The sequence below is a fragment of the Pongo abelii genome, chromosome 9, assembly GCF_028885655.2.
Source record: "Pongo abelii isolate AG06213 chromosome 9, NHGRI_mPonAbe1-v2.0_pri, whole genome shotgun sequence".
Taxonomy (NCBI): domain Eukaryota; kingdom Metazoa; phylum Chordata; class Mammalia; order Primates; family Hominidae; genus Pongo; species Pongo abelii.
Genome location: NC_071994.2, coordinates 91746459 through 91890637, shown reverse-complemented (window position 1 = coordinate 91890637; position 144179 = coordinate 91746459). Strand labels below are relative to the sequence as shown.

The window sequence follows — 144179 nt, the reverse complement described above, 5'->3', positions numbered from 1 at the left end:
AGATCATCACACTGCTAAACTCACTTTCTTCTTCACTGAAGCACTGCATTTTAATGCCATAGGAAGTTTCTGACAGCAGATGGCCAATCATGTGCCACTCCTTTGAACCTTCTACTACATCCCTCTTGTAATCACTGTCATTGTCACTATCTGATGGTCAGTAATAGATATAAAAGAATGGAAGTGTTATTGTTACTTCATGGAATGTATGTCCACTTTAGCATTATCTGGGCAACACTGACAGCCTCTGTGTAGGCAATGTGAGTTCCATTATTGGATGGCTGAAGAAATGACTGGGGAACCCAGCCACCTGATAAGGACAAGATTCTGGACTCTTAAAACTCCCTTCCTAATGATTGATAGCAATGACTCTCAATTTGTATGTTGAACCCGGTTCTAAGCTATAAACTTCCATGGAAATTCTGGAAGCAAGGATATCTTCAGCTGCCACCAGCCAATCACTGGTCCTCATCCTTTCATATTCAACTTTGAAAGCAGTGATTGGAGAAACCCAATTTTCCAGAAGAATCTGAGTGACATAGACTAATGTCTCTGATGCATTGGAGACAGTAGGGCCATTTGGTGCCTCTGGAACTTCGCTGTGCCTTCAAGAATCTGTAGGTACCACTCTAAAATTGTTTGCAGCTTCTGAAACAACAGGATACTTATGGATGCCCATGGGTGGACAGGATGCCTGGGTGTTTTTTGTCAATGCTCTTTTTTCTTTGCTGTTTCAGAAGGTAAGCATGGCAGTTTGTCCTTCACCTGCTCCACTTCTTGCTACTATCAAGACTTTGTAAAGACTAGATGGCCCTATTTCAGCTAAATGGAGCTCATTTTCACTACCTGGGACTCGAACTGTATGCCCATTTCCTACCAAATCAACCCCATTGTTCATCTTTTGATATTTCATAAAATACACATTAATAGATAGCCCACCATTCCTGCCTGCCCTCCACACCAGGTTGTATATATCTGGTGTGTGGCTCTGTCAGGAGATCAGTATGATGGGGACGTCAGGAATAGCGATGCCATTAACATTTTTCTCTGGTGCTGATTCCACTGCACTGGGATGTACCTTAACTGGACATGAGCTCAATCCAGTTTCTGAACCATCTCTTTTATTTCTTTCATCATTCTGAGTAGCAGCAGAAAGTGTGACTATTTCCACTTTTGTATTTGTTTCAAAAGGAACAACTATGAGAGATGCTTCTCCCAGCATGGTACTGTGTCCATCTGGAGCTTCCTATATGTGTTTCCCCACATGTTTCTGAGTCACATCCTGAATAAGGAGAGAGCTTGAGCCAACTTGGGACATGATGAAGTAGACAGGCTTCAGGTCCAAGATTCCAGGTCTTGATAAGTGTGACTTTGGGGACTTAGATCTAAGGACTTAAGACAGATGGCTGGCTATTAATCCATAGCTATCATAACCAAGGAATGACTGGAACTGGCAGCCCAGTGGCATTGCAGGACACAGTGACAAAGTCTCCACATACCACCTTTGTGCTTATTGGTGCCATGATTATAACTGGCTTGAATCCATTGTCTTTTTTCAATTTCAAGTCTTCCAGTAGACTGCATAAATCCAGTCCCATTATCTGTTAAACACTGATACAGCCCAGTATCTTCCATGATAACCCCACTGACTTTCAGTCAATTTCCTGCAGTTAGATGTCATGGGGAAGGATGAATAGGCTGTGTATCATGAAACCAAGTATGGTTGGTGGCTGGGTTTCCATGAATATGACAGGTAAAATGTACTGTGGCACCCAGAGACTGATCCTGTAGTCCTTTATAAATGGGAGCATATTCAAGCACATTAACCATGTATGTCACATATTTTACATCTCCAGTCTTGTTTCCCACCATGCAGGAATAGTTTCCAGAGTCTACTGGGTCAATGCTATCTGTCACAACATGAGAATATAACCTTCTCCAGTTGCTTCCTGGAGCAATATTCCCTGTCCTTTAGCCAATACACTTGAGGATCCAGGACCCCACTAACCACACACTCCAAGGTTAGAGGAATACATGAAAAAACAACTAATACCTGTGAACAAGCAGGATGAAGAATGTCAAAATCATCTGAAGAAAGGTGACTCATAAGGAGCTTTTGGCCAATGGGTTCAACTTTTAATTCATGTGTGACAGGATTACAAGCCACATATTTGTATGATCCCTTGTCCTCTAAGGATACATTCAACATGTAAAGATGTCCTGATGGAAGGATTAAGTAATTCTTTGTGGAATGTTTCAGCCACTTCCCGTGGGTTTTAGCGCACACCTCAGCTTTCGGGTTACTCTCTGGTACCCTGCAGCCAATGAAACCAGCACTTTTTTCTTCTGCTGTAATAACATGCTTTGTGGATGAACCAAAATCACCAAGAACTGCTGTGGATATTGTTACAGGGCCACTTACAACAACATCAACCTATTGTTGGAAATGCATTGGTAGTAACCCAAAAAGGAGGCTTTAAGAGAAAAAAATTGTCAAAGTCCCCTGATGATTCTTAATATATTCCATGTTTCTATTCTATTTTTTTCCATTATGTGACCATGAGATATGAGTGGTCACAGGTTTAGCAGAACAATATAGTCCTACGGTCCACTAAGTTTCTGGACGGCAGAGAGTTGCTCAAAAATGAAATAAGGTGCCACGTCTGAACTCACAGAAAAGCAGAGAATCATCAGAGTAACATACAGTAGTGTCCATAAAGAGCCAAGATCTGGATGCAGAGCACCAGATTACAGAAGCAGGCAGGACAGACTTCCATACCCAAACCCAGGCCTTGGTTCATTTTCCATAGTAATGCAGTCCAGGGTAATCAAACACATTCTTTAATCTTGACTTCTTGGTGCTCACTAAAAACTCCGATAAGGGACAGTCTTCATGCTGTCCACAGGGGTCTCTCAATATTAAGAGTAACAGCTGGCTTACATCTTCAGTGATTCAAGTCTGGAAGGTGTATGGACTTTTGCTGGGGAGGGAAAGCGGAGAAGCCACTTTCTGTACTTAGCCTGGAGTTCACTTCAGTGCTATAAACATCATCGCAGTCCTGCTTGTAATAAAGTCCGGACTAGCAATCTGGCATTGAGTTGAGCTTTTCTCTTACAAGGTAAGTTGTTAAGTCATGCCTTGATTTTAGATCTCTCCACGGAGAAGGCTAAGCATCTGGAGCTCCTGCGTGGCAGCCAGTTGGGAAAGCCACCCCGATGTCATGCTCTCCCGCGGGCGGCAGCAGCTGTGGTGACGGCTGAGATCTGAAGGGGCCCCTCCAGGCCCCGCACAGGGCAGAGGAAGGTGTGGTGCCTCGCACGCCAGAGCAGAAGCACTGGGTAGGACCGGAGGGTGCGGGGTCCCAGGTCTCCTCGCACGGAGCGGCCTAAGCCGGGCACCCGGGCTCAGGGGACGGTAGCTGGCGGGGCGGAGTGACAGGACGCGCCCCTGCAGCTGTGCTTCTCTGGGCGGAGGCTTGAGGGCAGGTAACCCGGTGGGCACAAGGCCTGCCAGGAGCCGGAGAGCAGCAGGAGGAGCGATTCGGAGAGAGACAGACGGGGCAGGCTGTAGAGATGGCCCTCAATAGGTAGTTTTTTAACCCATCCCTCTCCCTCCACCCTCAAGTAGTCCAGAGTCTATTTTTCCCATATTGATGCCTTTATGTTTTCAGTGCTTAGCTCCCGCATATAAGTAAGAATATACAGCATTTGGTTTTCTGATGCTGCATTAATTGGCTTAGGATTACAGCCTCCAGCTCCATCCACATTTCTGTAAAGGACATGATTTCATTCTTTTTTATGGCTGTGCAGTATTCCATGGTGTATAAGTACCACATTTTACTTATACAGTGTGTAATTGATGGACACCTAGGTTGATTATGTCTTTGTTGTTGTGAGTAGTGCAGCCATGAACATAGGAGTGCATGCGTCGTTTTGGTAGAATAATTTATTTTCTTTTGAGTATATACTCAGTAATGGGATAATTGGATCAAATGGTGCCAGTTACATTTCTGCCTGCTCCAGTTTTTTTTGTTTGTTTGTTTGTTTGTTTTCCCAAAACGACTGCCTTATTGATCTCCAACTTGCGTGGTCAGTCTCCATAGTAATATGTCATTATTTTCTTTATTCTCCCTCCCATCCTCCTACTGGTTCTTCTTCTCCAGTTGAACCCTGACTGATACAAGACTAATAGATTTATTTTCACTATTAAGATAGCTTTATATACTTTCTTCATTACTCTGCATATCATTCTTTGGCAGACTAAGCTAATCTCACTAATATAATCAATACCCACACATGGTTAGCTAATGCTTTATATTTGGGAGATTTAGCTCTCATAAAGTTAATATATACTAAACATTTTGTTAGCTAAGAGAAAACCCTGGAGATTGTAAGAAAGACATATTAGAAACCTTTCAGTTAATTCAGGCCAACACTATTGTGAGTTTTCCACCTCAGCTGACTTTACATTTTATGAACTTATTTCAAAAGTAATTTTCTTTAGTCACCTCCAGATAGTACAGAATAATATGACATAGAAAGTTGTAGTCAACAAATTAAAATAAAAACAGGTTATTTTCACTTTACTAAATATTGTTTGAATTCCTTTTTTTTCTTATATATGTCCAGATTTTAAGAGGCAATTTATTCTTAGGACTTCCAAATCCTTATTTCTTGCTCTATTTTCTTTTCCGAGTTGCACATTCATAAAGCCACCTAGATATTACCCAGGCTCTTAATATAAATTACAGCCACTTCAAGTTCCTCACATCCAAAAGAACCCATTAGGTTTTGTTCTTGAAAAGTTATTCTCATCTTGTCTTCCTGGTTTCAGGAATCAGTATGACTACTTACCTCCTTATCCATACCAGAAAACTAAGATTTAGTTTAGACACTGTTTTGTTCCTCAACCTCTACATCCTATCAGGCCCTACACAGTGTTATTAAGTGATTAAACTTTAAATGTCTGTCAGGTATATTTTGTCCTTCACATTTCTAATTTCTTCTTTCTTAATTCAAAGTTTCATTATCTCCTGCACACTTCTAATTTTTGGACTTACTTCTGCCATTAGATTTAGCCTCATGAATTGTTTCTGAAAAACCACTTTCCATGGGCACTAGATGGCCACCCACTGGATTCTCCTTAGGTGCTTGTGCTTGTGCCTGCCACTGGGGTACTTGTAGGTGAACCTGCCTACAACCTGCCCAGTATGGCCCTGCCCATCTTGCCCCAGCTGCCCCCAGAGCTAAGGAGGGAGCTGGGAACATTGTGTACTCCATGAATCAGCCCATTGCCAAGGCTTCTCCTAGTAAACAAGGGTCAAGTATAAACCCAGCCATGTTGGTCAAAACCAGCTCTAACACATAAGCACCATTTACTGGCTTGTAGGTCGAACCACACAGCCCAATAAAAAAACCTGTAGACAGAAATGCCTAGGGCTGTATGAGAGAAGCTGAAAGACCAGCCAAACCCAGCATTCTCTACATCAACTGACCTTTGACAAAGCAAACAAAAATATAAAGTGGGGAAAGGACACCCTATCAACAAGGGGTCCTCAAACCCTTGGCCTGTTAGGAACCCGGTAGCCCAGCAGTAGGTAAGCAGCAAGTGAGCAAGTATTACCATCTGAGCTCCACCTCCTGTCAGATCAGCAGTGACATTAGATTCTCACAGGAGCTGGAACTCTATTGAGAACTGCGCATGCATTGGACCTAGGTGACGTTCTCCTTATGAGAATCTAACCTGTGATGATCTGAGGTGAAACACTTTCATCCCGAAACCATCCCCCTTACCGCTTCCCAGGAAACCAGTCCCTGGTGCGAAAAAGGTTAAGGATCGCTGCTCTACAGTCATACGAGGAAGGAGGAAAAAGAGAAAGAGTGGGGTAGGGGACAGGTGGGGACACAAAAACAAACAAAAAGGAAACCCAATAACATTATAGGAAAATTTAAAAATATCTTATCGACACAAAAGTAATTACAAAAATTAGTGATGTCTAATCTTGGAAATAGGAGTCCATAATGAACTCCAATCCAGCCAATTTAGCTTTAAAACCCATCTCTTAAGGACCAGCTGTCCTACCTCTCCAGAAAAGATGGGTTGCAAGAGAGGAATAAGCAATTATTTTTTTCTTCATTAAGCAATTATTTTTTTCTTCTTGGTGGCTCATTTAACATGCACTTCATCAAGAATTTATTAAGTAGGGTGGATAATAGCTTTTCTTGGTGCAGAGAAAAAAGGAAATAAGGTTTTATGGATTCTGACAATTGGCAAATAAGCCTGAAGTATAATGGATTTATCTGTGATAAAGCAAGGAAGTATCAGTAAGATTCAATAATAGATGGATAAATTGGTTTGTATTCTGGCTAACCCAATACCACTGCAGAATTATATGAATGTAAGGAGAAAAACAATCAATGTTTAGTTTTAGAAGATGCCTCTATTTCTCAATGAGGACAGACAACATAATTTAGAGACTGAAAATAGAGGATGAGAAGAATTTTTAGTAACTTCATATATATATATATGTATGTATATATATACACACACACACATACGTCTGTGTATACAAATGTGTATATGTATATGTTTATGTATATGTATACACACACACACATTAGGCCAGAATGGCTCATAAGAGGGGGGATCTTAAAAAGGAAATGCACCACAAGCCAGATATGGACTTGCTCAGGTGAGAAAGGAGATTTAGGGTGTCAAGGTGCTGAACATTCACATGCATGGAAATTATTTCTCTCAGATGAAATCTACATTCCCTCCAACTTTCATTATTTGTTTCCGAAAACATACTTCTATAACTGTGGCTGCTTTATTGTTTCCCCTCAAAAAATTCTCTGGAATTCATGCAGCTTACTTATACTTTATGCATGAACAAATGAACTTTGTGAATTGGTGAATGTAGAAGGCCGAAGGAAAACGGGCCATTTAAATGAATAAAAATTTATTTAGGTTTTTGTAAATTCATAAAATAATATTTAGGTTAATATTTTGGTCATAGAAATATGAGAAAAGCTTGAGATTCTAGCTAACTAACTGCCTTCCTCCTCTATTTTCTCTTTAACTGTTATCACTAGATTTGTATCGTGGTCATCTTTGAGTCAGATATACTTAAGAATAAGACCTTGGGAATTTTTGGACAACTCATTCATGTTTATAACAGAGCACATTGGCTTCCCAGATCTCCTTCCACTCCACTCACTCTGAGAAGATCCTTAGAAATGAGACTTCTTTAGAGGTTTTCCCTCTGTCAATCTGCTCAATTTGGAGTCTCTATTTTAAAGAAAATAGGCAATGACTTCTCAAGTGTGAGAAAACTGAGGAAAGACTATTTTTCAAAATTGTCTCAAGTTCTTAGACAGGACTTAGTGAAAGAGATGTCCTGTGAAGACCACTAAGCCTCCTGTTTTTGCCTTCACTGGCTTTTGGAGACATAATGCACAGTTGAGTCTGTCCCTGATTCCAGCAGATGCACTTTCAGAGTTTTCACAAGAGCTACTGAAATGAGCTCACACATTATTAAAATGTTAACTCAATTTTTTATGAATCTGTTTTTCCCTTCCTCTGATATAGAAATGTTTCTGGTATTCAGTAATTTTATTTGGCGTGGTTTAAAAGAAAAGTTGCAAAAAAAAAAAAAAGGCAGAATCCTAATAATCTATTCCAGGTTAATTTTTTACTTCTAAAAATCCTATGCATATGTGAAGGTGCTAAGTTTTTTTAAGTGTAACAGAGGCAATTACTTTAGTGAATGCAGGAATGGTGGATGCCGGAATAGAAAAGGAGAGGAGTCTCCCAGGAGTGAAAAAGCTAGTGAGTTACTCCTATATGTTACAATTGACAGCTAGAGTAGATGAAAGAGACCCTATACGTGTGAGAACAATGTGGTCCCAAGGGCAGCTCTGTAAACCAATCTTACAGCCTCCACTTTGGCAAACAAACAACACAAACTACTAGCCTTGAAAAAAATTCCATTGTTCAACACAGGGAGCATTGCAATGGAGTCTGGTAAAAACTGTATACTAGCAGTTTATTTCTGAATATTCTCAAGACATAAGAGAGTCAGGGTCTTTAAAAATTACTGGTTATTAGAAGTAAAGAATAGACTCAATTCTGACTGAGAATTTTGATTTGATTTGAAAATTTAGGAGCCACAAATAAGAATTAATCTGGGAAAAACAAAGTGATGATATTGTAGTTTTCAAATTGTGGAATAAAATAAGATTTTGTTGAAGCACCTTAAATAAATAATACTAGTGATTTTTTTTTGTAGCTGTATGAATGTTAACTGCAAATTTTTCCTTATAAAAGTGAGGCAGTATAGCTGCAAGTGCCCTAGGCTGTGAACTCAGAGCTCAGAGCAGGGCTGATTTATAGACTGATTAAAAAGCTCAACTGCTTTCTATGTAAGGGGCAGCCATTAGCAATACGCTCATAATCTAGTATTTTTTGTGAAATCATATGGATAATCTTTTTACTTTAATTATTGAATTTATTTTCAGAAATTATTACATCATTTTGACTGTGCAGACTTTTTATAATTACATACATCCTTGTAATCATATTGGCAAGATGCAGAATGAATCAGTATGAAACTTAAATAGATCCAGGCTCACAATTGGTGACTCATATAATAGGCAAACAGGATGACAAAGTAAGGGAAAAAAGGAATAAATGGTGCAATGTTCAGAGTTCAGGTAAATTATTCAATGTTACATATAAAATTGTACATTTATTCTGTATATTTAATTTTCAATTGCTAAGAGTAGATTTTTGGGGTTGTCTGTTGTACTGGTGTGCTGTTCTTTATATTATTTTTAAAATGGCATATATTATTCATATGATATAAAATTTGAAGAAATATTAAAATTGTTTTTAAAAAACTAAAATAAAAACTAAGCAAGGAAGCAAAAAAAAATTTAACTTACAGTATGAAGAGCTAATGTTAAATCAGAAAATTCAGGGTAGCATGGTGTGAATGCAGAGAATCAGACAGACTAGAGTTTTAAGAAAATTATTTCTAAATAACACTTCTAAAACGTTTATATATATATTCGCTTCAAAAAATAACGTGTGGACTTCCTTTTGTTTTCTAGGGAAGAACTTGAATAAATAGCAAATTCTCACATGCTTGGCAAATGATGCTGTTATTTAGAACTAAGAAATGTTTTCCCAGAAATTATTATTTAGAACTAACAAATGTTTTCAGCCATCTCTGATAGCTGAAGGGAGTTAATGACAGATAATTTATAGGGCATTTTGTTATGAAAATTGAACTCAAATATATTAGTCTTATATTTGATTTTTATTATTTGAATTTTCAGAAAATGGTTAATGTCTGTGGTTAGAGATTTGTTTGTTCTGCAGATGTATTAGTAATTTAAACAGAATTGTCATTGGCCTCTTGACCTCATACTGCTCAGTTATATAATATCTTGGGAAGAAATACACTTTATACACTTTTCTGGGGAGATTAGATCCCATTATTCATGTATATATATGTATGCATGTATCTTTTTTCTTTTTGCGATGAATATTACTCTGTATCCTGACAAAGCTAATAGCCATATCCTCCTCCTTGGAGATTTGAGAAGCATGAGTGTTGGACGTGATCCTCAAGATCTACCAAGTACAACTCCAAGATCTAAGTGTTTTCTTGAATGAGAACTCAGACTCTCACTTTTGGCAGACATTACTTGGAGATGAGAGATTCTTGAAATTGGGCTTTTGGGGTCTGTAATATTACTGGAAAGGAAAGAATAGGGATAATGAGATAAATGATGTGGAGAGATTCTCTCCTTAGATTGTTAAGGAGAACTTTCACTACAATCTATTTACCACTTCCTCACTTTTATTTCAATATGTGCCACGGTCTTTCAGTCAGAAGAATTTCTAGTTAATGGAAAGGGAACTGTGAACTTTGTTAATATTGTTCAGTTCCCTTTTATATAGCACTCTTTCTCTTTATCAGGACTGTCTTTTACTGTAGTCATTTCTGACCAGAAACAAATCAGGAAATTATCCATATATAGAGTAACAGAAGTACCTGAAGGAGCTCTTCTAGTGTGTGTGTCTTCTCAAATAAGATGCGTGGGTTATATCTGATTAAGTTCCTTCTAATTTAATGAAAGCACATTTACTATAATACTATTGGACGTTATTTAGACATCTTATAATTTTATTTTATTTTATTGAAATAGAATCCTGCTCTGTTGGAGGCTGGAGTGCAGTTGCACAATCTCGGCTCACTGGAACCTCTGCCTTCTGGATTCAAGTGATTATCAGGCCTCAGCCTCCCCAGTTGCTGGGATTACAGGTGAGCACCACCATGCCTGGCTAATTTCTTTTTGTATTTTTAGTAGAGACAGGGTTTCACCATGTTGGCCAGACTGGTCTCAAACTCTTGGCCTCAAGTAATCTGCCTGCCTTGGCCTCCCAAAGTGCTGGAATTACAGGTGTGAGCCACTGCACCTGGCCTATTTATACTTTTCAGAATGTGCTTGTATATATTATTTATTCATTTTATGAAAATCATCACTCATGATGCATAGCATATTGCTATTCTATGTGAAAAAGTGCTTATTAATCATTAGATTAAGGCAAATTAAAATCACAAGATGAACCACTAATCGCCCAGTAGAGCGACCAGAATTTACCAAGAGATTTATTACTATGTGTTGACAAAGATGCAGAACGAATGAAATTCCAGTCATACACGGGGGAATGTAACTTTATACAACCACTTTGAAAACATTTTTGGAAATCTGCATAAAGTATTCCTTATGACCCACTAATCTACTCCTAAATATACATCCTACATAAATACGTTCTCTTTTTTTTTGTAGAAATGGGGTCCCACTATGTTACCCAAGCTGGTCTCAAATCCCTGGGCTCAAGCAATCTGCCCGCCTCGGCCTTCCAAAGTAGTGGAATTACAGGCTGCATTCATATATTAATTAAAATATGTGTACAACCGTACAACATTCTTCATACTATTACTGTTCATAGTATATCAAAATTTAAGTTAAAAAGTTTATCTCCAGTAGAATGCCTAAACAAGTTGTGATATATTCATGCAAATAAATTTTATGAAGCAAAGAAAAATAATGAACTCTCATTACATGCAACAAAATGAAAGAATATCAAACATCACTTTAATAAACGAATCTGGACAAAACTTATTCTTAAAGAATATTTAATATTGTAGAATATTAAATATTAACAACAGACAAGTTGTATTCTATCTAAAGATTTTTCCACTTTTACCCCACTTTTCTCTTACCTCTTTCAATGTATCTAAAGATTATGTCACACACAAAGACCTGGACCTTCCCTGTCTCTTCTTCCCTATCTCCACAATGTAACAGAAGTCTAAACCACTGCAGGAAGATCGAGAAACATAGCTTCCCTTAAGGTACTGGTAAAAATTTATTCCAGCTCATAGACAGGAACAAGAAATTAAAAGATGGGAAATAGCATAAGTATGTGTTAGATTAAGACCTAGAACCAAAGGCAGAGCAAGATCACTGAGAAAGTACCATTTACAAGTCCCAGAGATACAGTGTGTGCCTATAACAGAGGCTTAATCAGAACTGTTTCTTCTATCTGTGTGTATGTTTGTGTAATTATTTAGCCTGATCACAGAAAATACAATTTTTTTAATAATATAGAATATTCGGTAAACCAAATAAAAATAAATTAAATCAAAAGGAAAATAGTAGTAAATTCCACAGTGTTAAAATACACACAAGATCTATATTATGATCCTAAAGTATTTCAGACAATATATATTTGTATGTTTATGTGTGTGTGTGTATATATATGTATGTATGTATATAAAGATTCCATATATATATATATATATGGCTTCTTCATCTATTTGATACTAAAAGTCCTATATAAATATTTTCTATATTGAGTATGCTTCTACCTAGGGTTTCTAGCATCTATTTTAACTTTTAACTTTACAATTTTGGTTCCTATATATTTGGTACATAGCTATTTATAAGTTTTAATTTTTCATTGCAAATTCTGATAGCATTAAGTTGTCACATTGAAAGTTGTTGATTTAAATTATACTGACTTTCTTATCAGATTCTCAGATCCTTCTTTCTTAATGTCTCCATGTTTCTAGCATAATTTTGTCCTTCTCTTTACTTGCAGTCTTTCTGAATTATTTTGCTTTAGGTGTCTTTTTTTGTATACAGGACATAGCTGGGAATTATATTTGAGCTTATAAAAATATTTTTTATCTTTTAATAGGTAAGTTAAGATCTTTCACATTTATTTTATAAATGGTGCATGAATTGAACATCTCTAATATAACTAATAAGTACAAAAAAGATACTCAACATCATAGTCATTGAGATTATTTTAATTAAAACCACAATTATATGTCACTATAAGCTCAATACAACAGCTATAATAAAAAACATAGACAATAGTATTTGTTGTTAAGGTTATGAAAAAATGGGAATTTTAATGCATTCTAGGTAAGCATGTAAAATAATACAGCCACTTTGAAAAACAGTTTTCTTAAAAAAATAAATAAATAAACATAAATGTACCAGAAAATCCAGGAATCCCTTTCCTCAGTATCTACCTAAAAGAAATAAAAATATGTTTATGCAAAGACTTAAACTCATATATACATGATAGCATTATTTATAATAGCTAAAAGGTAAAACAATCCAAATCTTGATCAACTCTTTAATAAATATCAAAATGTGAACTATTCATACATTGAAATGCTAATAAGAAAAATAATAAATAATGAAATGCTGATTTATATTACAATATGGATAAATATTAGAAATATTATGCCAAGTTAAAAGATACACTAAAAACTACATATTGTATAATTCCATATATAAGGAACATTCAGAGGCAGAACATTAGAGAGAGGTAATTGATTTCTTGGTACTAGGGTAGAAGGTGAAATTAATTGTAAACCAGCACAAGGCATCCTTTTGGAGTAATGATAATGTTCAAAAACTAAATTATGGTGACAGTTGCGGAACACAATAAATATACTAAAATTCATTGAAAGTTACATATGGGAGAATGTTACATGGGAGAATTTTATGGTATACAGATTATATCTCAGTAAAGTTGTTGAAAGTACTGAGGAATATAAAAGTTATAAAATTGCCAAAGTACTTTTCAAAAAAGAATAAAATGACATTTACATTATCTGTATCCAAATGTGCTATAAGTCTATAGGGATCAAGAAAGTATATTAGTGTATGGTGAGATAAATAAATATCTACAACAATACAACAGAATTAGAGTCCAGAAGTAGATAACACATATATGGTCAATTGATTTTTGACAAAGGTGGTAAGATCATTCAAACGATTCAAGGATAATGTTTTCCACAAATAGTGTTTAAATTTTTGGAATTTAGGGGCAAAAAATATGAACTTCAAACCCACATTACACTGTACATAAAAATTAACTCAAAATGGACCACTGACCTACCTAAATGTAAGCTGAAATTATAAAACTTCTAGAAGTAGTCATATAAAAAAATTTAGTGACCTTGTGTTAGACAAGTATTTCTTAACATGTGGCATCAAAAAAAGAAACATTAAAAAATGACAAACTGGATTTATTAAAATTAAAAATGTTCTTCCAATGAGACAATAAAATTAAAATATAAGCCATAGACTGGCAGAAATTATATTTGCAAAACGTATATGTGATAAAGGATTTGTATCAAAAAGAACTCTTACAACTCAGCAAGTAGACACACTATCCAATGAAATAATTGTACAATGAGCAGATGATTTACTAAAGAAGATACTTGGATGGAAACTAATGATAGTAAAAGATGCTCAAGGCCAGGTGTGGTGGCTCATGTCTATAATTACAGCACTTTGGGAAGCCAAGACAGGAGGATAACTTGGGGCCAGTGGTTCAAGATCAGCCTGGGCAACATATAGAGACCACATCTCCGCAGACAATTTTAAAAATTAGCTGGGCAGTGATGTGTGCCTGTAGTCCCAGCTACTTGGAAGGCTGAGGTGGGAAGATACCTTGAGCCCAGGAGTTTGAGGTTACAGTGAGCTATGATCTTGCCACTGCACTCCAGCCTGGTTGACAGAGGGAGACCCTCCCTCAAAAAAAAAAAATGTTCAACATCATTAATCACTAGTAATATATATGCAAATTAACCCACAATAAGCTATTACTATACACTAAAAAAAATAGAAAAGCTTATGTAATAAAGGTTGAAAATACTAAATGTCAGTGAGGATGTAGAGGAATTAGAACTCTTATCAAGATGCTGGTGGCAATGTAAAATGGTACAGTCAATTTTTAAAGAAGTATTTTGACAGGTTCTTAAATGATTAAAAAATCCACTAAACAATTCAGTACTTTCACCCCAAGTAACTACCCACAATAAATGAAAGATATGTGGGTTGATTTGAACAGAAATATAAATCACAGTTGCTAAAATTGGGAACAATTAAGATGCACATCATCTGGTGTTTGGATAAATAAAACGTGGTGTATACAAGGTATGAAAAACCACTCAGCTAAAAAAGAATGGAAGATGGCCAAACAGATGCAACCGGAAAGCTCCATTCCTGCTGAAAGAGACCAAAATATTGAGTAAACCATATAGCTAACAGACACTATAAAGCAACTATACAATCAACTCTACAAAACAACCAGCTGACAGCATGATGACAGGGTCAAAATCTCACATATCAATACAAATCCTAATTGTAAATGATCTAAATTCCACAATTAAAAGGCACAGAGTGGCAAACTGAATAAAAAGACAAGACCCAAGTGTATTTGGTCTTGAGAGATCGATCTCACATATAATGACATCCACAGGCTCAAAGTAAAGGATGGAGAAAGAGCTACCATGCAAATAAAAACAAAAAAATGCAGGAGCATCTATTCTTACATAAGATAAAAAAGACTTTAAACCAAAAACAATTAAGAAGAGCATTACAAAATGATAAAAATTCCATTGAACAAGAAGGCTTAAGTACCATGGTACCATATCTATGTATCCTTTATGTAATGATGTTTCTCAACCTGTTCTGTCTTGCTAATTATGGCTATACTGTAGTATATTTTTGTTCTATAGCTTTTGATTTTAATAATTTTTACATGTTTATTCATTTAATTATTTACATATTTCTTGAATATCTCTCATATCATCAGACTGTTTCTTATTCCTATAATGAATGAGAAGAACTATCATTGGCATTCCCTTTTTGTAACTTACAAACTTGAAAAAAAGACCCAAATTCTGTTAGGAGTTTTACAGAGGAAATGTATAAGCCATTCTTGACATCTGAGACCTCGTCTAGTTCAGAAAGGTGGGAACTGGTGAAGGGAAAGGTTTATCCAGATGAAGGCAGGGAATAGAGAATTTTAGGCTGACACTGAGTTTTAAATAAGGGCTATCTGGAAGGCAACTTGTCTGTGCTTTAATTTGACTCAGTTAGCTGGGTTTTCATGCTCATGTATTCTTTCACCTCTAGTACACTTTGATAACAAGTTAAAAGAACATGCATCCTATACAATATAATAAGAGTCATTACATCTATTCAAATAAAATAGAAATGACAAATGTATATTATCAACACTTTAAAAAATGATACAATAAATATATATCCAGGAGGTAAAATGAAGTAAAAGGTAATGAGATATGACTGATTTTCCCCATTAAGAAAGTAACCAGAATAGGAGCCTCCTCTGCTATTAGAATTCCCAAGGCCTTGGTCAGGTCTGTGACCTGTCCATGATTATTTAGATCCATGGCAAATGAAAGGTCTGAGAGGAAAATAGAAGATGCGTGAGAGGAAACTACAAATGAGGGAACTTTGGGCAACATTAACAAAGCTCACTATCCCACATTCATAATCCAGGAACACTCCTAGCCAGCCTTGGGGCCTTGGAATATAGTGAGGTAACAGTGGGGAGGTAGAGAAGAGACTGAAATGGTCATCCACTTTAAGACACAGGAGTAGAAAGATACCCTCAGAGTCAAGTCGCATGTCATTCCTCTTTGTCCAGGCTTCTCTGCAAAGTCCTATAACCCAATTACAAGAGTCTTTCACATCCACCTCCCAGTAATGTTTGCCAGAGCTGAGGATCTGAGCTCCCCATGAAGAAGTATACTGTGTACTTGTTGGATTACAGGACATGTCTGTATCATCAAGGCTGCATTGCAAATGCCTCATGTCTTCGAACAGAAGCTTGTGATTACTGCATATCTTATGATCCAAGGTGATATACACTGTAGCAAAAGAAAACAGTGAATGCAAAAAACAGTTTAAAAGTTTGGAGGTACAGGTGCAGAGGCAGTCTGGCAAATGCTTAACAACCAAGCCCTGAAAACAAACAAACAAAAAAAAGCAACTGGTTTTGTTTATTGGGACTATTTCCACCTCACTAAGGCCAGTTTCAAGTTACCAACAATTTAATAATCAGTCAAAAAATTTCAAAACATTTAACAATTTGCTCTCATGAGTCAGTACTAACTGGCTCCGGCACACCACTCTATCGTGAGTGGCATACAGAGTATATCAGAGGAATTATGGAGACAGTTTAGCAACAGCTTCTTGTCCATTTGCAGGGCAAATGAATCCTTAATCAAGCAACTAAGATGAAAGAAAATTTAGAGAAAACATAAAGATGTAGGATGTCAAGCTCTGATTTAATTTTTACTAGACTACTAAAAATTTGCCAGCTTATTCATAAGATGCCAAGAAAACATCAAAATGGCCCTTTTTTAAGCCTCCTTATTAACCAATTTTCGCAAAATAAAATAAACATACTAAAAATAATAAAAATATTATTAATTATACTTAATCTATGACATTTTTATCATTATTAGTCCTAAACAATACCACTTTGCCTAAGATGGGAGGGCTTCACACTTGATCTTAGCCAAAAGGCCAAGAAGTAATGAGGGCTTCACAACTTAAGCAAGCAAAAGTGAAATAAACTGAAAATCTATATGTGCCTTTTTAAAAAAGTGGTTTCTCTCCCAGAATTTCTGGTTTGGACACCATTAAATCAGAATTCTCTTCATCTCACACCATGGCTGCCTCTCTTCTATATGCCAGACTCACCCTCCATTTCCATTTGTCAGTATAGCCCTCTACACAGTGAAGGGATTTTCTTTCAGATTACTTTGTGTTTGTACCTATTGTTTACAAACTTGTTTTTATGCTTTTGAGAATCCTGTGGTTTTTCAAATGTATTCCTTAAAACTTCAATCTTTAAGTAAACATTTGAATAACAACACTAAGATATTTCTAAGAATCGGATCATGTAAATATAACCAGAGTTGAAATGCTTTGAATGAATATGTAGTTTTATATGCTACACTGAAAAATGAATGCTTTATTTATAGCATTCCTCCAGGTCTTTTTTTGAGTGTTTTTTTTAATCACTTAAAATAATCACGTTACGCACTGTATTTCTTATTTGTTTATTTATTCCAGACTTCAGTTAGCTTTTCCTGAAAGTTTATTAACAGTTTTAAAATTGGTTATAAAGGTTTCCATATTTACCTGCTTGTTCACTGAAAATAATAATAGAGACAGAAAAGTGAATATAGACTAAAGTGAATAAGGTCACCCATATAAAAATACTTATGTTGGCATTGGAAAGAAATGCTCATCCCAAAAGACTTAAATGATAATCAGACAAAGCTTCTGTGAATGTGTGAATGTGTGATGGTGACATTTCTCATTCTGCACATGGTCCATTTGCCAGAGATCTGAGATTTGCTGGCTCCATAGAGAGCTGCCCTAATAAATCTCAACAGTCCAGGGAGAAAAAAAAAAAAATACTTATGTTGGAAACATTAGTGCAGTTCACACTCTTACCTCTGAAGAAGTTAAGCCTTTCTGACATCCCAGTGATGGTCCATGCACTGAGCTGTGGGTTCACAGGCTGAGGCATGGCCAGCCTCAGAAACTCATTCCTGCAGAGAAAAATACCTACTTTTAATTAGCAGTCCCAAAGGAATCATTAGCAATCCACTAATAAGATGCTTGATCAGAATCCTCACAATTAGGTTGAAGAGTGTGACTTGAACTCAAGAACTAAGAAATATTGCAATTGTAACTGTATTTTATGATGTGCTCTGCTGCTTTTAACACCTCTATGCCAGTAAAGTATGTTATCTCAGTCATAATTATATCAGTTCTCACCTTTGCAGCTTCCCTAGGTGAGCCATGCAGAAACACTCATTTAATTTCTGAAATCTGATATCTGTCAAATTTTTGGAACGTGCCACCTGCTACATATGGAGCCTCAGCTCTGTACTACATTCCTTCTTGGTGATGTTCCCTTTCTCCTATTTTCACCATCTCTCCATCAACTGCCTCTCTGAGATTATTTGCCTTTCCCGTTGACAACCTGGAATAACCTTCAAATAATTAGGATGTAGAAAATTAGAGGTAGGAAAAATAGTTGTCTTATTGAAACTTCTACATTAGGCCTTGCAGTTAAAACTGCTTCCCATCCTTCACTTTCATCTGAAGTAGTCAATATATAAAGCCTGGATGACCTTTGAAAAGAAAGGAATAAATACAGACAGAAATTCCTCACTAAAAGTGTGGGTTGATCCCAGCAGAAACAGCCTGATTATTGTCACAATTACCAGGACTTGGATAGAGGGGCAAACTTACCTTTTCATTATGTCTCCCAAATCCTATAAAGAGAGAGAGGATTGCTTAGTTTGCAGCACAACATGGTTCTCTCAACATATCCTAGACATGCAGTCTGAGGATACGGACTGAATTGGAAAACTTAACGTCTTCCACTTTCCTTCTTTGGATAAAGGCATTTTTCATTTTCTTTTTCTTTATAAATATGAAACCCAGTCTGACATCTACATATAGTCGATAAAATTACACTCTTGATGAAACTTAGTCAGATGGACTGAGGTTGAACAAATGGGAAAAGGAAGGGAAGACATTCTGCTGTACAAACATCTGCAGCAAGATTGACAGAGGTCCCCACAAAGTTCTTGTAAGGATGTGTGGGGCCCAAATTTAGGACTTCAAAACTAAAAGAGTAAATAAATTTCATAAATCTCACACTTTCACATATTGACACATCCTTATACAAAACTGAATCATGTATTCATGAGCTGCTCTGTTGCAACTACTAAGAATCAGTGGGTGTAGTAAGATAATTTTAGAAGAGAATTTTCATGAATTTGTTACTAGAACCTTTCCAAATAGTTTTCCTTCTCCTGTATGGGACAAGAAAGAGTGAGACCAGGTCTACAGAGGAGTGAAACCTGCCACCATAAGGTCAGGAGAGGCAGAATCTGAATATTTGGAACCGGAAAAGTAATATAGATCAAAAAGGATACAGACTCTAGCAGATACGATTCCCAGGCAAGGTGGTGTTCAGCACCCTGACCTCCTTCAGTTTTTTACCTGAGGCAGGTTCACATCTGCTTTACAGCTCATTTCCTTCAGTTTCTCATACATTTCTCTCAGGAGTACACCCATCTTAGCCATTCTAGTTTGACTTCTCTTGAGTTGCTGGAAAACTATCCTGCCTTCTCTTGCCAGGCTCTCTAAGCGCTTTTGCTCTTCTTCACGGAGGTATTGACACACCTTAGGATATTCAGCGCTGATCATCATGCTCTGCAAATTTATAAAAACCTGTAGTGATATTTGATTAATTAAATCATGTGTCTAAGTGGTTTTATTCTTTCCTTATCAGCTATTCTGCTTTGTTTCATGTTTTGTGCTATTCTACCAAATATAGTTTAATGCCTTTCCACTTCAAATACAGTATAAATCTTCCTTTCTTCCTCCTTCCCTTCCTCTCTTCCATTTCCCTGCATCGCTCCACCTACTTTCCCTCAAACCTCCATATTTACATTATAAAATAAAGATAATAAAGATAAATTAAGATCAAATTTATGTTGTCTTATATAATGTTCTAACCTCTTCATCCTTATACCTAAATTTTATTTCTTTTTTCTCAATACTCCTACTCATAACAATTTACTTCCTCAGGAAAATAGAGAACATAAGACATTGCTGCATCTTTCTAAATTACCTCCATTTCCAAAACACTCGGTGTTTTTACCAGTGTTTGGCTATGCTTGCCTATTACCTAAGACTACACATCTCTATCCACCCCTTCTCTAGATTACTTTCTTACAATGTTCATTCTTTCCTTCTGCCTGCCTCTGTCTTCCTGTCTCTGTCCCTATTGTTTGCCTACTCTCTCTTTCTGGCTCCATTTCTCTGTCTCATTCTTTCCCTGGCTTGTCTTTGACTTTCTCTGTCTCTGTCTTTCTGTCACTGTGTCTTTATTTCCCTCCCTCTCTCTTTCACTCAGTTATATTATTATTATTATTATTGATACAAGGTCTCAGTTTGTCACCCAGGATGGAGTATGGTGGTACAATCATGGCTCACTGCAGCCTTGAATTCCTGGGCTCAGGAGATCCTCCCACCTCAGCCTCTTGAGTAGCTGCGACTTCAGACACATGCTGCCATGCCAGGCTACTCAACTACTTTTTTTTTTTTTTTTTTTTTGAGACAGAGTCTCCTCTATCACCCAGGCTGGAGTGCAGTGGCATGATCTCAGCTCACTGCAACCTCTGCCTCCCGGGTTCAAGTGATTCTCCTGCCTCATCCTGCCTCCCGAGTAGCTGGGACTACAGGCACGCGCCACCATGCCCAGCTAATTTTTGTATTTTTAGTAGAGACAGGGTGTGAAACCATGTTGGCCAGGATGGTCTCAATCTCTTGACCTCGTGATCCGCCCACCTCGGCCTCCCAAAGTCCTGGGATTACAGGCATGAGCCACTGCTCCTGATCTCAATTACTTTTTCACAGTTTTTCCCTTCTTTCCACACCACCTTTAAATACGTGCAAATTTTGCAAATTACTTTGGAAAAATAATTAAAATATTCTTGTCCCAATTACCTCATCTAGCTTCTCTTGCTAAAGCATTTCTATCCTTATCAAAGCTAAATTTATTAATCAAATGTGATCAAATTTGCTGTGCTCATGTGTGTGATTAAAGACCCCTTTACCTCTATTCCCTACTCTTTCCTGAACCAAACATTACAACTTACCAAGAACTTCTTTTTTCTAAATCCAAATATTATGCTTTAGTCCTAGAATTCTTCACCTTCCTTCTGCATTTGACACCATTTTCTACTTATTCCTTTTAACCATACCTTGTTTTTCCTGCCACAGAAAAATACATTCTTACAACGCCACTGATTCATTTCTTCTGCAACTTCTTTTCCCTGAAAATGGGTTCTTCTTGGCCAGCATAGATTCTACAAACCTGGATTCTTTGTATCCATTCTCTGCTTTATTTTTCCCTGAAGCACTTCACCAACATTATTTATTATAAAGTTTACATTTTAATTTGTAGATTGAATTCCCCCACTAGATTATAGACTCCTAGGGTAAGTGGTCTATTTCTTCTTTTGTCCACTTCTGTATCATTTTGTTGGGCTACAGCAGTGAGCAACACATGATAGGCCCTCACGAGAATGCAGGACTTCTCAGAAAATCCATCTGAAATGATCAACATGATTTTTTTGTTCCCCTTTGGCATTCTCACGGTATCACCTATCAATTATTATTATTCTCTACTGGTCCCTGTTTATATGTCCCCTTCAGAAGTGCTTGAGATCTTTGAGAATAAAAATGTTGTTTAATTTACTTATTCAGTTTTAGGTACTTAATTCATATTTGTGAATGGATTATATAATCCTAAATTCTTACCTAAGCATTCACATTCTAGACCTGGCCATAAGCCATATCTCTCATCACTGCCTGACTCTCTTTCATGAATTAATCGAGAGGAGTTACTCACATGTCCAAATAATTTTACCACTTTTCTAACTTTCAGCTTTCTTATTCCTAAAATCTTCCAACATTATCATCGGTAAATTTCTAAATTTTACTAATACATTAGCATCAGATTGATTTTCACTTAGAAGCTATTTTTTTTTAGCATTTCATGTCTGCTAAGCTGCTGTAGAACTACATTTTTACCTTCATTCTAGTGATCTTGCATGCCATTTTTAGCACATTTCTTGTCACTGCTGATGTATTATTGGTAGATACTGCTTTATTCAGAAAAATACGGATATTTTTAGTTATATATTGGATTCAACATGAAATCTCGCACTAAAGATTAAGTTATATTGTAGAGAAACACATGTAGGTCCTTTTTCTGATCATCCTATTCAGGGGACATATGGTTAACTCAAGTTCTTCTCCCACAAGTCACATTTTCTATTCCAAACTGGTTCTGAGAGAAATGAGCCTACTGCTTACTTCCCATGTTCTGATAATGTTGGTCTCTCTGTTTAGATTTCTTTGATTTTTCTGTTTTTTTTTTCCAGATGGACTTCATTTGAATCAGGAGTTTCTTCTGAAAAACAAAACTATAAATTTGAGCACTAGAAAAGAAAATATAGTATATTTCAGATACTTCCAAAAGAGGTACAGACATGGGACAAGTAAAGAGTGCAGAATGCAGACATGCAGGGGCTTTTCTTAAAGGCACTGATTGTCAAGTCTGAGAGGTCAATGAAACCAAAGGTAAAATTCCCAAATTTACAAAACAAGACCCATTATCTTAGAAGTCTGGCACTGAAACTGATACAACCTTGTCAATTTTCAGAAGTAACTCTTATTTTATATTTAATTTTAAAATGCTAGCCCTCAACTTATCTACAGTACTATTGGAGCATACTGACCAGTATTTATTAGAATTTTCTATAGTAGATTCATTGCAATCATGACTGTGTTAGCCAATGACTATCATGGAAACTAGTGATTAATATAGAGCTTCTTACACTGAAATACCAGAACCCTAATGCTCATCGACTTTATCATCATTCTTCTCCCTCAGCCCAAGAGAATTTAAATTTCAGGTGAGCAGGGATGTTTGGTTTCTTCAGTGCTTTATCTTAGTATCTAGAACAGTGTCTAATTTATGGTCATAAGCAATTCTGTTTATTGCATAAAATTATTAATAATAATAATGATAAGTATTTCTTTCCTTAATACCTGTAGGATTCAGGGTTCTTCACATTTCAAAGTGCAATCAGTAGCATTTACTTACCATATAGTATTCATCAGCCTCCTTTGTCATATAGTGTTTGTGAGTAGCATGCCTTGGGGATTGAGAGCAGAGAAAACACAGCAGGCTTCTATCAGTTTCACAGATGAGGTTCTTGATTTCCTGGTGTCTCCTACAGATCAGCATGGCAGAGCTTGACAACTGGCAGGGGACTGATTCTCTTGTAGGAATAACTTGTTTCTCAGCAAAAGTAATGCGTTTGAAGTACATTTGCTGTGATATTTCCCTGCACACAGGGCAGCAATTAGGAGTTAGTGTATCCTCCCACAAGAGGCAGAGACAGGGACTACAAAATCTGTGCCCACAGCAAATGGTGACAGGGTCTGTCAAATAGTCTGTGCAGATGGAGCAGGTGAGCTCACTTGTAGAACACTGCGTGATAGCAGAAGCCATGTTTCTGATAAAATAAAAAGAAAGCGTCATTCTTTCCCCCAAGGCATATGAAATGAGCTTAAGACCTTTTTTTACTAATTTGTGTACACACTGTAGCATGACAGGCCATGTTTTCTGAAAGATTAAAATAGGATGGAGAGACACAAACAGTGCAACAGATTGATCACATGCCCTCTTTCTTGACAACCTTGGCCTATAGCACTATTTTCCAGTTGCCTAATAGAAATCCAATATTTTTCATATCTATTATCTCTTCTACAAAAACATAAAAATCACAGGTCCTGGGCTCATCTGTAGCTGCAGGCAGTGGATCATTATTTTGTCCAAAGCTATCAAAATTTCCCCCTTTTTTTCTCTCTCTCTGATTGGTCATTATAAGACATGTACTCCAATTCTGGCCAAGAGAACAAGAAAGTAGACTCGTAGAAGAATTCTGTAAAAGGTGTTCTTGCTACAGAAGAGACACATAGAAGAAACAATTGCTTTTTCTGCCTCTGGACATTATTTAGATGCAATATTTGCTTGTGTAACCATTTTGTGAACTCATAGTGAACTAATCTAAGACAAAAGCCAATACTCTAAGGAAAACAGAAAGGTGGGAAAAACCTGCATCCTTAATAATACAATAGAACACTAACTACATAATTCTGGAGAGGCCAACTAATGCAATAGAAGGAATGGTGGACAATCATCATTTTACAGATGCCATAAAAATAACTGAATCAGGCAAGAATCATTAATAGATAATAAAATAACTAAGTCATAGATTTTGTGAAAGAGCCTATTTACATATCATCAAAGTTCTACCCCACATGTTAGCTCTATCCACAGTGTTATTGAGGCATAATAGATAAGTGAAAGTGTATAATTTAATGTATACAAACAGAGGTAGATGACTAAGGACACAAAACACCTCTGTAGTATTTTTGCCAAAAACATTTTACCTGCATGTAACCATGGGAGGAAATTAGATAAATGCATTTGAAAAACACTATGCAAAAAATAAAGCTGGCCTATTAAAATAATTTTAATTTCTAAGGAGAAAATGTCTGGAAACAGCTATATAGCAGAGATAACTAAAAGAAATAAAAAATCTAACTATGATGTAATTATAGTATCATTGATTTGTACCTGGTTTGAAAAAAGTAACAGCCGATTAGGACGTTATTAGGACATTCAGGGATATCATAAAACCTAATAGAGTCTTATGGTTGCAGCTGAGAAACGGAGAAGGATGAAAATACTATTGCCGCCTCCCTGCAAGAAAAAAAGTGCGAGAGAAACTAAAGATTAATGAGGTTTAGTTTGTTTGTTTGCTTTGTAAACCATTAGAGAACAGAGGCAACAAGACAACTCAATCAGTTCTGGATAGAGACAGGTACAGCACTGAGAAAAACAGGACCCATGCATATGTTTATCGGGGGCAGATTCTACCAAAGGCCATAAAAACAAAAAATAAACCAAATGGTTTTAATTTACTGCTAAAAATCAAAGCTGGGCTAGAGTGAGTGTGCAAAGGCCCTTAGGGTCACAGACATAGAAGAATCCTCACCCAAATGGCAGACCTTTCCAACAGAAATGCCAAGAGGCTCTCACAGAGAAAACCAGGAAGAATCAAGAGAAATTTTCCCTTCTTGTGGCACTGGCTGGGAGAGAAAGATGGCAGCAAATACATGAAATCAACCGAAATATCCATCAATGATAGACCAGGTCAAGAAAATGTGGTACATATACCCCATGGAATACTATGCAGCCATGAAAAGGAACGAGACAATGTCCTTCACAGGGACATGGGTGGAGTTGAAAGCCATTATCCTCAGCAAAGTGCAGGATACAGAAAACCAAACACCACATGTTCTCACTTATAAGTGGAAGCTGAGTGATGAAAACACATGAATACATGGTGGGAGACAACACACACTGGGGCCTGTCAAGGGTAGGGGGTGGAAGGAGGGAAAGCATCAGGAAGAATAGCTAATAAATGCTGGACTTAATGCCTCGGTGATGGGATGATCTGTGCAGCAAACCACCATGGCACATGTTTACCTATGTAACAAACCTGCACATCCTGCACATGTACTCCTGAACTTAAACGTTGAAGAAGAAAAAATACATTTTAAAACATCCTTTAATTCCTAGAAGCTTTGCTCACCATGCATTTTCCCCAAGCACTATATTACAACTGAAAGTGATTTCACACCAGATCTCTTTCTTCCAGTCTCTGCCTCTCTCAATACACATAAAAGCACCCTTTGCAGTGAATTTGATATTTTGTTTAATTTTCTTAATGTTTCTCCCACTGAAACACAACATTTAAAATAATTTATACCAACCATATTAACAAATATTAACATAATAGTGACAAAGACTAGTTATGTATCGTGGATTAAAATAATTTAACGTAATTTATTTTTATGTTATTTTTCACTTTGAAAGTTTTTTACAAGTAGCAAAAATATATGTGCACAGTTGAATTGAGAGAATAAAAGTATACAGGTATCTGTATAATATTCATAGGCTTTTGAATTAACAATAACAAAACATTTTAATATAAAAAGTCCAGAACCTGTTAAGGCACTCAGGAGGGGGGTCTCCAGGTGCAGACAGTGGTTCTCATTCCAGTTCTATTCCTTTAAAAGATTTCTGGATAACCACTGCCACCATCAAGGTGACCACAAATGGGGCTTTTCCACATTAATATGCTTGTTGAACTCAGCTTCAATTTATTCTGAAACATAGGGAAGTGATGCGACTGGACCTTTGGTTAAAGGCTTTATTAAAGGCTCAGTGAAAACTACAGAGAAAGAAAAGCAAACAGTAACCAGAAGCCAGGTAGCCTAGTTCATGAAGCTCACTTTTCTCACCTTACAGTTGGTGCTTCTCCTCCAGGAACCTCCGTTGTCTTATCCTGCCTGCCCCACCACACAGAAATGATGCTTTGTAGCTTCCTGCACTGTCCAGATCCAGGAAGAGGAGGAGATGGGAGAGGGCTAAAGTCTTCATTACCAGCTGTGCTTTGTTTGCTCTCTGAGAAGGGATCCTTCTCAGATTAACAGCCAGGCTAATGAGTTAGCCTAGCTTGTGCATCAGTATCACCTGAAAAGCTTCTGAGGCCACTGATTGCTGGGGCTTACCCATGACTATTCTTCATTCAGTAGGTCTGGGGTGGGGCCAGAGAGTTTGAGTGTTAGGCAACTTATAAGAGGTTGCTGTTGGTCCCTGAACCATACTTTGAGAATCTCTGATTTAGACCAATGTTCATAAAAGATGATATGTTTAGGTTGTACAAGGATGGACAATTTTAAAAAATCTATTTGGAAAGCACAAAAATGGAAGTCCAGGATGTAAACTTGCCACTGTAGCTTCTTGTGGTTTGTGATGGGTGAAAACAATGGTAGGAAATGCATCCCCTTTTGCCCATACAGCCACAGCACCGTGGGAAGGCTACTGTGCAGGACTCTTGCTTTTCAGGGTCTAGGAGCTCAAGGAACAAGATATAGACCCAATGTCCAGGGTCCCAGGCAGCCCTAGTTTTAGACAGTTCCTTTCCTTACCCCAACCTTACAACCAGTAGGTGATCAGGAAATAGGCCCTTACTACAGAGGTTCACAATGTGTGGCTGTGAATATTTTTAGGGTGCATAAAGTAAAAACTATTTTTATAATAATAATACTATTTAGACATTAATTGCCCTTTGAAATTTTATTATCCCATGAGTATACAGGAGATTTTCCCAGGGACTACATGACGTGTAATATCACAAAAGATTGAATAGAGAAGCAGATGTGAGAATCCAGATGACTTCTATTAAGCCAGACATTAAAGGGATTTGTAAACATGTAATCAAAGCCACTCTTTTATTTATTTTTATGGTTTTGGAAAGTATACTTATTTTTTATAGAAATATTACATTACCAATTATGGTTTTATAACTGTTATTTTAAATTAGTAATAAATAGATGTTTAATTATTTTTCAGCTTTAATTTCTAATACAGCATATCTTGACATTAAAAAACCCGCATCAACAAAAGCTTGTGGAGACTCTTATTAATTATTTCATCAGCTTAACTGAGGTATAATTTACATACCATAAAATTTACTTAATGTATAGAGTTTAAAGAAGTTAATAAATTGCTGTTAAATTCATTTTATGCATGATCACCATATCCACTTTTAGAACACTTTAATTCTCTCAAAAACATCTCTTCTCCCCCTGCTTTTTTTTTATACTTAAGTTCTAGGGTGCATGTGCACAACGTGCAGGTTTGTTACATATGTATACACATGCCATGTTGGTGTGCTGCACCCGTTAACTCGTCATTTACATTAGGCATATCTCCTAATGCTATCCCTCCCCACTCCCCCCACCCCAGGACAGGCCCCGGTGTGTGATGCTCCCCACCCTGTGACCAAGTGTTCTCATTGTTTAATTCCCACCTATGAGTGAGAACACGCAGTGTTTGGTTTTCTGTCCTTGCGATAGTTTGCTCAGAATGATGGTTTCCAGCTTCATCCATGTCCCTACAAAGGACGTGAACTCATCCTTTTTTATGGCTGCGTAGTATTCCATGGTGCACACATATGTTTATTGTGGCACTCTTCTCCCCTTTTGTAGTCAATCTCTACTCATATCCCTGTCTTCAAGGAACCACTGCTCTGTTCCTTGTCTGTAAGATTTTTGTTTTTGTTGTTGCTATTTTTGTCATTGCTTTCTAAAGAAGAGTCTTGCTATGTTGCCCATGCTGGCATGCAGTGGCACTATCACAGCTCACTGTAACCTCAACCTCCTGGGCTCAAGCAGTTTTCTCTCCTCATCTTTCTGCATAGCTTGTACTTCAAGCAAACACCACCACACCCTGCTAGTTTTTAATTTCTTGTAGAGACAGGGTCTCACTCTGTTTCCCAAGCTGGTCTCACACTCTTGGGCTTAAGTGATCCTCTTGCCTTGGCCTCCCAAACTGCTGGGATTACAGGTGCGAGGCACCCCACCTGACCTGTCTGTAGCGTTTTGACTTTTAATAAATATTACACATGTAATCATTCAACATATGATCCTTTGTGTCATTTAATATGTTTTTGAGATTCATCATGATTTTATGTATCTATGATTTGTTCCTTTTTTAACTTTTATTTTTTATAATTTCAACTTCTATTTCAGATTCAGGGAGTAAATGTGCAGGTTCTTTACATGGGTATATTGCGTGATGCTGAGATTTGGGGTATGAATGATTCCATCACACAGATAGTGATCAATTTTTGTATGTCTGAATCAGTGTCTGGAACTTTAAATAGATTCTTACAAATGTCTGTGGATTATATTATTTAAAACGAGCAGCCGTTAAAAATTCACTTTTACTGAAAACATTTCATGAAATAGCCCCTTTAATAAAATATTTCTAAATTGACCCTTACGTTTTCTTACCTTTCCTTCTACAACCAACTCTACAGCCTTCCATCATGTCTACTCTATTTGATTGTTTAAGTCACCATCCACTTCAACGTTGTTACATACAAAATACCTTATCTCTAACCTCATTTTAATCACTCTCTTTTCAATAATACTGTTGGTTACTTATTTCTTCTTGATTTCATTTTATTCTTATAACTTCATATTCTGAAAACACTCATTTTTATTAGATTCTCAGACAAAATTTATATTCATCTGACTTCCCGCCTACCTCAGAGAACACCCTTTAGCAGACTTTTTGGAAGCCTCCTTCTTCTCTGTTTCATATCCAACTGTTAGACTGTCCAAGTGCTCAGTTTTGCTACCTTTCCCTCCTTTATTTTGCTCAAAATTAGTGTCATATGGTGTGATGCTTTAATTAATACCTGATAATGTTACCCGAAGTTATACTTCACTGATGTATTCATCTATTCAATATTTACTCACTAAATGTGAGTGCAAGGCATTGTTCTAGATTCTAAACAGTTCAGTAAAAATTATAGGGGCCCTTATTTTGGACTAAGCTCCTGTGCTAGGCCCCAACAGAGCAGACTAAAAACCAAAATGAAGTTTCCCATACTGAAATTCTACATCATCAAACCAAAACTAAGTGTTGGTTGTTGGGTTGATTTCTGACTGTCCTATTAATAGAAATCGGAAGATGGAGATTATGACAAGTAAATTCCCAAATAGGGTAGTTTCAGTCGGCATGATATTGAGGTTCTCTCTGTTTTAATGTTTACCCCAAAAAGTAACCTGAAGTATTCTGATATTAACCAATCAGTTATTTTTCTGTACTCTTTCTCCCTGTCCCTGCCTTACAAGGAACATAACTTTGAGATGATCAGCCAGTTTTCTGTTCATTGTTTTTGCTTTCTTCAGCTCTGTATATAAAACCAAGCTCTTCTCAGCTTATAAGAACACTTACTCTATTTTATCAAATAGTGTTGCCAACTTTTGGAATTACAGATAAAGTCAATTAGGATCTTTAAATTAATGGTTGTCACTTTGGTCTTTTAACAGAATCAAACAAATGTAATACATATTATGGAGTAGTAAACTCTTTTTTTTGTTTTGTTTTGAGACAGAGTCTCGCTCTGTCACCCAGGCTGGAGTGCAGTGGCACAACCTCCACTCACTGCAAGCTCTGCCTCCTGGGTTCACGCCATTCTCCTGCCTCAGCCTCCTGAGTGGCTGGGACTACAGGCGCCCGCCACCAAGCCTGGCTGATTTTTTGTATTTTTAGTAGAGACGGGGTTTCACCATGTTAGCCAAGATGGTCTCGATCTCCTGACCTCCTGATCCGCCCACCTCGGCCTCCCAAAGTGCCAGGATTATAGGCATGAGCCACCGCGCCCGGCCATGGGGTAGTAAACTAATATTTAGGCTCCAGATTCTTATATGCATTGGGATAGGTAATGGGCATTTCAAAAATTAGAACTCCCAACTTCCCTGACAAAACCTGCTTACCTTTTTCTAAATGTCAAAATAACTAGGAATCATCTGGATTTCACTTGTACTTTTACTTTCCATTTCAGGAAATTATCTTGCTTTTACCTCCAAAATATGTGGCAAATTGTCTAGTTTCCTTACTTTTTTTGTATCAAGTACCATTACTGAGCGCATGAAATAATTTGCTGCCAAAAGAACTTTCTTCTATCTGTCTTCATTTGTCTCCCGTTCTCCCGTGAAAGAATCCAATAGAGCAGAAGGCAGAGGAAAGAGGAATTCAACCTTTTTATTTTTCCCTGCCTTACTGGTAAGCTAAGATGTGTCATACCATCTCTTGCCATTGCACTAGGATTTACATTATTAGCTGCCCTGGATTTCAGGCCTTCAGATTCAGACTAAATTACACCATTAGCTTTTTCCAGAGCTTCTTGTTTAGAGATGATAGGATTGTAGAGCCAATTTCTCATTATAAAATCACCTTCTCTCTCACACATACACATGCTCACACACATGTACTCATTCACACACACACGCACACACACACACACAGACAGTCCCCTATTGCTGCTGTTTCTCTGGAGAATTTTGACGAATACCTTACGGAAAATTTACATTGATGCATAATAAAAGAGATTTGACAAAAATGAATACACATTAGGGAATAAAACTGATTAATCCAAAATGGCATTTTATTAATACGTTATTATTTCAAATATTAGCATAATTGTTACAGTTGTAAGTGGTGTAACCATTATCTTAAAAATTAGAAGCAATACAAAAACATATAACTGTTATTATTTAATATTACTCTGTGTTTTCTAAAAGAACACATAAACAAAAAGAGATTTGAAGTATTAAAAATATAAATATTGCCATTATTTTCTGGTACAGTTTACCTAGAAAATCACTTATAATTTACCAAGAAATCTAGGAACAAAAACACTAAAATCAATGGATATAAAATGGATGCCACTTCTATGATGCAAACGTTAATGAGAACATGAAAATAGAGGAAAGTACGAGAGGGCAGTAGCCTTCAACTGAGATAGCAGTAAATCAACATAATTAAAGCTATGTGGTACTGGTGAATTCACAGGTGGACCAGGAGAACAGTATAGTGTGCATATCTACTCCTGTATCTTTCTAGGTATCCATGCATATTTCTGTATCTCCTGAATGATAAAGGTGAGATGGACTTGTACCTGAGGCAGCAGGAAAAATCTGGAGCTTCCACCCAGAAGAATAAATACAACAGACACCACCTGGAGAAGCAGTGCCCTGCCCAGTCACAAAACATTGATTCTATGGAGAAGTTTATTCAAGTGAAATAGATAAATTTCCATTTTTAATTTCATGTTTTCGAAATCAGTAAGAAGTCTCTTTGGGAACTGAATCAGATATACTTGTAAAAATATTGCCCCCTACATCACTCTGCCCACACTCAAGCATGGGAATGGCCAAGTCCTTACTTCAGGGAGTGGGGAGAGTGATGGCAGGAGTCTGGCAATGTTCTTAAGGCACCTGCCCTAACTCCCACCAGCTACTCTTCACTCTACATTCAGCACAGGAGTCCTGAGGGACACTTCACAAAGAAGGTAGAGATTGAAGACTCAGTGTCCCCCTACCACCTCTTGCTGGCAGAAAATAAGGAAAGAAAAACTTGTTACTTCTGGAATACTCAGTCTAATACCCCATAGCCCAGTCATCTCATTGTTTATTCCAAAAACCTCAATTCCATGAACTCTCTCTCTCTGGCTAGTTGCATATATGGGTGGGGAGGCAATGCTGGCTAATACTAATATTTGTTCTCTATGATTGGTCCCCACTTCCTGGGTTTATGGACCTAATATAGAGAGTAGTGCACCACATCAAGTTCCTTGTTTATAACCTGTCCCACTTTGTACAGAGGAGGAGGGGGAGAAAGGAGGGAAGGGAAAAAGCAAGGAAGTAAATAGGAGCAGGAGGAGGGTCCCCTCCCTTTGACATAGATAACATGGATGGGCTTTTGGCTTGGAAGGACTGTCCAACCTTTTAGGGTATTAACCAGGCTCAGGTTGAGCCTGAGTCAGGAGTCCCCTGAGGAATCTGAGCTAGAGCTGCTGCCCTCAGACTAGCCATCTTCATCTTCACTCCCACTGCTAGAGTTGGCGTAGTTACTACTTTCATCCTCTTTCCATCTTCCTTCTAGTTTTCCTAATCCCTATGAGGAATTATACTTGACCCAAATGGTTTCTAATGAATTTGTTCCTGGAGCCAGCAGCCTCTGCTCCTCTGCAAATTCTTCTTTCAGACTACGTTCTGATGGGATGGCAGATCTTTCTATCAAACTTGGTGTTTGGGACTCCTGTGATGCTCATGTTCTTGTGCTAATTAGAAGTAGACTGTCTATGCAGCATAATTTTTTGAGACAGACAATTGAACCAGAGATTCAGGTCTACCTGGCAGTATTTCAGAAACTCCTCAGCCTGGCTCTTATGTTTCTTAAGGCTCTGCAGAATATATTGATGGTATCTGCCAGTCTCTATCATGGTCTTACTCAATGGCACCTGTTGCAGCTTCCTACTCAATCACGAATCTTGATGATACTTTTGGAATCCATTCATGAGGGGCTTCTTGGGCTCTCCATAGAATTGTATCTTTATGGAAGAGTCATAGCTTTCTGGTTGAGATCTCAATTGCACATTTTCTGAGGCTTTATTGGGATGAGGGGATGTTTTGGATTGGTGCTTCTTGGGCACAACAGAGTTCTTGGAGTTCTGAACTAGATCAGGGAGGTCTTCTCTGAGTTGAGAAAAGTTTTTCCTCAAACTCCTGTTTGTCATAGAAATCTTGAATACATTTCAACTACCACTTCTCTGGGAGCTTCAGAACATTGGACAGCTCCTAGTTACTTAGAATACATTGTAGGGTTGTGGGAAAGAAGTACTTAAGAGCTTCTTGGAGACGTGCTGATGGGTGTTTTTGGTTTTATTTATTTTGGGTTTTTTTTTTTTTTTTGCCTTTTAGGAATTGTTAATATGTTTCTTAGTTTCTAGGATTCATTCTGTCAGAGTGATACTTGTTGAACACATAGGAAATTTCTAGCCACTTGAATATGCACATTACTCCAGTATAATCTTTAAAAGCTATTTTTTCTCAATCCAGCATTAACTGTGTTATTTTGAAATGCTGGATTTCATTAGATGGAAAGTTAGTATTCATGCCTTCCAGAAACCTTAGGAGTTCCTCTTAGGATCATTAGTCTTTGTTTTTAGGTAATGCCATTTCCAGGTGTTTGAGTCATTGATAATGTCCCAGTTCTGCAGATACCTCAGCAGGAACTCAAATGTCTTTACTCTCACAACTCAGAGGATACATTTCAGAGGGTATTATTTCTGAAATTCTTGCTATGTGTGTTATTATGTATTTCTGAGGAGAAGGACAATGAAAGTTCTTCTTTTTCCATGGTTTGAGTAAGAAAAATCAACCCATTTGTGATATGTTGTTTATATAAATAATTTACCATTCGCAATATAAATGAAAAGTTGCCTACTTCTGAATTAAAATTTCTTTGTCTTTCATATACTACATGTACAATATTCAAAATCGTCCCCTTCCATCCCAGCCCAGCTTCTGCCAAGTCTTACCAGAGCCTGTCAAAAATATAGCTGAATAAGACAGACACCAGGCCACTCAATCAAGAAGCTTGCCATAAGAAAAAGATGCTGGAAAAGGGTGGTAAAAAAAATGACTAAAAAGGACAGGACTTTCCATCTCTATTGCTCTGAGTGTGGTCACTTTCTAAGTGCAGCCCAGATGTGCATGGCAAAAGGTAGAATTGGAAAGCTGGAGATGCAATGAGACAAGCCCAGGAGCTCCTCCAGACATGCATCCAGCTGTTGTTTTCCTTATGGGTAGAACATGAACCTTCAATGAAAGACTGACTTAGAGATTCTTCAGGACCCTGTGCATGAGAATGCATGCTTTTTCCCCTTCATATGGCAGGTGTTTCATAAAATTGGAAATGTTCTGTTTAAGTCACAGTGTTTTGTATCTTACAGAAAATTCCTCTAATATATATGTCATTTATTAGTACTAAAACATATAAAGAACTAAGAGCTACGATATCTTTACTAATCTTGTATTTTCTAGTCTAATGTCTTTGAAACTTATTTCCTCAGATCATTCCCTGAACTATCCTAACTCTTTCAATATAGCATTTTTAGGATAACCTTCTAAGACTGTGCTTCACACGAGTCAAATTAAATACAAACAAATAAAATATTTAATAAATCTAGATCTTGCCTGAAGAGTGGGCTAATAAGAAGAACATAACATAGGCCTTCAGGAAAAAAAATATACAGAAGGCAGAGACAACATAAGACAAAGATTCAAAAGGGAGGTGAACTTTAGAGAATGAACTTTGGAATAACTAAGAAACATATTTTAGTATTTTTAATTCTCAGTAAAATAAAAAAGTATCCAGCTTTTGAATGGCATTAAAATGTTTACCAGAAGAAGAAATAACTCAATAATTATGATAACTTCAGATAAATGATGTATCAGAGAAATAAAATAACCTAAAAAATTAAGAACATAATTTAAGTTCATATTTGAGAGAGAAGAGAAAATAGCAAAGATATTAGACTTAGAAATGGCTTTTGAAAAATTATCCTATAATAAATTAAAATATGAATAAAAACAAAATGGCAAAAAATAAAAAATTTGAAGTTGAGTGCAGAAGATTGAAGAGTCAACTTGAAAATTACAGAATTTTTCATTTCAAAACTCAGAAAAAATACTATTTCATCGATTTCCTGAGAAAAATTAAAATTATTATTATTTCTGTTATACTGTTTGGTTTTAAGGAAAAAGTAATATTCACATAAGAAAGTAGAAAAATGAAGAAATAAACTCTCTAAATTTTGTTTATGGTGACAACTTACTCTCAAATGCTTCGGGGTAAAAAGTTGCCATCAACTTAAAACTATTATGTAAGTGATACTTATGAAAAATAAAAATATGTATATGTAAGATGTATTCTAACTCAGTAAAAGGAGAAATCACACAAAATTGACATTAGAAAAGAGATCTGAAATATTTAGAATCTGAAACTAGTGAGGATGAATTACTGTGTTTCCAATTCTAAAAGGTAGGATGTGTGTAAATTCATGGAAACGGAAACAGGTTTTTTTTTTGTTTTTTTTTGTTTTTATTTTTGTTTTTGTTTTTTAATTGTGTGGCTCCTATGGGCCAGGCATTTTTTCAGATTGTATTGAGTTGAAGAATGGCCCTCCAAAATAGATGTCTAAGTCCTAACCCCTGATACCTGTGAAAATGGACTTCTGAAAATAGGATCTTTGCAGATGTAATTAACTTGATAATCTCCAAAAGAGATCATTCTGGATTTAGGGTTAAACTTAAGTCCAGTGACTGTTATCATTATAGAAAAAACAAGAGGAAGATTTGAGACAGAGACATCCAGGGAAAGACAGAGGGAGGAAGAGATTGGATCTATGCTGCCACAAGTCAATGAAAGCCAAGGGTTGCCATCAGCCAACGGAAGCTAGCAGAGAGGAAGAAGGTGGATTTCCCCTCAGAGCCTCCAGAGAGAACCAACACTGTCAAACTCTTAAATTAAATTTCAGATTTTTAGAACTGTGAGATAATAAATTATTGTTTTAAACTCCTCAGTAGTCATTTATTATGGCAACCTTATAAAAATAATACACAAATGTTGGACACTTACCTGATTTTCTTCCTCCGAACTCTATTGGGTGGGTTTATCATTATTATTCCATTACATAGTTGTCCTAGCTTCCCATCAAAAGTTTATATAACTTCCCAAAGTTGTGATAATAGTGAAAAGAGTAGGAAAAAAATAACAAGAAAATTTTTTAAAGAACATTTAATTATAAATTGAAATACCATTACAAAATTAAAACTTCAATAAAATATTTAAAAAATAAAATTGAGAAATTAGATGAATAACTAATGAGCTTCTTAAAAAAATGACATTAGCAGCAGCAAAAAAAAAGACAGAGTCTAATTCAAGTGGTTCAAAAGATGTTAATGAACGGGCTGCTAACACTGTTATCAGAAAGGTGAGGAGAACCAAAAAGGGCAAAGCACCCATCTTCTAAAATGGGGGACACTGTAACCACTTCTAAACCCCAGGGATTAAAAAAATTTGTAGATGAATTTGAGGGACTGATGAATGTGTGTGCAAATCTTGAGAAGATATTTTAGTACAGAGAATTTGAGTTTGACTTTTTGATATGGTTACTGAAATCTGGAAAAATAAAATTTAACTCCAAGGAAAAACAAAACAATGGTAAGAAAAAGAAGATATAATCATACCATGTCTCAATGCTCAGCTACTTCATTTTACATACAGATTTAATTTTACATACAGACAATAATTTATAGAATGTTCATACAATTTAAAAATTTGTAAATTACACTTGGAAGATGAGAAAAATGTGTATTCCATGTATGGGTGAAATCAAGTAGTTAAGAAAATTCTTCACTTCTCATAAAGTCAATGAACATTTTTCTAGATTAAAAAATATTATAATAAGCATATTATTTAACATCCTATATAGTATGATTGAGACTGTTTTGGCACATGTATGAAGATTAAGAAAATCATCCCTTTCTTATCAGAAGTTCACAGATACAAACAAAATATCAACAGAAAAATGCCATTCTGGAGAAACGTGCACATGCTATATGAGCTGACACTAGGAAGCAGTTCTTACACTTTGTCCATTTTTTCATCTGCACGTGTGCATAGAAAAGTTCTTTCCACCTGTGGACAGATCAACCTGAGAAAAATGATTATGCACACACAGACGCTAAAATTAGTCTCCAAAATCAGTGACCTAAAATTAGTCATCTACAGTGCTTTATTTTATTATATTAGAAAACCCCATCCTATCAATCCCTAATACAAAATAATTGATTAGTGTTCATCAATCTTGGGTAGGCTGCAAACTTTAGTATTAAAAATTTACCTCTCCTTTTTAGCATCAATGCTTGCATTTAGGCAACCTTAATATAAACGGTATCCAACACTGGGAACAGAAGAGCAATATATTCCACAATCATGTCAGATTTACTCTTCAAAGGTCATCCACATTTGGAAATACGTAAACTCCAAGTTAAAATGACTACTGCTGCCATCTGATAAATTACAGTTTTAAAGTAAATAACTAGAAATAATAAAAATTCTTACTTGTAGTGCAGAGTGCAGAAAACCCTCTCACTCCTGGTATTCAGTGTGGTCACCAATGTCACCTTTCCACAACCATGACAAATTTCTGAATTGCTATTGAGCACTTTAATGACCAAGGCTACAACTTAAAGTTCCAAACATCATAGCACTTTTCACATTCTACAACACAGATTTCCAATTAAGTTTAAACATCATGCCATAGATTGAACTGCATGATATCTAGAACTTTCCTTCCGGAAATCCACAATTTTCATACACAAGGAAGGAAAAAATGGAAATAAAAATCATGTAAGTTTACATATTTCAAAGCAATGATAGATATTATACCCGAAAAGGAAACCGAAATTAATTACATAACTTTTATCAACTTGGCACATCTAGGTGACCTGCTTGGAAAGCACATAAGCCTAGAAATATTTAAATTAATTCATCTTATGGGTTTTTTGTTTTGTTTTGTTTTCGTTTTTTTGAGACAGAGTTTTGTTCTGTTGCCCATGCTGGAGTACACTGGCAGGATATCAGCTCACTGCAACCTCCACCTCCCAGATTCAAGTGATTCTCCTGTCTCAGCCTCTCTCAAGTAGCTAGGATTACAAACCTGTCCCACCACACCTGGCTAATTTTTGTATTTTTAGTAGAGATGGAGTTTCATCCTCTTAGCCAGGCTACTCTTGAACTACTGAATTCAAGTGATCCTCCTGCCTCAGCCTCCCAAAGTGCTGAGATTACAGGTGTGAGTCACCGTGCCCTAACTTGCATAATTTTTATTTCTAAGGGGAAAAAGTATGCATTTTCCAGCAGACCTATAGAAGAGGGTCCTGGCTGTTAGAAGGAAAACTAACAAACAGAACGCAATAGTATCAACATCAACAAAATGGACGACCATGAAAAAACCCCATCCGAAGGTCACCAACATCAAAGACCAAAGGTTCAAACCAGTTCAAACAGGCTGAGAATTCCAAAAACCAGAATGCCTCTTCTCCTCCAAAGAATCACAACTCCTCACCAGCAAGGGAACAAAACTGGATGGAGAATGAATTTGAAGAATTGACAGAAGTAGGCTTCAGAAGGTGGGTAATAACAAACTCTTCTGAGTTAAAGGAGCATGTTCTAACCCAATGCAAGGAAGCTAAGAACTTTGATAAAAGGTTTGAGGAACTGCCATCTAGAATAAGCAGTTTAGAGAAGAACATAAATGACCTGATGTAGCTGAATACACAGCACGAGAACTTCATGAAGCATTCACAAGTATCAATAGCTGAATCAATCAAGCGGAAGAAAGGATATCAGAGACTGAAGATCAACATAATGATATAAAGTGTGAAGACAAGATTAGAGAAAAAAAGAATAAAAGGGAATGAACAAAGCCTCCAATAAATATGGGACTATGTGAAAAGACCAAACCTATGTTTGATTGGTGTACCTGAAAGTAATGGGGAGAATATAAGCAAGTTGGAAAACACACTTCAGGACATTATTCAAGAGAACTTCCCCAACCTAGCAAGACAGGCCAACATTCAAATTCAGGAAATACAGAGAATAACACAAAGATGTTCCTTGAGAAGGGCAAACCCAAGACACATAATCATCAGATTCACCAAGGTTGAAATGAAGGAAAAAAATGTTAAGGGCAGCAGAAAGAAAGGTTGGGTTACCCACAAAGGAAGCCTATCAGACTAACAGTGGATCTCTCTGCAGAAACCCTGAAAGCCAGAAGAGAGTGGGGGCCAATATTCAATAATCTTAAAGAAAAGAATTTTCAACTGAGAATTTCATATCCGGCCAACCGAGCTTCATAAGTGAAGGAGAAATAAAATCCTTTACAGACAAGCAAATGCTGAGGGATTTTGTCACTACGTGGTCTGCCTTTCAAGAGCTCCTGAAGGAAGCACTAAATATGGAAAGGAAAAATCAGGGTCAGCCACTGCAAAAACATGCCAAATTGTAAAGACCATCAACAATATGAAGAAACTGCATCAACTAATGGGCAAAATAACTAGCTAGCATTATAATGACAGGATCAAATTCACACATAACAATATTAACTTTAAATGTGAATGCCCCAGTTAAAAGACACAGACTGGCAACCTGGATAAAGAGTCAAGACTCATTGGTGTGCTGTATTCAGGAAACCCATCTCAAGTGTAAAGACACACACAGGCTCCAAATAAAGGGATGGAGAAAGATTTACCAAGCAAATGGAAAGCGAAAAAATAGCAGGGGTTGCAATCCTAGCCTCTGATAAAACAGAGTTTAAACTAACAAGATCAAAAAAGACAAATAAGGGCATTACGTAATGATAAAGGGATCAATGCAACATGAAGAGCTAACTATCCTAAATATATATGCACCCAATACAGGACAACCCAGATTCATAAAACAAGTTCTTAGAGACCCAAAAAAGAGACTTAGATTCCCACACAAAAATAATGGAAGACTTTAACATCCCACTGTCAGTATTAGACAGATCAGTGAGACAGAAAATTAACAAGGATATTCAGGACTTGAAATCAATTCTGGACCAAGTGGACCTAAAAGACATCTACAGAACTCTCCACCCCAAATCAACAGAATATACATTCTTCTCAGTACTGCATTGCACTTATTCCAAAATTGACCACATAATTGGAAGTAAAACACTCCTGAGCAAATGCAAAAGAATGGAAATCATGACAAACTGTGTCTCAGACCACAAGGCAATCAAATTAGAACTTAGGATTAAGAAACTCACTCAAAACTGCACAACTACATAGAAACTGAACAACCTGCTCCTCAATGACTACTGGGTAAATAACAAAATTAAGACAGAAATAAATAAGTTCTTTGAAACCAATGAGAACAAAGACACAATGTACCAGAATCTCTGGGACACAGCTAAAGCAGTGTTTAGAGGGAAATTTATAGCCCTAATTGGCCATATGAGAAAGCAGAAAAGATCTAAAATTGATCAATACCCTAACATCACAATTAAAAGACCTAGAGAAGAAAGAGCAAACAAATTCAAAAGCTAGCAGAAGACAAGAAATAACTAAGATCAGAGGAGAACTGAAGGAGATAGAGACATGAAAAACTCTTCAAAAAATCAATAAATCCAAGAGCTGTTTTCTGAAAAGATTAACAAAGTAAATAGACTGCTAGCCAGACTAATAAAGAAGAAAAGAGAGAAGAATCAAATAGATGCAATAAAAAATGATAAAGGGGATATCACCACTGATGGCACAGAAATACAAACTACCATCAGAGAATACTGTAAACACCTCTACACAAATAAACTAGAAAATCTAGAAGAAATTGATAAATTCCTGGACACATACACCCTCTCAAGACTAAACCAGGAAGAAGTGGAATCCCTGAATAGACCAATAAAAAGTTCTGAAATTGAGGCAGTAATGAATAGCCTACCAACCAAAAAAAGCCCAGGACCAGATAGATTCACATCCGAATTCTACCAGAGGTAGAAAGAGGAGTTGGTATCATTCCTTCTAAAACTACTCCAAACAACAGAAAAAGAGGGACTCCCCCCTAACTCATTTTATGAGGCCAACATCATCCTGATACCAAAACCTGGCAGATACACAACAAAGAAAGAAAATTTCAGGCCAATATCCCTGATGAACATCGATGCGAAAATCCTCAATAAAATACTGGCAAACCAAATCCAGCAGCACATTAAAAGGCTTATCCACCGTGATCAAGTTGGCTTCATCCCTGGGATCCAAGGCTGTTTCAACACATGCAAATCAATAAATATGATATATCACATAAACAGAACCAATGACAAAAATTATCTGATTATCTCAATAGATGCAGAAAAGGCTTTTGATAAAATTCAACACCCTTCATGCTAAAAACACCCAATAAACTAGGTATTGATGGAAGGTTTCTCAAAATAATAAGAGCTATTTATGACAAACCCACAGACAATATCATACTGAATGGGCAAAACTTGAAGCATTCTCTTTGAAAACCGGCACAAGGATGCCCTCTCTCACCACTCCAATTCATCATAGTATTGGAAGTTCTGGCCAGGGCAATCAGACAAAAGAAAGAAATAAAGGACATTCAAATAGGAAGACAGGAAGTAAAATAGTCCCTGTTTGCAGATGACATGATCGTATAGTTAGAAAACCCCATTGTCTCAGCCCAAAATCTCCTTAAGCTGATAAGCAACTTCAGCAAAGTCTGAGGATACAAAATCAATGTGCAAAAATCACAAACATTCCTATACACCAATAATAGACAGAGAGCCAAATCATGAGTAAACTCCCATTTACAATTGCTACAAAGAGAATAAAATACCTGGGAATGCAACTTACAGGGGATGCGAAGGACCTCTTCAAGGGAAACTACAAACCACTGCTCAAGGAAATAAGAGAGGATACAAACAAATGGAAAAGCATCCCATGCTCATGGATAGGAAGGCTCAATATCGTGAAAATATTCATACTACCCAAAGTAATTTATAGATTCAATGCTATTTCCATCAAGCTACCACTGACTTTCTTAATAACAGAAAGTTTTAATAATTTGCCCATAGCCATACTGTAAGTAAGTGGGAGAACTAGGGTTGGACCCCAGGCAGTCTGTCTCTAAAAACTCTGTTCCTGGTCAGGAGAGGTGGCTCTCACCTGTAATCCCAGCGCTTCGAGAGGTGGAGGCAGGTGGATCACCTGAGGTCAGGAGTTTGAGATCAGCCTGGCCAACCTAGTGAAACCCCGCCTCTACTAAAAATACAAAAAAATTAGTTGGGCATGGCGGCGGGTGCCTGTAATTCCCGCTACTCAGGAGGCTGAGGCAGGAGAATCACTTGAACCCAGGAGGCAGAGGTTGCAGTGAGCCGAGATCACACCAATGCACTCCAGCCTGGGTGACAGAGTGAGTCCCTGTCTCAAAACAGAAACAAAAACAAAAACAAAAACAATTGTGTTCCTATCATTGCACTACCTCTTATGAATGACAGTGACATTAAATATGTTGCCAAAGCATGCTCCTAAGCCACCGAATTACATATAATATTTTGGGGGGATGCTTATTGCTTATTGCATGCTTGCAGAACTGACTGAAAGTTGACAAAACTTTCAAGTATTATGTAGGTTTTGATCCATTTTTTTAGAATAATTATATTCACCTTATCCTACATCTACAATATTGTACAACTCTCTAACATTGACATGACAAAAAGCCTGTTAGTATGCTCAGCCAAACCCTGTAATAAAGGCATTGTGGAAATCCTAGTGTGCAGTGCAGCTTTTATTTTCAAAGCACAGAATGTCTCAGAAAGTCTCATATGCACGCTAATCGGATTACTCACAAAATGAGTGCTATCTATGGACTCTCCATACTAATAGAGATTGAAGCCAAAATAAAAAACAAGACTCAGTCTCTAAGGAGCTTATGGTCTAGTAAGGAATATAAGGGAAGGGGCAGTCATTCTGGAAGTATTCCTAGAAGAGATGACCTGAAGGATGAGGGTAGTCTTATCTTTTCTGGGGATAAAGTCTACTTGGCAACTGTTGTCATGAGAAAAGATTTTAGGACCTGGCATGGTGGCTCTTGCCTGTAATCCCACCACCTTGGGAGGCCAAGGAAGGTTGATACCTTGAGCCGGAGAGTTCTTGACCAGCCTGGGATACATGGTAAAATCCCATCTCTACAAAAAATACAAAAATTAGCCAGGCATGGTGGTGCACACCTGTAATCTCAGCTACTTGGGAGTCTGATGCTGAAGGGTTGCCTGAGCCCAGGAAGCAGAGGTTACATTGAGCTGGGATTGTGCCACTGACTCCAGCCTGGATGACAGAGTGAGACCCTGTATTTAAAAAAAAAAAAAAAAAGTTCTTATCTTTTGCCGGGTTGATGCCCTTCTAACCCATCTAGGCCAGAACGCTTTCTGAAATGCAAATATGCCCGTATCCCTATCCTGCTTAAACTTATTATGGGCTTTTGATAAACTACAGGAATGGAGTTACACTCCTCTAGATGTCTTCTACACCCTATATGATGTATTTGGTTATCAATGTATGGATTGTTCTTCCCACAAATCCCTTGGATTCTAGAAACACTGAGTTATTTGTATTTCTTTAACATGCCACAATCTTCCGTACTTGTTTTTTATCTTGAATAACATGATTACTTTGCCAGTGGGAATACAAATAAATAAAATCACTTTGAAACAGCTCGGCATTGTAAAATTGAAGATGCACACACTTTACAACACAGACATTCAACCTATAGGTAGATACTGTCAGGAAAGAGAATCTTTTGAATATTTGCATTAGGGTACATGTTCACAGAAGCAAAATATAGAAAACATTCCAAATATACACTAGCAGAAAATGAATAAATACATTTTATTATTCACCAGTTATCCAAATTTGGGTTATCCACTCCAAACTCACTCTTGATTGTCTTCATAAATAGATCTGGGCCCATTAAATAGTTCTTCTTTGTCATGTGTTATGATGTTAAACTTTGTGAGTAGAAGGCATTGGAGAGATGTTCCAAGAAGGTGCTTTCCAATCTGCTTTCTGTGTGCACCCTTGGCAAACTCCGGCAATGCAAATGACATCTCCAGCATCTGACACGGAGGGCATACAGAGCTACACCAGTGCCCAGATTCTGTAGTTCAGGCTGCTGCTATGGCACCCACTTCATGAAGTTCATGGTGGCCAGGAGAACCCAGCGGCCAAGAGCTTCTCCTGAAACTGTCCTTGCCAAATTTGTAGTAGAGCCCCTCTGGCTTGACATTTCTTCATAAACAGCTTTACACAGTGGCCCAGAAGACAAGTTTCTGGGGAGTTCTGAAGTGTCGATTTGAAGCAGATTCTTCAAGGGCAACACTACAGCGACTTCTTAACATTGAACGAGACCACAATGTGAGGGGACTCTTCATGGGCTGCTCCAAATTCACCATGGAGACAAGAGCAATTCCTTATATCTGCTCATCACATATTCTTGAGACTTCTCTTTACATATTACTAGACAATATTTCATTGTTCCAATGCTGTAACAATTACTAATTCTTTATATTAACTTTCCCTATTCACATTACTGTATGTTTTCTCTGTCTTGATGGACCCTGAATCTTACCCTCATGTGAATGAATGCTCTATATCAGCAAAATATGGCAAACTACAGCCACAGTGATAATATATTTGAACCCTTAAAAGTCAATGAAAAAAATCGAGTCCCTGAAAATTACACATGGTATGATTGTCTTTATAAAAAGTTCAAAAATACATAATACCAAAACATGTAAAGGATACAGCCATGTGTGATAAAATTATAAATAATGACAGAGGAAAGATAAATAAACATAAAATTCAAGAAAATGCAAAAGCATAACTGTCATTAGTACATGGGGCATCCAAAGATATTAGAAATGTTATTTTCATCATATGGCTATTAGGTTCACAAATGTTCATTTAATTACTATACATATATGTTATACTATAGCCTTTTATATAAATAAAAAATAATTATTTCTTATGCTATAGAGTGATAACATTTACTAAAAGTGTGATTTGATCCATTTCCCAAATAGTGTGCTGAGATAGTGATCCTCTCAGCCCAGGATGGCCAGGCAGGCCGTGAGGCCTCTGGCTTGGGATAGTCTTGTGCATATTCCCCAGTGTGCTCTCTGACATACTGATGTTTTCTTCTGTGTGAAGTGACATTATTAGATTAGACTTGATTCCCTGATAATGCCAGATGAGAGTGTTACTATATTAGGCCATTCTCCTTAGATTTAATACTGAGTTAAATTTTTCCACTTCAGAATAACCTCTTATAATTATGAAATTTAATTTATTTTTAATCCATAGGGAGAAGATAAACAATATAAACACACACATATATAAACACTCACATAACTATATATAATATTCAACTTTATTTCAAATATACCAATTTTAAAATTTATCAATATACCCATTATGATTCTTTATGGGTGTCAAACCACACATATTCAATACAGATTCTCTAAAGAATCCTCTTAGGCTACTTCACTCAAAGTCTCTGCAGCTGCCTGCACTGTGAAGGCTGCAACAGAAATCTGTCTCTTCACTTCTCCCCAGGCCTTGGAAGGGTCCACTTTGCTTTCAATATCAAACAGAGCATCATAAATTCCTGGGAATGACTCCCCTGCATACTTGTTGTGGCTGCTTGGAGCATAGATGACATGCCTGTTGATAAAATCGTTTGCTGTTTATTAGGTGCCCAAATGATATACAAGAGAAACACAAGAGCACTCTGCAATTCCTGGATTGCATATTCCCATAACAATTTGAACAAGCCACTTGTCAAGTGAACTTCCAAGTTCAATCATCTCTGAAGACTATTATACGAAATCTATAGTAATTAATTATATTTTTATTTCAAACAAATAAATTAAAGTGGTTCAGTGCCACAAAACTAACAATGATGATAGTAACCACAGCAATCATTCTTGGTATTTAATGTTTACTTACAATTTTTCTGATGTTTAGAAATAAACTCTACACAGTTGATATTAGTATTTCACAGAAGAGGAAACTGAGGTCTGAGAGATCAAGTAACTGAATGATTTGTCTCAAGGCACATGACAAGTAACTGCTGTTTTTTTAATATATCATGCTACCCCTTACATTATAGCACAATTGTAATCATTACAGTCTTGTTTGTGATCAGCCAACCCTCTATTGTGTTTTTTTTTGTCTTTTTTAAAAAAGTCACACTACCATGTTAGAATACTTAATATAGAGTTTGAAGAATCATCAAAAACAATTTTATAATGTTCCATGTGACCAAGGCAGAAAATGTTTTATAGAATTGGCTAAGACAGTTCATGTAATAGCCCACAGAAGAGAAGGACAAACTCCATAGTAAAGATGTAAATAAGGCCAGAAGCAGTAGCTCATGCCTGTAATCCCATATATTAGGGAGGCCAAGGTGGGAGGATTGCTTGAGGCCAGGAGTTCTAGACGAGCCGGGGCAACATAGGGACACCCTGTCGCTACAAATGGAAGTACAAATATTAGCTGGGCATGGTGGCATGTGACGGTAGTCCTAGCTTCCTGGGAGGCTGCTGCAGGAAGATTGGTTGAGCCCAAAAGTCTGAGGCCGCAGTGAGTTACAGTTGCACAACTGAACTCTAGCCTGGGAGACAGAGTGGGACCCTGTCTCTTAGAAAAAAAAAAGGGGGTGGGGGATGGATAAAAACATGCTGCCATTGGTGTTCTGATCCAGTCAACCTGCTTGGAAGATGCTCTTACTCCCAAGCCCGACCCTTTGATAATCCCTAGAAAGAAAGGGCCATTTCTGGCTGTCCAATGATCTATCTCATTCTGCAATAGTTAGAAGATCAGCCTGGGGACAGTCAATGTTTGGCAGAAAAAAATCCAACTGTCAGGATTTAGGAGGAAATAAAATATCTAAATATCAACATTAGGGAAAAGAATAAATAAATATACATTTATTATATACATTATATAGAGAGAGATGTTTGGGTTGTCTGTATACATAAGTAAATATATATTTAAAATAGAAAAGGAGCTAAAATTATACACACAAGAATATAACAATGATTTTATATTTTTCTGATAAAATTGGGGAGATTTTTATTTTCTGTCATGGCTTTCTGGATATTTTATATTTTCTAAAATAAATTTATATTCTTTTATAATCAGAACAAAGATACTCCAAATAAAGATATGCAAAAATCATATTACATTATATGAAGAAACAATATAACTATCACTTACTACATATATTTTGAAATTTTCTATTTGCTTGCAAGAAATCAACTACAATATTTTTTCCACAGTGAAAAAAATAAAAATAATTAGAAGAAAAAGTGATATTACAGAAAGGAGTCATATTTTCTTTTCTTACCTATAAAAAGGCCTGTCTGGTAACCCTAATGGATCAATAAATGCTCTTTCCAGAAACATGAGTTGATCATTCATCATTCTTAATAATATTGGGCTGAGAAAGAAAATGAATATAATTATAACTTCATGAAAATATGTTTCTACCCAGAAAATAAAAATTTCAGGACAAAACTGAATTTAGTTATCTCTGGAGATTGGTTTCAGGACCACCCTCTACACCAAAATTTGTGCATACTCAAGTCCTGCGAGGAAGACACATGTATATGAAAAGTCAGCCCTCCTCCTCTGTGGAATTTTTTTTTATTATTATACTTTAAGTTTGAGGGTACATGTGCACAACATGCAGGTTTGTTACACATGTATACATGTGCCATGTTGGTGTGCTGCACCCGTTACCTCACTCATAAGTCGGAGCTGAACAATGAGAACACTTGGACACAGGGTAGGGAACATTACACACCAGGGCCTGTCGTGGGGTGGGGTGAGGGGGGAAGAATAGCATTAGGAGATATACCTAATGTAAATGACAAGTCCTCTGTGGAATTAACAGGGTGAAAATGCACAAACTACCAAACAAATTAAATTGATCTCTCGGTATAATGATCCGGATTTAAGTCTAAAAGTTACTTAAAATTATATCATTTCAAGTGATTTTCAGAATGGTTTAAGTACAGCATTCTTGGAGCCTGATATGACTTTCTGGATTAACTTGGTCTGCCTCAATGAGGAAATGTAGCTGTGTATGTGGAATCTGAAGCCACATCTGATCTCCCTTGGGTTAGCTGCCCCCAATATAAATCTTACCACATGCTTAATCCCCCTTTCACATCTTAGTCTTCATATTGTTAAGACAATGAGATAGGCAATTATATAAAATAGAAAATGTTTATGGAACACATGGCTAGTAGTCCAAATGGAATGTAACAGTTTTTTTTTAAGTTTCTATAATTCTCTTACTTTATATTTTTCATTAGTTTCTCATTAGCTACATCTGAGGTTCTCAGATTCGAGCTTGTAGAGTGAGCATCATTCTGTGATAAAAATTCTAATATATCAAAGATAAAAGAAAGATGATTGTTGAGATTTTTTCCACATAATTGAATTTACTCACTTAAAATACTTTTGTTCTAGATTTATGTCCATCTTACTTTTAGATATTTTTAATGAAATCATTTTCTGTATGCAATGCTAATATTTTCAAATGTAAGCTTGAAAATAAAAGATTTAATTTGGCAAAATAAAAAGTTTTCCATATTTAAAAATAACAAGAATAGTCGGCCCTCCATATATGTGGGTTTTAGTCCTTCAATACTGTGTTTTATTTTGTTATCTTAAAAGATGGAGTCTTTCTCTGTTGCCCAGGCTGGAGTGCAGTGGCTTAATCATAGCTCAGTATAGCCTCAAACTCCTGAGCTCAAGCAATTCTTCTGCCTCAGCTTCCTGAGTACCTGGGATTACAGTGAATAATACTGAATTTTCCATCTGCATTTGCTTGCTAATGTGAAATCTATGGATAGAGAGGGCTCACTGTATTAACTGAAAAAAATTCATATATAAGTGGACCTGTGCAGTTCAAATCACTGTTGTTCAAATGTGAATCGTAAATTTTAACATTCTGTAATACGCAAATTAAGAACAATAACATACATAGCTATGACATTTTTAAAATCCTATAAAATACTATACTGCTCAGGCTTATAAAAGGACAGAAACAGTTTTATGTGCAAATGGAAAAAATAATAGTGATTTTTATTTACATTGGCATAATAATTAACTGATCAACCCAGGTATACAAATATAGGTAAGATTTTTTTCACCTTAGGTATCCTAGTAATCTACTCACTGAAGTAATATCAATATTAAAATAAGATAAAATAAGATGACTTGCTAATGTTTAGTAAGATGCCTGGCAAATTATAGATATTTACCAAGTGATAGCTAACAATATTCCTTTTATTTTTAAAGCTAAACCTATTATGAACACAAGAGATGGTGATTACTTCAGTCTTTCAACAATATTTGGATACCTCCTATTTATCAAACATGCCTTGCTTTCACAGAACTTACATTCTAAAACGAGTGTTGGGGTTGTTATTATAATAAGAATGATTCAATATAATTGAAAGTTTATCAGCAAGCTCTGAATACTTCAACAATGAGTTTCTGATTATATACCAATTATTTCACAATTTAATTAACTCAGAAAAATCATTACAATAAGAAAGCATGAATCATCTTATTCATTAATTTACTTCTTGCTTTTCATAATTTAGTTTTACTAACAGTTAGCATTTAGTGATCATTTCCTATGTGCCAATTACTGTTCTGAAGGTTTATACAAAATGTGATTTTTAATTTTCAGAGCAATTCTGCAATTGGGTAGGGTAACAGCCCCATTTTGTAGATAAGATAACAAAGGATCATTAGTTAAATAACTTGCCCAAATTCACACTAGAAAGTTTTAGAGTGAAATAGGAGATCGATATTGTTCTTTCAACTGCATCTTGCCGACAAAAGGAAAATAGGAACAACTTAAACTCCCATAATTTGGACTTGACCTATTTTTAACGTTTATGTATTTGGCACCATGAATTCAGATTCTGTGATAGTATGAAGGTAAATGAAACACAGAATACCTGTTAGCAACTCCGATAAACAGTTGAGACAATCGAATGAAGGATAATTTCAATAAGATGCTATGGGTTTCGGAATGAAATCCACAAAGCCTTGCCACAAGTACAAAAACTCATGTAGCTACACACACGTAAATGCGCGCGCACACTCGCACACACACACACGAACTTCTCTTTCTCTGTATCCTGTGTTAACGTCTTATATTCTTTGATGGGGCAAGAAGTGATACAAGAAAAGCAGGATAAAGTCATGTCTCTTCCTTAGATTTCAAAGTTTTGGTTGAGAAATTCAACATTCAGTTTAATTTACTTAGTCAGAATTTGCTATTATTATGTGCAAAGCACTGCTCAGGTGTTTCAGAATTTGTAAATATCATATAGGGAAGAGAGTGGGTCTTTACTATCACGTAGAGAAAATAAAACAAATATAGAAATACTAAAGGAAGGGGAAGCTGAGTATGCTAAACAATAAGTGTCCTAAACAAACCACAATTCAAACCATGAGGCATTTTGTCAGAGGGAGAAAACATTTTTTCTTTTAAATACAAAAAGAAAACCAGTTTTATAGAATGCATGGTGTTTGGGATCTCCTTAAAATGTATTGCTCATTATCGACTTTTTTACCCACATTTAAAATTATAAAGAATTGAAAAGAATAGGAAAACAATGCTTCCAATATTCCCTGAGGATAGCACAATTATTTTGATAATTCATTAATTCCCTTTAAGTTTTTCCTGTATTTGTTAAATAAAAATTAATCAAATTATATTTACAATTTTACAACCTTTTTGTTTACTTCATATTTTATTCTAAGTATCTTGTATTATGTTGTATTTCTAATAATGCATTGTAAGGATTATAAAATGTTCAAATTGGTGAATATCAAATTTTTTAGTAATTTCTCTTCTCTTAGGCATTAGGTTATTTTGAATTACTTGCTATTATAATTGTATACTTCAAATCTTTCTCCAGGCAGCCTTTCTTTTCCAAAATTGGGACTTTTTCCTAAGAAATAATCCAAGAAATGGAAATACTATGTCAAAGCACAGGACTCTGTGACAGCTCTTGAACACATTAGCAATATGTATCTATCTTTTTCAAAAAGGCTAAAATAATTCATAATGCTATTATGTATTATGTACCAGCTACAGCAATGGGCACAACCAAGGTTTAAATTGTTATTAATGTGTTATAAAAATAACATCACATTACTTTCATTTGTATTTCTGAATTATGCATTAGTGAACTGCAATATTTTGCTATGTTTCTTTACAGGTGTATCTTTGACAACATTTTTATAATTATTTGTCTTGTTTCTTACCGATATTTTCAGTTGGTTCTTTTGGACTGTTGAAATTAATTTTCAAAATATATTTTTATAATGTAAACATTACTCTCCATTTTTGCTAGAAAATAAGTTTTCAACTTTCTTAATTTTTCTTGTGAATATTAATTTTCATATTCTGAACCATTTTAAATGGTCTCAAATCTGATTGCATCATTTCCCCATTGCTTCTAAACTTGGCATCTTTCAAGAAATTTCCATTTTTACTAAATAATTCTTTACACCTGTTGTTTACGTTAGCATACAATGTGAAGTGCGATTTTGAATTTACTTTTATAGCAGGTACTAACATAGTTTATAAATATTATGGTTGAGTAATCTTTCCCCATTAATTTTTGCTGTATCGTTTATTACTAATAGTTCCTTGTACATCACCGAGCCTATTTCTACATCATCTACTCTAATCTTTTTATGTGTCCTTACATCAGCTCCTGGGGATTTGATATTTATATCATGATACTATATTTAATACACAGATCTGTGCCCTCAAAATTATACTTTAAAAAAATTACCTTAGTATTCTCACCCAGTATTTTTCCTTCCATCTTAAAATTTTGTCCAAATTGTGTTGTACTTGTGTAATCTTACACAGAATTAATCCTAAATGTTTAACATTTCCAAAAGTAATGGCTTCACAATATTTGCTATTCTGGATAAACAGAATTTTGCCAGATGGAAGTGGAAATAAGGAGCTCTATGTGGAGGTAATGACAAAAACAAAAGAGGCAGAAAGAAATCATGCTTTGAAAAATAAATAGTCTGGCTGAGTTATGATGTACAGATACTAAAAAAGCAAGAAATAAAACTGGAAACAGCTGGGGTCACACAGTAGAGGACTTTCAATGTTAAGCAGAGTATTTTGTAACCGATCAAATGGCAGGAGGGAGGGACTGACATTTCTGAGCAGCACAATTGCCACTCAGAATGTCGAAAGTATGTCTTTTGAGATAGGGCAGCCCTACATAGGATGTGCTAGAGTGGAAAGACAGAAAACAGCAGGAAATGACACTTGTATACCTATGTAACAAACCTGCACATTCTGACCATGTATCCAGGAACTTAAAGTAAAACAAATTAAAAAAAAAGAAAACAGCAAGAAATTTCCAAAGCTAGTTCAGCAACAGTGATGTTAGTTTACTTTTAAATATATATATATATATATACACACACACATATACACATATGCACATATATGTAGAACATACTTGCTTTTGTCAAAGTCCTGGAGTCTCTCACTGAACTTGGAAGCAATTTCTGTAAAATTTTTTACTGCAGAAAAAAGTGAATCTGAAATAGAAATTGGGATCATCAAATGCTTAAAGAACATAATATCTAATGGCACTGTTTTATAGTTCAAGAAAAGGAACAATATAGAAGCCATCATCTTTTGTGTTTTACAAGGCATTTATATTTTTATATGATAAGATGTGAGCATCCATAAAATGGAAAATACATCTATAGACATAAACAGAATATTGGATCACTTGAAATAGCAATAAATAATAAATGACCTAAGATAGCCCATTATATTTAGGAGATCAACAGAACCATACAGATGAGGAATTTGAAAAAGGAAGGGTAACATACCAAATGATACACTGTATGTCTTCATTTCCTGTGGATGTTTCATAGAAATATTGTAGATTTTGTCAGCATACTTTCTTAAAACTACAGCATAATCTCGACAATCAAAAGGGAGCACTATGGAATTGGCTAGCTCAAACACCATCCCTCCTCGAACCTGGGCCACAGTGCGGTGATATTTAAACACTGGATCATAAAACTTTTCCACCAACTCATATGTCTCATAGACACTGTGATACAGTGGATAGCTGCTGAATTTGTTTGTTTCCTACAGAAAAAATAACAAAACATATCTCTTATAGGATAGCTTACAAAAAAAATGATTAGCACCATATTTACTATTAGTATTAGTAAGATTGGTCAGTGATGGATCAAGGCAAGTACTTAAGCATCTCAATAAGCTACATCCTAAACGGCTAATATTATGATACGTAAACACACTCCAGGCTTGTACCAATTAAAATATGTGTATATGATATAACAAATATTATTTAAAAATTATTTGAAAGGGACCAAACTGGCTTGCCTCTAAGAATGCAGAAGATTGCATTCTTAGATTCATGTTTTAAGAATCTAAAAAAAAAAGACAAGACAATCTTGCATTTAGGTAAAAATAGGAAGATGAATTGTTAAAGGCAAGTAAATAAGTATTACACAACATTATATAGGAGAAGACACTAAATTTTGTTTAATCACTAAAATTCCATGGATAGATGATTGTCTGACAAGCAGTGTGCTGAAGGCTGGAGAGTTTGAGTGGTGAGGGGTGCAGTAGTGGATCCAAAATCTCATGAAGGAGAGAGAAGGGAGGCCCAGACAGGTGTCAGGAAAACCAAAAGTATAGGTAGAAGGAAGGACTTTTCAAATTGTGAATTGCTGGTTTATCACTTTTGATCATCTTAAGATGCATATTTTTTATTATTAATATAAAAGGACATTTTATGTACTGATGTGTTGAAGAGACTGGGATTCTGGAATTACCCTGCCAGGTTTGAATCTAGGCTTCAGGACTTACTACCAAAAACTTTAGATGGTCATTTGACTTTTCTTTGTTGTAATTTTTTCTTAGTAAAATGTAGAAAATATTAATATTTATCCTCACTATCACCTCCTATATAACTCTGCCTAACTTCCTACCTCACAGACAGGAGATTGAAGATTTTCCGTCTGGGAAGAATAGCCCATGAGGAAAGGCTTACAGAAACTTAATGTCAACTCTAAATTGCCAAATGTCTTTTCTGTATTTGGAGTTGAGCTCGATCTCTTATTATTGTAATATTCTTATTGGAATAGTTTTGAATGAACTCTTCCTTACCATTTTTATAACTGTGAGAATGATTTTTCTTTATAACATAAAATTTAAAATTGAAGAAGTATCAGGATTAAAATATTACTTATAAATATAGACATATCATAAAAGTTGACAAAGGTTTCTCATCTGATGAACAGAAATCAGAGGTGGTATGAATATGAAATGGAAATAAGAAACAACTGTTTTTAATTATAAACCAGTGTTCTTATAAAACTACTTGACATTATATAAACTATGTACCCAATTTACTTTGAAGAAAATGAAAACCATATATATATATACACATATATATACATATATATACATATATACACATATATACATATATACATATATACGTATATATACACATATATACGTATATATATATATAAAATCAACAACAAAAGAAAAGGAATCATGACTTTTACACGTACACAGCGTATTATACTGATATGATTTGACTCTGTGTCCCCACCCAAATCTCACCTTGAATTATGATAATCCCCTCATGTCATGGGAGAGACCTGGTGGGAGGTAAATTGAATCATGGGGGACAAGTTTTCCTGCACTGCTCTTGTGAAAGTGAATGAGTCTCATGTGAGCTGACGGTTTTATAAAGGGAAGTTCCCCTGCATATGCTCTCTTGCCTGCTGCCATGTAAGATGTAACTTTGCTCCTCATTCACCTTCAGCCATGATTGTGAGGCCTCCCCAGCCATATGAAACTGTGAGTCAATTAAACATATTTCCCTTGTAAATGACCCAGTCTTGGGTATGTCTTTATTAGCAGCAGGAAAACAGACTAATATATATATACCATTTTTCATTTGTTTAATGACTTGTTATTTGTTTAATAATTGGAGATACAGTAAGAGATGGAAATCCAAATACACTGATTAATTTTGAATGATAATGGGGAGATACTGATTAATTTTGAATAAGGAGGTTGAAATCAAAGACAATTCCTACATTTCCAAATTAAATGACTGAGTGAATGCAGTGCCACCAAATGAAACAGAAAATATGTTTAAGGGAGTACACGGAAGTTCACATTTGCAGACATGAGTATTGATACCAACTGACACTTGAATTTAGGGTTGGAATACCAGATACAGGAGTTATCCTATGTAATAGTGATACCGTCAACCACTGAGACTTCTCCCTCTGCTTTCAAATTTTTCTATTCCTCTAATGCTTGAGTCACTTTTTGGAGACAGAATTATCTGTTTAGTTAAAACATATTCATAAATAATCTTGAATAATTTGAGATTCACTTACCCAATTTTTAGTATACCGTGCTCTGCCTGAAGCAATTCCAAGTCGTTGGAAGAACACCTCAAAATCATTTCCAGATCCCAATTTGCTTATCCTTTTAGAGATAAAACAGCAGAATTATTTTAAAGTAATTTGTTCATTAAATACAGATTACATGTCCATTAAACGAAACCCCATTCTTACTATTATAAATGTAATTTTAAACATACAGCTTTAGACATGCAGCAAAAGCATGAAAAGAATATTAATTTTGATCACAAAATATCTCCTTCTATGAGACTATTTCGTGTAGGAATGACTATTTTATGTCACATTTCGTTAAAGGTTTCTGAAGCTGGAAAACATTTTCCTTAAGATTATTTCATTCCATTTATCATCTTTATTTGTTGTACATAATAGAGCGAAAAGCAAATATTTTTCAGATAATTTGGACAGAAATTTTGCCCTTAATAATATAAATAATTTGTGCTGTTGACATCGATAAACTCAGAGTACTGAGATATTTATTCTTCTTCCCTTGCTTGTGAAGATACAACCAATGTTGAAATGATGCTTGCATTTTTATTGCAATAAGCAAAATATTCGTTAACTATATGATATTCAGAAAAAGGATAATTACAAGGTGATGAGGTGACAGAAAAATAAGGAGAATTACTCTTCACCGTTATCTCTATCTCTGGTTGAGTATCCCTAATCCAAAAATCCAAAATCTATATCAAAACATTTCATGCACCCCCAAAATAAACACACCTACTATGTACTCACAAAAATTAAAGATTAGAAAATTTTTTAAAATGCTGCAAAATCCAAAAATTTTTAAGCACCTACATGACACTGAAAGGAAATGCTAACTGAAGCATTTCAAGATTATTAATTTTCAGATTAGGGATGTTCAACCAGTAAGTATAATGCAAATGTTCCAAAATCTTAAAAAAATCCAAAGTCCAAAACACTTCTCATCCCATGCATTTCATATAAGAAATGACCAATCTACATAATCTGTTGAAATGTTACATATGTATATATTACATATTCTAAAGAGAAATCACATTTTGATGTCCTGCAGATTTAACTACAAAACACACAGTAATATTTCATTCGTGAACCAAATGAATGCTTTTCCTTTATCAGATTTTTGACCATTTTGAAACTTAATTTTTCACTTAATGATTGAAAGAAAATATGCTTTTATTTTCAAAACAATCCCACACTGAATTCAGTGGAAACTTCATTCATTTGTTTACCTGGGCATGCCACTGAACTCTGGGGAAGGAGTTTTTTTAGTCCAACTTTCATAAAGAGATTTTCCTTCAAAGTCTTCATCAGGGCTTTTCAGCTACACAAATTAAAAGAAAAAAAGAGAATACTTATAAATCAGATACATTAAAAACTAGATGTCCATTAACCAGAAGTGAATAACTAAGCCACAATTCAGCAAAAACAAGGGATGCTATCCATACATTAGCAGTCATCAAGAATTATAAGTTTCTGACAAGTGGGAAAATACTCATGTTATTATATATAGGTGAACTATATTATAAAAATAAATGTATGAAGTGCATATCATAAACAGGCTACACCAAATTCATACCAAGCCATTGTCTTTAAATGAATGGCATAGCGTATGATCTTTTTGTCTATTTTTCTGAATTAAAAGATACTACAATCAAAACTATTTCTTCCCTCACAACAAAGAAAATAAAAAGAAGCAAGCTGGTTAAGGGAAAGTATTCAATCTAATATTGTTTCTTGCCACAGTAGGGTTGCCAAAGTCATTCAATAATATATAATAAACTGCAATGTCTGTTCTTGTACCAGTACCATGCTGTTATGGTTACTGTAGCCTCATAGTATAGTTTGATGTCTCCAGCTTTGTTCTTTTTGCTTAGGATTGCCTTGGTTATATGGGCTCTTTTATGGATCCATATGAATTTTAAAACAGATTTTTCAAATTCTATGAAGAATGCCAATGATAGTTTAATAGGAATAGAACTGTATCTATAAATTACTTTGGGCAATATGACCATTTTAATGATATTGATTCTTCCTATCCATGAGCTTGGAATGTTTTTCCATTTGAATATGTCATCTCTGATTTCTTAGAGCAGTGGTTTGTAGTTCTCTTTGTAGAGATCTTTCACCTCTTGAGTTAGCTATATTCATAGGTATTTTATTCATTTTGTGGTAATTGTGAATGAGTGTCAATTTGTGACTTGGCTCTTGGCTTGTCTGTTGTTGGTGTATAGGAATGCTAGCAATTTTTGCACATTGATTTTGTATCCTGAGACTGCTAAAGTTGCTTATAAGCTTACAGAGCTTTTGGGCTTTGACGATGGAATTTCCTAGATATACAGTCATGTCATCTGCAAGCAGGGATAGTTTGACCTTCTCTCTTTTTATTCGAATGAGCTTTATTTTTTTGTTTTGCCTGATTACCCTGGCCAGCACTTCTAATACTATGTTGAATAGGAGTGATGAGAGAAGAATCCTTATTTTGTGTCGGTTTTGAAAAGGACTGCTTCCAGCTTTGGCCCATTCAGTATGATGCTGGCTGTGGGTTTGTCATATATGGCTCTTACTATTTTGAGGTATGTTCCTTCAATAACTAGTTTATTGATAGTTTTTAAAATGAAGACATATTCAATTTTATTGAAAGCTTTTTTCTGCATTTATTGAGATAAACATGTGGGTTTTGTTTCTAGTTCTGCCTATGTGATTAATCACATTTATTGATTTGCATATGTTGAATCAATCTTGCATCCCTGGGATGAAGCCTACTTGATTGTGGTGGATAAGCTTTCTAATATGCTGCTGGATTCTGTTTGCCAGTATTTTATTGAGGATTTTTGCATCATTGTTCATCAAAGATATGGGCCTGAATTTTTGTTGTTGTTGTTCTATCTCTGCCAAGTTTTGGTATTGGGATGATGCTGGCCTCATAGAATTTAGTTAGGAAGGAGTCTCTCCTCCTAATTATTTGGAAATAGTTTCAATAGAAATAGTACCAGCCCTTCTTTGTACCTCTGGTAGAATTAAGCTGTGAATCCATTTGGTCCTTGGCTTTTTTTGGTTGGCAAGCTATTTAGTACTGCCTCGGTTTCAGAACTCATGATTGGCCTGTTCGGGGATTCAATTTCTTTCTGGTTCAGCATTTGGAAGATGTATGTTTCCAGGAATTTATCCTTTTTATTCTTTTTCTTTTTCTTTTTCTTTTTCTGTGTTTTGTTTTGTTTTGTTTTGATGAAGTCTTGCACTGTCACCTGGGCTAGAGTGCGAAGGTGCAATCTCTGCTCACTGCAACCTCCTTCACGCAATTCTCCTGCTTTAGCCTCCCGAGTAGCTAGGATTACAGGCACCTGCCACCACACCCAGCTAATTTCCATTTCTTCTAGATTCTTTAGTTTACGTGCATAGAGGTGTTTATAATATTCTCTGATGTTTGTATTTCTGTGGGGTCAGTGGGAATATTCCCCCTTATCATTTCTGATTGTGTTTATTTGAATCTTATCTCTTTTCTTCTTTATTAGTCTAGCTAGCACTCTATTTTATTAATTTTTTTCAAAAAATCAGCTCCTGGATTCATTAATATTTTGAAGGGTTTTTCATGTCTCTATCACCTTCAGTTCAGCTGTGGTCTTGGTTATTTCATGTCTTCTGCTAGCTTTGGGGTTTGTTTGCTTTTGTTCTCTAGTATATTTAGTTTTGATACTAGGTTGTTAACTTGAGATCTTTCTTTTTTTTTTTTTTTTTTTTTTTTTTTGAGACAGAGTCTCTCTCTGTTGTCTGGGCTGGAGTGCAGTGACGTGATCTCAGCTCACTGCAATCTCCACCTCCCGGGTTCAAGCGATTCTCCTTCCTCAGCCTCCCGAGTAGCTGGTACTATAGGCACCCGCCACCACGTCTGGCTAATTTTTTGTATTTTTAGTAGAGATGCGGTTTCACTGTGTTCACCAGGATTGTCTCGATCTCCTGACCTTGTGATCTGCCCTCCTCGGCCTCCCAAAGTGCTGGGATTACAGGCATGAGCCACCACACCTGGCCAGATATTTCTAACTTTTAATGTGGGCATTTAGTGCTATAAATTTCCCTTTTAATTCTGCCTTAGCTGTGTCCCAGAGATTCTGGTATGTCATATCTTTGTTCTCATTAGTTTCAAAGAACTTCTTGATTCCTGCTTTTATCTCATTATATACCCACAAGTCATTCAGGAGCAGGTTATTCAATTTCCATGGAATTGCATAGTTTTGAGTGAATTTCTTGTTCTTGATTTTGAATTTGCATGGCAGTACAAGAGACGTTTTTAATTTCAGTTCTTTTGCTTTTGCTGAGGAGTGTTTTACTTCCAATTATGTGATCAATTTTAGAGTAAGTGCCATGGGCTGACGAGAAGAATGTGTATTCTGTTGTTTCTGGGTGGAGAATTTTGTAGATATCTATCAGGTCCATTTGATCCAGTACTCAATTTAGGTCCTGAATATCTTTGTTAATTTTATGTCTTGAAAATTAATTGTTTTCAATAGGCTGTTAAAGTCTACCACTATTATTGTGTGGGAGTCTAAGTCTCTTTGAGGGTCTCTAAGAACTTGCCTTATGAATCTGGGTGCTCCTGTGTTATGTGCATATATATTTAGGACAGTTAGCTCTTCTTGTTGAATTGAATCCTTTACCATTATGTAATGCCTTTCTTTGTCTTTTTTTATCTTTGTTGGTTTAAAGTCTGTTTTGTCAGAAACTAGAATTGCAACTCCTGCATTTTTCTGTTTTCTATTTGCTTGGTAGGCTTTCCTTCATCTATTTATTTTGACTTACATGTGTCATTGAATATGAGAAGGGTCTCTTGAAGACAGGATATCAATAGGTCCTCATTCTTTACCCACCTTGCCACTCTATGTCTTTTAATTGGTGTATATAGCCCATTTACATATAAGATTAGAATTGAAATCTGTGGATTTGATCCTGTCATCATGATGTTAGCTGGTTATTTTGCAGACTTATATGATTGCTTTATAGTATCACTGGTCTGTGTACTTCAGTGTGTTTTTGTCATGGCTGGTAAGTCTTTCCTGTCCATATTTAGTGCTTCTGTCAATAACTCTTGTTAAGACAGGTCTGGTAGTAACAAATTCACTCAGCATTTTCTTGTCTTGAAAGAATCTTATTTCTCCTTCATGTAAAAAGCTTAATGTGGTCGGATATGAAATTCTGGATTGGAATTTCTTTTTTCTAAGAATGTTGAACATTGGCTCCCAATCTCTTCTGGCTTGTACGGTTTCAGCTGAGAGGTCCACTGTTAGTCTGATGGGCTTCCCTTTGTATGTAACCTGGCCTTTCCCTCTAGCTGCCTTTAACATTTTTTCTTTCATTTTGTCCTTGGAGAATCTGATTAGTATGTGTCGTGGGGATGATCTTCTCAAGTAGTATCTTACTGAGGTTCTCTGCATTTCCTGAATTTGAATGTTGGCCTATCTAGCTATGTTGGGAAAGTTCTCATGGATTATAACCTGGAATATGTTTTCCAAGCTGGTTCCATTCTTCCCATCTCTTTCAAGTGCACCAATCAATCATAGATTCAGTCTCTTTACATAATCACATATTTCTTGGAGGTTTTGCTCATTCTTTTTTCTCTATTCTTGTCTGCCTGTATTATTTGAGAAATACAGTCTTCAAGCTCTAAGATTCTTTCCTTCACTTGTTCTATACTGCTATTAATACTTGTGATTGCATTGTGAAGTTGCTATAGTGTTTTTCAGCTCTATTCTTCTCTAAACTGGCTTATTTTACTCTCAGTTCCTGCAATGGTTTAACATGATTTTTAGCTTCCTAGAATTGGGTTACAACACGCTCCTTTAGCTCAGTAAACTTTGTCCCTATCCATATTCTGAATTCTACTTCTGTCATTTCAGGCATCTCAGCCTCAACCCGGTTCTGAACCCTTGCTGGAGAGGCGATGCAGTCATTTGGAGGAAAGAGGGCACTGTGGCATTTTGAGTTTTCAGTGTTCTTGTACTGATCCTTTCTCATCTTTGTGGGCTTATCTGCCTTCAATCTTTGAGGTTGGTGACCTTTAAATGGAACTTGTTCTTTTCTTTTCTTTTTTTTTAAAACAGTCTAGCCACTTTTCTCCAGGGCTGCTGTGTTGTGCTGGAGGGTCGACTCCAATCACTAGTTGCCTCAGATTTTACAGTACCTGGAGGAATCATCAGTGACGGCTGTGAAACAGCAAAGAATGCAGCCTGCTTCTTACTCTGGGACCTCCATCCAAGGGAGTTATAGACATGTTGCCGGCCTGAACAGACCTGTAGGAGGTGGCTGGAGACCCCACTGGGAGGTCTTACCCACACAGGAGGAAAAGGATCAGGGACCCAGTTTAAAAAGTAGTCTGGCCACGTTTTTATAGAGCAACTGTGTTGTGGTGGGGGTCCACTTCAGCCCTTGGTTGTCTTGGACACTCCGAAGTCTGAAACCTGGAACGGCTAAGTCACTCAAACAGCAAAGATGGTGGTTTGCCCCTCCTCCTGGCAGCTCCATCCCAGGGTGTCCTAAAACCTCTGTTAGCCAGAGAACACCAGTGGGGGTAGCCAGAAACCCTAGTTGGGAGGTTCCACCCAATTGATGAGGAACGCAGTTGGGGATCTGCTTTATAAAGAAGTCTGGCCACATTTTTGTGGGGTCACTGTGCTGTGCTGGGGTACTGCTTCCACCCCCAGTCATCTTGAGCTCTCCAAAGCCTAAAAGTGGGAATGGCTAAGGCAGCCAAACAGCAAAGATGGCAGCCCACCCCTCCACCCCCTACTCCCTGCCCCCCACCACCACCCAAGAGCTCTTTCCCAGATAGGCACAACACTGCTACCAGTGCCTGGCTGGAAATCCAAGCCAGTGGGTCTTATCCTGTGAGGTGCTGTGGAAGTGGGGCCTGCAGACCGTCACTGCTCAGGCCCTTGAATTCGGCCTCTTTTTTATGGGTATGTATGGGGGTTTAACCTCCTGCTTTGCTGGAGTTGCAGTTACTTTTGCCATGAAGCCTGGAAAGCTGGAGTATCTACTAAAGCTCCTGTGTCTCTGTGCGTGCCTGAGTAGCTATTCTGCTAAGACTTCATAGAGCTGTGTATCAGACTGAAGGCCCTGGTGAAGTGGGTTCACGAGGGTATCTGCTGACCTAAGAGTTGCAAAGATCCATGGAAAAAGCATGGTTTCCTGGGGTTGCACATTCACTCATCATTTTCCTGGGTCGGGGAGGTTCCCTTGACTCTGTGTCATTCCCAGGTGGGCTGTTGTCCTGCCTTGCTTTTCTCCATTCTCCTTGGGTTGAGTTGTTTCCTTGATTAGTCCCAGTGTGAGTACCTTTTCATTTCAGTTGAAGGTGCTGTATTTACTTGCCCCTTCAATTTCTCTTTGTGAGAGCCACACACCATAGTTGCTTCTAGTCAGTCATCTTGGTCACTCCTCCATTCCATTCTTTTGAAACCAAAGCTTAATGGCATTTAAATTTTATTTATAATCCCTATCTGAAAAAATGTAATTGTGATCTCATCTAGCCTCTGTCCCTGGAAGCCAGCACCTGGTATTCTTATGAATATTCTTTCTCAATCAGTTAGAACATTTAATGATTCCTGTGTTCTGAATTAATTGGTATCACTATACTGAAGAGTATAAACAAGTTTTTTAATTAAGGAGTTGAGCCATAGGACCAAGTCTTGGTTCAGCTACCGTACAAGTTCTGTGTGACTTTGGTGGCCAATGTTCTTTGAGCTCAGTTTCACTGTTTAAAGAATGGAGGTAGCAGACGTGATGCTACTAATGGGCTACCTCACAGTGGTGTGGTGAGAAATGAGGCAATCTGTATAAACAGTTTACTAGATATGATGGTCTGTGAAGATGTGATGTCATATATGCTATATGAAAAGAAGACAAGAAGTTATAAAACAACACCAGTGTTTAACATAATAATACCTCAAGAAAACATCATTTGTAGAACCTGGGTTTTCATAAATTATATGTAATTATATACCTCTTTTGTTAGGTTGTATACCAAGCTGTACATCAGTGGTGTACAATCAACTCTCAGAGTGTAGTTTCCTGAAAAATAAGAAAAGAATAGATTTTAAAATTTAATTTCTTTCTGTTATTATTTTCTTCAAAGACCACTGCTAAATTCCTAGCCAGAATGATTGTTTTAAAACCTGATTTCAACTGTAACTCTCCAATGGCTTCCCAACTAACCCTGTAAAGTCCATCATCTTCACCATGGCCCACAGTGTCATATATGAAACCCCAGGGCACCTCTCAAAATCTGCATTTTACTTTCTGCCCAAGAATACTCCCTCAGCATCTTCGCACACACTGTCCTTCCAGCCTGGAACAGTATTCTACATTACATCTGTATTACTTACTCCTCTTCCTCTCGTCTAATGTCATGTTTTTCTGAGAGATTTCCCCTGATCACCCTAGCTAAAATAGCACTCTCTTACCCCCTAATTTTAGCCACTCTCTCTTTTAACCTTGGCTCATGTTTCTCCATATTACTCATCTATTTAACATAAAACATATTAAGTACTTGTCTTTTTATTATTGGCCCTCCCACTAGATGATAAATCCCCTGGGATAAGGTGCATTCTCTTATTTGCTGCCATACACCAGTGCTTAGAACAATCCTAGAATTTGGCATTTAACCAATCAATATTTGTTGTGACAATGAATTTGTGAACCAGGTGCTCTTCTTAGAGTTTCAGTCCCCATTCCTCAGGAGGTCAAGGGCTGGTGGTTGTGACAATCAAGTGAAGCACCCAGAGGAGGTGTTCTTGGGAAGCCAAGGCAGCGCAGGGAGGGGCTGCTGACTCAGGAGGAGTTTTGCAGTGTGGAAGTCAAGACAACTTCACAAACTTGGAGAGGGGACACTTGAACTGGGTTTTCTAGAACCAGGACACAGTTGGGGGAAAAAAGTGGTATTTGCGGCTAAGGGCACAGCCTGTGCGAATGCTCACAAATGTAAAAGCACAGGAAACACTCAGAGGATGGCAACTGGCTTTTATCCCAAAGCCTCAGACCCATGTTTGAGAACAGCAAAAATTGAGGCTTTTAAAATAGTGACACCACAACAGAATTGTTTATGGAACTTAAAAATTTGATTTTAGATTCTAAAATTTATCTGGAAGAATAAATATGTGCAAACAGCCAATGTAATTTTTAAAACAGAAGTGCTTATAAGAGTGGAAATTGGGGAGGGGAGTAGTTTGGCAGCATTTATTACAATTTAACTGCACACATCCTAAGACCAAATAAATGTACTTGTAGCTCTCTACCCTCTCCTCACATTATACTGAAAAAGCATGCAAATGAAAAAATATTAACTACAACAAACTGAAGCAATCTGTCCAGCAGCTAGAGAATTGACACAGAATTTGTCCTACTGAATACAATGTAGACTTTTGTTGTCTGGTGGTAGTGTTTGTTTTTTAAGTGAAACAGAGATATGTGCTGATATGGAAAGTTTTTCATAATGTGTTGCTGAATGAAAAAGGCAAGTTGTAGAACGATTTAGCTATAATATGATACCAAATACCTGTATAAGGTGGTGAGAGACAATAGAGTGTAGTGATTAGAAGGGTAAAGTTGGAACAGACCAGTCTGATTTGAGTCTAAGCTCAACCCTTCACTAGCTGTGTGGCCTTGGGAAAGTTACTTAACCTCTCCGAGTGTCAGTTTCTTCTTTTATACAAAAGAGATAATAAAAGTATTTACCTACTTATCTCAGAGGGTTATTGTGAGTACTGAATAATTTTTTTACATGTAAAGCACCTGAGATAGCACCCACTACACTCTTGGTGCTTTGTGGAGCTAAATTCCATATATTAATACCAACATGATGGAAACACCCAAAACTGAGGACAGTAGTACCTTTGGAGAGAGGACTAAGTTTGAGAGTAGTTTGCGTTGGGGAGTTTTGCTTTATTTGTAAATTTTACATTTTAACATTAGAAATTTCAGAATCTATGATTATTTGCATTATTTGAGAAAGAAACATTAATACAATGTAAAAATATAAAACAAGTGAGATGAATGGTGTCCCAATCATATAGTACCTCCTGTCCTTTGTTCTCAATTTTGAAAATTATAGAGACATAATGAAGCAATTTCAAGCCAGGGATGACATAAGTAGCAAAGCTTAATGAGTTTTTAAAATACATTAAAATATCAAATCTTAAAAAACTATGGCCAAGTATGGTGCCACACACCTGTTTTCCCAGCTACTTGGAGGCTGAGGGGGGAGGATCAATTGAGCTCAGGAGTTTGAAACCACCCTGGGCAATACTACAAGATCTCATTTCAAAACAACAACAACACCAGAAAAAAACTATCAATAAAGAGAAAGTTATTCTACATTTCAAGAAAATATATTTGGAGTATTTATTCTGGGTGGGCATATATATATATATATATATATACACACACATATATACGCATATTTTATATATATACACATATTTTATATATACACATATTTTATATATATACAGTTATTTTACATATATATTTCACCTTATTATGTGTTTTAAGTAGGTGTAATGATATCAATCAAAGTTAACTTTTTTTGACATTTATTCTGTGCAAGGCACAGGTCTGGGAGATTTGCAAATGTAACTTTTTTTGCCCTTACAGGAGACTTTGAGATAGGGGCTCTTAGAAGTTATATTTAAAAGTGAGAAAACTGAGGCACAGAAAGTAAGTAGCTTGGGTCACACAAATAGGAAGTTGCAGGGCCAGGAATGAATCCAGGCATCTGACGCCAAAGGTCAAGCTCTTAGCCACTACCCTAAGAGAAGGAGAAAAGAATAACCAAATGCACTGTGTAAACTGACTTTCAGAACAGTGTAGCTCAGAGGCATTGACAAAGAAGAAAATGAAGGTTGGGTGCTGTGGCTCAGACCCGTAATCCTAGCATTTTGGGAGAACAATGTGGGTAGATAGCTTGAGCCCAGGAGTTTGAGACCAACCTGGGTAATATGGTCAAACGTCATCTCCACTAAAAATACAAAAATTAGCTGGACGTCTAGTGCTTGCCTGTAGTCCCAGCTACCAAGGAGGTTGGAGGATCATTTGAGCCTGGGAATTCAAGACTAGTGAGCCATGATTGCTCCACACACTCCAGCCTGGGCTGCGGAGTGAGACCCTGACTCAAAACAAACAAGCAAACAAACAAAAAAACAGAAAAAGAAAAAGAAAATGTAAATGCCAATGTGACTCCATCAAGGTCTCATGTTCCAAGTGTTGACATGGCAAATTTACTAATACACTAAAGAAAATATTCTAAAAGATTCCCCCTTCATTCATTTAGTCCTTTTTTTTTGCAACCGTACCCCAAATATTTATTTAATAAAACATTAGAAATCTAGGAGTGAATAAGCAAGATACTGTCTGTTCCTTGTTAAAGAATACAGTCTATTACTTGTAAAACAAATAATTATTTAATAATGACAGTGATGAGTGCCACGAAGACATGTCTTCCCTGAAAAAGTAACATTTCAAAGGAGGGTCTAAGGATAAGGATTAAACAGGTAAAGAGGTGTTGAAGAGCAATCTGAGTGTAGAGAACAGGAGTGCAATGGCTGGGATGTTGCATATGGTCAAGATATAGATATATTAGTGGAGCTGGATTGTAGTGACAATGGGCTCTTTCATTTTCATGGAAATCAATCTGAGATTTCCTTTAGTTTGGTCCTTTGCTTATTAAAAGTATTTCCATTCTTCAAAGTCAGCCTCAAATGCCTATCCCATTTCTCAAGCCTTTCCTGAAGTTTCTATTATTCTCTCCTCTGAACTCCCAGAGTGGTTTTATCCTACCCTTTCTAAAGTACCTGCATACAATATAATTCAAGATTGATTTAGTATATTATCTGTACTGAGTGCGCCACAACGCCCAGCTAATTTTTGCATTTGTAATAGCTATGGGGTTTCACCATGTTGGCCAGGCTGGTTTCGAAATCCTGACCTGAAGCGATCCACCTGCTTCAGCCTCCCAAAGTGCTGCGATTACAGGCGTGAGCCACCGCACCCCACAAATGATACAGTTTTTCTACACCATTCTAAATTATATAACTCTTTAGGTCCCTGACTTAATCATTCAACAGATACTTACTAAATCCCTGCCGTATATAAAAAGAAATCGACCAGATGAAGCTAATAAAAGAATGCTGCTTTTCTGAATTAGTACTCTATACTTCAAAGCAAAAAAAAAAAAAGTAAGAAAAGAAAGAAAATAAAATAAAAGGAAAGGAAAGAAGAAAAGAAAAACCTGCTCACCTAGGGCTCACCCAACTCTCAACTAGGGTTCACACACTGCTTCCTGTCAGACGTTGCAGTAGATTCCCCAACCACATGTTAATACATAGCCTTCCTTGTTAGTGCATAATTTATTAACCAGACTGCTGCTCGTAGTTTAATCACATCTTTTCTTATGAGACCAACGACATTCACCTTCTACAGACGAGTCAGCATTAATATAAGCCACGCCACGCTCTTGAAGGAGTCTTGAATTCTCCTATAATAAAAAGGAAAACTATAAATATAAAGTTATAACCCACTCCCCCTCCCCCACAAAATGCACATCTACATGTATGTAGATTTCTAATTGAGCTGACCCATATTAACGACAAATTTGACATAAGAAAGTCTCATAAAAGATCTGCTTTGAAAGAATTTCAATAAAGATTACTGGTAGGAAACAACAAGCAAAACTTGTTAAAAGCTAATATTTAAGATGAAATTGTCCATATACTTATGGTAAGCGGAAAAAGAGTTAATTTCTTAACCATACTGTAGTTTATCCTTCAAAAAATTGTCTTAGCAAACATGAATGACCTAAGAGACTTTTCAGTGAAAATCTTCCTTATAAACATCTCATTATTTAAGCAGAGAATATTGCCTGATTCATGTGGAATGAAGGTATTTTAAGTGTATGAAATTTCAAGTTAAATTTCATATTACGAAAAATAAGTGAAAAATCATCTCCTGACCATGAAGTCAGGCTCTCCTGTAGGATGGCACCATCTCCTGGTCAATATTGATAATTGCACACTTTTACAACGCGTAGCAAAGTTTTTTGGAGACATCAATGTGGATTCTGAGTCTCTAAAATAGATAATTTCCTAAGCATTCTGACTATAAGATAAGAAATGAAAAAAATGCAACTGTAAGCAAAAAAAATAATTTGAAAGACACAAATTACACCGTCAAAATATTAGGTTCTTCCAGATAGTGGCAAAATTCTTTCTTATAAAACTTTGACTAAGTCTACAGGAGCACCATTTTTTTTCAAAGAAAATTAAAGTCCACAGGGTTTCACATAATATCTGGAGTATGAAAGAAGCCAATAAATATTTACAGCATGACTGGAAATTAATGGAATAAACATTGACTTTGCATATATTTACTTTATAGCTAACGTTTCTGTTATATAAAGCCAACAACACAATACAACAATATATAAAGCAGGTAAAATTACTTTTCAAATGTCTTAGTAAATATTCTGTGGTGGAAATTTCTGCCTTACTTTTAACATAATTTAACATAGAGCAGGTCATTATGAATTAAGAAAGATAAATGAAAAGTATACCTTACAGCCAGGAATGGTGACGCACACCTGCATTCCTAGCACTTTGGGAGGCCGAGGCAGGCATATCACTTAAGCTCAGGAGTTTGAGGCCAGCCTCCCAACACAGCAAAACCCTGTCTCTATTAAACATAAAAAAATTAGCCAGGTGTGGTGGCACATGCCTGTAATCCCAGCTACTCAGGAGCCTAGGACAGGAGAATCGCTTGAACCCGGGATGCTGACGCTGCAGTGAGCAGAAATCACGTCACTGTACTCCAGCCTGGGCAACAGAGCGAGACTCTGTATAGTTAGCTTTAGGAGATATTTTGGAAAGCGTAAAAGAATCATGATAGAAATCAAACATAATACAGGAAAATTTGGCTTCATGGTCAGGAAATAGAGACAATTTAACTTCATATTTTTCATAAATTTGAAATAGCTTAATTCCCTTTGAACCAGACAAGATTCTCCACTTAAATGACATGTTTATGGGAAGATATTCACTAAAAAGTCTGTTAGGTCGTTCATGTTTGCTAAGACAATATTTTGAAGAATAAACTACAATATGATTAAGAAACTAACTCCTTGTTTTGATGTTTGGTTTCTAGCATATCTACTTATTTACTCTCATACTCCCAGGAAATAAAGATAAATTAATTTTGACAATTGACATTAAGTGGCTCTAAAAGGTTCAAAAAAACCTAGTTCTTTAGCAACAGAGATTTTTATTGCTGATTTTTGAACAAGAATATGTTGCTTCAGATTTTGGGGAAAAAACTTTGAATACTTTCTCATTATATTGACTTCTTATTTTTACATGCTTGGCAAATAATTCCTGGCTACTTTATTTTATAAAAATTTATATTATAGCAAATTATCAACTAACCTCTGCCCACTCAGTAGAACCAAGAAGACCAAATTCTTCTGCATCCCAGCTTGCAAACAAAATTGTTCTTCTAGGTCTCCACCCTAAAATGTATGTGTATATATAAATGATAGAAAAAAATTCATAATATACCCAGGACACTACCAAGCCCAGACTGGGAAAAAAAAAAAAAAAAAAGTCATTGATGGTTTGGGAAGGGCAAATTGTAGTAAAAATCTTTACTTACATAACTTTCTTTTGTAAGATTTTAAAGTTGTTGACACAAAATAGCACAATTACATAGAAAAGGGGGGAAATGTGACAGTAAAAATCTTGCAAGATCATAAAACATTCTAACAGGTTTATAATGATTCGCTATGCATAGAAAGTCATTGGTGGTCTGCAACCGCCTAGAACAAAGAAAGAAATTTCTAGATGCATTTGGTGTTCTGAAAGCAGATATAACTGAGAGAAAATCCTTTAGAACTCTTTCCTGTTGTTCTGACATCAAATGAACAATTGTTCAATATCAGCTGGTCCGTATGATTTCACTCCATTCTCTGCCAGAATTAATCAACGAGGGCTCAGTTAGCAACAGCAATGTTTGCTGTTGCTGAAAACCACATAATTCAATAGAGGGGTGATGTGTCTCGGAGGTTATAAACACTGACCTTGGAGTTAAGGCAAGATCTTGTTTCAAACCCTGGTTCTCTCACTAGCAGCATGACTGAGGGAAAGTTATTCAAACCTACTAAACTTCCATTTCTTCATCTGTATACAAGGAACAAGAGAGTAAAGATGAAGATACCACTTGATTGTGGGAGGATTAAATGAAATAATGTTTAGAAAGCACTGAGTATGTGCCCCCAAAATTGTGAGAAGTCATCATCTTAGTAAATATTCATGTGTGCTTAAGAATGTGTATACTATAGCTGTTGACTCGAGTCTTTTGTTTTTGTCAATAGTATTATTCAAATTTCCTATTATTATTCATCAGCATTCTATTTCTTTGGCATATTCTATAATTGTCACAGTGATGTTTTGTACAGTTACCACAGGGATTTCCTAGCAAAATCATGAAACGTTTTTGTAATAAAATTAAACACTACCTACTTCATTAACTATGCAAATTTAGGTTTCCATTGTTTTGTTTTCTTCAAATATAAGATAGCTGTGTAAAAAAAAGAACTGAGCACCTTTACATTTTATTTTAAATAGAGACATCATGGTTTTGTGGACTGGTAGTCAGAAATTTGAGTTTGAGCCCTGATTCTCTTATTCTGCCACATGCTAGCTACATAATCCTGGGGAAATGACTTGATTCTCTAAACCTTGGTTAACTTATCTGTAACATGAGAAGATAAGTAAATATGTCTTCTCCCTAGTTGCTATGACTTCAAAGTAGATAGGACATAGAAAAATAGTTTCTCAAAAAAAAAGAGTAAATACTATGCAAACAACATACATTATTGTTTTTATTGTTGATAAAAATATATAGATTATATTTTACAGCTCCAGACACCTTGTTTGCAGGGTCAATAAAGAGAATGAACTTCCTGCTCTCAATGTGTAATTATTATTTTAAAAAGCAAACATCTGAACTAAATTTTACTTTGGCTTTCATATGAAGATTCTAAAATGGCTAAAGTGGTGATGTTACGTGTATAAACCTAATTTTTGTGAGAGCACACCAGGGCTCAGGGTATGAGAACACAGATTCCAAACTTTTGACAGAATCCCTTTAGACCTAAGACCAGTATTTCTCTGAATGAGCATCTATCTCCTTAATTACTCCGTACACTTAACGTGAGGTCTGGGGTTAGAAGACATGGAAGAACGTCTGCTTACAGTCTCTGACTAGGAAGCTTTGGCTTATAATCTAATTTCAGTGTGTTTTCTTTAGTGATATAACGCATCTGCATCTTCTTAGTTGCCAAGAACAACCATTAACAGTATAATTCCTTTATTTCAGATTATCACTTAATACATAAATATCAATAATATAATTGTTATATAAATAAATGCAAAAATAAACAATATAATTAACCAACCATCATTAAAAATTGTATTGGTGTTTTTACCAAACACATGTAATGGTTGAGGTAGTATGTTTATACTCCCTTTACAGAAGACTAAACTGAGACTCAGATAGGTTGGCTTTTTTGCTATTTGTTTGTATTACCTTCCTTTTTGAGTGTTCCAAAGCTCCTCACAATTTCATGAACAACAGCTGCTCCACTCTGAGGGTCAATACCACCAAACACCCATGAGTCCCGGTGACCTCCCAGAATGACATATCTGTCTAGAAAGCATCGTTACAAGATTATTTGTCATTTCAGGTCAATAAAAGAGAAAATTGCAAAAAACTCAATAGCATCTAAATACAAATCACTCATGACTCACAAAAAAAAAAAAAAAAGGCTAGGTTCGCCAAGATTTGTGAAAATATGTTATTTCTGATTTTAATATGTGTTTCTTCTATCTGAGAAAGCATGTGATAAAACAAATATATATTTCAATGTATTACTATAAGTACTACATTAAGTAATTAAGAAAGTTTAACGTGATCCTCGTTCACATTTTTTGTAATTCTCTATTACTCCTCTCTTACCTAACTTACCACTTTCTAATATATTCAGAGTAAGAGAACACAGTGGCCACATAGGAAGCTCTCCAATTCCTATTCTTTCTATTCAGTTTTTAAGGTACAGCTCAAATATTTTCTCCCTCTATTCAGTTTTTAAGGTACAGCTCAAATATTTTCTCCCTCTATGCAGTTTTTAAGGTACAGCTCAAGTATTTTCTATAGAAGAGGGAATTTCTCTGCCTACCCAGCTCTCAGGAGTGATAAAGCATTGATCACCCTTAAGCATATGGCTCCCTTTACAAACTGTCAGCTCTTTGTCTCAGGTCTGTGTCTTCTTTTATCTCCCCATTTCCAATGCTTATCATGGAGCTGGCGCAAAATAGGTACTCAGTATTATTCAATAGTAGCCACTTATATATTGTTTAGTACTCTTTAGAATATGCAAACAACAAGGATATCAATATTCTTGATCAGACATAAATCACTAGCTGCTTGTAAGAAACATGCAATTAATGTGTTTAATATGAATTTAATAGTATCTGTTTTGGTAAGAAATACAGAACCAAATAGTTCATAAGAAACTGAGGCTTCATGAACTAAGACTATGTATAAAATGTATTAATCAGTAGATCATCTGAACTTCTATGGAAATCATATGTCCATATATTTTATCAGTGGCTTTAGTGGTAGAAAATAAAACTATGCAAAGGATTCATTAATATACGATTATCTTAATTTTCTAAGAGTGTGATATTTTATACAGATGTTTATAGTTATCATAAAGATATTTCTCTATGCAAAATATATGGTAAAAAAAATTCAGAAAACTTGGAAGAAAACACATCTTTCCCTGCCCTGATTCCCTTGATCCTTTAATTGAGGCCTGCACAATTTATCATTCACCTTGGTCATCTGCCCAGCCTAGCACCAAACATTCACTTTTCTTCACCACCTGTACCACAATACAAAATTATTTCATACTTATTTCCTTTGTTTTTAGGTGAGTTCCACTGGTTTTCTTCATTTGTTTGTTTGTTTGTTTTGATTCACTTTGCACTCCCAGAGCTTGGTAGTATCCAGCACATAACAGTTACTTGATCAATATTTGCTAAGCAAATGATTCCTTTACCTGGTTCCACTGCTCCTCTGAGAGTACCTATCACATTGTAAATTCTCGCCACTTCACTGGTAGAGTGGATGTGCATCTTGACTTTTCTAATGCAAAAATAAAAGACGTTCTTTAAAAAAAAAACAAAACTGGTTAACAGATTAACACTATAAGGGTTAAGGGAATTTTCTCCTCTGCCTTTGAAGGTTCAGATCTGGTAAAATAAACTGAAAATTGACTAACAGGAGAAAAGGCATACAAACTTACCAACACACCAGTGTATACAGGAGCCAAACAAAATGTGAGACTCAAACAAAGGCTAAATGGCTGAAGTTTAACTAGCACCCTCTTCATAGGGGAGGTGGAAGTGGGGGAGTGCAGGTGGTTTTGAGGGGTGGTAAATGGTTTTCAAGAGAGTTAAATGGGCCCAAAGAGCAGGCAATAGTTTGTAAATAATTCTCTTTGGAACTTGAATGGAACTAGAGAACAGTCAACAGCTTGTGACAAAGCCTGTGCAGATAAAGTGATATGCCTCAGTTTTCCTTCCCACTATATGAGTTCAGTTTTCCCTGGTTAATAAAATTTCAGGGAGTGGAAGGAAAGTCATTGTTTTCCTTCTGCAGGAGCTTCAGATAAGGGAACTTCAGAGAGAAACTTACACTCTGCTCTTGTGGGGTGAAGTAGGAGGTCAGAATTATTGATTCTGAAGCTGCATCTAAGGACTTTTATCCTTTAGTTCAAAGTGCTCAGCATGCCAAAACACCATACTTTGGGTTATCCATTTTCTGAGTTCCAACAACACTCATAATTTTTAAATCTTCAATCTCGTTTAAAGATTTCTAATTGTTGACAGGCAAAAATTACACTGGTTCTAACTTGCAGTTTTGTTTCCTGCTGGTATTATATAAATTTTACTTTTTCTGTCATCCTCTATAGTATTTTTTCTTTAAGGCTCCCCCTTAAAAGAGTTAAAATTAAAATAGTCTCTTAACTGTGTAGAAAAGTTTCCAGTAAAGCCAGGTCCAACATTGTAGGGCACTTTGAGACTTCCTCTCCAGCTGCTATCTGGTGGTGCTGAGCCACCCATTTTTCTGTTGGACACAAAAAAACATTATTAGCCACAAAAAAACCTTGAAGTAACGCATTAAAATGTTAATGGATTCACTTTATTGAGCATCTGCTCATAATATCTTTAATGAGTGCAAAGTACTTTGAATATAATATGTCATTTAAACCTTACCACAATTCTGAGGAATTGCTACCTCTACTTCACAGATGGGGCACAGGAGGCTTAGATAACATGTCCAAAGTCATGCAACTAGTAAATGGTATAATTAAGATTCAAATTATTGATAAGAATTTGATCTGCGTTACCAGTATCTAGTAGTAAATCTAAAAGTGCTTTCCAGAGCATGTGCTGAAGAAAGAGCTTGATGTCTAACTCTCTGAAATTTTTCGTTCTTATTTGTCTCACTGGTGTATAGTTATTTTTCACAAAGTACTTTCATACACACCTACTAAGAAGACAGGAGGATCAAAAGAAAGGATTTCATTTCAGAAGCCCCTAAAAGCTTCACGCTATTTTTTAAAATTCAGAAATAAAGATTCAGGCAACCACCCAGTATATGCCATGGTCCCTGGTTATCTTTCAGCAGGTGACTGAGAAAGAAAACATGGTAATGTTTATGAAATGGTGGGGTTCTTGTAGTTTCACTTCAACATATCTGCCTTTACTGTATTAAGATGATGGATTAACTTATTCTTGATATGGGCATGTAAAACAATATACTTTTACTAAACAGCTACAGAGAGACAAATGTGTTTCCCGACAAACTTAAGAGACTGAGTGTTCAAACTGAATAATCTCTATCATAATTGTAACTATATTTTTATGAAAATCCAGCTATAAGGCAAAAGCAGACTTCTTTGGGCCTACCACGGGCATTTTGTTCCTGTTAAATGAATATTCCAAAACTTAAACCCAGCTCCACTTAAATAATGGCCTGGAAAAATAAATGTCATTATCTGATATTATACTGAGATGTTTAGTTATGAAATCAAAAGTGGAGAATTTCAATCTGTCCTGTACAGCTTTCTCTGTGGTCACGCACCCTCATGCACTCCAGGCTGTGTGGTGGAGCATGCTCTGCCGTGTCCTGTTTTCTTCTGTGCCTGTACACGGGTGCTTGTTCCCTGTCTACCTGTTTGAGGAAATATGAATAGCTCAACTTAACCTAGAATCTACTGCACATGCAATAAGGAAACAATCAGTAAGATCACTTTCTCATGGAAAATTCATTAGAATTAATATCTTGTTTTAAAATGCTCTATCAAAGTGTAAATAATTCCTCTCTTTTTTCCCTTTTTCACTAAGGAGTTTGGATATTAAACAGAATTTCAAGTAACGTATTATAAAATTTATTTAATCTATTTACAATAAAATGCCACATATAAAGCATCAAGCAACATGAAGAGGCATTTTACATTGGTAGAAAGCATAATACATAGTCAAAACAGCAGAGTATTAAATATACAGAAAATTTGCAAAAGGCAAGTAAAGAATATACATATACTTAATTATACATAAAATATTGATACAGGAGGTAGAAAGAAATTTAGTAAGCAGATAATGGGGGCAACAGAGTCCTCGGCAGAGCTTCCCTTCTAACAAAAAGCAGCCCAAGAAATTATTTTTTTTTCCTAACAAAAAGCAGCCTGAAAAATCGAGCTGCAAACATAGATTAGCAAGCTGAAAGTGCGGGGGAATGCTGGCAGCTGTGCCAATAGAAAAGGGCTACCTGGGGCCGGGCGCGGTGGCTCACGCCTGTAATCCCATCACTTTGGGAGGGTGAGGCAAGCGGATCATCTGAGGTCGGGAGTTTGAGATCAGCCCGATCAACATGGAGAAACCCCGTCTCTAATAAAAAAAAAAAAAAAAAAAATACAAAAAATGAGCCGGGCATGGTGGTACATGCCTGTAATCCCAGCTATTTGGGAAGCTGAGGCAGAAGAATCACTTGAACCTGGGAGGTAGAGATTGCGGTGAGGCGAGACCACATCATTGCACTCCAGGCTGGGCAAAAAGAGCAAAACTCAGTCTCAAAACAAAACAAAACAAAACAAAAGGCTGCCTGGGGGCCAGGCATGTACACATGGAGGGTCCATCTTCCCTGTTTTTGTTACCACATGCACAGTAACAGAGAAATGAGCAATATGGCGCAGCTCAGGCAGAGAACTCACCTGAATAACAAAAGATTAGGGTGGGTCCACCAGAAATTCACACCCTATGCAAATGACACACCTGGTCCAACCAGTTTGTCCATGACTTATATAGATCAGTCACTACCTCTTCACCAGCTCATCTATAAAACCCTCTGCATTTTGCAGTGGACCAGCAACACACTTTTTCCAGGACCTCTCTCTGCAGCAGAGAACTATGCTAATATACTATAAACTAATAACATCAGTTGCTTTGGGGGTGTAAATGGATGAGAGGAAAACTTTACTATAAATCCCTTTGAATTGTGAACTTTGTAAATGTATTTCCTCTTCAGAATAAAAATTAATAGTCCATATTTCCATAAAACTACACAACATAAAGCCACGATTGTAGTGTCCCCACAAGGACACGTAAACAAATGACTAGAAGAGAACATAATAATAGTTATATATAAGAATCTAATATACCAATGAAAAAAATAATGCACATACATGGAGAAGTTTCAGTTGAAAAATGTTACTGAGGTATAAATCTCTTTAGGTCATTTTCTCACTTTATAAATAAAAAATAAATTCCACAAATATTTAAAAGTTGAATATTAAAATTTCAAACCACAAAAATATTAGAAAGTACCAATAAATGTTGGAAAATGTCTCTGAACATATTTGGTAGACAGTAGATGTCCAGTAATTAATGTATAGACAGTATTGAGTTTATAATTCTGTATCTTGTAGCATATTAATTTTGATTTGACCATTTGGAGAAGATTTGTTGTGTACTATGTTTAAGGCACTGTGTTTTATTCACTAAAAAATATAAATTTATACAAGACTCAGTCTTTCCACCAAAGAGTTTATAAATCACTCAGAAAAAAATACATATAAAACCAATCATAATATAAAACAGAACATGACAGAGCAAAGGTAAAGTTCTAAAAAATTTGGCCAAAAGAAAGCTTGAATCAGCTTGTGAGATCAGGAATTATTTTCTAAAGAAGGTTTCACTTGATCTGGATTTTACAGATGAATAAGGGCCGGGCATGGAAAAATGAGGGCGAAGAGCCTTCCAGGCACAGAGGCAGGCAAGCATAGAGCAAGTGTGAGGCATGATGACTATTCTGGCTGGGATATAAAATGACTAAGATTCCTTGAGAAAGAAATTGAAAAATAGTGTAACTCAAGTGCACATGGAGCATTTTTCATAATAAATCATGTCTGTAAAACGAGTCTGGATAAATTTAAAAGGTTGAAATTATACAATCATTTTATTACTCATATACTTCTTTTACTAATCCAACCACAATAAAAGGAATTTAGCAATCAATAACAAAAGTAAATTTAGGAAATTCACAAATATATGGAAATTAAACAACTAATTCCTAAATAACCAATGGGTCAAAGAAGAACTTGCAAATACAGTTTAAAAATGCTTTGAGATGAATGAAAATGAAGACACAACATACCAATATTTATGAGATGCAGCAAAAGCAGTGCTTAAAGGAAAATACATAGCTGTAAACACCTACATAGAAACAATCTCAAATCATTAAGCTAAGCTTTCACCTTAAGAAACTGCACAAAGAAAACTAAACTAAACTCATAAAGCATAAGAAAGGAAATTACAAAGATTGAAAGAGAAATAATAAAATAAATAGAGAAAATCAATGAAACCAAGGGTGATTCTTCAAAAAGATCAACAAAATTAGCAAACCATTAGTTAAACTGACCAAGTTTAAAAAGTAATTACTAAAATCAAGAATACAAGATAGGACATTACTACTGACTGTACCTAATTCCTACTTTTACCACAGTGCCTGAAATATAAAAGTCATTCTGTAAATGTTTCTTGAGTGAGTGGGCTGTGAGAAGCCATTAAAGGTCTCTCGAGCAGAGGCATAAGAATGAGACAACACCGTAATCAATAAAGGTGGCTACTAAATGCTTACGTCATTAAGTAGAGAGCGAGTAGTGTTTACCAAAGTGTCTTTTGCATCAGACATGAATTTGGGCCACGGCTCTCTCACTTACTCTCTGAACATTAGTTAAAATGAGTATCACAATACTAACTCATATCGTTGTCTTATAGGTTAATTGAGGAGATGTATGTAAAGCATTTAGCACAACAGTAAGTGCTAAAGCATAATTAGCATTCCATGCAGGATACATGCTATTACTGTTACTGTTGGCACTATAATTATTGTCCTAGAAGTTACTGTAGAAGGCAAATTAAAACCACATAATCACACTGTGTTTAGTATACATGTAAAGAAAACAGGAAACAATATATATGGTGTCCCCTTTCCCTCCCACTCAAGTCAACACTGAAGTTTTTACCATCACTCACATTTCATAAACTTTTTATTTAAGTTCTCAGCATTCTTGGGCCATTATATGACCATTATATGACTTTATATCTCTCCTCATTTACTCACACATTTATTAATAAACTTATTTCATGATATATTCCATTTGTAAAACACTGTCTTTTCTAGTTAGTGCACAACGCTAAACTGCTAACCACTTGAGAGAACCTGAGAATTGAGTACCTTGAGTACTCCCAAGGTACCTGTGCCAAGAGAGTAAATTTTCACAGTGAAATTCATAAACAAACCATTTGTTCTTTTAAACAATTTTTTAAAACTAAATTCCATTTATATGGACTGTTTCATTATGGCTTAGAAAGTATGGGTGAATAGAAAGTGTCTATTTTTAATTATGAAATTTTGAATGTAAAATGCACTTTTCCATGAAAGTTATGTTGTTAACAGTGATTGTATCTGTAAAATGGCTTACAGAGGCTGACACAGTAATGTCAGATGAATTGCGTTTGTTATTTTTCAATCAATCAGATAATTCCATTACACAATCAGAGCACAGCTGATATTGACCTAGTAAACCAGACCAAATCGTAGACGTCTAAATAAATCTCACATGTAATTCCATGATATTATGCATCATCCCTCTTTTCTAATTACAAAGATAATACAGGTTCATGTTTTAAATTTTTTTCTTTTTTTTTTTTTTTTTTTTTTTTTTGAGACGGAGTCTCACTCTGTTGCCCAGGCTGGAGAGTGGTGGTGTGATCTCGGCTCACTGCAACCTCTGCCTCCTGGGTTCAAGTGATTCTCCTGCCTCAGCCTCCCTAGTAGATGGGACTACAGGCACGCACCACCATGCCCAGCTAATTTTTGTATTTTTAGTACTGACGGTGTTTCACTCACCATGTTGGCCAGGATGGTCTCCATCTCTTGACCTCATGATCTGCTCGCCTCGGCCTCCCAAAGTGCTGGGATTACAAGCGTGAGCCACCGTGCCCAGCCCCATGTTTTAATTTTTTATGTAACTGAGATAATACTATATATATATAGTTTTGAAATTTGCTTTTCTTCACTTAATAGTATATCATAAGCATTTTTCTATATTATTAATTATTCTGGTACAACATATAATATCTTTTAATCGCTTCATTTACTATCATAGTCATTAATGTATTATTTGAGTACATATAAATTGTTGAAGATTTGTGTTGTCTATAGTTTTCCACTATTACAAGTAATGGTAAAATCACTTTTATCTTTTAAATATCATGAATACTTATTCTTTATTTATACATATTTTTAGGCAAATGCATAGTCTATGGTGCTATCAAAAGTTGTGCCTGGTCCCGAATCTTAACCAATGCAGTAAATCTTATAGCCCCAAGGAAGAAAGACTTGGGTACTTTCTTAATCTGCCCTTAAATTGAACAGATGGTCCTACTCCCCAGATGTCAGCCTCCTCACCTCTAAAAATGAGTGCCTTGCCCTTGGTCAAAAAGTGCTTCCTCATAGATACTGGAATAAAATGATTAAGAAAGGCTTGAACTTAAAGAAGAAAAGGGACTACCTGGCCAGACGCTTTGGTCTCTATCAATTTCACTTTTAGAAAAGCCAGTGTTCTCTCACCTCTAAAGAATAATGGTGGCTGGGCACGGTGACTCATGCCTGTAATCCCAGCATTTTGGGAGGCCAAGGCGGGTGGATCACCTGAGGTCTGGAGTTTGAGACCAGCCTGATCAGCATGGTGAAACCCCATCTCTACTAAAAATACAAAAATCAGCTGGGCATGGTGGTGGGCACCTGCAATCCCAGCTACTCAGGAGGCTGAGGCAGGAGAATCACTTGAACCCAGGAGGCGGGGGTTGCAGTGAGCCGAGATTGCACCATTGCACTCCAGCCTGGGCAACAGAGTGAGACTCTGTCTCAAAAAAAAAAAAGGACATGGCGACGGGAGAAAGCAGCACAGGGAAGAGGAAACAGTTCCAATGCCAGGTTAAGCAGAACAAATCTGGGAAAGTTTCAATAATGAAAGCAGAAAGTTTCAATAATGAAAGCAGAAGGGGAAGAAGAATAGAGATAAACACAAAATGGAAGTTGCTCTCATAGCATGTTATTCTGGGTCCTCCCAGACGTAGACAGTAAGAGGAATACACGAGTAAGAGATTTACTAGGGAAAAGCGTGTGTGGAAAATGAGGAGAGAGCTGAGAAACCCTGAGAAAGTCCTTAGACTGCAAGGTAGGTCTAATATCGAATAAAGGAAAAAGGGAGGAGGAAAAGAAAGAGGAGTGTTGGGTGCAGCATCTATTTAAGCCAGGCTATCAGGGAGTCCTTGGGCCAAAGTTTTGCATCAGAGGAATCCAGTGCCTTCCAGAAACAGGCCTGTAGTAGTATCCTTGACACACTGAGTCATTGCCCGAGAACACCTACAGGAAGCATAGTCTTGACACAAATATAGTGGGGTTTCAAAGCACAGTGTCTGGAGCAATTGATCAATTAGGCTGCCTGCAGTTAAATATCTGAAAGGCTCATTTTCATGGCTGTCATACACCAGATACTCATGTATATCCTAAATTCCAGAACAGAACCACTCTTCTATTTTATAGTGATAAAATTACAAGCAGCATCCATGTTGTAAAATTTAAGTACTAAAAAATGGAGATAAAAGCCTAACATTTGAAAACTGTCAATAATGAAAATTACCAAAATAGCCATCCATTGTTTCTTACAAACTTACTCTAGGAGCTTCTGTGCATCATAGTATCCAATTGGATGAACAGGAATACTTGGAAGACCAACAGCCTCTGCAATTCCACGCCTATAAGCATATTCTGAAAAAAATAAAATTGCCATATTTCCAGTAAAAACCCAGTTTCATTCAAACGGTTCTCTATAAATCACATTAAATACATTCTAATTTCACATTTGCTAGAATTGTTAAAGTAAAACAGATTAACAATTCAAATGTTAGCGAGAATGCGGAGCAACTGGAATCCTCCTACGTTGCTTGTGAGAATCTAGTCTAAAATTATACAATCACTTAAGGTAACTCTTTTGAAAAGCAATGTCAAGCAGAAATGTGCATTATGGCACAGCAATTCCACTCCTGGGTACTCTAGAAAGATGAGCACATGCCCACAAGAAGATGTGTATAAAATTGTTCATAACAACCACATTTATATTAGCCAAATATTAGACAAAGTCTGGGTTTCTGACAACAGAAGAATGAATAAACAATCCATAGTATAATCCCACAATGGAATGCTACTCAATCATCGAAAGAAAAAAACTAATACATACAATATGATGGAAAATCTCTAATTCCTACATTGAAATAAGCAAGGCTTTAAAAAAAAAAATCTACTGTTTGATTCCATTTACTTGAAGTTCAAACCCAGGCAAACGAATACACGATGCTAGATATTAGAAAGTGATTGCTTCTAGGGGACACAGAGAAAATTGACCAGAAAGGGGTACAAAAGAACTTTCCAGAGTGATGGAAATGCCCTTATATTCTATTTTAAGTGACATAAACACATGCGATTTGCAAAATTTATTGAACTGAAATCTTGAAATCTATGTATTTTATTGCATGTAATCTCTACCTCAAAATAAGCACACACATCCTATCATTTCTTCAGATTTAAGAAAAATTAGAGCTGTTTTTCCATTTTTTTCTCTTTTTAAAACAATCTAATAAGAAACTTAGGTAACTGCAAATCCTTGTTTTTATGGGTAAAATGACATAATGATATGTTGTGTGGGATTTGTTTTCAAATTCTCTAGAATAATAGCAAAAAATTTGGAGCGATAAACAAATAAAACAAGATGGACAACATGTTGATAACTGTCTCTACTTTCGTATATGTTAGAATTATGCTATAATAAAATGTAAAATTAGAAGGAAAATAAAAATGTATAGGGCACAAAAAATAATTCAATAAACATTAGCCCCATAGAAATAACATAATTTTCCCCCTAAAATACCATCATTCAAATTTGAAGAAAATCAACAGAAACATTCCAGTTAATCTCATTTTATTTTCGTTATTTTGACTTTGCATAACTAATAAAGCTTAGGCTAAGCTGCATTTTTTAAAACTTGGAAATAAAAAGGTGGAGCAAATAAAGTTCAGGTAGATTTATATAATTTTACCATAGAGTAATATGTATCATTTTTTAAAAAAGAAAAAATAATTCTGACAATGTATTATGTTCTAAGAAGATTTACAAAGCCAAAAAAAAAAATACATAATCTTTACAGGAGTCTACAATTTAAGAGTAAAACCAGATGAAGACATAAATGTCATAGATAACTTGGCAAAGTATTTTATACAAGTTTTAAAAATTTAGTTAGCTTTAAACCACACAAACTTAATGATCACAGATTTTTGTAAACATCATCAAATAGTTGAGCACATTCAAAATAAATTAGCTCCCTTTGTTAATGTTTTACAGGGGAGCCTTTCAGCGTAAGGCTAGTATGTGGATTCTGTGAGCCAGACTGCCTGAATTTGAATCCAGCTGCTCATTCAGAGGAGGGGTGATCTTGGGCTGACTTCCAGTCTCACTTTCCTCCCTGTCAAATAAGAGATAATAACATCCCCTAGCTTCAGGGTTGTTAATGCAAGTAAAATGCTGGCATTTAGGAAACACTCTTTGAAAGTTATCTCTGTTATCTTACAGCAATGAAGCAATATGCATTTCCTGGGCTCTATATCCTAAATTGGCCATTTAAAAAGTTTATGGAACTTCTGCTCTCCTGTCCCTTACCCACACTGTGAAATCTGTAAATCTGGGGGGAATTTATTTAACAGCAAAACCTGATCTGACCTGAACTCATTTGAAAGCAAAATTTGACTTGAGTAGACATAAGTCTGTTTATATTCCTTATTCCCCGCCCCCCACTTACTACTTAGCATAAGTATTCATACACTCTGCAGCAAAAATATTTATATGCTTTTTCCCTATATTCTGTCCCAGCCCCCTATGTCACTGTTATGCAAGTTATGGTATATGTGTAACACCATAATGTTTTTTAAATAGCTGAAAAAGTCTGAATTTGAAAGCCCACCAAGCCCAAGTTTCAAAATAAGGGGGTAAGGGGCCTGAACCAATCATTTTAGAGTTCAAAATTCTTTCATTCTTAAATGCAAGGAGAATAAAAAAAGACATGCTTAGTCCATTGTGCCAAAGGAAATTCTTTAATAAAGTCTCTTTCAAATGTTAAGTTTCCTATGATATTCAAGGACTGATCACTCACCATTTGCTGGGTAACCTGGTGTGAGAGGGTCTCCTGCACCATTCAGATTTAGGATATTTCCACGCTGGACACCACCTCCAGGAAGATTCCAACCATCTGGATAAGACTTCACCCCAGGAGCAAAGTAGTCAGCAGGGTCTGAGTAGAGAATGACTCCTTTGGCCCCTGCCAGCTGGGCATTTTTAACCTAGAAAACACAGTGTCTTTCTTTCCTTATTTTAAATTGGTTGTTCCAGATTCGGTAATATCAATTTTCAAAATTACACTTAAATGAGTAGTAGAACTTTATCTTCAACCTTTTGTCATTAGGCCTACAACGAAGGACATCTCAGAGAGAATTTCCCTTTTCTTTTTGCTACTATAAGCTCCAAAAATCCTCAGAGCATCAGATTTGGAAATGTTCTTATTAATGGTAGTGAGTATTTGCTATTTCCTTCCACTAGCTTAGAAATATAATAAGCAAGTAGACCCTACAGGCCAAATTCCTATTTGTTCTACAGTCGAAAGGGAATTTTTTAAAATTTAATTTCCCACTAAAGAGAAAAATATATTTATTAACAAATTAAATGAGAGTAATTTTTAAATTTGCTATGTGTAAATTGTTTTCTCTCATTATTTATAACAATTCATACTACAATTTAGTAAACATTTTTGTAGAAAATGTTTAAAACAAAGATACTGAAAGTTAATAATAAACCCAGTGCATGCTTCTTTGTAGGCCACAGGCATAACCCGTAAGCACAGAAAAATTTGTTCTGTTCACTCTAATCATCTACACTGGCCAAATTCCAATGACCAAATTTAACCCCAGGATATAACCTAGTAAATGTGTCCTTTCTGTAAGGTGGGCACATCACAGAATACAAGAAAATCATGGTATTCATAAAGTTTTAAGAAAATGATTCTACACATGTAAAACCCACTAAAACTTTTTATATTGGGGGAGAGAAAAAAAAGAGATGATTTTTACCTTACCTTATTTCCTCTGAAAACTTTCCCATATCTGGCAATTACAATTTTCCCAGAGCAATTGATTTTCATGTCCCGTTCCAATTTAAAGAAGTCTTCAGTTCGTGCATAGTTAACATACACTAGATCACCCTGTTGAGATCAGGAATGACTTAATATAAGTCAGATATAAAACAAGGAGATTTTTCTGCATGGGGACTGTTGGACATTTTTGAAAGAGGGAAGAGCTCAGAGCACACAGGAGGGTCAGAAATGCATGAGCTCCGAAGAAGAGATTCAAGGGAAAAATGAATTTAAATTGAGAATGGATTAGATGGGGTAGAAGCACATGAATTAAGTAATATTTGTTTGTATTTGTCCCATATTTAGTGGCTATGAAGCTGAAGCTGCAGAAGCCGCCCCCCCACAGAAAAGCATATACCTATACACATTGCTGCATGCAACTTGAAGGGGTCCAGATACCCTAGGCTAAGAAGCCCTTAATGAGACCTTTTCTCTCTTCAGTGTGTGTTCACAGGGAGTAGCTTAATGGTTCTTAACAACTACCAAGTAAAGAAAAATGCACAGGTAACATCACTGCTTTACAGGTCTGATTTCAATCATTAATGTGATTATGTGCAAATCTTATAACATATTTGAGTCTCGATATTCTCATTGGCTCAATGATCTGCTAGATTAAATCAGTGATCTTCCAACATTTTTGGCTCACCTATTCCCTAAATTAATTTTGACAACGTACCCCTTCATCTAAAATTTAAAATTTTTTATCATACCTTTTAAGTAGCTGCAAAGCATGCAACATCTAGCTTACTATAAATATTAACATTTTTAGAAGAAATTGTACACAACTTTTATATTGATCCAAAGGAATTTAAACACTATTTATTTACTATTCAACATCATCAATTTTAAAAATTACATGAACATGCTCTTCTTTACAGTCAAAATTTTGTCATCTCTTTTTTTTCTTGAACTTGTATATTGTCCATCTTCCCCCACAGAATTTTACTCTAAAGTAAAATATATTTGTGCTGGGCACCAGATGGGCTCTCCAGATTCATGGTCAATGAAGGACTTTTTGCTCCAGCTGCAGGGAAGGCTTTCTGCAGACCATCTTCATCTGTCAGCCCCTTCAAGGATTGCTTCAGCTGTAGACAGTCCCCTTGCTCAAGGTCATGTCCCTTCCTAGAATGCCACACATTCAGTGACTGTTTGATGTAAGGGTACAGAGACCTGGACATCTCAGTCTAACGTAGGACAATTCTGAGAAACTATTCCAGACCTCCTTATAGGCTTAGCCAAGGCTATCCTTCAGCTGGCATTGCAGGGTGACTTCTCCCTCTGCCTAATCCAGCTCTGCTTTTCACAGATGTTGATCCCAAGAGAACACTCCACAATTATCAACTAGCATTCTAAATTTCAATTCAGAATCTATTACCTTAAATATGGGTATGCTTGAAAGTTTTTTATTAATCACTGTCAAATTTCTTTGAATCAGTATATCTATATGTCAATTTTTTTAAAAAAATTATTTTTGTGACAGATTGTGTTAAGAAACAGCTTCAAGAGTAAATTATAATTATAGGCCAGGCATGGTGGCTCATGCCTGTAATCCCAGCACTTTGGGAGACTGTGGTGGGCAGATCACTTGAGGTTGGGAGTTCAAGACCAGCCTGGCCAACATAGTGAAAACCCATCTCTACTAAGAACACAAAAATCAGCTGGGCGTGGTGGCACCCGCCTGTAATCCCAGCTACTCGGGGGCTGAGGCACGAGAATTGCTTGAACATGGGAGGTGGAGGTTGCAGTGAGCCAAGATCATACCACTGCATTCTAGCCTGGGCGACAGACTAAGACTTGGTCTCAAAAAAAAAAAAAGATAGATTAAGTTATAATTATAATTACTAGCAGTATCAAATTAAGTCTAACAACATCATTGCAATTCTTATAAATAATGCATAACCATAAAATTTGATTAGAAATATATCTTTTAATGCAATGAGTGGGACAGTGAAGCGTTATCTTAACACATTTGTTCAGTGGGTGAACAAATTATTGCTAGAATGAGACAGGGATCAGCAAAAACAGTTCAATTTACATTTCTTGTTTTTACAGTAAGTTCTGAGAAAACTTGGATAGGAATGAAAGATTTGTTATAGAATTGTCACTAACTTATTTAAACTTCTTTCAAGTTATAATCTGAAAATCACAAATTGATCTATCATACAAGTGTCTTTTAATGATATTAGCTGGAAACTCAATTGGGTTTACCTTTAATTTTGCTCAATTGTAAACTATTTGAATTGCTAAGAATTTGTTACCCAGCTGTTAGAACCATTCACTATCTTAACATTGAAAACAATATTTCTAATTCTCTCTTTTTTTGAAGCCCCAGAGATTTTTACAACACAGATATATGCTTCATATTGACTTAGAATGGGTAGGAGATGTTTTTCATTTATAAAATAAGATGAAAACGCTTGTAAATAGAGAGCAGGACCTCACGACAGGCTAGCTTTCAACACCATGAAAAAGTGCACAGGGTAATTGATGATCTGGAAACTGATCTCTTTAAAACCATGTCATGCTTGCCTTTGGAAAGTCTTTACACACCCTAGTTTGAAACCTCTGTCCCAGATGATTTCCAATATCCTATCATTTTATTTTGGTTATTGTTTTCCTGTTTGACTACATTTTTCATAGCATGTACATGACAAATATATATCAGATATTAAAATAGAATTGTTTCCAAGCTGATTCTAGGATTCATTTGACAAATTGGTGAAGATCTATTATGTGTTAGGCAGTGCCCTATGTAATACAACAAATCTCTGCCCTTGAAGGAACTTACACTGCAGGTTCTCCTTCAGTCACAATGGGATTAAGTCTTATTAAACTCACCTAAGTTGAAAATAATTATACATCTAAAGTGTGTTTTTGACTTAGGATATTTTCAATTTATAGTGGGTTTATCCAGACATAACCTCACGATAAGTTAAGAAGTGTACTGAATGAGGATGGCTACTGCACCATCATAAAGTCAAAAAATTTTAAGTAGCCATCTTAAGTTGGGGGTTTCCTGTAATGTGGATGGGATAATACAATAATGAGCATTAAATTTAATAACTAAGCAAAGCATACATTATATTAAAAGGTGATAAGTAGTATAGAAAAAATTAAAAAGCATTTAAATAGAGTATACAAATGGTGAACTAGAGCTTAAGTGGGTGTAATATTAAATAAAATGAGGAAAGTCTAATTGGGAAACTGACATTTGAATCTTTGCCTCTGTAAAAGGATTACATTTAGCTCTTGTATTTCTTCCTAAGACCAATGTAATATTAATGTACTATTAATCATAACACTATGTGTCTGATTTATCATTGTTAGCCCTCTCTGGAGCATCCTCATTCTATTTTAACTGTGTCTACAAAGTCATTAACCAATTTGATTTCAGCAAAATAATTATTTAGTGTAAGTATCCTACTTGAAATTTACCCTTAATATAACTAACTTTGAGGAGACTACCTTTAAATGTCTCTAAATGTGGCTGTCTTTTGATATATCAGCAATCCTCACAAAACAAACTGTGAGGGAGAGAAAACTGAAAAATATATTAGCTTAAAAATGAGAGTAAACTTTGAAAATGAAAACAAGTGTGACAGATATTCCCTCTTAGCACTTCTCAAATGCAAGTTGTCACTGTTAGTTAGAAAAGAGCTTTGTTTTTAGACAAAGACCTCCTTGTACAACTTACACTGTACCATCCATTGTTCTATGACTGTGAATAAATAGAATCTTGCACTCTTAGCCCAGAATTTTCTTTGTTTCCTTAAGCTTCCATCTCCCTAACTCTTATTTATAGAGATAGAATTGGGAGGCAAAACCAGTGATTCTCAAAGATGGTCCTTGAACCCTCAGAAACAATATCACGCTTGTTACAAACACAAACTCCCAGGCTCCACCCCATTAAACTTAGGAAGTGGAAACTAGAATCTGTGTTTTACAAGCCATCCAGATTATTGTGACAGACACTAAAGCTTGAGAACCACTAGATAGACTATATTTATGAACATGGCAAATTGCTAATTTTAAATAGCATAAAGCAGAATCCCATATTTCATATTCCACAGGATTCAGACGTAAATTCAAAGATTACTGATCGTGAGTTTTTGTTTTGTTTTGTTTTTTGAGACGGAGTCTAGCTCTGTCGCCGAGGCTGAAGTGCATAAATTCACTGGATCATCTGTAACCCAGCCAGTGGAGTGTTAATTCTTTCAAAACTATGTATGTCCCTATGTGTGTTTAAAACATTTCACGGGCCAGGCGCGGTGGCTCACGCCTGTGATCCCAGCACTCTGGGAGGCCGAGGCGGGCGGATCAAGAGGTCAGGAGATGGAAACCATCCTGGCTAACAGGGTGAAACCCCGTCTCTACTAAAAATACAAAAAAATTAGCCAGGAGTGGTGGCAGGGCCCTGTAGTCCCAGCTACTCGGGAGGCTGAGGCGGGAGAATGGCGAGAACTCGGGAGGTGGGGCTTGCAGTGAGCCGAGACTGTGCCTCCTGACCTCAGGTGATCCGCCTGCCTCTGCACCCGGCCAACCTGTTTTTGTATACATAATCTTTTCACTGCTCAATACATTCAGTGTTCTTCAATTTCACACTTCACACTTCAACTTCTTCAATAGATCACATTCATTTAAGATTTTTAAAGTATATTTTATATTTTTTAGCTATTTTAGATTAAATTTATTCATTATACTTTCTGCTATCATATACTATTTGGTCATTTATGTTTAGCTTCAATCTGATAATATTAATACTATTTTTAAATAAAAATGTATTGTTAATTTTTGGTATACATAAGTCATGCAGTTATATCGCTGTAAATAATAAAGGAGAATATTAATAAAGAAGGCCCAAAGTGCAAAAACATAAGGAAAATAATTTGACAATGTCAAAATTAAGAATCTTTTTTCAACAAAGGAAAACAGAGTGAACAAAAAGATGAAAAATTAGAATAGGCAAAACTAATTTATGGTGACAAAAATGTCAAAGAAAGATATCCTCTGGGGTATGTAGAGTTGATTAAGAAGAAGCATAAGGGAACTTTCTGAAGTGAAGGTAATATAATATTCTGTACATTGATGGGATTTGGATCACCCAGATGTAGGCATTTGTCAAAAATCAATAAATGTGCATTTGGGATTTGTGCATCTCATTGCAGTAAATTGTATCTTTAAAAATACCATTAATAAAATATAATCAATATTCCTTCTTCTTACTAAGACATTCTCATTACTTAAAATGAATTGGATTACATCAAAAGTCCCTTTATGACCCTTTAATTATCGGCTGAACATATGAAGAGAAGGAAGGCTTCTTTTTGTCATTTTTATTTGTTGCACTGTGTTTTTACCTCTGGCATTCCTTGAGGAGAGAAAGCACTGAAAGGTGGTACGATATCCGAAACATTTTCATATCCTGGAGGAGGTGGTTCAAATAATGATGTGTTGAAAATCTAGAGAAACAAAATATTATAATCAAAATAAATCAGTTAAAGTTTGGTTACTATAATCAAACACAAAAAAATGAATATTATCTTTTATGTCAGTAGAGGGTGAATGAATCCTTCAGGATTTTGATGATAGTATCAAATACCCAACACTATGCCAGAAGTTGTGAAGAATTCATGAGATGAATACATCACAGATTCTGTCCTCAAAATGGTAAGATCTATTCAAGGAAACAAAGCTAAAAAACCCCACCAATAACTAAAAATCAACCAAACAAAAAACAACAATCATAAAATAAGTGAGTACTATAGAAAGAAAAGCTCAGAGGAGGTAAAAAGATACTCTTCCAAAAGGAATACTGTATACTGTAAACTGTGTACTGATAGAAGGAAGAATTAGAAATTGATTTTTTGTAAGTGGCATACATACTAAGCTAGTGTAAATAAAAGCCTAAATATGTAGCTGCTTCACAGAAGGTTAGAAGTAAATTAACCTCATGAATTTCTTGAGAGAACTTGTAAGGACTAGCTTTCGATTTTGGAGAAAGATTTTAATCACCAAATAAAAAGTAACTTTGTTTGGTAATCTCAGTCATTATAATAATGCTTAGATAATTACCTAGGAACAAAGTAAATATTAAATTTACTTAAAAAAAAAAGTACATGATTGGGGAATCCACAGCTGGCTGTATCTAGATTCTCTGAACAACATATGCACTGAAAAGAATGAAAAACACTGAACCAAATATATGTCTTTTTAATTTTATAATTAAATTGGAAAAAATGGTAAGGAATATTCAGAAGCAAAAAAATAAAATGAAGGCAAGAATCCTCAGAGGTAGCACAAAAGTTGGCTTTGCCTTAGATGGATCTATCAAAGCCTATGGCCCCATGAAAAGGATTCAGGAGTTAGTTTAAAGCTGGTTCACATAATGGAATCTAGCAGAAGACTGTGTATAAAGCTGGTCTAAGAACAACAATATCCTGGCCAAGCGCCGCGGCTCACGCCTGTAATCCCAGCACTTTGGGAGCCCAAGGTGGGCAGATCACGGGGTCAGGAGTTTGAGACCAGCCTGACCAACATGGTGAAACCCCATCTCTACTAAAAATACAAAAATTAGCTGGGCCTACGTGCTTGTAATCCCAGCTACTCAGGAGGCTGAGACAGGAGAATCGCTTGAACCCGGCAGGCAAGCTTGCAGTGAATGGAGATCGTGCCACTGCACTCCAGCCTAGGTGACAAAAAAAAAAAAAAAGAAGAAAAACAATATCCTTCAGGGTTAAGGATAAATTCAAAATAAACTTGCTCCATGGAAAGTAATGGCTTAGCATACAGCAGCAAAAAAGGGTTCCAGATAATTCATAACTCTACAAATTTCCATTCACTGTTTATATAGTATGCTTCAAGCTAAAATATTTATTTTAAAGCAGTGCCAGGTTTGTAGTGCTCCCTGGGGCCTAAGAGAAATGATCAGGAGGAATCAGCCTTCAACTTAGCCTTAAAGAATTCCCAAATTCTGAGAAGAACTCAGAGCCACAAAATCACCAAACACCTCCAAAGTACTATGGAAAAGAGCCAACAGAAAGAACAGAGTAAAATTACACCTGCAACTACTGTATTTATGGTATGTATCATACACATGATATTGAACTAAAATTTAAATAAAAATTTAAGCCAGGCTGGGTACGGTGGCTCATGCCTGTAATACCAGCACTTTGGGAGGCCAAGGCAGGCGAATCACCTGAGGTCAGGAGTTCAAGACCAGCCTGGCCAACCTGGGGAAGCCCTGTCTCTACTAAAATTGCAAAATTAGTGGGACATGGTGCACCTGTAGTCCCAGATACTTTGAGGCAGGAGAATCACTTGAACCCGGGAGGCAGAGGTTGCAGTGAGCCAAGATCGCGCCACTGCACTCCAGCCTGGGCAACAAGAGCGAAACTCCATCTCAAAAAAAAAAAAAAAAAAAAGTTACGGCCAGGTGCAGTAGCTCATGCTTGTAATCTCAGCACTTTTTGGAGGCCGAGGCAGGTAGATCACTTGAGGTCAGGAGTTCCAGAGCAGCCTAGCCAACATGGTAAAACCTCTTCTCTACCAAAAATGCAAAAATTAGCCAGGTTTGGCGGTATGTGGCTGTGGTCCCAGCTACTCAGGAAGCTGAGGCAATAGAATTGCTTGAACCTGGGCAGTGGAGGTTTCAGTGAGCCGAGATCGTGCCATTGCATTCCAGCCTGGGTGACTGAGCAAGACTCCATCTCTAAAAAAAAAAAAAAAAGAATACAGAGATACAGCACCAAATGCATATTGTGAAAGTTGAAATAAATAAATAAAACTAAATTAAAAATTTAAAATAATGTATGGATCAAAAATATTTAGACAAAGCTATAGAGAATTGTTTTAGGAAATAAATCTAAAATAATTCAGAATGCAGCACAGAATCATAGAAAAGAGAAATATGAGAGAAATATTAAAGACCTAAAAAACAAAATGAGAAGGTGTGGGATACATATGGAATTAGAAACTTCCTTCTCTTCTCTTCAGAAAAGAAAGAATTTAGAAAGCTTAAATTTGAATGACTAAAAACATTCCAAAACCACCGAAAATCATGACCTCCGTAATTTCACATTCAGGAGATCCAGTGAATCTTGACCAAGATGCATAAAAATAATCTTTACCCAGCCCATTACAGTAAAATTGCAATAGTCAATATAGTACTTAATGATAAAAATTGCAAAAGAGAGATTATACATGATTACCCAAGCAGAACAAAAATTAGATTGGCAGCTGACTTCTCCACAGTGGCAATGGAGGCTGGGTGCAGTAGCTCACACCTATAATCCCAGCACTTTGGGAGGCTGAGGCCAGTGGATGACCTGAGGTCCGGAGTTCAAGACCAGCCTGGCCAACATGGTAAAATCCCGTCTCTACTAAAAATACAAAAATTAGCCAGGTGTGGCGGCACACGTCTGTAGTCCCAGCTACTTGGGAGCCTGAGGCAGGAGAATGGCTTGAATCTGGGAGGCAGAGGTTGCAATTAGCCGAGATTATACCACTTCATTCCAGCCTGGGCGACAGAGAGAGAAAAAAAAAAAAAAAAAATAGCAATGGAATCCATAATTCAGTAGAATATTGTCTCCATGGTTTTGAGCAACAATTACTGTCAAACTACAAATTTGTGTCCTACAAAATTATCGTTCCTTTGAAAATGAATATGAAAGACTCATTTTTCCATCAAATTTTAACAGTTTTGGGTCAACAGATGTTCACTTAAAAGAACATTTCTAAACAATATTGTTCAATAAACAATACCATACAACAAATGAAGCCTCTAAAAGAATCTCTAAAATGATGCAAGAAGAATCAGAAAGCAAAGATATTGCAAATGTGTGGTAAAAATTAAATAAGGACTATATATGATAATAATAACGTATTACTATCATATTAATAAACATATTTTTCAAGTTTATGAAACAAGACTGAATTAAAATTATGCATATAAATTGGTAATATATAACAAAAGTGAAAGTGTTCTAAGGTTTCTATATTGTAGAAATATTGATTGAATTATGACACCAAAGCTTTAGGGGAAAAAAGGAAGAGTAAAATTCACACTAGAGGAAGGTAAAAGTGACCTAAATATTGTATATCAGAATTATAAAAAATTAAAATGGAAAAAAGAATAATTAAAAAGCATAGCATGTCTAAATAAAATCAGCTGTGTACCAGTTGACAAGGAGTGACATAAACCCGCTGAAAAAGAAATACCAAACAAATATTAATTTAAAAAAAAATTTTAGGACAAAGTCAAATAACATTATGACGAGATAAAAAAGGCTACTACATAAGCATAAGTCTGTCATTTCATCAACAATTCTAATTTTGTTTATATATGATAACAGGTCTCCAAATTCTACATAACATAAATTTATGGAATTATAAATTATATATAGAGAGAGTATAAAACAGACATTACTATAGTGAGGTGAGATAATTTAACATTTATCTCTAATTAATAAAGGAAGCAGACAAAATGAGAGCACATTAAGGATAATGGAGATTTCAGCCAAATAATAAACAAACTCAAACTAATGTACAAATATAAAATATTAAACCAAACAACCATCAAATACATGTTTTTCCCAAAGAAACACAGAACATTTATAAAAATTGAGCACATATTATGTTCCAAAGGAAGCCTCAACAATTGTCAAAGGATTAGTGTCCTACAAACCACATTATCTGATCTCAATATATTCAATTTAGAGATCAGATCAAACAAATAACAATAACAATCTTTAAATTCAGAATTTAAAAAAATACTTGTAAATAGTTCCAGGATCAAAGAAGAAAATACAGAAATTAAAAAATATTTAGATACTAATGATAATTAAACTACTCCTAATCCAAATTTGTGAGATGTAGTTGAAGTGGAAAGGGAAGTTAAAGGGGAAACTGATGGCTCTAAATACTCATAGTAGAAATGAAGAAAGACTGAATGTCAATAAGTTAAGCATTCTGCTGAGGATTTTACAAAGAACAGCAAAGTAAACACAAAGAAGATAAAAGAGGCAATTATAAAACAAGAACAGAGTTAATAAAATATAAAGCAAAGATAGATGAGAAAAGATTGCCAAAGCCAAAGTTTATTCTTTGGATACACTAGTAAATTCAACCTATCTCTCTCAAGAGCAATAAGAAAAAAACTATAGCAAAAGCACAAATAAATAATATTAATTATCAAAAAGAGGCACATCTACAGATGCTGAGCAGATTAAAAAAGATAAGAAAATACTAGGAACAACTATACTATAAATTTGAAACCTTACGTGAAATGGAAAATGCATTTTAAATAAAACTTATGAAAACTGACATAAGAATACATTTTTTAAAAAATCGGCCAGGCACAATGGCTCACGCCTGTAATCTCAGCACTTTGGCAGGCTGAGGCGGGTGGATTACGAGGTCAGGAGTTCGAGACCAGCCTGGCCAACATAGTGGAACCACGTCTCTAATAAAAATACAAAAATTAGCCAGGTGTGGTGGCACGTGCCTGTAGTCCCAGCTACTTGGGAGGCTGAGGTGGGAGAATCGCTTGAACCCGGGAGGCGGAGGTTGCAGTGAGCTGAGACCACGCCATTACACTCCAGTCTGGGTGACAGAGTAAGACTCGGTCAACAACAACAAAAAAACTAGTTGTATAACCATATAACAATAAAGTCATATATCAAACAATAAAAATTGTTCTATGACATAAAATTATCATATGACAAACAATAAGGTCATTTAACAAACAATAAAAATTGTTATATGACATAAAATAGTCATATAACAACCAATAAAGAAATTAAACCAGTAGTTTAAAATTTTCCACAAATAAAGTCAAGGCCAACTGGTTTTCCTTGAGTTTGAAAGGTTAAAGGAAAAAATAATTTAATTACAACAAAACCTATTTCAGAAAATATTAAAAACCCAACTCATTTTAGAAGGCAAGTAGAATATTGAAATTATAACCCAACAAATAGATTGCAAAAACACAGACTAAACGTGCTATGAGTATAAACATAATATATATCAATATATGAATTTAAAACCCTAATGCTAATATTACAACTTCAAAAAATGTAAAATTATTCTAACATTAGAATATCACTGAATGTCATCTTCAGATCAAGAAAGAAAAATCGCATGTTCATCTCAAAGAAAAATGTGTTTAATATAAATCCATATAGCAAAAAATTTTAGTATATGTGGAAAAGATGTACTTTAAGATAACCAGAAAAAGAAAACAGTAAATATAGTAAATATCATAATTAATGGTGAGAAAGAATTAAAGGTATTTCCTTCAAGACCAGAAGAAAGTTAAGGATATCTGCTATCAAAAACTTCTTTTCAACATTATATTGTATAGGTCTTGGCCAGTGCAGTAATATAAATGGGAGGGATTTGGAGATGAGGAGTGGATCTGGGCAGATTTTACACTGTACTAACTAGAGCAGTAGTTATTTCCCTTTTCTGAGACTGATAGAAGCTAAAGTGAAACCAAATCAACTACTACTTGCCACATCCCCACATATTCCAAATTTCCCATATTTTTTCTGTGATTCATATAAGATATGAACTCATCTGAATCACTAGGTAAGATTAAAAGAAAAATTATGCTGAGGTGCAATAAAAATCAATAAAGAAACAAAGTCATTATATAAGCATGTCTTTCAGGCAAGGGAATATTCAAACTTGTCTCACTTGATTTGCCTTTATGGTAATCAATTTTGCAGCACCATTATGCCACACTGAATTTTACAGCAAGTTTACGAGCTATTCTAACAAGTAAGAAAAGTTTTTAATGTCAAGGAAATGACTTTCTGGTTGACTTTATCAAAATTAGATTAAATTTCAGTCTTAGAGTATTTTTTACTTTCCAAAATGCACAGGTAGCCTCAAATTATATATTCTGAGTATAACTAAAACAATATTAGTTTACAATTTCTGTTTACATTTTGTGACATAAAAAAGTCAATATATAGTTAAATCTTTACGGAATGTTATTTCTGCATAATCAAAGCTGAAACAATGTCTCTGTATACATTAAAAATATTTCTCATAGGATCCACAAAATACTAACCACATTTGTTGCCTATGGGATGGAGAACTTGTCTGTTTTGTGCAGGGGTATAAAAGGAATCAGTTTATCACATAGCTCAGCTGTGAACTGTTATTCATAACAATTAAATTGTACTGGGAGATGGGAGGTAGTAAGAGAACATGGTGGTTGGGGCCAAGGGATGAACAGGGAGCTGACTTGTCACAATGTCAATAGATAATGCCTGCATCTGAAATAAAAGCCATATAAGCATGTAATTTATAGAAACAGATGTAAATATCAAAAGAATGAACTTATAGTTGAATAATGATTGCCTCTGGAAAGAGGAAAATAGAGAAAAAGCAAGGCACTCAGGAGAATTATGTGATTATGTACATATATAACTTGGATAAAAATAAAAAAGAACTAATGATATAAATTTAAAAAATTAAGAAACTAGGTATCTAACACTATTCAGGAAAATCTCCCCAGTGAAACTTTTACATGATTCATTTTGTATTATGTAACAGGCTTTGGTAACATTATGAATGCTTGTAATACAAAAGTAAATAATGAAATAAAATAAGCAATGGTATAGTCAAAACTGGAAAGTGAGGCGGAAGGAAAAAAGAAGAAAAAACGACAACATAGCAAGACCCCATCTTAAAAAAAAAACTAACCAGCACTTTCAGAGGCCAAGGCGGGTGGATCACGAAGTCAGGAGATCGAGACCATCGTGGCTAAAACGGTGAAACCCTGTCTCCACTAAAAATACAAAAAAATTAGCCAGGCGTCGTGGCGGGAGCCTGTAGTCCCAGCTACTCTGGAGGCCGAGACAAGAGAATGGCGTGAACTCGGGAGGCGGAGCTTTCAGTGAGCGGAGATCGCGCCACTACACTCCAGCCTGGGCGACAAAGCGAGACTCCGTCTCAAAAAAAAAAAAAACAAAACCTAAAATATATTATATGTCTGCTCTTTTTCACATTGTACCTAGACAATTCTCAAATTTGATAGATCAAAAGAGAGGTTTAAGCATATGTATACATTTTAACATTGTCAATATTTTATTTCTTTAAATAAATTTTCTGAACATGTTTTAAAGACCCCTTGGTATTTAACTGTATAGATATGCCACCGCTTATTTAACAAACATTCTGAGACTATATGACATGTAGTGGTATTGCCTTTTAAATATAATATATTTTAGGGTTTTTTTTGTTTCTTTTTCTTTTTTTTTTTTTTTTCTTTTAAGGTGGAGTCTTGCTATGTTGTTCAAGCTGGTCTGCAACTCCTGGTTCCAGCAATCATCCTATCTCAGCCTCCCAAGTCGCTGAGATTAGGGAATATGCCACCACGCCTGGCTTAATAATATTTTTTAAAGTTATACTGTTAACTACTATGATTGAGAACAGTAGTTAATATGAAAGGCTCCAATCACATTAGGAAATTTAGTATGGAATTACATCACTGACTGTAAAATATAACAACATATTAATCATTAAGAAGAGACTGATTCATTAGTCAATAAAAGGAGGTTATTGACCTACTATGAAAAAAAATTATATATGTACTTAAATCACATGACATTTTCAGTTCACTGACCAAAGTGGACATATTTCAAGATATATGTAATTAAGAGTGCCCAGTAATAAAAGGACTAAAGAAATTTACCTAAATAGAAATGGACTCTTCTACACACGGTAGCTCTAAAACTAAGGTATGTTAAGTAAGGATGAATGTATGTTATATTTTGTGATCTTTCATGTTGAACATACATCATAATAAATACATTAATTTATCTGCATTGTCTTCTCTTTCTCAAGTATATGCCCCAACTTGCAAACAAGATGGCAAATTCTTTAAATACCATGCTAAAGACCTTGCCTCCAAACTTGTCCTCTCCAAATGTCCACACACAAACTCTTCGCACAGAGCTCAACCTGATCAATTGAGACATAATCATTAAGTACCAATAAAAACTTGCTGGGTCAAACTGCATACTGGATCCGTGCATTTCCCAGCAACTCCAAATCTGTGGAGTGTCTTTATAAATTAAACCTATCAAAAATGTATCTCTTGGACAGGCTCGGTGCCTCACATGTGTAATTCTACAACTTTGGGAGGCTGAGGCGGGTGGATCACCTGAGGTCAGGAGTTCCAGACTAGCCTGGCCAACATGGCGAAACCCCGTCTCTCCTAAAAATACAAAAATTAGCTGGGCGTGGTGGTGCACACCTGTAATCCCAGCTACTCAGGAGGCTGAGGAAGGAGAATCCCTTGAACATGGGAGGTGGAGGTTGCAGTGAGCCGAGATGGCACCACTGCACTCCAGCCTGCCTCACAGGAGTGAAACTCCATCTGGAAAAAAAAAAAAAAAAAAAGAAAAAAAGAATCTCTTTTATAAAGTATCTCTTTTTATGCTTGGAGGTTTACAAGTATATCATATTTGATATTGGTGTGTAGTACCAAAAACTAAAAAATAGCAGCTGTTATCAAGCATTAATTTCTCAGAATCTTTCTAAAACACAGTAAACTCAAACATCATAGGAAAGTAGTTGACACGGATAATGAGATATTAAAGGTATTCACAAGATCCAATAATATTGATTTCTATTAATATTTAGAGATGGGATAGAACATTATTTCATAGAAGGTATTTGAAAAAGAATAAATGGGAATGTTTCTTTTATTTACTTATTTTTTTTTACCTCATTTCCATCTTCATTAATTATTGAGATGTAGTTGGGATGAGTCTTATTTGGGTAGGACAACAGGACATCATAATGAGCTAGCTCAACAGAATCCAGGCCAAATTCTTTCCACTGGGATTGAATTTGCTTTGCAAGCTGAAAGTTTTGTTCTGTTCCTGCTAAATGTGGTATCTGTGTAAAATTACTGGTGAACGAAAATTGAAAGTGGTTAGATATTAATGTTTAATCAACTTTTATTCCAAATCAACAAAGTAAAGCAGAGTTACACAAAAATACTTTGAAGTGTGATACGTTAAAAAATTAAAGTGGTACTATTATTGCATGAAATAGATTTTCAAAGTCTGCTTTGAAATTTTTATGCTCTAATTTGTACTAAATCAAGAGAAAAATTGGAGAAACTGATTTTTGTATCATTATGTGTAATCCTATTACTATAACCTCCTATGGTAGATTATCATATTCTTTCTTAAGACCTATACTTCTTGGAACTTACATGGAATTATCTGTTTATATCACTGTGTAAAATATTGAAACAGACAAAAATATTTTATCCAAGAGACCAAGTCATGGATAAAATGTGTGTGTGTGACGTGGCAAGAATTACTAATAATTACATTTATTTAAATACTGAGAGTTATAGACAAGTGATAAACTTTTTGATTAGCAACCATTTATAAAGTATCTTCATCAAAGAATAATCTGAACATACTGATACAAATTCAGAATGAATCTCTTGCACTCCATCTATCATACAGAGTAACACACTTAAAATCAATGACAATAATTTGTCTGAAGAGGAATATCTTTAACAAAGAAATTCTGTGGCCAAAATTTGGCTACCAGAAATATTTTCAGGAGTAGACTAATTTCTCATTTAATATATTTAGATTCTGGTGCTTTTGATTGTTTTAAATTTCTCCCTCCTGGGAAATTTCTTGTTTCCCTGAAGAGCTCATTGGTAAGTACTTTTAACTTAAGCCCTTAAACATATGATAAGATATTATGTAGCATGAAAAGATATATATAGAGAGAGAGAGTTCATAAACTTTTGGAACTTTGTAAATTTCTAGTTTTAAATATGTAGTTTTATAAAATCAACATAATTCCATCCTTATGGTGATTGAAAAAAACCTAATAACCAACATGACTATGATAATTCCAGTTTCAAGTTTCATTCTACCAGGTATTTTAATTTTTTCTCATTTGGTGAATCAACAATGAATTAAAGTAACTCAATTTTTTAAAATTGGAATTTCCTGTAACTTGTTTACTTTAATAATTATATTAAAGTTATTTAAATTGTATTTATAAAAATAGTACTAAAATCCTCATTTGGTAAATGTTTAGGGGCAAAATATCTTACACAGAATTTCTAATATGGAAAATATTGTAACAAAAAGGACACAAACATAAGAGGCAGCTAAGGAGTCTCTATCCCTTATCAGTGAGCACCTGCAGGGAAAACAGAAAAACAGCCAACAGGTTGCTATTTTCTTAAATATTACAAAGATCACAAACTGCAATGTAACTAATGTAGGATGCAGATATCCTGAAGTGCCAGCTATGCCTCTGTCCCTGTAAGCAAAAGGAATTACTATGGGGAATCTTGAACCTACTCACAAAAAAAGCGGGAGAAAATCATTATAAGGCTTTGCTACTATAAGTGAATTTTCTGGTAACAGTCTTGTCACTACCAACTAGGAAACAACATTTTGCTATTATCGGGGTTGGGACTCACTCATTTGAACAAAACACATCCTGGAAAAGATTAGTAGTAGAAAAAAAGATCCATTGCAAATACTAAATAAATTAATTAGAATAAATCATGTAAGTGGTATAATACAGGTGTTGTCATCAACTCAGTATGTAACCCTAGCTGTGTCTTGAGTTTCTCATCTGTATATGGGGAGAACATCACTGTCTCATTACTTCACAAAGACTTGAGGCTCAATTAGATTGCATATTAAATAGCACTTCTCAATGATTTTAATCATTTGAGATGTGTGTCACAAGTTGTTGAACCTACCAGAATATCAAATTTTGTAAAATAAATAAATAAATAAATAAGAATAAGAATAAAAATATGAATTTACAAATTTTCCCAAATAGCCAAATTCTGTTTATATATCACTATAGGGCTGCTTTAAATGTGTTTCTAGTATTGTCACATTATCTCTTTTTTTTTTTTTTTTTTTTTTTGTAACAGACAGAGCCTCATTCTGTTGCCAGGCTGGAATACAGTGGTGCAACCATAGCTCACTAAAACCTGGAACTTCAGCCTCCTGAGTAGATAGGACTACAGGCACATGCCACCATGCCTAGATAATTAAAAAAAAATATTTTGTAGAGATAGAGTCTCACTTAAGGCATCTGCCTTTCTTGTTCTCCCAAAGGGCTGGGATTACATGGGTGAGCCACTGTGCCCGAATACATTATCTCAGTCCTTTAAGAGAGCTACTGTTATTTCTGTTTTAGTACATTTCGTCTTGTTTACAAATAATTTGGCAGTGTTTCCAAGACTTAAAGATGACGAAGGCATTTAGTAAAAGGTGGAATTAGCTGGGCACGGTGGCATGTGCCTGTAGTACTACCTACTGGGGAGGCTGGAGCTCCAAGCTGCAGTGAGCTATGATTGTGCCACTGCACTCCAGCCTGGCAACAGAAGTGAAACCCTGTCTGAAAAAAATACTAATAATAATAATTGAGATAATGTGACAAGACAGTACTTGGAATATATTTAAACCAGTCTGACAGAGATCTATGAATGGATTTTTGTTATTCTGGAAAATGTGTAAATTCTTATTCCTACTTTTTTTTTAACAAAATTTGATATTCTAGTATCAACAAATTACTTGTGACACACATCTCAAGTGATTAACAGATTAAGAAGTGTAGTTTAATATGTGATTTCATTGGGCCTATATATTCAAATACAGACCTATGTATTCAAATACAGACCAGTAAAATTCTGAGACCAAAAGTCTAAAACACCTTTTAAAACAATCTTATCTTGCAAAACAATGTGGAAAAGGAAGAATCCCTCTAGAGAGATGCAAAATGGTAAACAGATCTGTGAATTCAACTGGGTGTTTTCAAAGAAGGAAAAACACAGACAACCCCGTACCCCAAGGCAGAGTGAAAAAAAAGCTGCTCCTAATTAATCTTCCCATTCACTACTGAGGCAGATATTTCAGAGGCAGTGGGGGCTTTTAAGAGCAGAACAAAAGATTTCAAAGGGGGACCAGATGGAAGGTCAGAGGCTTTAATAGTCTCTGACCCATGGGTATATTTTAATTGAAAGCTCTCTGATGGACAAATGGCAAATTGAAAATCTGGAGAGTTTAGGAGGCTTCTGGAGATTCTGTGGTCCTTGGAGGAATGAGAGGGAATTCTTTCAATTTCGTTCTTTTGTGTGTCTATGCTGAATATCCCCCTGAGTTCTGGTTAGAGGAGCTTGGTTAGGGACATGGAGCATAAACAAGAAGCTGACTGCTTAATCTTGCTGAGGGTCCAAAAAGAGAAATAAAGAAAGGCATTTATTTTTCTTCTTTGTTGGTCAATCTATGTCACAAGTTAGTGTTACAGGTAGTTAGACAGGAGCAAGGCAGGAGGGGGCTCTCCCCCCACCCACTAGAATGTCAGGTGATGGTTCGGTTCAGCAATGATCGCATTGCCTCTCTAAAAATGATTTAGCAGTGCCAGGGAGAGGCCAGCTCTTGATGGTCCACACCTGTTAACACCAAAATGTTAACTAAATGCAGACTCCAGGGAGAAGCAACCTCCTGGGCATGCGTGTTAGAGACAAAAATGGTATAGTATAATCTTCCAGGTACACTCCACCAGAAAAAGGAAGAGAGACCCAGATGGGCCTGTGTATACTTCCCTAAACACATTGTGGGTGCTCATTTCCCAAGGGTTAGGAGGGCTGGGCAGCCCACCCTAAGAGAAGAATCATGGGAAAGAGGCAAGCCTAAAAAAGTCCTACCATCACAGTTAAGTGGGGCACTTGGCCTTCTCTCACCTTCATGTGCCTGCTTGGCTCTCTTCCAAGCACACCTTCCTTTCTTTCCTGTTATAAGGCCTTTTAAAATAAACTTCCATTCCTGCTCTGGAACTTGCCTTGGTCTCTTTTTCTGCTTTTGCCACCAGTTGAATTATTTCTTCTGAAGAGGCAAGGACTAAAGTTGCTGCTGACCTTATGGATAGGCTGCTGATAACCTGGAGTAATTTGGATCTCTTCCACCACTAATATTGGGAAAGGAAGAAAGCTGGAACAGCAGCTCTGTCCAGGAGTAAAGACCATACCTTGCCAGACCTCCACTTGTATTATACCTACTATACATTATTATAGTGGAATAAGCACAACAGGCAGAGGAGGGGTTTCCACAAAGATAAAGAAGTTCGAGCTTCAGAGTCTCACATTTAAAACGGCCCTTCCAAAGACCTGAGAGGGATCCTATCAATTTTTATTTATACTTTGAATTCTGTTGTAATTAATACAAACATATAAGTGTTTGTATGATTATATGTGTGCACATCTATGCATACCTATGTGCGTATGTGTGTTTAATGGTCTTTTAATTTAGAATTACAACCTTTATTCACCAGGGAATCCTGCAATCATTAGAGGGACTTCAAGTATTTTTGGACACATGAGCTAACTCAATTTGTAAAAATTCACAAAAGGATCTCATGCTTAAAAAAAAAGCAAGTACTCTGGGCTGGGTGTGGGGGCTCACACCAGTAATCCCAGTACTTTGGGAAGCCGAGGCAGGCAGATCGCCTGAGGTCAGGAGTTTGAGACCAGCTTGACCAACAAGGAGAAACCCTGTCTCTATTAAAAATACAAAATTAGCTGGGTGTGGTGGTGCATGCCTGTAATCCCAGCTACTCAGGAGGCTGAGGCATGAGAATCGCTTGTACCCGGGAGGCGGAGGTTACAGTGAGCTGAGATCACGCCATTGCACTCCAGCCGGGGCAACAAGAGCGAAACTCCATCTCAAAAAAAAAAAAAGGAAAGAAAAGAAAAGAAAAAAAACCAAGTATTCTAATCAATTATATATAGTAATTCTATATAAGTATTTTCTTCTTGGTTGCTTTTTAAATTTACTTATTTATCTCTTTTGTCCTACACTGGAAATAGCTATTTCAGGAAGTAGGGAGCTAGTTTTTAAAATATGCCAAATATATGCTAAATATATGCTCTTTGACTTCATCCATATCATAATAAGATCAGTATTCCCATTTTACAGATGTGGAAAAGAGAGCTCAGAAAGGTTAAGTATTCATCCAAAGTATTAATAGGCAAAGATGGAATTCAAACTCAATTCTAACTCAAAGTCCTTTTTTTTTTTAACTAAAATGCACTATCTTTCTCTAAAGCATTAATCAGCAAACTAGATTCCACTGGCCAAATCTGGACCACTAACTGTTTCTGTACAGTACACAAGCTAAGAATGGTTTTTATATTTTAAATTGGTTTTAAAAATAATATTTTTGACACATCAATTATATGAAATCCAAATTTCAGTGCCCATAAGGAAAGTTTTATCAGAACTGACTGTTTATCTATTTTCTATGACTTCTTTTGTGCTGCAATAGCAGAGCTGACTAGATGTGACACAGATCAGCTGGCCTACAAAGGCTGGTCCTTTTACAGAAAAAGTTTGCTGACTCCTGCTCTAAACCTCTGTAATGACAAAATTTAGCTGAAAGTATAGTCCTCCACAGATGAAATGTGATCCAAGATCTTTAATAAATAAAATTTTAAGAAAGAAGGCCAGTTGCTATATATAAAATATTGGACCAAAACAGAATGATAAATTTTTCTAACAACTTGTCCATATAAACTTTCGAGAATGTGCTTACTATAAAAACTTCTTGATGTTCTCAGCTTTCAGTTCATCCAAAAATGCTTTCATATTATGCTTTGGAGTAATCTTAGTAGCTTCATTGGAGGATTTTATAAACCACCCTGAAAAATACATCCAAAAATAGGCATGAGATATGAGCCTATAGATAGGACTTATTTTTCATTATTGTTGTATCATTTGTAAAACACAAATTATCAATATTACCTCTGACATTAGGTGAGATATTTCTGAATTTTAATTTCTTTTGCCTACTTTCACTGAAAAAGAGTCATGCAAACAGATTTTTAAGTTGCAAATCAATTGCAAAATATTTTTTATCCAACTTCAATGATAGGTATTGCTGTTATTCTAAGAAATGTTTTATGAGATAATCAGGACAAAAATAAAATGACATTAATGTTTCAACTAATGGGTATAAACGAGATGTTCTGAAAATGAAGGCAAAAAGGAGATCCACCTTCTACTTTCAAAAAGTTTCTATCTTCCTCTGCTGACTCAGAATAAGCATTTAATACATTTTTATAATGAATTAATTATGAATATATTTCAAATACATAAATTATTTCCAAGTGTTGAAGGAAATTCAGACTTCTAATTTGCTCTAGTTCTGAAACTAAAACAAAATGCTGTGAGAGTTTGTGTTTCCAGTGAAGTAGGCTTGAGAAATCCAAGTTCAGACAGCTACAGTGAAACTACAATTTACCCCACCTCTCTGCCAGATAGGCGGCCAGAAACAATGGATAGCTAGATCCTGAAGGAGATAAGGCAGGATTCTAGGGTTTATTTAGAGAAATTACAGGATCTGGGAATAAAATAGTTACAAAATTAGTGCCCAACCAGCTTTCATGGAGCTTTCCAATTACTAATTATTCTAGTTCTTAATCGCATGCATACAAATGCACATACACATATACATGCATATTAAAATACATGATTGGACGCAAACAGAAATAAGATTCCACCTGTGCATAAAACAGAAAGACTTGGATTAGAGTGAGGGATCAGGAAACCCCACACTGAGGATGAGATGCTTGAACTGACATCTGAAAAATGAACACGATGAAGAGGATGGAGGCCTGTAGGGGGAGGAGAGAGCAGAGAATCCTAGGTGGTGGGGGGCGGACATCAATAAAGAACTGTTCTGTGTCAGCCACTGAGCACGGAATACAGAGATGAGAGTGAAGGCAATACCAGGAAGAATAAAATCCTTTTAAGAGATGAAGATTGTTATGAGCACAGTGTGTGGTTCAAAAATCTTTTAACAACCCCAAGGTGAAGCTAATGGAAGATATTGAATTTGTTTCAACCCATCTCGTCCATGCCCTGTTCTTCTAAATCCCGAAAAAGGGTCAAGAATTCCGAGCAGGAGTGGACTACCTGGTGATACCTTAGACTAGTCCTGTGTATTAAAGTCCAATGAGGAGCATCTTGGTAAAAGAAGAAATAAAGTGGGGAAAATCCCAGTACTCTGCTAGGAGATTTACATGCTATATTATTTACTATTACCAATAATTTGCAGATAATATTATCCTCATCATAAAATAGGGTAACTAACGCTGAGAGGGACTCGGTAACTTGTTCAAGGCCACTAAGAAGTGGCAAAGTCAAAACTGGAATTTAATAAAAGAGTCTGAGCTTGTCTGTGTGGTTCTGCTTTTCTTAGAAAGTTGGATTAAGTCTGCAAATCAGTACCCAGGAAAAACCGCAAAAGACCTGCTGGTAAAGACCGGTTCAGATCGCTGACCTGGTTCACACAGTTCCCAAGCTTGCCTCTGTTACTTCCAACAAGGAAGAAAGAATGCACAGAGAGGTTGAAAAAAAAAAAAAAAAAAAAAAAACTTCCTTTGCAGCAATATCCTGAATTCTACCGTACACCTGAAACAGTACGGCCCGATAAAAACCCTAAACAAGTCTTGGTGCACAGCTCCCTGGGCGACCTGGTTCAACAGCCCTCAGGGTTTGGCGCTTGTCCTAAACCCATAAAAGTGCCCTGTCTTGCCGGGCTCCAGCACGTGGAACCTTCCTAAGCCCAGTTTCAGGTTCTCTCAGTTCTACCCTCAACCTGAGTGACTGTCCTACCAACAGCTTGTCGAGAACTCAGCCCTGCACCGTTCCCAGCTACCCTCCTCCTAACTCGAGGGGTGCTCACCCCACATTACCCCGACCCTAATCGCCGCCCCTGGGGAAGACCAGCAACAGGACTCCACTCGGCAGCTGACCCGCGAGTCCCAGCACCGCGGCACCACGGGGAAGACTCCGAGGTTTGCTCCGCGAGGCGCCCCCCTACCGAAGAGGAAGCCGAGGAGAAAGAAGCCACCCGCCAGCATCAGCGCCCCAGCGCACAGCCAGCGCGGGCGGCGCGCAGTGGCCACAGCCGAGTCGGCTTCTTGAAGAAGATTCCACATCTCGGCGCAAGCAGAGCCGGCCTCCCGGGACCCGCGCCTGTGCTGCTGCTCTACTGAGCGCCCTCCAACCACCACGGCGGGGTAAAGTCTCTCTCACTCTCAGTAATGCCTCCCTTATCAGCCCTGCAGGCTGGAATTCGCTCCCGGTCCTGGGGTCCAGTTTCTCCACCGTAGCAGTGTTTCTAGAGTGCGCTGAACCAATCCGAGCGAGAGAGAGAGAGAGGCAACATCTGCCCTGCCTCCAGGAGAAGGAAATCCGGCCCCTTTCGAGAGGCGCCTTAAAAAAAAAAAAAAAAAAAAAAAAAAAAAACTTTCTTGGAGAATGTCTAGCTCTTGCTTAAATATAAAAATGAGAGGAAGAAAGAGACTCTCCTCTCTCCACTCCTATAATTATGAGGAACTTTTATTCAGCTCTGAAATTCTATACAATCTCTACAATACTCTACTGAATAAAAGTAGAGCAGAAAAAGCTGCGCTTTTTTTCCATAGTCGGGAACGCTTGTCATCAGTGTAAATCACCACCGCGCCCTTTTTCCTAATGAATATTATTGTTATTAATAAACATGTAGGGTATTATCCTCCACTTACATTACAAAACCATTTTTTAAAGAAATAGGCCGGGCGTGGTGGCTCACGCCTGTAATCCCAGCACTTTGGGAGGCCGAGACGGGCGGATCACGAAGTCCAGAGATTGAGACCATCCTGGCCAACATGGTGAAACCCCATCTCTACTAAAAACACAAAAATTAGCTGGGCGTGGTGGCGGGCGCCTGTAGTCCCAGCTACTCAGGAGTCTGAGGCAGGAGAATCGCTTGAACCCGGGAGGCAGAGTTTGCAGTAAGCCAAGATAGCGCCACTGCACCGGAGCCTGGTGACAGAGTGAGACTCCGTCAAGAAAGAAAGGAAGGGAAGGGAAGGGAAGGGGAGGGAAAGGGAGGGGAAGGGAGGGGAGGGGAGGGGAGGAAAGAAAAGAATACTGGAACTTGTTGAAGGCAGAGACTTTATTTTCATATCCCGGCTATGTCTGGCTACTGTCTTACGTAATAGATATAATCAATCTTGGTTGGATTAACCAGAAGAATCATCATACAAAATTATATCCCTGCCACAAATTCTTAATAATAATAATGATATTTCGAGGGAGAGAATAGCTACATGCTTTTTTAAAATAAACTGTGTTCTTATAATCCGTGAGAGAGGCCGTGCATTTACTAGGAGTGCTTTACGGAAGCACTACTTTTAACAGAACCATGAGGTAGGATTTGACCCAGTGGAGATGAAAAGAAACATTAGGGGCCATGGGCCAGCTGAGTAGGCAAAGGCAGAAAACTCACAGTGTATTCAAGGAATAGCAAACAGTTTGCTTTGAGAAAGGGAGAGCACAGTATGAGTTAAGTGGAGAAAGATGGGCTAGATTGTACAGTCTTGGGTGCTTCGATGAAGACTTTCTGAGCAAAGTGAAAAATTTGGGAAAATTAATTTGTCAGCAATGAACCATGACAACTCCTAGATGACCTAGGGTGGGAAAGAAGGGAATTTCTTCATCTCTTTCTAACAAAACCCTGAATGTACTATATCTTTCCTAATGTTCCTGTTGTCAAATCTAGAGATGGCTAATAATAGTGACTAATATTTAAAGAGCACTTATTATGAGTGATGCATGTTATGTACATCACCTCATTTAATCACCATTGGAAGCTTTCAATGTTTGTCCTATTACTCTTACTGATTTACACATGGTAAAACTGGAATTTAGCTAGATTAGGTAAGTCATTCAAAGTCACAAAGCTAAGACTTGATATAATGTCTGTCTTACTTTGTACCACTCTACAGTCTCTATTCAGCGCAGGATACCTTTATGGAGTTTGGTTGTGGCACTGGAGGGAGCACTGAGTTTGGAGTCAGAAGACTCTTAACAATCTTTGGACCTGGTCCTGTCCAAGCTGTGTACCCTTGGGTGCTAAGTATTCAACTTACCAGAATATATCTTCTCATTTGTAAAACATGGGATCACCCAGTAACATTACCCAGTACAGTTGGTTAATGTGTTTTCTCTGAAGGTTAGATGTGATTATAAGTGAGCAAATTTCAGTTAAATATAAAAGTGATTTTTGAATAATAGAATTTATTCAATTAATAATTGAATTAATAAGACGCTATGGTGAAGAGGATGTATTTGAAGAATTCAGACAACGAATGAACATCTGTCACATATTGTAAGCCTTGTAGAACTTAGTTTAGTGGAGAAGGTAAACCTTCAACAAGTAGTTAATAACCAATATACTGAGAATTTTCTATATGGAGGACACTACACTATGTGCTTTATATGCATTATTTCACTTAATTCTCATGACTTATCCTGAAATAATTTAAAATCTCTAACAGGTGATTATGTAAACCACACTAGATTTTTCTGTTGCACGCTGTATTATTATTTACCTTTTACAGATAAGAAAATAGGTTTAGAGAAATTGATTAAGTTTTGTGGAGCGCTAAGGAGTTAAAAGAAAAATGAAAAATGGGCTTAGCTGGCAGGAACAGAAACAGGGGTAGAGGGGAATGAATGTTCCAAGAATAGGGTCAACTGCAAATGGCTCACTTAGCACCCAAGCATCCTGTTAGAAGCACCCAGCTCACAGCCCATCTGTAACCAAGCATCCTGTCTGCAAGCATCCAGCCTAAGGAGCACCCTTATAAAACTCCACTCGAGTCCCTGCCTCTTTGCAGACAGCCTTCCCTCTGCTGTCTGGCCAGTTGCTCCCTTGCAATGTGTCTCCCCTTTTCTCTAAATAAATATGCCTTTCTAAACTCATTACTGTCTTGGTATTAAGCTAAATTCTTTTACTACCTGCACGCCAGCCTCACACAGTTGTTGACCATGACAACTTTCTCAAGAAAACAATTGGCAGATGTTTATTTTCTGAATCCCACCAATAAGCATTAGGCCATACTATACTTCCTTCTTTAACTATTGGAAAAAGATTGAAGATGACTCTTCATGTCAGAATTTGTGGAAACAAACATGAACTAAATCAAAGTATTATACTTATCTATGAGGTGTGTTCCAGAAAAAAATTAAAATATTTTTAATTCCTCTTATTTCCAGCCTTTTACCCATATTTGCCTTTGAAAAATACTTAGTCAAGAAAAATCACTGGCTGCTTTATTTATTTATTTATTTATTTATTTATTTATTGTCAAAGTCTGGCTTTGTCACCTCAAACTGCTGGGCTCAAGCAATCTTCCCACCTCAGCCTGCCAAGTAGCAGAAGCTACAAACACCAGCCACCAAGCCTTACTCATTTAAAAAAAAATTTTGTAGAGACAAGGTCTTTCCATGTTGCCCAGGCTGATCCTGAACTGGCCACAAGCAATCCTCTTGTGTCAGCCTCGCAAAGCCCTGGTAATAAATACATGAGCCACTATGCCCAGCCTCCTTCGCTGATTCTTAATCTGTAAACATAGCCTTCTTGAACTCTAAACTGCATGCTAAATAACATAGCTCTAGAAGATAAAAATTCTAACTTGTTTCTCCAAGTAATTTGATTTTTTTTAAATTTCAATGTTTTTAAATTGGGGGTGGTTAAATAGGCATTTATATTTGTTGAATTCTTTTTGTCATACGTTAAATATATGTTCACTTCATTGTATTTAAAGTATAAATTTTAAAATTGATATAAACAAAAAGATAGGGCCATAGATAAATAAGAATGTTCCCTAATGGTTCATCTGAATTCTATTGTTTCAAAGTAATTAATTCTTATTCTCCTTATGCTAACTTTACCTAAAGTAGGGGAATATTTGCAGAGGGAACTTTGTAGACAGATTTCTTTGCTTTGGAATTTTGAAAAATAGAAAATGTGGTAATACTGTTTCCAATGTAATGATGAAATGGAGTAGTAAATGAACATATTTTAGGAAAAAAACGCTTGTAATATTTTAATAAAATATATATTTTTCCTCTGTTAATTTTTATTACTAAAATAAAATGCTTTTTTTTTTTTTTGAGTTGGAGTGTTGCTCTGTTGCCCAGGCTGGAGTGCAGTGTCATGATCTTGGCTCACTGCAACCTCCGCCTCCCCACTTCAAGATATTCTGCTGACTAGCCTCCTGAGTAGCAGGGACTACAGGTGTGTGCCACCACGCCCAGCTAATTTTTGTATTTTTAGTAGAGGCAGGGTTTCACGTTAGCCAGGATGGTCTCAATCTCTTGACCTCATTATCTGCCTGTTTCGGCCTCCCAAAGTGCTGGAATAACAGGCGTGAGCCACCGCGCCTGGCCAAAATGCTTATTTTTTGATGTATACAGAAGTATAAAAAGTAAGAAGCTTTAAGTACCATTTTGTACCCCTCTCTCCTTTGCCTTAACATATCACCATCCAGAGATGAATACCGTCAACATTTTGGTAGTAATTATTTGAGACATTTTTCTTCAAATACACACAATACTTCAAATGAAAAATGAAATCATGCTATGCCTTTATTTTTAAGGAAACTTTTAATTAATATATATACATAAAATGTACAAGTCTTAAGTGTACAGCTTGATGAGTTTTTACAAAATGAACACCCTGGGCATTCAGCATCAAGATCAAGAGACAGGGTATCAACACAACTCCACAAGCCCTCGTCACATCCCCTTTATATCACTATCTTTCATGCTGACGGATATCCACTATTCTCCTATTCTAAATTCTAAATAGTGTCTAGTTTTGCTGTTTTGAAATTTCTGTAATTGGAATCATGTAGTACTTGTATTTTTGTGTTTGGCTTGTTTCCCTAGGAACTATGCTTGTGAAATACATTAGTAGTGTGCTAGTAAATCAGCTCTAAAGAAGGGGAAAAGCCTTGGTTTGCAGCATTTACTGATTTCTGTGATGCAAATATTCCCACCACGGCAGATTTCAAGGGAAAAACAAGAAGTTACTGAATGTGCAGTCTGAAAGGGAAGGCCACAGTTGACTTTTGTAAGCTGGCAGAAGCAGGCTGCAGCACACCACTGGACACTCCCTATCTTTCCATGTAGCAATAGTTCATTAATTTTCAGTGTTGTGGATTTATCAATTGTATAAATGTTTTGCAATTTATTTATCTATTCTCTCCTTGATAGATTTTTAGATTTTCTCCAGTTCTTGGCTATTAGAAATTGTACTTCAGTGAACTTTCTTGTGCATATCTTTTGGAGGTCATATGTATTTATTTTTCTGGGTATTTATCTAGAAGTCTTAGGTATGTATATGTTCAGCTTTAGTAGAAAATTTTAGAGTTTTCAAAGGTTTTTATGTACTACTTATACCAGAAGAGTATGTGGAATTCCAGTTTCTCTCTGTTCTTGCCAACCGACTGGTATCTTACTGATGACAACTAAAATGGAGCAACTTTTCCTGTGGTTGCTGCTAATTTGTACTCTTCTTTTTTTGCACTGACGAAGTGTTTTGTCCCATTTTCTCTTGGGTATTCTGCCTTTTTCTCTTTTATTTGTAGGAGTTTTTGTATATATTATGACTATATTTTTATAATTTATTTTATTCAATAATGCAGAATTTTACATGAGCATATAAAATATCTATCTTATCGTTTTGTCACATTATAGAATTTATAAAATATTATATTTATAATATTTTAAAGAATAGACATAAAATGGGGTGTTTCATTTTTATTCATATCAAAATTCTTATCAAGTAAGTGATTTGCAAACATTTCATTTGACATTGTAGTTGTCTTTTCACTTTCTTGGCAATATCACATGAGTACTTAAAACAAATTTTTTTACATGTACCTGATTCACATGAGAATTTAATAGATGCTCCCTGACTTACAATGATTTGGCTTAGGATTTTTCAACTTTATGATGCTGCATAAGTGATATACATTCAGCAAAAACCATACTTCAAGTACTCATACAATCATTTTGCTTTTCACTTTTTGAACAGTATTCAATACATTACATGAGATACTCAACACTTTATAACAAAATAGGCTTTGTATTAGATGATTTTGTTGAACTGTTGGCTAATGTAAGTGTTCTGGGATGTTTAACTTAGGCGAGGCTAAGTTATAATGTTCAATAAGTTAGATATATGAAATCATACATATCCAATTTTAAATTTATCTCAGTCAGTAACTCACATATGCAAATATGGGCAAATTGTTCAATTTTGCCTCATTTGTTATCTTTACCATTCCCAGAAAAGGCTCTTCTCAAAGTTACCAATGGTCTACGTCTTTTCAAAGGCAGTGATCAGTTGTTTGATTCTGTTTTTTGTGTGTGTGTCTGTGTGTGTGTCTGTGTGTCAGTGGAATAACTGAACCATGTGATATGGTATAGCTGTAAGAATTCTTTGGACCCATAAGAACATCTGTTCTTACCAAACAGGAAAAACATGACAAAGGTTTAGGTTTCCATCAAGATCAGAGGTATTTTGACCTATGTAAGAAGATATTTTAAATAATATAAAAGCCAAAGAAAATTAAATCCAGTGATATAACCCTGGGTGGGTTTGCAGAGTTCTGTGGGAAAAAATATTATAGGTGAAATCCAAACTGAAACATGAAATGTACCTGAGCTATAAGATCTGCAAGACCATTTAGTGAGTTGATATGGTGACTACAGATAAGACTGAGTATGTTCTATCACAGTAACAGATATCAGAGTCCCTGGTCAATATCTTAGGTGAATATGCATATTCCAACCATCTAGGGGAGTATCCTCAAAGACTCTGTGGTAACACTGTTGTTTCCTTTGTGGGAAAGCTTACTTTTACCCTTAAAATATTTAAAGTAAACACAGAAATATTTAGGTAATTAAACCCATTAGTTAAAATAAGTTTAAGCTATTTAGTATTGCAAAAATGTGATGCATACTGTTCAAAAGAATATTGACTATTCAATGAAACTTGTTTCTAACGTAAGCTGTATAAATTGAGTAGTTGAGCTCACCTTTTGAGTTTTAAATTCAAAGTACTTATTGTATTTATATGCACTGTGACTGGAATATGGAAAAGAAGTTAAAATCAGGCCAGGCACACTGGCTCACTCCTACAATCCTAGCACTTTGGGAGGCTGAGGTGGGCAGATTGCTTGAGCTCAGGAGTTCCAGACCGGCCTGGGCAGCATGGTGAAACCCTATCTCTACAAAAAATAGAAACATTATCTGGGTGTGGTGGCTTGCGCCTATAGTCTCAGCTACTGGGGAGGCTGAGGTGAGAGGATAGCTCACACCTGGGAGGTTGGAGATGCAGTAAGCCTGAGTGCAAGCCACCGCACTCCAGCCTGGGTGACAGAGTGAGACCCTGTCTCAAAAAAAAGAAAAAAGAAGTTAAGATTACTCATAATTATAAATTAAATACATTAGACTTACAAGAATTAATTTTAAGTACTTAGAAATGTTTGTTGGACAGACCATTGAAGTACCTAAAATATTAATAGAATACATTTATAAATGTTATTTAAAATGCTTAACAGTATTTAATTAACTATGTAAAATAAGATGAAGACTATGAGATATCCTGTAAGTTATTGTTAAAATTTATTAGATCTCTAAATAGAGTAGGATATGCCAAGACCAGCTCAGTCTGGGAGACCCTAACCCAGCGGCGCTAGAGGAATTAAAGACACACACACAGAAATATAGAGGTGTGAAGTGGGAAATCAGGGGTCTCACAGCCTTCAGAGCTGAGAGCCCCGAACAGAGATTTACCTACATATTTATCAACAGCAAGCCAGTCATTAGCATCGTTTCTATAGATATTCGATTAACTAAAAGTATCCCTTATGGGAAATGAAGGGATGGGCCGAATTAAAGGAATAGGTTGGGCTAGTTAACTGCAGCAGGAGCATATTCTTAAGGCACAGATCGCTCATGCTGTTGTTTGTGGCTTTAGAATGACTTTAAGCGGTTTTCCACCCTGGGCAAGCCAGGTGTTCCTTGCCCTCATTCCTGTAAACTCATAATCTTCCAGCTTGGGCATTAGGACCATTATGAACATGTTACAGTGCTGCAGAGATTTTGTTTATGGCCAGTTTTGGGGCCAGTTTATGGCCAGATTTTGGGGGGCCTGCTCCCAACAAAGATATATATATATATATATATATATAGAGAGAGAGAGAGAGAGAGAGAGAGAGAGAGAGAGAGAATATCAAGAAGCTAAAGAACAGGGTTTTTTTTAAAAAAAATGTAGCTTCAATCAGTTAAATATTGATTATAAAAATTAAAGTAAAACTCTGAAGAGTTTTCTGTATATAAACCTGTCCTCAAGGATATAAAAAAACAGTCAGTGCAGACACTCGGAGAGTTTAACAAAGTTAACTGCTAATTCCTTCATTAACACATTCTCTTCTAGACTGTATGACACCATTGTCCTCTGAAACTGACTGGTGTCCCTTCTCAGTCTCCTTTGCCAGCCCCACCTTTTTTACCAGACCTTTAAATGTTGGAGTGTTCAAGGGCTCTCCCTTTGGCCCTGCTCTTTTCATTCTATAGTGTCTCTTGAGGTGATTTCAAACTCCAAGTACCATCTATATCTGGCCACAACTGGCTAGAGGTTCACCAAACACATTTCCCTATTGTTCTGGGAATACAGCTAGGCCGCATGTCTCAGTCTCCCTTAAAGGTAGGGGTGTTCTCATTATTGTGTAAGAGCTAATAACATATGAGAGGAACTGATGTATGCCCCTTCCCAAGCTTATCCCCCCTCCAAAAACCTCCTATACAATTTTCCCCTCTCTTTGTTTACCCTAATGGTTTCTGAAACACACAGAGGCTCTAGCAGAGGTCCTGGAGAATGATACAGCCACAGACAGAAAGAGCCTAGATTTCTAAACCATTGCTAGGAGCAATCAATAACACCCAAATAAACTTTATAGCATAAAAGAATAAATTATTTTTTTAACTGAATGGATTGATTTGGTACCGAAGCTGGTGCACTAAACACTTCTGATCTTGATTGAGACCTGCATTTTTTTCATATTTATTGTCCACTTAGACTTCTCCCTTGAGATTCAGCATTAAATATGTAATTACTTAATTGAGGTCTCCAACTGGAAGTCTATTAGCTCAAACTTCACATAGTGAAAGCTAAGTTGCTCTACAACCCACTGCCCAACAAATTTAGTTTGTGCCTCCCCAATACCAACCCAACCTATTGCCAGACTTCCCTCCCTGTCGTACCTGAATAAATGATGAAGCCACTCTTCACAGCAGTTCAGGCTAAAATCCCATCACTCTTGACTGTTTTACTCATAACCAGCAGCTACCTCTACATAGTCCTAAAAGGGAAAAAAAAGTAATCTTTTCCTCGTAAACCTTTGCCTTTACTCTTTATTTTTCTCTGCAAAACAAAGTTTAAACTTTTTATCAAGATGTACAAATCTTTGCAAAATCTCATACCAATCTAGTATTGTGATGAAATTCTACCTTGAAAACCTCATGCCCTTGGTCACAGTGAAATGGATGAAGAGTAGATATCTGACTCAGCTTTGGAGAATATTTTTGCTAAGGTGTTGAATTCAAGTTTAAAGTGACTGGAAGCATTACATGAGTGGCTAGCTAGCTTCTACTTCACATATGAAGTGAATAACAAAGAAAACAGGATTAACTAGAAAGCAGAATAAAGCAAGTACCCAGAGAGGAGCAGAAACAATATTAGAAATGGAGCACTCCTTCAATTTATAATCTCCAAGATCTTGATTCCTGCATTTCCTGAGACCCATTGTCACTTCTACATTTTGCTTCTATGAGACATTCTTGTGTCTTTATAATAAGCCCCTATCACCATTAATCCATCTCTTTTTTGCTTAACTAACTGGAATTGGTTTATTTTATCCACTGTAAAGAATCTTGAATAATTAAGCTTTCCAGACTCATCTCTAATTCACTAGTACTCCCTGATTCCCTCCTGCCATCACATATGAAAACTGGATACACTGAACTTCAAATGGTTTCTAGAATATTGTTGGCTATTTTGTGATATTAGGATTTTTAAAAAAATCTGTCTCATTTGTCTGTGATATTCACTGCCACTTAGCTTTCTGGAAATGTTTTAGTCATGCATTAGGGCTCGTCTCAAATATCACCCTTGCATTGGACTTATTTGGACCTTCTGCAGGAAGATATTTTTATTCTATCTTTTGTGCTGTCATAGTACTCTATCTACCCATCTGTAATGACATGAAGGACATGAAATCATTATTGAAAGATTTTCTTCCTCATTAGACTGACGTAAAGGCAGGAATGATGCCCAATTAATCCTGAATGCCTCAAGTATACTACACAATTTGGCACATAGTTGAATGTCTATTTGTCAAATGAAGGAAGAAATACATGAAAGAAGAAACTGTGCTAGCCCTGCCAATTATTATTTTAGCAGATGATATCTTATTTTAATTGTTTAAGTTTCAAATGATCTTTGTGGTATACTGGCTTATTTGTTTAGGTTATTTCTCAGCACATTCTTTGCATATTTTATTACCCATCAGCAATAAAAGTCAAGAAGGGAAAGAAGGAATTGTAATAATCAGCCCTTCACACCCTTATTTCTCTTCCTTAATATTTCCCCAAGTTTTTATTTTGTTCTCACAATTAAGTCTATACTACTTAGAAAATACGATTAAATCTTCTATGCTCCTGTGGTTAGAAATTTTTCTGGGATGGATTTAAAGTTGAACATCTATTGCAACTTAAAATTTTTGTTAAAGTTGCTCTTTCTTTCTAATGGCAATTATGTTGGGCTAGAGGATAAATAGTTGGAGATAATGGAATTTTCTCTTAGTGTTATTGCTGCCTCGATTCTTCTATATCTTGTAATGGACTCTCTGGAAATTATAATAATAATGAATACTAACTTAATATTTATCAACCACAGAGCCAGGGGCTGAGCCAAGTGTTTTTATATACATTGTCTTATTTACTCCTTTTCTTAGCACTGTGACTGTAGTACTTTCATAATATGTATAACTTTAGAGGTATTTTGAGTTACTAAGAAATAACATGAAAACAAGCTCTTTGCACCTGTAAGATTACTAGCTAGGACGGCTTTGTAAGAGAAAGACCTCTTTACCCTTCAGGAGTAGCAGGAAAAGTATGCTATTCAACAGGATTGGCTTATCCACCTGACTGACGTAATCATATATGAGATGACACTGACATCAGCTTTCTTTCTCCAATTGTTGATAATTTGGTTCCTTATTTCTTGTCCTTTCTCTTGAGTAATTTGACCTGTCCTGTTCCAGTTCTTCCCTTCCAGAGCAGGAAAGTCAAAGGAAAGGAGGAAGTTGTGTAGAAGAAAACAGTTTCAAGAGGCATTCTCCGGAAAGACTGAAACATTATGCTAACCGGTCAAAACATATTTTGAGAAGTTAAATTTGGATTAGAAGTCTCTTTCTATAAATTTTTTTTCAATTTTTAAAAGTTTTCATCTTTAAAAAATGTGTTTTTCAAATTTTATCAAAAAGCTCCATCTTTGTCCTAGCTGAACTCACAGGAAAAGGAATGTTTTCAGATCTCAGATCTGAATAAGCAGGGGAACAGCACATCTCTGAGGGGGCAGGCTGGTAAAGAGGGCCCCATTTGAAAAACTCAGAAACAAGAAAGGATTTTAAGTGGGAACCAGGAGTTTCTCTTCAAAATAATCCTTTACACTCTGTTCATTAAAATATATATATATTTTATATATTTAAATATTACATATTTAAATATAAATTTATTTATTTAAATACATTAATTTAAATAGTATATTTAAATATATTAATTTAGATAGTATATTTAAATATATTAATTTAGATAGTATATTTAAATATATTAATTTAGATAGTATATTTCAATATATTAATTTAGATAGTATATTTCAATATATTAATTTAAATAGTATATTTAAATAATATATTATTTAAATAGTATATTTAAATAATATATTATTTAAATAGTATATTTAAATAATATATTATTTAAATAGTATATTTAAATATATTGATTTAAATATTATATATTTAAATATATTGATTTAAATATTATATATTTAAATATATTGATTTAAATATTATATATTTAAATATATTGATTTAAATATTATATATTTAAATATATTGATTTAAATATTATATATTTAAATATATTGATTTAACTATTATATTTATATATTGATTTAAATATTATATATTTAAATATATATTATATAAATATATATATTTTAAATATTATATATATAAATTTAAAAAGTAGTCCTTTCAGAAGGTCTAAGGATTTCTCAACTGCTGATAATCACAAGGGAACAAACTGTGTCTCCAGATAGGGAGAAAGTGAGAGTTGCAACATAGTTCCAGACTCCAGAAGAAAAGGGTTCACGTGCCACAGATTGCCAACATATCCTCTGATAACTTAGCTTCTGCTTAGAGTGCTTAGGCCTGTATCGCCTATCTACTATTTTCTCTATTTCTTGGGAAAGCTGTCTGATTCTATCTGTGTTTCTATCTGGATATTTAGCACTTATTGCCATTTTATTATATTATCATATATTATTCAACTGGATTATGCGGTTTAATAGAATGTTGGCCTAGGAATCAGACCAGTGGTTTAATGCACTGAAAATACATAATAATGTTATAATAACTAACAGTTATTGCTTATTTGCTCTGTGTTGGGACTGTGCTTAATGCTTTACATGGAATGTTGAGAATTACTGAAGAGTTCAGTGAGCAACAGACTATGAAGGTAGATCTATGTGATAAAAATTTAGTTTGGTAACAGAATAAAATATGTAAAATGAAGTTATCTGTGGTGTATGTGGGATTTGTCCTTAGACAGAAGTGTAGGAGGGGGCATTTCAGATGAATGTTGCTATTTCTACAAGTCAAGCCAAGTAACTCAATAGAATAAAAATTTGCCATTATTAATTGTTATTACTATTAATTTGCTCAGGCCTGGGCAGCTGTATGTCATACCTTCAGTAAAAAGGAATACCCATAGCCTAGACATTGAAACTAGTATATTTATTGTTCCAGATACTTAACAGAGCTGAGTGATGCCCTTCATTCAGGAGCTCCTGGGGAACACAGTGCTATGTAATAGAGTGAAATGGGAATCAGTGAGAGGAAGAAAAATAACTTCATCAGGAATGTGAATCCAAGATTCTTAAAAGGGCAGAGTACTTTTCTCATTCGTTGTTTCCCTTTTACCTCCATTCAATTAAAGAGACTTGGGGTCATCGATGTTTCTTTTCTCTTCCATTTCATTTTTGACTTAATACACAAATGGAGTATGTTATTGACAGAGGGGCCCCCTTGTGGTCCAGCGTAAACTCCCTCATTCAATCAAAACTCTGCACACCGAAAACCTATATGATTCATAAGCAAGTGGCATAGGGGTTTGCACTAGGTCGTATTTCAACAGGTAGCATACCTCCAATTTATTTGTTTATTTTTCAGTTGCTTACTTTGTATTTGCATTTTCTGGGTAATAGATTCTTGGCAAGAAACAGGTAAGGCTATCATAGCCCAATATATGGAGTTCTATAACTCAGCACTTTAAAGAAAATAGTCCTCAGGACTTTAAAAAAGTTTTAAAAAACATTTTTAAAAAGTTTTTAAAAGGCAAATTAAATAGTTGTTTTTTAAAAAATCTTTTTACCTTTAAAATGCTATTAATTTAAACATGATTATGAACAATAGATTGCTAGTGAAAAATGATGGGGTTCTGGACGAGCCAGATATTGCACAGCTTCCCTTGGGGCAAGTATGGTGATCAATGTGGGTATTGCATGCTGGAGTCATTCAACTTGGTGTCCTAGTCTTGTATATATATATTTAATTTCATATTTAAATTGTACAATTATATTATTTTGACTATAGTCAATCTGTTGTGCTATTAAATACTAGATATTATTTATTCTTTCTATTTTTCGTACCCAGTAACCATCCTCACCTCACCCTCAGAGGCTACACTACCATTTGCAGCCTTTGGTAACTATCCTTCCGCTCTCTATCTCCATGCATTCTATTGTTTTGATTTTTACATCCCACAAATAAATGAGAACATGCAATGTTTGTCTTTCTGTGCCTGGATTATTTCACCTAAAATAAAATGTTTGTCTTTCACCCAAAATAATAAAATATTTGTCTTTCTGTGCCTGGATTATTTCTCCTCAAATAATGATTGCCAGTTCCATTCATGTTGTTGCAAATTTATTCCATATATCTTTACCTTCTGTTCTGGTACCATACCCATCTGTGTTCAAATTTTTTTTGTACTGAAAAGTATATATATACACACACACATATATATATATATATACGTATATATATATATCTCTCTCCAATTCCCTGTGATACTGAGGAAAGACAGCATATATATATACACACACACACACACACATATACACACATATATGCATGTGTATGTCTATATGTATATATACACACATATACATATATACATGTATATGTATATGTGTATATATACACACATATACATGTATATATGTATATGTGTGTGTATATATACACACACATATACATATACATATACAGCTACTGAGTGACAAGTGGTATGGTATAATATCACCTGTCACTCAGTAGCTATCATATATATATATATATATATATATATATATATATATATAAAACAAGGAATAGTTTCCAGGAACCCCAAAGATACTGAAATCTGAGGATGATCAGCTCAAGTCCCTTACATAAAATGGCGTAGTTATATTGTTTCTCTGACTTTTGGCTAAGATGAAGTTTAGTATCTGTTCTTATCAGTTTAAAGTGGCATAGTATTTGCATATAGCCTATGCATCCTCTGGTATACATTAAGTAATCTCTAGATTACTCATACTACTTAATACAACTTACATGCTATGTAAATAGTTGTTATAGTATATTTTTTATTTGTATTATTTTTTATTGATGTATTGTTATTTTTTAATGTTAGTTATTTCCAAATGTTTTTAATTCATGGTTGGTTGAATCTGTGAATGCAAAATCCGTGTATACAGAGGGCCAAATGTACACACACACACACACACATTCATAATTTTCAAAGTCCACAGTAAGTATAAAGCAGTGTGTGTTTACCTGCATGTGTATGTGAATTAACTCTGTTCCTGAGGCAGTTTTATTTCCCTCCAATGGGTTCTACTTTATTTCTTAATGTCAAGAAATGGCTTATCTCTATCTGAGTACCTGTACCTCCTTTCTCTGTCTCTCTCTGCTGTCTCTGTCTCTGTCTCTCTCTCTCTATCTTAGTGTTTGTGTGTATGAGAGATCACCATTCTGCCTGCACCACTCAAAATGCAGCTCTCCTAACTAAAAGATTGTATTATTCATGGAGTTCTCAAACGAAAATGTTTCTCCCATTGGACAGAAATGAGGATGCCCTGGCACTTCTCATATAACACCACTTAATATATTCTTTCAATTGCAACTGTTTAGAATTATTATTGATGAATAATTCTAATACCATTTAGTGTCCAATAACATATTAGGGAAACATGATAGTTTATCATATCCTCTCTGTATTCTTGTTCATTTATTTTTCATTCTGTCATACTCTGTACCTTTTTATAGGCCACTTCAGTTTGTTTTTTACTAGAGCTGGAAACACGTTACTTCTATGAACCAGCCAACTTTTTATGTGCTTATTATGGATCAATATACCCCTCTTCTCAATTCACAAGAAATGGCTCCTCTCTATCTGAGATAGAGCAAGTTGAAGTCTTATTCCTCCAGTATTGTACTTTACAATGTGAAGGCCTGGGATAGATTCTCCTCCACAGCCCCCAGAAGGAACCAATCCTACTGACACCTTAATTTTATACTTCTAGCATCTATAACTGTGAAACAATAAATGTTTGTTGTTTTCAGCCACTAAGTTTGAGGTGATTTGTTCTGGCAGTCCTAGGAAACTAATACAGTGCCTCTATTAAAACAATTCATCTTGTTTACTCCAGTTTTTTTTTTTTTGGCGTATCTATTTCAGACTGCACTATGTACTCATCAAGTGAAATGACCTTTCCTGTCATATACTTCACTCTGTGGTATTTGTGTGAGGGGCATAAAATGTAAGATATGATACGCTATGTAAGATATGATACCTGCCTTAAAATCCAGTGTTTATTCATCAAATATTTATTGAGTACCTGATGTAATTATGTAACAGTCACTCCTCAGGATACTGGTCATACAACAGTGAGCACAGAGATGATGGTCTCCTCTCTCATGGAGCAAACAGTCTGGAAAATGGTGGGGTGGGGGGACACTAAAAACACAAACAAAAAGAAAATAATTGCGCAAAAATAATTGTCAAGAAGGAGAGAAACATCTGTATGTAAAGAAGAGGAAGCAGCGATCATTCTTGGCCATGGGATGATCTGGAAAGGCTTCTAAAAGGGGCAGTAGATTTTAACAAAGGGCACACAGGAGAGAATATTTCCTTGTGAAGAAGAGAATGGGGAAGGACCCCTGGGTCACTAGTAGTTCATTTGCCTGGAGCATAGAGAAACAGAATAAGTAGAATAATCATGGAAATGATAGTTTTTGGGGGGTTTTTTAAATGCTTACTAAATATCAGCCTTACATTATCTCATTTACCTTCACATTTTTTGACATAGGCTGTTGTCATCCCAATTTACAGATCAGGTTGTTGAGTTTTCCTTACCATAGCTTTGTACTTATTATTGTACAATACCACCTGTCACTCAGATTTATTCCTAGGGATAACTATAATTTGAAATGAGATCTCTGACTCCACAGGCTCTGTTTTTTTTTCATTCTGTAACAGAAAATTATTCCCTAAAATGCAGAGTCAGAAAGAGAGGTTGCAGGCAGATTTTAGAATACTTCTATTACTAATCAAAGACTATAAAAATATACTTTACAGTAAACAAAGGGGAAAATCAAATGTCTGCAAAGTAGTAAATGATATACATGCTAAAACATTGAAATAGGAAAAAATATTGGGGGAAGTAGGATTCCTTAGCACTTACTGAAGGAAAGATCCAGATAAGAAATGTAAATGTACCAGGCTTGGTGGCTCACACCTGTAATCCCTGCACTTTGGGAGGCTGCGGCTGGTAGATCGCTTGAGGCCAGGAATTTGACACCAGCAGGGCCAAGATGGTGAAATCCCATCTGTACTAAAAATATAAAAATTAGCCAGGCATGGTGGCATGCACCTGTAATCCCAGCTACTCAGGAGGCTGAGGCAGGAGAATAGTTTGAACCTGGGAAGTGGAGGTTGCAGTGAGCCAAGATTGTGCCACTGCACTTCAGCCTGGTGGACAAAGTAAGACTCTGTCTCAAAAACACACACACACACACACACACACACACACACACAAACAAAACAAAAGATGTAAATCCATCATCAGAATGACTTAGTGTGCACAAGAAGCATCTCAGTTGCCTGTTAAAAATTCCTACTTCTTTGTAATGAGAATATTCAAAAATCTCTCTTCAAGGTGGTGGACAAATTACTTCAATTTGATCATTACGCAATGCACCCATTTAAACACATATTGAAACATCAGGTTGTACCCCATAAATATGCACAATTATTATGTGTCAATTATATTTTTGTTTAAATTCTATTTACAGTCATCACCCCAGAGGACTGCTGACGTGAGGAGGTTTTAGACAATATTCTGTTCTTGCCTAGCCAAGGGATTAGGAAGGGAATGTAAGCCAAAATTCCTTTTTCACAGCAAGCTCTTGGACTGCAGGGATCAAATTTCATTCATCTTTTTATTCCCTTTTCTTCTAGGTCCCAGACCCCTGCTTATAATAAGCATGTGGATGACTTGAATTGAATTGTAAGAGTGAAAGACTCTTGTCAAAGAAGAATCATTAAGACTGTGTGAATTTAAAAAGAGAACAAATTCAGGAAAACATGCTTTGTAAGTCTGGGAAAGAGAACATGCAGGGTACAAGGGCGGTAACATGTGACCAAGAAGAGAAGAGTACAATGAATTCACTAGCCAATTACATTCGAGTGATCTGCTACTTAGAATGCATGATTGAACTCCTAGGAGGTCTTATAGCCACTGGGTACTTTTTCTCTGCCAGACTTTGAAAGCACTTTGAAGACAGAGTGTCACCTAAAGGTTGGTGATTTGTATTGGGTTCCCCCACCCTAGAACTGGCAGGCACCATTCTCTCTGATAAATATCACAGGAAGAAATCAGAGAATTGTATTTTCCATTGAAATAGTTGGAAGATATATAGAGAAGCCTAATGTGATTTTCTGAGTTGGAAATTTGCTAGGACATAGGGATATGAATTCCCATCTTCTCAAAAGACATGCTGTAGATGCCAATAGATCTGAGCAGCAGGATGGAATGTATCAAAATAAATGGCAGGATTATCCAGTGCTGGAGCCCTTATTTAAGAAGCCCATATTAATTGAACTGAATATAGTTGGCATTCCAACAAATATATGCTGAAAGAAAAATAGCAAAAACAACTTAGGGGATATGTTCTCTCAAGTGGTTGATAATTTGTTTCCTAACCTCTGTCACTGAACCTGGATGTGGAAATGTCCATTCTACTTTCATTCTACTTCAGCTACTCAGATCTTGGTTGTACCCTGGAACTTTTCATGATGCATAATTTTACCCTTCTATACTTTTCATTTAAATCATGTCACTCACCAATAATCACCTACATTTTCAGCTAATTGCCTCTAGTGCCTTGGCTCCAAACATTCTTTGACCCCACTGTATTTACACTTTTCCTCATTCCTTTATACCCCTAAAATTTGCAGTCCCCTTCTTACTTAGCTAATATTTTACAATCTCTCCCACAAACACCCTCAAATAGCCTTGCACCTCTCTTCTTCATTGTGTTACTTTTGTAAAATCCAGGCCCTATTTAAATACAATTTTCCATGTATTCTGTGTCTGAACCTATGCAGCTGATGTAGCTGAAGCAAAGCAGGGGTATTGGCTGGCCTCACTTTAAATTCTTCATCCTTAATTGGAAATGTGTCTTCATACTCCCTGGCAATTCTACTTTATATATTTTTACACCTATTACTTTTCCTGATCTTCCAATACTGCCTTGCTCCTCTTCATTTTGGTTTATGAACCTGGCTTCCTATTTCACTGGGGAAATAGAAGTAATCAGTAGATAACTCGCACGTCTTCTCACCACCACATCGACCAGCGCATCCTATCTGCACGTTTATTGTCTCTTCCTTCCTGTTCTTACTTGAGCTGTACATGATCCTATCTGATCACACTTATACACAGAGTCTCATTCTCTTTCACTTCAGCAATTAGACTCTTCCTTAAAAAATAATTTTCTGTCTTAACTTGATTATTCCCACAATAGTGCAAACATGTTGTAATATCTTTTTTCTTTAAAATAACCAGTTTTCTTTAAAATAATTTCCAACTATCAACTGATTCCTCTGTTTCTCTCTATATAAAATTCCTGAAAAGAGATTTCTTATGTTGCTTCTCTCCCTTTTCTCTCTTCCCATTCTCATTTGAATCTACTTCAAAAGGTTTACCATACTAAGAAAAAAAGCTCTTCTCAAGATTACCTATGATTTCCATAGTGCTAAATTCAGTGATAAATTTAGTCTTTGTCTTAATCAGCCTCTCAGTACCTTTGATTCACTGGGTAATTATCTCCTTCTTGAAATACTTTCTTCACTTGACTTCTGGGAGCTACTCTCAGTTTTCCTGTTCACTTTAGATGTTCCCCTAAGCTCTCTTTACTCATTTATCTCATCCCTCCACTGGAGTTCACTAGGGTTCAGTCCTTAGATCCTTTCTCTATCAGCACTCACTCACAAGGTGATATCACATAGCCTTTGAATAGTATCTGAATGTTGATGATGGTCAAATGTTATTTCCCCTGAACTCGAGATTCCATTCAACTCCTACTAGACATCCTCACCTGCACAATTAATAGACACATCAAATTTAATATATCCTAAGTTGGACTCTTGATGTCCTGCTCCTCCAAACCTGGTCCTCTTGCACATTTTGTATCTCATTAAATGTCTATTTCTTCCCATTGCCTAAGCAATTCAGAGTCACTCTCGAAGTGACTTTTCTCATTTCCCCATGCATATTTGATCCATCAGTCATGTTAATTATGCCTTTTAAATGTGTCAAGAATCTAATTACTTCTCTTCCACTGCTAATTTTCTTGAAATGACCATCAGCTGTCTCCTGGATAAATACAATGCTTTACTTTTGGTATTTCTGATTCAGCATTTGCTTCCTTATTATCCATTCTGAACATAGCATCTGGGTCAGAGGTCTTGTCCCCTCTGTGTCCCAAAGTCTACAGTGATTCCCACCACCCTCCTTATCAAGGCTAACAGGGCCCTACATGATCTGGTCCCCACTTCTTTTCAGACCTAATTTCTTCTACTTTTTTCAGGCTTCACTCATTAGCCACACTGTCCTCCTTGGTGTACTTCCACTCTTAGCACATTCCCAGCAAAGGCCTTTTGTTCTGATTGTCCCCCTTCTTGGAGCTCTCTTCCTTAAATATCTGCAAAATATCTGCTTATCTTCTTCCATCACATCCTTCAGGACTTTCCTCAAATGCCAATTTCTCAGGGAGGTTTTCCCTGGCAACTGCATCTAAGATTACACTTTCCTACCCCAGCACTATCTAACCCCATCCCTGCACAGTTCTCTTCCTATTTACAGCCATCTAACCTACTACATATGTGACATATCTATGTATTGACTGTTTTCCCCTCTAGAATATATGTACAATGAGGGCATGGATTTTGTTCACTGTTTCATTTCCAGCACCGTAAAGAGAACCTGATATATAGAAGACCCTATATAAGTAACAATTGAATACTTAAAGGCAGGCAACTCTAAGGTTTTTTCCCCAGACCTCTGTACCAGAAATTGAAATAGGAAATAGAAGATATTGAGGATACTAGGTATTCTCTACCTGTTTTAATGACCAGAAACAGCAACATATAATTTTTCTTTACAAGGACTAAGCTAATCAATAATGAAGCAATGTCACTGACAATCACACTCATGGAATGAATTTTAATAAAAATATATTTTTATTTTGGATGCTTTTTGTTATATTTGAGAGAATGAATTGAGAATTTTTGTTTTTTTAAGTCAGGTGGACTCCTGATAACTTTTAAAGGCTAAGTTAAAAAGGTCTCATTTTCTCTAAAGCATTTCTGACTTACCATTCAGTCACTCTTTCCTCAGCATATTTTATGTATATCTTAACTCTAGCTCTTATCACATTATTTCATAGCGTGCTGTATTGGGTTAATTCCACAACTAGGCTTTGTGTCCCCAGGAGCTGCAACTGCTTCTGTCACATAGTAGGTTCTCATAAATCTTTGTTGAATAGCTTATGTAGACTCAGATGCCACAAGATTGGCAATAATTCACTGTTATTACAAAAAGAGAATTAATATAAAACATCACCTTGTTTGTAGACATATTAAAGAAGAAGGGAACCATGAAACACAATCTTAAGGAATTACAATGTGTCCCTAAGTTTTGGATTTAATTGTCCTACCTAAATCTTAACAAAAAAAATCACATTGATACTTTATTTTTCTTCTTCTTATGTTTTGTATTACCCTGACTTAGTCACCAGATGTCACTATGAGACTGTTGTCCAGGTCACTCTTTCTTTAAACAAGAAGGAAACAAAGACCTCACATGAGGCATGGAGCAAAACCTATGTCCTTGCGGAAACACCTTATAAATGTTAAGGCTAGTAGCTTTAGGGTTTTATTTTAGAGTGCATTTTGCCATGGCTTAGTGTGTAAGAAAGAGCACTGGACTGGGAATTGAGAATCCTGTATTTTAGCCCCAATTCTGTCATTTTAAAATATTTGACCACCTGGTAGATTTCTTTACCTTTCTGGGCTGTGAAAGATATCCTCATCTGAAAATAAGGGTGACAAAAGAACCTCAAAATCTTCAAGCTCTAACATCCTGTGATTCTATTTCCTTCTTTTGCTAATTTCTTGAAAAGTAGCCAGAGGTCTTCACTACCAGGGATGATTTGGAAAGTCAGCATAAGTGAGAATAATGAGTACCTACTGCATACTCAATTTTATTCTAAACACAGTCTCTGCTAGGTTTTGACCTACCATGAAGTGGGGAAACCTTTATGGTCACTCTCACTTCTACACAGTCTCTGTATATTGGTGGTACACATTGTGTGAAATACCTTTTCCATCTAGAGATTGCTTCATTTTTTTATTATAAAAGCATTACACAAAATTTGTTTAAGGTGTCATGTAAATATACTTTTAGTGACTGTCATTTTTGGGGTTTCATTCTCAGAGGAAAATGAATTATTTATATTAGGTATTTCTGAATACCTAATCTGAATATTCTTGTTTTTTTTTTAAACCAGTTCTTTGCAATGTTCACCCATCCACCTACCTAAAATATGCACCACTTAATCTTTTATTCATGCTGCTCCACAGCGTCCCGTAATCATAACCCACTTGTGGTAGACTCAGACACTGTTGTTGTATGAATGCCTCATTTATCTCTTTCTGTGCATATTTATGTTTCAGTTAGCTATTTTCATTGCATGTAGTTCCTTCCATAGTGTGGGTTCTTGTATTCTCAGCCATTTTCTTTGTCATTATTTTACTCAGTCGAACCACAGAGTAAATATTTTTGAGAACAGTCTGAATTACATGGAGCGTTTAACACTTAGAGGCACTATCCTAATACCCAAATTATTATATAGAACAAGTTGACACATGCTTTTATAGAATTATCTAATCCTGAAACATATCTTGAGTATTTACTAAATGCTCCACACTGTTGATGTTCTGGGATTGAAACAACAGATAACACAGTGTGGCACAGAGAGAGCAGGAACAAGCATTTACACAGCAAAGTGGTGACTGTTACAGTGGAGTTGTGTGCAACACACTTTGGGAGGCTAGAAGAATGCAGCCAGGCTTCACAGAGGAGGTATAGACTTACTCTTGAGCTGACCTTCAAAAATAGTCAGGAGGGTTTGCATGGGAGGTTGGGAGTCTATTCCAGGCAGAGGGGGCAGCAGAGGCAAAGAAAAAGAGGTTTGAGACTACGTATTAAACTGGAGAAGTGCGTATGGTCTGTACTTACTGCTTAGCAAGAGAGTAGAATGATTTGCTGGGAGGTGAGACTGAATTAATATTCATCTATGGATTTCTCTTTGAAATTTACAAAATTTTCTCCTCTCCCTTTCCTTCTTTATGTATTTTGGTTCCACTGGAGTCAGTTCAGGTGTTTCTTAGGGAATTGTTCTTTATGATCTCTGTGAGTTGACATAAAATATACATTATGTATGTTCTGTGACACATTGTTACTCTTATATGTTGGTTGTTTAACACCTATACGGGCTCTTGCCTCAGCTAAACAGTGAGTTCTCGAAGGTCACATTCATGATTAGCAGCCACACTAAATTATTATTACATGGAAGAATGGAAGGCAGGAATGAAGAAAGGAATGGTGGGAGGGAGGAAAGAAGGCAGGAAGGAAAAAGAAAGAAGGGGCGGAATAAGCGCTTGTAGTGGAAGATGGAAGTAATGTTTTTCAAGAGTGTCTTAGTTTCTAAGATGCTCAAATACAATGAGAAATATATTTGAGCATCCTGAATTGTGTGAACATTTTAAAATAATATTTGTCAATGTTCAGGAGAAAAATTCTGAGCATGTGAAACAAGAGGAAGACTGAAGGTAGATATGCATAGAACCCTATCCACAGTTACTGAGTATGTTTAGTAGGGTAGAAATTGAGAAAAACTGCCTTTTAGAGAGCTCAGCTCTAAAATAACTGGCATGAGATTTAAACTCAGCATGTATAGGTTACATAAAATAATATCACATTCCAATCTTAGATATCACGGACCCTAAAAGGGCAATGGTGCAAGGTCTTTCATTGCACTATCTTGATATTTTTAAGTCAAACTGCTTTTTGTTTCAAGGTAACAAAACCTCTTGAGGAAGAAACTTCTGAGATGGCAGCTGCCAGAGATATACAAGCTGCCCAAGTGAGCGGTTAGGAAAAGCTGAAGCCAGGCAGACATGACTGTGGGTCCAGGCTTTACCTCTTGGTAGCTGTGTGACCATCAGCAAGGTGCTGTGTTTTTTCTACCCAAGCTTCAGTTTCCTTGCTTATTAAATACGAACAATGAGTTTTTTTTTTCTTTCTGACAGAGGGGGCAGCAAAGACAAAAAACTGATTACAAGAAAGGGAGTATCTGAAAAACTCGGCATTGTGCCTGACACGTAGTTAAGTGCTTGGAAAATAATAGCCATAATTATAGTTGACAAGTCTGGAGCAGGAAAACAAACAAGCATACAAAACACAAGATTAGACTGTAAGTTAAAAAATACAAGGTCTAGTTCTGGCTCTGTCATTTATTTGCTACGTAACCTCAGTCACATGTGTTTTTTTCCCTCATCTATACAATTGGAGAATTTTACCTATTGTACCTACTTGGCAGCATCCCATGAGATTACATAGATATAGATATATATAGCACTATACGGTCTAAGGGATCATTTTTATTACAGGCTTGATTTGAAAAATGCAGAGTTCCACTCCCTCAAGATGAAGCACCTGTGCCTTGTTCTGCCTGACAGCCTAGGACTGACGTTACTTGCAGAATTTTAGTGCTCGGGTTACTGAAAACAGTATCACATGGCACCGTGCAAAGTACAGTGCACATTTTATGGTCTTATGAAGCACACATGCCAAAGTTGAGAGTTTAATTGAAAACCTAGCAGTTTTTCATGATGGCTCATGGTACTCTACATTGTAAAGAAAGTCTTAATAGGTTAGCAACATGGTGTTTTGTTGTCATGGTTATCATAAACATCCAAATCACTATCGAGTGTTATTCATTTGTAGGTTATTTAGTCAATCATTCTACTCACTATTCTTAGAGATTGATATGATTTAAAGATACTATTGTTCTTTTCAATTCTTGTTTCTGCAATTAAGATATACTACAACATTTTCTTACATTAATGCCAAATCTTTTTAAAAATGTCAGCTTTCTTCCAAATAATCTACTCAAATAATACGTTAAGGACTTCCAGAAAACATGGGGACTACTAAACCAATACTCACTCTTTATAGCTAAGGAAAACTGAGCTCCAGAGAGTTTTAGAGGTTTATGCAAACTTCTATGGTGTTAGTTGAAGAATATTAGGTGTTCTTGCCTATATTTTTTCAAAGGCAGATCATGTCATCCTTGAAGGTAAAGTCATATTTTGTTTTGCTTTAATTCAGTTTACTTCATAGCATTTGCATTTAATATAAAGTTAATTAATTCAGTAAATGTCACTTGTTTCTTTATATTGTTACATTTTGTTTTATGTTATCCCTGGTAAGTCATTATAAACTTAGTTTTCAAAATAATTTCCACACTAACCATTTTGTTATATCTTAGCCATATCCCTTTGAAGAACATAGTATAGTTATCACTCTATTATAAATTTTACATCCCAAATGATGATATTGAGGTTCAAAGAACTTATGGCCTTGTTCAATGTCTCATGGCTAGTAAAAGAAGATGTCAGAATTTAAATACCAGTCTCTGACACCAGGCTTTCTCTAATCTACAAAAAGTATTATTTAAATGAAAATATTAATTGCTTAGAGAAAGTAAACTTGAAGAAATAAGGAAGTCAGTTTTGCTTGGAATTAGAGGTGATAATTTTCATTCTCTTCAGAGCTCTGGTTGCATGTGAAACTAGACTGGATTGGAATTCCATTATGTAATTTGAAGTATCGTTAGTCCTTAAGACACTAGACCTTGACATATTTAAGCATAATTTTGTAAGCTTCATTCAGAGTAAGATATAATGTAATTGTTTTTGAATTCCCCATACTAATGCCTTTCTCCACCAGAGAAGTTTATGGTGCCTTCTCTATGCGCCTTATATGTGCACTTCCTCAAATTGTCAACAAACCACTGAACTTGGCTTCCTCAGTGTGAAAATATCTTACTGCTTTCAAAACATTGCAATATTACAACTCCAGAAAAAAAATGTAATTTTGATCATATGCATTTTATTAAGAAATAATGATTATTATTATATTTGGTTTTATTTATTCTGTATTACAGTTAAATACCATACAGTAAATATTTATTCATATGCTGCTTCCTCTTAAACAGGCTTTGAGATAGGCTCACATATGCAATAGATTAATAAAATATAAGTGCACATGATAAATTGACAATGGTTGAAGAATGATGCATAATGCTTGAATGAAAGAAAAAAGGAAAGAATGAATTTTCTCTAAATTCAGCCATTATTTATGTATTTTATAATCATAGAATTTTAGAACAAGAAGAAACCTTAAGGTTTTTATTATTGAATATCTTTTTTTATAGCTGAAAAAATTATAGACCTAAGCGTTTTGCCAAATATCACACAGTCAATTGGTACCAGCACCAGGACCAGGACATAAGTTATTTTTTAACTTTGTGCCAGAACATCCCCAACCTGACACATCTGACTTCCTTAATAACGCATTACTTAATAATTTGACTCTACTTTCACTTTTCCTTTGTAATCTCCGAAGTGAATTACATGACCAGAAAGCAGAAGTTCAGAAAGAATATATTTATGATCAAACTTTGTCTTCCCTTTTCAAATAAATTTTTCTTATTATTTGCTTAAGCAAGCACACTGAGTGAAGTATAGCATCTAGCAGTTTGCTCATTCAATGTGCATTGCCGATAGCTACCATAAATATTGTAAACCACTGATACAACTTTTTCTTTTCTCATTCCAAAAAAGGACATGGGTAGGGGAGCCATGTGAATATCTCATCACACCATGGCTGGATTATTGGCTAGTACAACTCTGAGTCCTTCTCTCTACTCCCAATCAATTCCAGCCACAAATTTTATGCTCATTCAATCCATGAACAATAAATATTGATTTATCAGAACAAAATAATCAATGACTCATTTAAAATTATTAAATCTAAACTTCTATAACAAAGCTCTACAAAATAAAACCCTATGAACTAGTATTGTAATGACGGAGGGAAGGTATGCATAGGGCAAGTTTTAGATTTTAAATTGGGGGAGTAAGTGCTATTTGAGGGAGATCCAGGGAAGGATCTGATCCTAATATCAAAGTCAGAGGCATACTCCATCACCACAAAGGGGCACAAGAAGCAATGGAGGCAGGATGCAGTCTTTTCCTCAGAAAAGAAGCCTGAACCCGTAGAACGACTCCCATAGAAGAAAAAGGCACAGGTGGAACTTCCCAAGGACTCTCTTCTCTACATTGGCAGACCACCTGGCAGTTTCTGGGGACTAAGACCCAGGTGCTTTAGCCAGATGGGGTTGCCTCAGGGAAAATGCACACAGAGCTGATCTTACTCTGCCTTCCTTTCTAATCTCCAGGGTTTCCTGAACAAGTTTCACTGAATTTTTGATCAGAAGCAGCTTTGGGCTGTTTGAAAAAAAATTCTCTTGATCTGCATAGCTCTTTATGCACCATTAAATAGAAGGCACCTCAGTTCAATCTTTTACCATGAAAGCAAACATGCCCTTTTTAGGTCCATGTTGTAATAGTTCTTTGACCAAATAAAAAAGAAAAGATTATATATCAGGTTATGAACAAAGAGCATGTGTGATGTGATAGAGACAGATTGGTCAGAAAGTACACGCTGGCATTCTGAACTGGATTTAGGAAGACTGCTGTTCCAAAATCACTTTAGAGACTATATAAGCAAAACAATAAATTACAATGTAAAATAAAAATATTAACACTTCTATTTTTATATAAGATAAGAATAATTATCATTTAAGGTAGTATGACATTTAATATAATAGATTAACACATATTCATTATTCATGTATCAGAAATACATTTTCCAAAATTTTCTCTGATGGGTGAAGCATCAAAGAAGTTTGGAGATTGCTGCTCTGGACCTTCTCTTCATAGGCTAATGAATCTTGCAGAACTATTTACTTCAACATTTTAGAAAGACATGAGCAGATTACAGATGAATCTGCTTAGCCTCCTGGAATAACTAGGGATATGGTTGTGAAGCCAATGTGAGTTTACAGTAACTAGTCAAACTGAGGGGCCAGAAAGAGGATATGAAAATGCCTTGCTTTTCTTCTAGAATATAGACATTCAGTGGATAAGAAAAAAATAATAAAAACAGGAAAACTGAGACCCAGAGATATATATTTAAATGTCTAAGATAACAAACCTCATAACAAGTGCATGAGCATTTGAATTCAGTTCAATTTTTCATCAAGGCCTGTGTCTTGCTGCTACAACTTGAAGCATTTGTTCTTTCGTTTATATTATTTGCATGACATAATAGCCTCTTTTCTGTCCTTTCCTTTATCTGAGTCCTTTCCTTCCTTCAAGACTCAGTCCCTCTTTTCCATGAAGCCCTACTGATGATTCCAGCACTTATTATTCAGTGTCTTTTTCCAAACTCCAGACATGAACTTTGTTTATTGAGAGTTTACTCCATGCCAGCCACATATGCATTTCACATCTCCTCACATGACTCTCTAAGTTGTTGTGGTAGGCAGAATAATGGTTCCCAAAGATGTTCACACCCTAATCCCTGAAACCTGTAGATATGTAACATGACAAAAAATTTACAAATTAAGGCAATGTACATTAAAATACACAGCTTATCCTGAGTTATCTGAGTGGGTCCAATCTATTCACACGAGCCCTTAAAAGTGGAAGAGGAAAGTAGAACAGTTCATCTGAGATGTGACAGAAGAAGATGCAGGAGAGATCTAAAGCACGAGAAGGCCCGGATCCACTGTAACTGACTTTGATGATAAATAATTGGGCAATAAGCAAAGGAATGTAGGTGGCCTCTAGAAGCTGGGATTGGCCCTCAAATGACAGCCAGCAAAGAAATGGGGAGCTCAGCCTTACAACTGTAAGAAACTGAATTCTGTCAATATCCCAAATGAGCAAGGAATTGGATTCTCCTCTAGAGCCTCCAGATAGGAATACAGCCATGATGACACTTTGATTTCAGCCTTGTGGGGCCCAAAGCAAACAAGCCAAGACTTTTGATCTATGGATCTAAACTGTGAGATAATAAATTTGTGGGTTTTTTGGGCTTTTTTTTTTTTTGAGAGTTTTGCTCTTGTTGACCAAGCTGAGTGCAATGGCACAATCTCAGCTCACTGCAACCTCTGCCTCCTGGGTTCAAGTGATTCTCTTGCCTCAGCCTCCCAAGTAGCTGGGATTACAGGCATGCATCACCATGCACAGCTAATTTTTTTGTATCTTTAGTAGAAACGGGGTTTCATCATGTTAGCCAGGCTGGTCTCAATCTCCTGACCTCAGGTGATCTTCCTGCCTCAGCCTCCCAAAGAGCTGGGATTTCAGGTGTGAGCCACTGCACCTGGCCAAATTTGTGTTTTTTAAGCTGCTCAATTTGTGGTAACTTGTTATAGCAGAAGTAGAAAACCCATAAAGTTTTTATTTCTGGAATAAATCCCACTTGGTCATGATGAATTATCTCTTTAATGTGTTGTTGAAATCAATTTGCTAGTATTTTACTGAAGAATTTTGCATCAATATTTATCAGAGATACTGGCCTGTAGTTTTCTTTTTTATATTTTGATGTGTCTTTGACAAGAAACTGGCTATAGAAGGGACATACCTCAATATAATAAAAGCCATATACAGCAGAACCTTAGCTAGTTGCATACTGAATGGGGAAAGCCTGAAAGCCTTTTCTCTGAGATCTGGAACATGACAAGGATGTTCACTTTCACCACTGTTATCAAACATAGTTCTGAAAGTCCTAGCTAAGGAATCAGAAAAAAGAAAGAAAGAAAGAGCATCAAAATTGGAAAGGGGGAAGTCAAATTATCCTTGTTGGCAGATAATAGGATCTTATAGTTGGACTCCACCAAAAAACTATTAGAAACTATTAGAACTGATAAACAAATTTAGTAAAGTTATTATCTATAACTTTCAAACAAAAATTGGAGCCATACAAGAGTTAAGTTCACACAACTTGCAATTGTCAGAATTGATGCTATTAAATATACTCTAATTTAAACGTGTGTGACACATGGTTTCTCTTTCTCTTTCACTCGAGAGAGATAATTGTATCTTAGATACATTACTTATCTATCTTCTCCATATTATCTGGTGTAGTCTTGGACACACAGACATCCCAAGGGGTGGACATTTGATGTGCTTCCCAGATCCTCCAACAATGAAGGACTTCGTGCTCTAAGAGGTGAGAATGTTATCAGCCCCTTCAGAGATTGCCCCAGCTACAGAGCGGCCGTAACCAACCACACACCCTCCAGAGGGTTGCCTGCATGAAATGACAGCTCCGTGTAGAAGGCCTGGCCAAGCTGGCCTGAGTCTGGACAACAATGAAGGGCCCTGATAGCTTCAGAGCTCCCCATAGGGTTGGTGGAGGCTGCTGTTGAGATTACTTTGCCCTTCAACTTCTCCCTGCTGCTTCCCGCTTCCTTCCCCTTCGTTCAACAGATGTGGACTCCATGGACACTCCTTAATAAACATCTTGCAAGCTAAACTGCTTCTCAGAATCTGCTTCCCAGTGAACTAATCCTGTAGCATCCCACTGATACGTTTGGTTACATATGTACATATTGAATAAAGTTTATTTTACCTAGTAATTTGGGTAAAATATTAGCTCCTTGTCACAAATTTCCAAAGTGCACAGAGGAACTATTTTAATTGTGCTTGCAACTTTTATCTCACATTGTATGACTTTGAAAGTTATAGAGAGCATATTTTATAAATAATCTCACTTTGGGTGTTTTAGTAGTGTATGTGTAGTGCATAAATTAGTCAGCATTCTTATACAACACATATATGAGGTACTATATAGGGACAGAGGAAGACCAGCGTGTATCAACAAAAACCACACATTTTATGATTAACACAGAGGATTATATGGGAGGTTGATGTATACCCTCCCCTAATTTTTTCCCTGACTCTACAACCTTGCTGTGATGTTCCTGGCTTTGTGTGAGTTAACTTACTTGGGAGTACCAGAAAAGAAAAGAGGCTTTTCAGCATAGGATTGTTTGTTTATTTGTTTGTTTGTTTAAGAGATAAGCTCTCACTCTGTTGCCCAGGCTTGAGTGCAGTGATGCAATCATAGTTCACTGCAGCCTTGAACTCCTGGGCAAAAGCTATCCAGTTCTCCCATCTCAGCCTCCTGAGTAGCTGGAACTAAAGGCATGTGCCACATGCCCATCATGATTTTTTCCTTGTTAAAAACCACTGAAGCCATCTTCCTGGTACCCATGATGAGATCTCTCCTCTACTTGTCTTCTTGTTGCTTATTCTATCGTCTCTGCACTTCCTGCTTTCCAAGAATTCACTGGCCACTAGATAGCTTTCTGCTATTTTCTAGTATCCTTATGTGCTCTCCAAACATGTGATACATAAGCAAAACACAGTCAACCATCACAAGAGGTTAGATTAACAGCTTCTTTCTTTTTTTGTAGTTGCAATCTTTCCTCTCTCCTTCTACCATTTTTTATTTGTTTTTAATGAAAAGAGGCTTCTAAGCATTTATTTTCACTACCTCTTCAAGAGCCACAAAAATCAAAAGTACTAAGAGTAATATTTTTAACTTTAGGAGCCCCAGGCAATCTTTCAAATAGATGACAAGCTTACAGTCAATAAAGAGGAATTTTAACCACATATCTCATGGATATAATGATGAAGACTTGTCCCTTTTTACAGTCAGGAAGTAGAATCATCAGACCTCAAGTCAAAGTCCACATTTAAATCCCAAACACTCAGCTTCCTATGATGCATGCAGACATCCTTGCCCTTTGAACATACTACATCCCATAATAGTTGTTTTGCAGTGAATGCACATTTCCTGGAGAATTGAGGTTGCCTCTTGGCCTTCCAATGTCCTGTGCTTCACTTCTATAATAGGTACATCTTCATGGGCAAAGCAGTTGCCTTTGTGTTTTCACTGTCCAAGCTCAGGCAGGAACGTAAGTTATCAGGATAGCATCCTAAAAGCACCTCTATTTCTTCCTGTTGGCAGTACATGCCAGAAAGCTAAATTTTATGTTGTTTCATCTTATCTTTGACAAGTTCATCTGCAAAAGATATATCTTAACAGTAGCCAAGCACAAGCAATCAAACTCAGACTTATTATTTTCTTAATCCCACATCACCCCTCGATATGGCCATTTTGGCCAGATTTACCCTGTGATTGTCTACTTGCATTCTGTTGATTGGTTATTGTCTCAGTACATGTGCAATTTTAAGATTCATTACATTATCTTTTGCTCATCTCTCCTATTCACCTGTCCGCAGTCTGTGTTTCACCTTTGCCCTCACCTCCTGTCATCTGCCTATCTCCCAATAAAGTCCCCACCATTGTTCTGTTGCAAAATTCTATTTGGTCAGCTGCCTCATTACCTCTATTCAGGTCTTTTTCCTCTCCCCATATGCTCCAGCTCTCTGTTCCTGGATATGCTGGGTATAACTGGCACTCACTACTGAGTACAGGTACCCCTTATATGTGAGAGTCCTGGAGGCACCCAACCAATCTCATTATGGTCCTCAGTCAATGACTGAAATTGAGCTGCATTTCTTCAGGGAGAAGTGGGAAGAATACCTCTTTCCTAATTTTAGCATGGCTGTATTCCACACAAGCATAAGACATTTATGTTTGTGTCTCAATCATTTACAAATTTTATAGTGAAGTTGCTCTTTTAGTTTATAACTTACACTGCTTACTTTCCCCACCACCTATTAGCAAAAGAATGAGCCCATGGGATGGTTGAATAGGAGACCAATCTGAGTGAAACTTATCTACATGCAGATAGGTAACACCCAAAGTGTTTCTTGGTAAAGCCAAATTCTGATGAACAGTGGGCCAAACTCATTAGTTTAGCTCTCTTCCCCCCTACCCAGCTTTAATGAGGTATAACTGACAAGTAAAAATTATATATATTTAAGGTGTACAACATGATAATTTGATATATATACATGATAAAATGGTGACCACAATCAAGTTAATTAACATATCTATCACCTCACATGGTTACCATTTTTTTCTTTGTGGTACAAACACTTAAGATCTACTCTCTTAGCAAACATAAAGTATACAATACAGTATTAATAACTACAGTCTCTATGTTGTCCATTACAACCCCAGAACTTATTCATCTTATAACTGAAAGTTCATACCATATGATCTTAGCTCTTTCTTTTATGGTAAGTCTCAGACTAGCCCTACTCCTGGGGGAGACTAGATGAAATTCCTGAGCAGAAAGTTGGAGTAGAGCAGGTAGATCTGAATAGAAAGTTAGCATGAAAGAAGTCACAGGGGCCTAAGAAGGAGCACTGGGGAAGGGGACATGGTATGAGGACAGAAGCAGAATTATCACCAAGAGACTGCAAAGCACATATCAGTCATAACTGCCAAGAAGCCATATGGATGCCAGAATAAGGCTCGTAGTCCTATTGTGGCTATTTACATAGGCATTTCCGCACATAACCTCTGTCAAGGGTACATGTTGGCTGCTCTCAGCACCATTGGACAGAACAAACCATTATCACTTGCCTCTCCATGTGTGAGGACCTCCCAGCAGAAATACTGCTTACCTGTGCCATGAGATTTGTTTAGTACCCCTGTGCTATCTGGGTAGCTTCCTCTAAGCTTCCCTGGAAATTCCTAAGGTCTGGAAACACAGGATAGTGTTCTTGACCAGTAGTGGTTTCGAAGAGAATTTTCATTCCACTTCCTGCCTCTGCATTTGGGTAGAACAAGACCACAGTAAAATGAATTCCATTACACAAATATTACTTACAAATTCTGATCCTTCCTGAAGTGACTTGGAATATTGTATTTCTCTTTTGATTTGGAAAGAGTTGATATTTCTTCTCACCAACCTGCACTAAGTTCTGTTTGAAATGAGAATCTTTTACATTGGCTTTTTTTTTTTTCCAAATCTGAAGTAGTGGTTCTTTCGACCTTACCGTTACTGACAGGAGAACAATATGGCTATAAAAGTTAAGTGCAGCGTCTCTAAGAAATCCAAGTGTTTAGCAAATCAAATACAACATAAGGCACATTAAGGTTTTATTAAAATCTCATTTATTGGCAAGAGTTGCTTCTTTCTGAAGAGTTCTAGTCTACGTCTCAAGACTTAATCTGATGTTTTCCATTTGTTTTATAGTATGTTTTTTACCCTTTTCCTCACACAGGTCTCATACCTTTATGAAACTTTTCCCTTATGACTCTACTTCAGTGTGTCTTCCCAGGGAACCCAACCAGTGACATCCTGAAAGCATACACTGTGAGCTTTGTGAGAGCTGGGACTTAACGGCGGTTTTGTTCAGGGCTCTGTTTCCAGTGTCGTGCTCTGCAGACAACATAAAGCAGGCAATAGATAGGAATGTTGAATGTTGAATGAATGAACAGCATCCATGCTTATGGTCAACAAACCTAGTGGCCTCTGAGTGTCATGATAAAGAGCACTTGCTCTGGAATCTGACCATATGAGTTCGGTTTGGCTCAGTTGCTTCCCAGTTTGTAACATTGGATGAGTTCAATAACTTTTCTACTCTTTTATTTTTTCACGTGTAAAATCAGAACCATAGTTGTATCCACAAGACAGCATTTCTTAAATTTGTATTGCTTTATCTTGTTTTTGAAGATTAAATGAATTGTGAAGCACTTAGAACACTGAACAGACAGATGTTCTCAATTAAAGTCAATGATACTACACAGTATGAATGTTTATGGTGGCAGAGTGCTCACTATCTGATTAGGTGATTCTTACTAGTTTTAGAAGTTTTCATTTCTAGAATGACCTTTCTGCCCTCTCCATCAATATGCTTTGGTATAGAAGTCTGTTCATTCTCTTTAAAACACTTAGTGGTCTCTGAAATAAACTTGCTTTACACAATCTATATGGAGGGAACTTTTCCATCTTGTTTAGTGTTATATCCCCACTTGAAGAAGAATAGTTAACATGTAATAGTTGTTTAATAAATATTTATTTAAAGAATGCATTGAGTAAATTGTTTAAGTTTTATTTTTATGTTATGGCAAATTTGACCTCATAATTGTATCTATCAGTTCTATCTCAGCTCTGTGGAGCAAAAGATAATGGCTTTAATGCTTTTTCTTTTCTTTTTAGCTATTCACATTTTTATTTGTTATTTTAAAAAATTATCCTTAATTTTTTGGTGTACATAGTAGATGTATATATCCTTATGGGGTACATGTGATATTTTGATACAGGCTTTAATGCCTTTTCTATATGACAATTTATTGGGCGTTTGAAGAAACCATCTTTCCTTTATTTCTCTATTCTTTATGTTTTCCTTATGATTGTGTGTGTGGTGGGGGGGTAGGTAATGGAAGATAATATGAATATAGAAGAAGACATAGAGAATTCCTAATACAGGGCAGGCGTGGCGGCTCACGCCTGTAATCCCAGCAATTTGGGAGGCTGAGGCGAGCAGATCACATGAGGCTAGGAGTTCAAGACTGGCCTGGGCAACATGGCGGAAACCTGTCTCGACT

The 144179-nt window shown here is 36.2% G+C and overlaps 2 protein-coding genes and 2 pseudogenes across 7 annotated transcripts; 1 reads left to right on the top strand and 3 right to left on the bottom strand.

Annotated features, from left to right (window-relative positions):
• The window catches only part of LOC100456878 (cell adhesion molecule-related/down-regulated by oncogenes-like), a 3880-nt pseudogene extending 1132 nt beyond the window's left edge, over positions 1-2748 (bottom strand).
• Positions 2749-15786: 13038 nt separating this feature from the next.
• On the bottom strand, positions 15787-23536 carry TRIM77 (tripartite motif containing 77). The gene is given in 7 exon segments (XM_002822341.3): positions 15787-16280; positions 17881-17978; positions 18688-18710; positions 19447-19677; positions 22333-22395; positions 22397-22429; positions 23126-23536. Coding segments are annotated over 7 exon segments (1353 nt in total).
• Positions 23537-43504: 19968 nt separating this feature from the next.
• On the bottom strand, positions 43505-108842 carry FOLH1 (folate hydrolase 1). 6 transcript variants are annotated; one of them, XM_002822339.5, is made up of 19 exons: positions 108531-108842; positions 106239-106344; positions 100368-100554; positions 90986-91087; positions 85572-85697; positions 84597-84783; positions 82071-82164; positions 74791-74889; positions 73820-73905; positions 72286-72405; positions 70125-70207; positions 68122-68185; positions 63659-63726; positions 56895-56986; positions 55654-55744; positions 53086-53350; positions 52704-52785; positions 47522-47614; positions 43505-45834 (listed from the first exon to the last, which is right to left on the bottom strand). In XM_002822339.5, exons 1-19 carry the CDS (start codon positions 108646-108648, stop codon positions 45645-45647), a joined length of 2253 nt encoding a protein of 750 aa, XP_002822385.3. In that variant the 5' UTR covers positions 108649-108842; the 3' UTR covers positions 43505-45644. The 6 variants fall into 6 exon arrangements, with proteins under 6 accessions (XP_002822385.3, XP_024111450.2, XP_054380863.1 ...); XM_024255682.2 differs by having other exon boundaries at positions 45451-45834; positions 108746-108826; XM_054524888.2 differs by lacking the exon at positions 108531-108842 and adding an exon at positions 107206-108030 and having other exon boundaries at positions 45451-45834.
• Positions 108843-123347: 14505 nt separating this feature from the next.
• On the top strand, positions 123348-123492 carry LOC112135685 (U2 spliceosomal RNA; annotated as a pseudogene).
• The last annotated feature ends 20687 nt before the right edge of the window (positions 123493-144179 follow it).

What these genes read in the sequence shown, in the direction of transcription:
- FOLH1 (XM_002822339.5), bottom strand. Translation starts at nt 108,648, where the DNA reads ATGTGGAATCTTCTTCAAGAAGCCGACTCGGCTGTGGCCACTGCGCGC. An exon ending in ACTGGAAACTTTTCTACACA is followed by an intron (nt 73,906 to 74,790) that starts GTTAAGAGACTA and finishes TTTTTGCATTAG; the next exon opens with AAAAGTCAAGATGCACATCC. An exon ending in TGCTGACTCGTCTGTAGAAG is followed by an intron (nt 63,727 to 68,121) that starts GTGAATGTCGTT and finishes CTTATTTTTCAG; the next exon opens with GAAACTACACTCTGAGAGTT.